At 45.6% G+C, this 102,455-nt stretch overlaps 1 protein-coding gene across 2 annotated transcripts; it reads right to left on the reverse strand.

The window, feature by feature from the left end:
• Positions 1-8,425: 8,425 nt before the first annotated feature.
• Positions 8,426-70,627, reverse strand: grin1b (glutamate receptor, ionotropic, N-methyl D-aspartate 1b). Of its 2 annotated transcripts, XM_075466985.1 has the most exons (21): positions 70,544-70,627; positions 67,265-67,521; positions 55,293-55,427; positions 53,087-53,263; positions 40,194-40,256; positions 39,233-39,330; positions 38,120-38,241; positions 32,556-32,730; positions 29,713-29,863; positions 27,038-27,124; positions 26,005-26,140; positions 24,037-24,164; positions 23,170-23,334; positions 21,033-21,151; positions 19,414-19,526; positions 18,520-18,668; positions 17,751-17,908; positions 16,663-16,824; positions 16,481-16,590; positions 16,257-16,402; positions 8,426-9,734 (listed from the first exon to the last, which is right to left on the reverse strand). In XM_075466985.1, coding segments are annotated over exons 1-21 (2,718 nt in total). In that variant the 5' UTR covers positions 70,545-70,627; the 3' UTR covers positions 8,426-9,668. The 2 variants fall into 2 exon arrangements, with proteins under 2 accessions (XP_075323100.1, XP_075323101.1); XM_075466986.1 differs by lacking the exon at positions 40,194-40,256.
• Between the last annotated feature and the right edge of the window lie 31,828 nt (positions 70,628-102,455).

A 102,455-nucleotide genomic window follows, 5' to 3' on the forward strand; every position in this document is an offset into this window, starting at 1 on the left:
CATAAAATTACTTTTGCATTTCATTTAAAAAGATTTTGGAATTCAATAAAGAATAAACACAACTTTGAATAATTAATGGTATTTAAAAAAATATAATAGTTCAAAGAATATTCATTTACATCATGGGACACATTTACGAACCAGTCAGAAAACCATTGAAACATTATGAATATAAAATAATCATTTTAGCATTAGAATGTCAGTTTAATACAGAGACATTTATTTACTGAACTCATTTACACTTAATCTAATTTATTCAGAACTCATTTATTTGCATTTTTCATGCAATTCTTTAAAAAAATTAATATTTATTGGAGTGATATTCTGTTAAAAACTAAATATAAAACAGACGTGACGACTTTATTGTTCAAAAAACTAAATTTTATCCATTTTTAAAATGTTCAGATTTCTGCCGCGTTTGTTTCTTTAACAGCGAGAAACTGAAGAATTAAACTTTGGATCGATAAACTTTAAGGATCCTGAAGGATGGACATCAGTTTGGTTTCCAGGGTTACCGCAACCTGCTGGTTCGCTTCACAGATTTCACGTTTTCTCACCGCGCGACCTTCGTATCCTCAGGTGGAACCTGACGTTGGTCCACAGCACATTTTACTATAAAAGCTCAAAAATGGCCACGTTTTCCTGAATGCGTAGTTACGCAGCTAACGTCTCGCTACATGACGACGAGGCTCAGATTCAGAAATATTGGGCTTAGAAAGATCATTTGAAAGCCTTGAAACCCTTAAACTGACCTGGACTTTCATTGTCAGCTGTTGTTGGATTGTTACATCGACATAAATCCTGACAGCAAAGCCACAAACAAACTGTGAGATATTCTTTCTGTGCAGGCGGACTTTCGGGGGAATAAGAACAAGTTTAAAGCTGCAGCTTTTATAAATCCTGCAAACTGAAAAATATATCACTACAGATAAAAAAAAGCAAACTATCTTTAAAAGTGATCAGGGGACGACTCAACCTCTTCTTCCTCGTCTTCCTCATTCTTTGAAAGGAGCTCTATGAATAATCTGACCCCACCCACCAGCAGGGGGCGCCACCTTCCCGGTCTCTGCTAAGAAATCACCAGTTCTGGCATTTTTAGGCTGTGTTCGAAACCGCCTACTACTCCCACTACATACTACATACTGCATACTACATACTTCCATACTACATACTTCCATACTGCATACTCATTCGATCAGACGGTATGCAGAGCGTTTACCCACAATGCATTTCGCTCCTGAAGCTGATTTCGCTTAAGCTCTAAACTCTGTAAACTTTAGCAACATTTGAAACATTTTCAGGTGAGAAAGTAGTCGTTTAGATCCCCAACGTGTTGACAAAATACCGGCTGTTTACAATTTCGTTCCCACGAATTCGGCGCTACTAAAGCTAGCCGCAGTGAGCTAACGCACTTCCTGTTATTTTCACAAAATAAAATACCCGTTGCCTTTTATCATAGGGAAAGCCATTACCATACAATTGGTGCTTTTGTTTTGAAAACAGGAAGTGAACCTACCCTCGTTGTAGCTAGCTTGAAACTGCCGTTTTGACAGGAAATGACGATCGGCGACGTCACGTTACGTTGCATCTTGGGTAGTTTGAGTATGAGTAGTAACCTCATGATGCATACCCAACATTTCAGAGAATCTAGTATGCATCTGGGAACTTAAAAAAAGTTAAAGTTAGTATGAGTAGTGGGCGATTTCGAACACAGCCTTAGTGTAGTTCAGCCACACGTTTATAAAAGCACAAAGAAAACTTGTGCCACTCATCTTTGTACTGCAGAGTTATACAGGATCATATGCATGTGGAAGTACCATTATGGTCAGGGCTCTCAAGTCTCACGCAATGAGCGTGAGACACACGCATTTCAACAAGTTCACACGCTCACACGCCACACATGCCATTTCTCACGCTGAGAAATGATCAACTTCGTCGCACAGAAATTATAATGGCCTATACTATAAACGAGTCAATGGCAGGTTACTGTGCGCTCCTACAGCTCAGAACTATAGCTCTGTACAGCTGTCTTGATTTAGCAACCCATCGGAAAATCACAAAATAGAATTTCTCAGCCAATCAGAAAACAGAATTTCTTGTTGCCGGGTGTGAAATAGCTTTCAGCTGCAAGCACGCGTCCCATGAATGCACAGCGGACATAACCTATTATGCTCTGAATGCTGCAGAAGTTGTAGACGAGCTGGAGGTGGAAGAGAACCGTCAGGATCATCAGCAGGTCATATCTTCATTTATTTGAATCTTTTGTTAGTTACTATAGTTTTCCTACTCCTTGTAAAAGACCAATACCTGCCGATTAAAGTGTTCGTTGGAGTAGTAGACCTAAATATTCAGCACACACCCTTTGACATGAGCAACTTAATGAAAAATGAAAAATATGTAGGAGTGTAATTAGGCTTCCGTGGTTAATTCTTTTTCTTTTCAAAGGTGACTGGTATGAGCAGATTCCCAATAAGGCTATCTACAATTACCAAACTGGTATTAGTTCTGCCACACTGAAATGCTGATGTAGAGAGGGTTTTTTCCATGGTGGGGCTCAATAAAACCAAGACCAGGAACACGTTGGCTCTGAATGGAACTCTGTCATCCATCATGACTGAAAATGGCTGACATTGAGCCACAGTGCTTTAAATGGGAGCCCCCAATATCAGTCATCAAGCATCAAAATCTGCCACAAACACTTACAACAACACTCATAAAAAATTTTTTGTTTGTTAAGACTTTGCATACCTAAAACAATTTATTTAAAAATATAGCAGAATTTAGTGTAAAAGTGAAGATTTGTGATTTCGGTATAAATAAAACAATTGTTCTTTAGCTAGTTTATTGCGATGGAATACTGCAAGACCCCAGCCCCCCCCCCCAAAAAAACGAAAGAAACCCCCCCGCGCACACGGCCCGGCCCCTGCCCCGCCCGAATCTCACTCCAAGCAAACTTGAAAACTTGAGAGCCCTGATTATGGTAATCTGTCCACTTTCTATGCTTTCAACATTCCAGGTGCTGCTAGCTTCAGGGGTCAGGCTAGCTCTGAGCTGCTAGCTAGCTGAAGTCGTCCAGCTCAGTGGATTAGTGGCAAACAGCAGAAACGAGAAGCCGCGGCGCTTCGGGCGGACTCCCGCGGACGTGTTTCACGTGTCAACGTTCGTGCCTCTCGTTCATTTTGAGCGAGGGGACGTCATGCGTTGCCCAACTGAATTGCGGATCCGTTGCTTGTCGTGTTAAGAGTTGAGAAAAGTTCAACTTTTGAAGCGGCAGTGTGAGCGTTAGCCAGTCGTTTATGCAAATACTCCAAGATAAGCAACAACCAACCAAATTGCATGAGACAAATGTTGAAATCAACATGCACAGAGTCTTAATGTACATGAGCCGTGGGACTCACTCTGCCCAGCAGCTCCTGGAGTTCTGGGTTGGACAAGCACAAAATATTCACCCCAGGAGGTTTCCTGGGAACGCAACTTTGGCTAACATATTAGCATTCATGGCAGTCAGTGGCTGTAGCATGATACAACGTGATTGGTCTGTACTTTGATGAGTGTACCAGCCCTAATCCGTGTGCTGTCTTACAGAGCCACGCAAGCAGACCAGACCACAGGCCGTTAGCTTCAGGAGTTAGCCTGTTTCCAGGCCTATCCAGCAGCGGCGTCAATTCAGCCAAAGCTAAGGTATTGCAGGGTCACTATGGTCACATGACTACAGTATCAATCAATAAATATACATGCCACATTTCAAAAGGGAAGATGATACTTAGATCAATTGATTGTGTTGTTCAGAATTTCATTTGTAGTTCATTTATATGTATTAAATGATAGAATAATCAATATAAATTGACAGAGTAAAAAAAGAAAAACAAACATTCTAACGTCAGTTAGCTTCCACAGTTAGCTTCCACAGTTAGCTTCCCCAGTTAGCTTCCACAGTTAGCTTCCACAGTTAGCTCCGGTTCAGCTGTGAGCTAGCAAACCTCGTGCAGCCTCCCACAGCTCGTGCTACAGCTCCTTGTTTCTGCTGTGTTCTCCTCCTGAACTGGGCTAACTTCTTAGATCGTTAGCTTCAAGTTTCATCAGTTCCGCATTTTATTTAAGCATTTACTTTGGCTGGACAGTCCCACTTCCTAGTAGCAGTAACAGCGCTGACGGATGATATATCTAGCAACATAAAAAACATCTTGTAGACATAATTAAAAAAGAAAAACTTGATTTTAAAAGAAGGAGACTTTTTTTAAAAACATTATTATGTTTGCAGACACACTAAAAGGTTATTTTTTTTTCCAGAACTTGTGTGATTATCAGTGTTTATGGTAGCTACGTTGCTTCTGCAGCATGAAAACCTGCGAACTTCCAGGAAAGAGTCGGCAGGTTACCACAGGACATCAGTTAATGAGCTGTGGAGGTAGTCAGGAGGGACAGTGGAGGGAGGGCGGGCAGTACTACATCTCCCATCGTAACTTGTTTTTGTCAGTTGGCTCTCATTCAGCTCAGTTTTTATTTTCCTTTCATTTCTTTTAACATATAATCATAACTAAACTGAAGATGTATCATTTACAGCCTTTTTACCCACTTTCACTTCAGATATTCTGCATTAGTTTGACTTTACTTCACTTCTTTTACATGGAAACTGTGGACAGCAGGGGGCGCTGCTGCTGAGGGACTTTAAGGAGAATTTCATGACCAGAGAGTTGATGACTGATTTTATTTGAATGTTACATTTTAGGAAAAACTGTTCAGATCAATCAATTAAGTGTATTTAGCTTTATTTTTGTACACATACGTATATATATATAAATATATTTATATTTATTTATATTTTTCCTCTACTTCCAAATTTACTTTTTGTCTGTTGTTTACATGTTTGAAATAAATTGAATTGAACTTAACTGACTTTAAATATTAAGTATCACAGACGTCTGGAAAAATTTTATTAGATCTTCACAAAATTAATTTTAAAAATGTAAAGTACACTTAAATAATTGGATAGTGTTTGGATTAAGGGCTAATCTGAATTAAATATAAAGATCTACAATAAATAATAATAATAATAATAATAATAATAATAATAATAATAATAATAATAATGACCTGATCCTGTCAAAACTAGATTCAGAAATTTGGGAGAAATGTTTTTGGAAAACAATAAAAAAAATAAAAAGATGCATTTAAATACATTTGAAACAGGAAGTTAAACGGTAAACGATTGTTTATGTCACGTAGAATTATGAATTAAGATATGACCGGAGAGTCTTTTCAAAACAAATCTGAACTTTTCTTTTAAATCCTGAAGATTGATGAGACCTTATTGAAATTATTGGGTTCATTTACTTTCTTGGGTTAAGTTAAAGTTACTATTTGAAAATATATTGTACATTTATTATATGGCTCTTAATTTAAAATAAATATTTTTTCAAAGCTTTCAGCTGCATTTCATGGCATCATAACAGACCATTTATGAATAATTACATAAAAAACAATGTGCACCATGTTATTTAAATCTGCTCCAGTGTGTTAAACATCCTGTAAAGTTATTCTGTTGCTCAAAAAGAAGGTTTAAATAAAGTTTGACTTCATTCCTGAACACAGAACACAAGTTTCCTGAACCACAAAACCAGTTTCACAATAAATCAAAGTTCATTACATGAAAAGACTTCAGTACCCATAATCCTGATGGGCACAAACCCATGGTTAGGTTCAGTGATCCAGGATACAGCTGGAATTCTGTGGAACAAAACCAACTTCCTGTCCTAGAAGCTACACCCGGCAATCAGACTTCTGATCTGTCGATTCCGGTTTGACAAGTTCCCAGTCTACAGGTAACCAGTCTACAGGTAACCAGTCTACAGACAACCAGTCTACAGGCAACCAGTCTACAGGTAACCAGTCTACAGACAACCAGTCTACAGGCAACCAGTCTACAGGTAACCAGTCTACAGACAACCAGTCTACAGACAACCAGTCTACAGGTAACCAGTCTACAGGTAACCAGTCTACAGACAACCAGTCTACAGGTAACCAGTCTACAGGTAACCAGTCTACAGACAACCAGTCTACAGGTAACCAGTCTACAGGCAACCAGTCTACAGGTAACCAGTCTACAGGTAACCAGTCTACAGGTAACCAGTCTACAGGTAACCAATCGAGATGTAACAAATGGACCGGTTCTCCTTCAACTGACAGCCAGTCTACTGGTAACCAGTCTACAGGTAACCAATGGACCGGTTCTCCTTCAACTGACAGCCAGTCTACTGGTAACCAGTCTACAGGTAACCAATGGACCGGTTCTCCTTCAACTGAAAACCAGTCTACAGGTAACCAATGGACCGGTTCTCCTTCAACTGACAGCCAGTCTACAGGTAACCAATGGACCGGTTCTTCTTCAACTGAAAACCAGTCTACAGGTAACCACTGGACCGGTTCTCCTTCAACTGACAGCCAGTCTACTGGTAACCAGTCTACAGGTAACCAATGGACCGGTTCTCCTTCAACTGAAAACCAGTCTACAGGTAACCAATGGACCGGTTCTCCTTCAACTGACAGCCAGTCTACAGGTAACCAATGGACCGGTTCTTCTTCAACTGAAAACCAGTCTACAGGTAACCAGTCTACAGGTAACCAATGGACCGGTTCTTCTTCAACTGAAAACCAGTCTACAGGTAACCAATGGACCGGTTCTCCTTCAACTGACAGCCAGTCTACAGGTAACCAGTCTACAGGTAACAAATGGACCGGTTCTCCTTCAACTGACAGCCTGTCTACAGGCAACCAGTCTACAGGTAACCAATGGACCGGTTTTCCTTCAACTGAAAACCAGTCTACAGGTAACCAATCAAGAGGTAACCAATGGACCGGTTCTCCTTCAACTGAAAACTAGTCTACAGGTAACCACTGAACCGGTTCTCCTTCAACTGAAAACCAGTCTACAGGTAACCAGTCTACAGGTAACCAATGGACCGGTTCTCCTTCAACTGACAGCCAGTCTACAGGTAACCAATCAAGAGGTAACCACTGGACCGGTTCTCCTTCAACTGACAGCCAGTCTACAGGCAACCAGTCTACAGGTAACCAATGGACCGGTTCTCCTTCAACTGAAAACCAGTCTACCGGTAACCAGTCTACAGGTAACCAATGGACCGGTTCTCCTTCAACTGAAAACCAGTCTACAGGTAACCAGTCTACAGGTAACCAATGGACCGGTTCTCCTTCAACTGAAAACCAGTCTACAGGTAACCAGTCTACAGGTAACCAATGGACCGGTTCTCCTTCAACTGACAGCCAGTCTACCGGTAACCAGTCTACAGGTAACCAATGGACCGGTTCTCCTTCAACTGAAAACCAGTCTACAGGTAACCACTGAACCGGTTCTCCTTCAACTGAAAACCAGTCTACAGGTAACCAGTCTACAGGTAACCAATGGACCGGTTCTCCTTCAACTGACAGCCAGTCTACCGGTAACCAGTCTACAGGTAACCAATGGACCGGTTCTCCTTCAACTGAAAACCAGTCTACAGGTAACCACTGAACCGGTTCTCCTTCAACTGACAGCCAGTCTACCGGTAACCAGTCTACAGGTAACCAATGGACCGGTTCTCCTTCAACTGAAAACCAGTCTACAGGTAACCAATCAAGAGGTAACCACTGGACCGGTTCTCCTTCAACTGACAGCCAGTCTACAGGCAACCAGTCTACAGGTAACCAATGGACCGGTTCTCCTTCAACTGAAAACCAGTCTACAGGTAACCAATGGACCGGTTCTCCTTCAACTGACAGCCAGTCTACAGGCAACCAGTCTACAGGTAACCAATGGACCGGTTCTCCTTCAACTGAAAACCAGTCTACAGGTAACCACTGGACCGGTTCTCCTTCAACTGACAGCCAGTCTACAGGTAACCAGTCTACAGGTAACCAATGGACCGGTTTTCCTTCAACTGAAAACCAGTCTACAGGTAACCAATCAAGAGGTAACCAATGGACCGGTTCTCCTTCAACTGACAGCCAGTCTACAGGTAACCAATGGACCGGTTCTCCTTCAACTGAAAACCAGTCTACCGGTAACCAGTCTACAGGTAACCAATGGACCGGTTCTCCTTCAACTGACAGCCAGTCTACCGGTAACCAGTCTACAGGTAACCAATGGACCGGTTCTCCTTCAACTGAAAACCAGTCTACAGGTAACCACTGAACCGGTTCTCCTTCAACTGACAGCCAGTCTACCGGTAACCAGTCTACAGGTAACCAATGGACCGGTTCTCCTTCAACTGACAGCCAGTCTACCGGTAACCAGTCTACAGGTAACCAATGGACCGGTTCTCCTTCAACTGAAAACCAGTCTACAGGTAACCAATCAAGAGGTAACCACTGGACCGGTTCTCCTTCAACTGACAGCCAGTCTACAGGTAACCAATGGACCGGTTCTCCTTCAACTGAAAACCAGTCTACAGGTAACCAATCAAGAGGTAACCACTGGACCGGTTCTCCTTCAACTGAAAACCAGTCTACAGGCAACCAGTCTACAGGTAACCAATGGACCGGTTCCCAGTCCAAAGGAAACTAACTACGGGGTACCCGGTCATAGGACAGGTTCAGAACAACAGAATCCGGACCAACCGGTTCATATTTAAAGGAAACAGCTGTGTTGGATTTTGTTTCATCTTAGATTCTTATCAAAGGCGTCGGCTGTTAAAACCAAAGTAAACCAGCTAAAACCAGCTAACACCAGTCCAGAACAAATTAAGTCATCGCGGTCAGTCGGTGTGACGAATAGAAAGCAGAACGAAATGTACAACTTCACACACACCGACCAAAATCCACGCAATTTGAAACTGTTGTTTCCAAAATAAAAGCCTCTGGTTGCTGGAGGCTGACGGCTACAGGCAGAGCAAGGCGAGTGGGTGGGTGTAGTTTCAGGTGACAGGTGGTGGGTGGGTCTTTACCTCATTAAATCATGTCATTATGGGGCAGTTTGATTCAACTTTTATGGGTCTGAGTTGTTTCTTTGAGCTTCAGCTGAGAACCAGGATAAGGTCTGAAGTCCTCACAGGGATAGAAAGACTAGCTGTGTGTGTTGGCTCAGTGTGTGTGTGTGTTTGTCTTTACATCATTGCGAGGACAAACATTTGACAAAAGACCAACGTTGTGAGGACATTTGTAGTTGTGAGGACAAAGCTGCCCAGAGGCCTTTTTGTGACAGATTTGTTTAATGCTGAGTTGGCTTTGGTTTGGTGAGGAAACTTGGAGCCGTGAAGATCATTTAAAACATTTTAAAAATCTGCCCGGCAACAGGTCATTTAAAACATTTTTAAAATCTGCCCGGCAACAGGTTATTTAGAACATTTTAAAAATCTGCCCGGCAACAGGTTATTTAGAACATTTTTAAAAGTCTGCCCGGCAACAGGCTTCGGTCCTCAGAACTGTAGACGTAAAAAATCTTTTTTTTTACTTTCTGTTTTTGGAAATTTAAAGTCACATTCTGACTCCCCACTCCAATCTGTTGTTAGATTTATTTTTTGCACTGTTCTAGCTATAGTGGAAGTAGTGGTCCTCACAAAGAACTCTGGGACCGAGGTCCTCACAACCATACCAAGACACGTATGAGTGTGTGTGTGTGTGTGTGTTCGGCTCAGCATTAGCAGTGAAGCTCGCTCGCCCTCTCTGGCGCTCTCTCAGACCACGGTGCTGACGGAGGGATCTGATAGGTTGAGCTGGCCGGTGATGTCAGTCGGGTACGGCTACAGGCGGAGGGACAAAAACACAGAAGAAGAGAACATATAAGATAAACGTTAATTAAACACGAGCTGAGTTCCTGTCTGATTTCACTCTGATTTTGTCCTAAATTTCTGATTTTCTTTAAAAGCGTCATTAGCAGCAGTGGAGGAAGCATCCAGTGAACCTCATACACATATAAACACTTCCTGTTAGCTGTGTGAGCTAACGGCCAAACGCTTCCTGTTAGCTGCATGAGCTAACTGCCAAACGCTTCTTGTTAGCTGCGTGAGCTAACGGTCAAACACTTCCTGTTAGCTGCGTGAGCTAACGGCCAAACACTTCCTGTTAGCTGCGTGAGCTAACGGCCAAACGCTTCCTGTTAGCTGCAGGAGCTAACGGCCAAACGCTTCCTGTTAGCTGCGTGAGCTAACGGCCAAACGCTTCCTGTTAGCTGCGTGAGCTAACGGCCAAACGCTTCCTGTTAGCTGCAGGAGCTAACGGCCAAACGCTTCCTGTTAGCTGCAGGAGCTAACGGCCAAACGCTTCCTGTTAGCTGCGTGAGCTAACGGCCAAACGCTTCCTGTTAGCTGCGTGAGCTAACGGCCAAACGCTTCCTGTTAGCTGCGTGAGCTAACGGCCAAACGCTTCCTGTTAGCTGCAGGAGCTAACGGCCAAACGCTTCCTGTTAGCTGCAGGAGCTAACGGTCAAACACTTCCTGTTAGCTGCGTGAGCTAACGGCCAAACGCTTCCTGTTAGCTGCGTGAGCTAACGGCCAAACGCTTCCTGTTAGCTGTGTGAGCCAACGGCCAAACGCTTCCTGTTAGATGTGTGAGCCAACGGCCAAACGCTTCCTGTTAGCTGCAGGAGCTAACGGCCAAACGCTTCATGTTAGCTGCATGAGCTAATGTCCAAACATTTCCTGTTAGCTGTGTGAGCCAACGGCCAAACGCTTCCTGTTAGCTGCATGAGCTAACGGCCAAACGCTTCATGTTAGCTGCATGAGCTAATGTCCAAACATTTCCTGTTAGCTGCATGAGCTAACGGCCAAACGCTTCCTGTTAGCTGCGTGAGCTAATGTCCAAACATTTCCTGTTAGCTGCATGAGCTAACGGCCAAATACTTCCTGACACCTTAATTCAGGGATAATTCAGGTCAAACAAGTCTGTTATCTGGTGCTAATGTGGGACTTTCAGCCGGTTTTATTCAGGAGGCGGGGCTTAAAGGGGTTAACTCTTCAACTCATGTAAGAGAAACAACCTTCCGACAGGATCTCAGCTCCACGGCTGCTAATGAGGCTGCTAATGAGGCTGCTTTCAGCCAGCAGGTGGCGTCGGTGGCTCTGGGCTACAGTCGGTCGTGCTTGCAGAGGAGGACAGAGGCAGTGTGTGTGTCTGGACACCATTCAAATCCACTGAGAACACTCATAGGAAATAAAGAGATGGTCACAAAGAGGAATGAGTCGGAGTCTGCTCCCAGACTTCTTCACTTCAGTTAATCAGCACTTTAAAAGAAAGAAGATTCTGAATCCCTTCACATTAAAAAACAGAATATCTGGAAAGGAGGGATGCAAAATGAACAGATTTAAAAGGGGCATAAAATACCATCCAAGCACCTCTGACACAGTACGGACGGTCAAACTGAGAAAAGGCTTCACAAGCTGTTAGAGAAGAGGCGGCTGGACGGATCAGGAGTGTTAGCCGAGCCTCAGGAGTGTTAGCCGAGCCTCAGGAACGGTCCTGTGGGAGAAAGATTTATCATCCCAGAGAGACCCGAGGCTGGAACAGAGGCGAGTTAGAGGGGAAACACCAGGCTCTGCCGGCCCACCTGCGAGGACAAAGCTGGAGGTCAGAGGAGGATAAAACTGGAAGGTTCGTGGGACGGAACAGAAGAGGAAGACGAGCAAAAAGCAAACATACGAGGACAGACGAGACGAGAAACCACACAGGCTGACCCTCTTCGCTTCTCCTTTGCAAGAATACGACGTGATCGGTGTGAAGCTAAAGGCTGAGCTAAAGCTAAAGGCTTAGCTAAAGCTAAAGGCTGAGCTAAAGCTAAAGCTAAAGGCTCAGCTAAAGCTTAAGCGAAAGGCTGAACTAAAGCTAAAGGCTGAGCTAAAGCTAAAGGCTGAGCTAAAGCTAAAGGCTAAGCTAAAGCTAAAGGCTGAGCTAAAGCTAAAGCTAAAGGCTGACAGACGGGCGGCCATGATGAGGAAGGAGAGGAAGGAGAGCTCTGATGCTAATGAGAGAAGAAGATGTGAGCGAAGAAGGAGACGGGCGGAGAAAGGATGGATGTGTATGACACGGGGGGGTGGTCTTCATCTCCTTACCGTGGCGTCCCCGGGGGCCATACGGCGTTGGAGGTCGGAGCTCCAAGTGATGGACCTAAAAGAGGTTTTGGACTCGGTCTCTGCTCTACCACTTTTCCTATCCTAAAATAAATCATACGATAGGTGCACACACACGTTAACACGCAGTGACATCATCGTGTCATGTGACGCGTGGGTGCGGCGGCAGCGGCGGACAGGAGGAAGTACCACACACATCACGTCACACACGGCGTTACAGGAGCGGCACCATGACACAGCAAAGTGTGGGAAACTACAGACTCCAACATATCAACACAGATTATTCATCATAAAGTGAATAACGTTAGCTAAAGATCATTTAGCTTCATGTAGCTAAAGATCATTTAGCTTCATGTAGCAACAGCAGCAGGACATGGTTTAATAAAGATGTCAGATGTTATGGAGCGTAACCCAGGAATCAGCAAAACAAAACAAAAAGGTTAAAAGTTAGTTATTCTTTCTTTACTTTCATTTCACTGCAGCTTCTATAAACTCAAGATATGACAAGTTTGATCTCAATAACTTCATTTCATTTGTTAAAAATACATAAATGTTTATATTTCAGACCTGCAACACATTCCAAAGACAGTCGGGACAGTTTAGGTCTGGTCCTGATGTTAGCCTGATTTGAGCCTGATGTTAGCCTGATGTTAGCCTGATGTTAACCTAATGTTAGCCTGATGTTAGCCTGATGTTAGCCTGATGTTAGCCTAATATTAGCCTGATGTTAGCCTGATGTTAGGCTGATGTTAGCCTAATGTTAGCCTGATGTTAGCCTGATGTTAGCTCGATGTTAGCCTAATGTTAGCTTGATGTTAGCCTGATGTTAGCCTTATGTTAACCTGATGTTAGCCTGACATTAACCTGATGTTAGCCATTCTGAACAGTAAGTGCTTGTCAAATGAGCTAATATTATCCTGTTAGCCTAGTCGGTAGTTCGCTAACGTTAGCTTGATATGATACGGGGTGGACAGGTTGGACACATTGGCCAATGATGTTTACTGACAGTTACTTATATCTTTGTGTTTTCACTTTATTAAGATCAGATTCTGCAGGTAAAATTGTAATAATAAGGTGACTTTACTTTGACTTGCCCAAGAAAAAATTACTTGGGACTTGCACATGTGTGACTTGGTCCCATCTCTGCTCTGTCCTGACTTTTTTGGGACGTGTTGCAGGTCTGAGATGCAGAAACGCTGTTTGTTGACGGATGAAACGAAGCTCAACAGGGAACACGTTGGGTTCCATCCCAGTTTTATTTATAACATGGAGTCCAGTAGAAACGTAACAGCTTGTTGGAAGTGAACTGAATACATTCTGTAGCCCTGAATGTTGGCCTATGGTCAGCGGACTGTGTGTTTTCCATCTGCTCAGCACAGCAGCTCACAGAACCTTCTGTTCCTGCTTCCCTCTGTGGGAGGATTCATGCTGATCAGCCACAACAGAACAACCTGCTGCAGCTCTGAGCCGCTGAAACCTTTAGGCACCTCAGACGGCCGTTAGATTCTTCCTGTGGCAGAGTGGCAGAGTGGCAGCCCACTCTGTAGCTGCCCCGGGGCCATCAGGGAGCAACTGTAACTGTGTTACTCTATGTGTGGCAGAGCTCAATGAGTGTGACTTTGTGTGAAAGAGGACACAAACGCCTACGTTTTGAAGTAAAATTTGTCCAGATCGGGCAGATATTTTGGACATGAGAGACATTTGTTTGAGGAATTGGTGCAGTATCAAATTTACAGTTGTTGATTTGAGTGGGAGAGACACCTCAGGTGAGATGTAGTCTACCTAAAACGTAAACTGCCGTTGTGTCAAAGCTGTATAATGTATCAACAAACCCTTTAGTTCAGTTAAAGCCGAGAGTCTCCTGTCACATATAAAGTTTGAATAATGTGTCTGTGATGCTGTATGGAGTTATAAGGCCAATGCGCAAACTGCCAAAAACTGCCCTATAGGTGCCATTTCTTTAAGCTAATTTTTCAGTGTGTGTATTTGTCTTATTTACCTAGACTGTATGTATATATATCTATATATATATATATATATATATATCTATATATATATAGATATATATATATGTAGTGTATGTATATACACACATATCCAACGGAACCATTTTTACAAGTTTTATGAACATTTAGGTGCAGGAGTCCACACGCATACAGTCAAAGATGTTATTGCTGCCAAGGCCACAATGATTAATCAAAACAAACTAGATCTTAAAGCTTTGGGGCCAGTGGTGGTCAAGGTGTGGTACACACTATGTTGTAGGAAATATTTAATTTCTTTGTAAAAAGCTCTCCATAGCTGCTGCCGATCAGAATAACTCTGCAGGAAATCCAAAATTCCTGCATACTTCAGTCAAATTCAGCCGGTTTGCAGCTCAGTGAGGTGCTGATCACTCCGGGTTAGCGGTTAGCCCGCGGCGGCGGCGGCGGCGGGTGTTTGAAGTGCTAATCCAGGCGGAGAAGTGATGGTGATTAATGCCCTTCTGCTGCATCCAGCTGCTGCTGAGGCAGGTGAACATCTGGAAGGACTGGCAGCAGAACTCTTCTTCTGCATTTTATTTCACAGCTTCTCGTCTCTGGTGCTTTAATTCCCTCTCAGATTAACGGAAAACGTGTTTTAAATTCTCTTCTAATGCCTCACAGAGGCACACTGCAGTCAGCAAAGAAAGAATTTCTGATGACCTGCTTTTATCTCTGAACTCTAAAAATCACAAGAGAAAAGTCTCTTCATTTCATCATCAGCTGTAGGAATGTGGTTTGAGCTACATTACGTTTACTTACGTTTACTTACAACAACACTACTTACGTTTGTGTTGTTGTTAACGTTCGTGTTATCCTTTACGATCATGTTGTTGTTTACGATCATGTTGTTGTTTACCTTGAACCATTATTGTTTACGTTCGTGTTATCCTTTACGATCATGTTGTTGTTTACTTTGGACCATTGTTGTTTATGTTCGTGTTATCCTTTACGATCATGTTGTTGTTTACGATCATGTTGTTGTTTACTTTGGACCATTGTTGTTTACGTTCGTGTTATCCTTTACGATCATGTTGTTGTTTACGATCATGTTGTTGTTTACCTTGGACCATTATTGTTTACGTTTGTGTTATCCTTTACGATCATGTTGTTGTTTACGATCATGTTGTTGTTTACTTTGGACCATTATTGTTTACGTTTGTGTTATCCTTTACGATCATGTTGTTGTTTACGATCATGTTGTTGTTTACTTTGGACCATTGTTGTTTACGTTCGTGTTTTCATTTATGGTCGTGTTGTCGTTTACGGTCATGTTGTCGTTTTTGGTCGTGTTGTTGTTTACATCAGACCGTTGTTGTTTGCGGTCATGTTGTCGTTTACGTCCGTGTTGTTGGTTACGTTAGTTTTTTTACGTTCGTGTTGTCGTTTTTGGTCGTGTTGTTGTTTCCTTTGGACCGCTGTCGTTAGCATTCATGTTGTTGTTTACGTTCGTGTTTTTGTTTACGGTCGTGTTGTTATTTACAGCTTTTTATGTTTATAAGTCATGTTATTGTTGTTTACATAATTGATGCTGTTTATCACCACCCTCTCAGTTAAGTCACATCACGTCTCACACCAGACGTTACACCGGCTCCTCTGATAAACTCAGCAGACCGTCTGCTTCCTTATTGGTCGACCTGCAGTTTTAGGTCATCGCTCCTTATTTCACACTCGGTTTTTCATCTGCTGTGAGGCTCTGCGCTCGTCCTCAGAGAGCAATAAAGTTTAATTTCAAGCTTTATGAGCTCCAGGAGGCTGCAGCAGCCTTGTTATTGATGAGCTCTTACTGTCCAAGGAGATCCAAGGTTACCTGCTGGCAGCAGAGCGGAGCCGCTGGCTCCAGCCTGCAGCGAGCAGCACAGCAACACAGTTGGCTTTAAACTGGACCCGTTGGCTTTAAACTGGACCCGTTGGCTTTAAACTGGACCCGTTGGCTTTAAACTGGACCCGTTGGCTTTAAACTGGACCTGTTGGCTTTAAACGGGCCAACATGGTGACATCATCAGGTTGTTTGGGCCCTCAGGTGCTCACACAGGTCATGTGACACCAGGTAAAGTGGTGACATCATCAGGTTGTTTGGGCCCTCAGGTGCTCACACACAGTTATAAACAGCACAGAGCGCGGGCAGAAGGAAGGGGGCGGGGCCCCGTACACGCTGCTCGGTAACGGCGGCGCCTACCTGCAGGTTCTTCCGCCACACGTTGACGGCGGCGAAGGCGAGCTGCATCTGTTTCCTGCGGGCGTCTTTGTGGCGTTTGTAGGCGATCTCGATGAAGATGAGGAAGATCCCGGCCACGATGCCGCCGGCGACCAGCATGAAGACGCCTGAGGAGGACAGGTGAGCAGAGTGAAACCGAAGCCCTGTGGTCGCGCCCGTGGGAGGGGGCGGAGCCTGGTTCCTACCTGCCATGTTCTCGAAGGTGAGGGTGGCGGGCGCGTTGCTCCTGGAGTCGCACTCCTGGTACCGAACCCACGTCTTGTCCAGGTCCTCCATGAAGCCGTTCTCATGGGAACTGTGGAGACGGGACAGGTGAGGGGAGTGGGCGGGGCCTCGGCAGGTTATCACAGCATGTGGCGTTCTATACCTGAGGATGGCCAGAGACACGTTCTGCTTCCACGGGCTGTCTTTCCTCATCCCGATCCCGAAGCCGGAGCGGAAGAAAAGCTCGCCCGTCGTCACCAGGTCGCACTTCTGCGACGCCTCGAACTCCAACACGGCGCTGTCCCAGATGAAGGCGTGCAGCTTGCTGCAGGAGGCGGAGCCAAAGGTTAGGAGGCTGAGCCAAAGGTTAGGAGGCGTGGTCAAAAGTTAGGAGGCGGGGCCAAATGTTAGGAGCCGTTAGGAGGCGGGGCCACAGGTTAGGAGGCGGGGCCAAATGTTAGGAGGCTGATTCAAAGGTTAGGAGGCGTGGTCAAAAGTTAGGAGGCGAAGCCAAAAGTTAGGAGGCGAGGCCAAAGGTTAGGAGGCGAAGCCAAAAGTTAGAAGGCGAGGCCAAAGGTTAGGAGGCGTTAGGAGGAGGGGCCAAAGGTTAGGAGGCGGGGCCAAATGTTAGGAGGTGGAGCCAAATGTTAGGAGGCGGAGCCAAAGGTTAGGAGGCGGGGCCAAATGTTAGGAGGTGTTAGGAGGCGGAGCCAAAGGTTAGGAGGTGGAGCCAAAGGTTAGGGGGCGGGGCCAAAGGTTAGGAGGCGGGGCCAAAGGTTAGGAGGTGGGGCCAAAGGTTAGGAGGCTGATTCAAAGGTTAGGAGGCGGAGCCAAAGATTAGGAGGCGGGGCCAAAGGTTAGGAGGCTGAGCCAAAGGTTAGGAGACGGAGCCAAATGTTAGGAGGCGGGGCCAAAGGTTAGGAGGCGGAGCCAAAGGTTAGAACAGTGACCTGATCAGCCTACTTTCTGGAACCTTTAAAGTGTCCTGATCAGCAGTTCTGCAGCTTCCTGAAGCTCTTTCAGAGTTTCTCTTTGGACATTTCCTGCTTCTTCCCTCATTTTCAGTCCTTGTACCTGAGCATCTTCAGAGCTCAGGACTGCTCAGAACTGAACTAACTCTGGTTCTGCCTCAGATTCTGGGTTTATGTTCATGTTGAAACATGTTTAAGTGGATCAGCTGCTTCCTGTTTCTATATGAAACATAAAGAACTGAGGCTGATCAGGACCCGCCTCCTGTTAGCTGCTGCTTACTTGTCTCGGACAGCCTGGATGGCCTCAGCGGCGCTCTCGTAGTTGTGTTTCTCCATGTGCCGGTACATGGTGCTCAGCTCCACCTGCCGTCTGAAGTAGATATCCACCGAGCTCTGCTTCACTGTGGCGTAGATGAACTTATCTGATGGGTTACGCAGCTGGAACCACAGAACACAGTCACAAACCGACTCCCACAGCTCTGGACTCCTGTCAGCCTCAGCCAGGTCACTAATCTACTACTACTCTACTACTACTACTACAACCACTACCACTCTACTACTACTCTACTACTACTACTACCACTACTACTACTATTACTCTACTACTACTACTACTACTACTATTACTCTACTACTACTACTATTACTCTACTACTACTACTACTACTACTACTATTACTCTACTACTACTACTACTACTACTACTACCACTACTACTACTATTACTCTACTACTACTACTCCTACTACTACTACTACTACTACCCTACTACTACTACCCAACTACTACTACTACTACTACTACCCTACTAATACTACTACTACTACTACTTTTTTTTATTTATAAAGCACTTTAAAACAACAGCAGCTGTACAGACGAAAATCAATAAACATGCAGAATATGGAAAAGACAACAGAAACAATAAAACAAACATAGTCTGCCTGACTATAAGAACCCGCCGGGCTCTCCAGCCTCCTGCATCCACCCTCTGAACACTTCCCTGCTGGCAGATCAGGACTAACACCTCCTGTGAGGAGGTCGGCTCTTACCCTGGGGTCGTTGATGCCAGTGATGCGCTCCTCAGGCCGGTCCAGCACCAGGAAGGCTGCCAGGTTGGCAGTGTACGACGCCACGATGATCATAGCGAACCCCGCCCAAACCATCCCTAGGATCCTGGCCGAGAAGCTCCTAGGAGCTCCTGCATGGAGGAAGGGAGGACAGGTTCATTCACAGGAATACTCTGAACCCAGACCTGAACCCAAGCTGAACCCAGACCTGAACCCAGAGCTGCTCATCAGGACTATTTTTAAAACACAGGGCTGTGTTCGAAACCGCCTACTTCTCCTACTACTCCTACTACTCCTATTACTCCTACTAACTTTAACTTTTTTTAAGTTCCCGGATGCATACTAGATTCTCTGAAATGTTGGGTATGCATCATGAGGTTACTACTCATACTCAAACTACCCAAGATGCAACGTAACGTGACGTCGCCGATCGTCATTTCCTGTCAAAACGGCAGTTTCAAGCTAGCTACAACGAGGGTAGGTTCACTTCCTGGGGATCTAAACGACTACTTTCTCGCCTGAAAATGTTTCAAATGTTGCTAAAGTTTACAGAGTTTAGAAATCAGCTTCAGGCCGGCTGATTTCGGCTCGGGCAGGAGCGAAATGCATTGTGGGTAAACACGTCTGCATACTGTCTGATCGATGAGTATGCAGTATGGAAGTATGCAGTCTGTAGTAGGCGGTTTCAAACACAGTCTGATTCTCTTTTTTGTTCTCACAGATCTGCTTGTTTCTGTCTGATGTGGCAACATGGCCGCTCAGAGCGGGAGGAGGGTTAGAAAGAGGTTTCTGAGGCGTCCGTTACCTTCTCCTGAACCCAGACCTGAACCCAGACCTGAACCCAGACCTGAACCCAGACCTGACGGCGTCCGTTACCTTCTCCGATCCCAGAGTTGAGCAGCACTCCCCAGGAGAACCACATGGCAGAGGACAGGGTTAGGGCGTCTTCTTCTTCCTCCTCACTGTTCACTTTAAACCTTCCAAACGGGCTGCGGACACACACAGAGTTTAGCTTCAGGAGTGAGCCTGCAGGGTTTAGCTTCAGGAGTGAGCCTGCAGAGTTTAGCTTCAGGAGTGAGCCTGCAGAGTTTAGTTTCTCTGAGCAGGACTGGACTGGAGTGATCCTGCAGAGTTTAGTTTCTCTGAGCAGGACTGGACTGGAGTGAGCCTGCAGAGTTTAGTTTCTCTGAGCAGGACTGGACTGGAGTGATCCTGCAGAGTTTAGCTTCAGGAGTGAGCCTGTAGAGTTTAGTTTCTCTGAGAAGGACTGGACTGGAGTGAGCCTGCAGAATTTAGCTTCAGGAGTGATCCTGCCGAGTTTAGCTTCAGGAGTGAGCCTGCAGAGTTTAGTTTCTCTGAGCAGGACTGGACTGGAGTGATCCTGCAGAGTTTAGCTTCAGGAGTGATCCTGCAGAGTTTAGCTTCAGGAGTGAGCCTGCAGAGTTTAGTTTCTCTGAGCAGGACTGGACTGGAGTGAGTCTGCAGAATTTAGCTTCTCTGGACAGGACTGGACTGGAGTGAGCCTGCAGAGTTTAGCTTCTCTGAGCAGGACTGGACTGGAGTGAGCCTGCAGAGTTTAGCTTCTCTGAACAGGACTGGACTGGAGTGAGCCTGCAGAGTTTAGCTTCAGGAGTGATCCTGCAGATTTTAGCTTCAGGAGTGATCCTGCAGAGTTTAGCTTCAGGAGTGAGCCTGCAGAATTTAGTTTCTCTGAACAGGACTGGACTGGAGTGAACCTGCAGAGTTTAGCTTCAGGAGTGATCCTGCAGAGTTTAGCTTCCCTGAACGAGACTGGAGTGACCCTGCAGAGTTTAGCTTCCCTGGACAGGACTGGAGTGAGCCTGCAGAGTTTAGCTTCCCTGGACAGGACTGGAGTGAGCCTGCAGAGTTTAGCTTCCCTGGACAGGACTGGAGTGAGCCTGCAGAGTTTAGCTTCTCTGAACAGGACTGGACTGGAGTGATCCTGCAGAGTTTAGCTTCAGGAGTGAGCCTGCAGAATTTAGTTTCTCTGAGGAGGACTGGACTGGAGTGAACCTGCAGAGTTTAGCTTCTCTGAACAGGACTGGACTGGAGTGAGCCTGCAGAGCTCAGTTTCCCTGAGCAGGACTGGACTGGACTATAGTGAGTCTGCAGAATTTAGCTTCTCCGAACAGGACTGGACTGGAGTGAGCCTGCAGAGTTTAGCTTCTCTGAACAGGACTAGACTGGAGTGAGCCTGCAGAGTTTAGTTTCTCTGAACAGGACTGGACTGGAGTGAGCCTGCAGAGTTTAGTTTCTCTGAACAGGACTGGACTGGAGTGAGCCTGCAGAGTTTAGCTTCCCTGAACAGGACTGGACTGGAGTGAGCCTGCAGAGTTTAGCTTCTCTGAACAGGACTGGACTGGAGTGAGCCTGCAGAGTTTAGTTTCTCTGAACAGGACTGGACTGGAGTGAGCCTGCAGAGTTTAGTTTCTCTGAACAGGACTGGACTGGAGTGAGCCTGCGGCGCTGCTTACCTGAACCGGTCTAATAGGTAAAGCATCACTGCCACCACGTGGACCGACAGACCGACTAACAGCCACAGTGTGCTCTGGAACGGCTGCATGAACGAGTCCAGAGTGCTGCGAGGGATTTCCTGAATACACAAGCAACACACACATTAACACACTTTTAACCGGCTTCTGTTTCCCACCGACCGTGTTAGCAGCTGCTGGAGCTCTACCAGGTGAATACTGAGACCCGCCGGCATCAGGCAGAATAAATCAATGAGTCTGATCGGCTGCTGAGGCTGCTGCGTGTGAACGGAAACACGCCTGATTCTCACGGTGGTTGGTTAAACCTCTGATCCTGAACTAACATTATTTAGCTGTAACCAAATCTGATAAAAGCATAAGAAACAACTGCACAGCCTCACAGAGAGAGGCGGGAGAAAGTCAGACGTTCCAATTCGTGAAAACAGAACATTAAGGTGATACAATACAATGCCAGGGGGTCACATTCTACAAAACAGTGATAAATTAGTTGATAAAAATGTTATAAAATGTTATAAAGTGCATAGCTCTGTGACATGTTCATTTGTTTCTGTCTGGCTGTGTTGTCCTTCCGGTTCAAAGGTCGGACCATCGGTCCAATCAGCAACGATTCATGACAAATCACACTGTCCCTTTTTTTACCCCCAGAAAATGATGTAAGTGTATCGAATCGTATCCTATCGTATCGAATCGAATCGTATCACATCGCATGGCATTGCATCGAATCATATCGGATCGTATCGTATCGTACCGAATCGCATCGCAGCGAATCGTATCGAATCGTATCGTAGTGTATCGTATCAAATCGTATCGAATCGTATCGTTTCGAATTGTCTTGAATCGTATCGAATCGTATCGTATCGAATCGTATCGTACCGAATCGTATCGAATTGTATCGAATTGTATCGAATCGTATCGTATCCAATCGTATCGTATCGAATCGTATCGTACCGAATCGTATCGAATTGTATCGAATTGTATCGAATCGTATCGTATCCAATCATATCGTATCCAATCGTATCCAATCGTATCGTATCCAATCGTATCCAATCGTATCCAATCGTATCGAATCTAATCGTATCCAATCCAATCGTATCTAATCGTATCAAATCGACTCGTATCGAATCGTATCGAATCGCATCGTATCGCATCGCATCGCATCGAATCGTATCGACTCGTATCGCATCAAATCGTATCGACTTGTATCGCATCGTATCGCATCGTATCGTATTGAATTGTATCCAATCGTATCATATCCAATCGTATCGTATCCAATCATATCGTATCCAATCGTATCACATCGTATCGTATCCAATCGTATCCAATCGTATCCAATCGTATCGAATCTAATCGTATCCAATCCAATCGTATCTAATCGTATCAAATCGACTCGTATCGAATCGTATCGAATCGCATCGTATCGCATCGCATCGCATCGAATCGTATCGACTCGTATCGCATCAAATCGTATCGACTTGTATCGCATCGTATCGCATCGTATCGTATTGAATTGTATCCAATCGTATCATATCCAATCGTATCGTATCCAATCGTATCGTATCCAATCATATCGTATCCAATCGTATCACATCGTATCATATCGCATCGTATCGTATCGCATCGTATTGAATCGAATCATTGCGTATCCAATCGTATTGAATCGTGTCAAATCGTATCGTATCCAATCGTATTGAATCAAATCATATCGTATCCAATCGAATCGAATCATAGCGTATCGAATCGTATTGAATCGTGCGATTAGAGTATCGCTACAGCCCTATCCTGCTGCAGCATCAGCAGCATCGCTAACAGCAGCATCAGCATCGCTAACAGTAGCATCGCTAATAGCAGCATCGCTAACAGCAGCATCGCTAACTGCAGCATCGCTAACAGCAGCATCGCTAACTGCAGCATTGCTAACTGCAGCATCGCTAACTGCAGCATAGCTAATAGCAGCATCGCTAACAGCAGCATCGCTAACTGCAGCATCGCTAACTGCAGCATCGCTAACAGCAGCATTAACCCTTTCCCTGTCTTTAAATGGATCTGCTGCCTGCAGCTCGTCTCAGCTCAGAAATCTGTCAGCAGCTTGTTAGAGGAGGAAACTGGAGCGTCTGCTCACCTTCTTGACGAGGATGGTGAGCCCCTGGTATTTGAAGGGTTTGGAGAACTCGATGTACTGAGCGCGCTCGTTGTTGATGGTGAGGGGGGCCACGATCATGTCGGCCAGGCCTCCCAGCAGCTCCCCCATCATCCCGTTCCACTCCTTCTTGTTGCTGTTGTTGACCTGCAGGAGGGAGGTCAGAGGTCAGCTAATCCGGTTAAAAAGGAGGAATAAATACTGGTTGTTTTCCTGTGCAAAAGGACCTGAAGCCTTCGATAAAACTCTTTTTAAAAAAAGACCTTTAAAGAGATGTGATGTAACCCTAACCCCTGAAGAAGTGACACAGCTGGTTACCAGACTGACATCAGCAGGAAGCTTTGGTGTTTACCTCGAGCAGATCCCTCCTGTCGGCTTTTATTTTGAGCCTGAAAGCAGTTATCTTATAAAACACACAAGCTCCTTCAGAGACACTTTCTCAGCTACTTTCAGCTGCTTTCCAAACATTTCCCCAGGAGATCAGACTGAATATTCACTTTTACTGTTATAGATCAGAGAGTTAAATGCTGGATTCATGGCGTCTGAGGTGTAAAACTCCTTCTTCCTGTTCCTGGGAGCATATATCATGGCGTCTGAGGTGTAAAACTCCTTCCTGTTCCTGGGAGCATATATCAGGGCGTCTGAGGTGTAAAACTCCTTCTTCGTGTTCCTGGGAGCATATATCAGGGCATCTAATATATCATCTTTGGTGAAATATATTATATTTGTAATTATTTATCTTATTCCTTAAAGGTTCAGACTAACCAGCTTACAACTATTAGTCCACTAAGTTATCTGTCTCTATATGGTAAATCCTTCCTTTAAATCATCTCACACACACAGACTTACTCGCTCCTGCGTGCCAAATTTCCCATCAGCCACCAGGTGAACCTCGTAGGTGAAGTTCATGCTCATGGCCAGCTTGATGAGCAGGTCGATGCAGAAGCCGTAGCAACACTGAGGGACTGTGGGCTGACCTGCACAGATTTTATTTCAGATTAATGACAGACATACTCTGATGTTTCATTATTTCACTGGAGGTTCTGCTACATGCATCATATCGGACTGTTCAGGTGATTTTAGCCAAAAATTAACCTGCTTCTGAGCCCAAAAGTTGGTTCCTAGATGAACATAAAGACACATTGTAAAGTTATCACAATAACAAAGATTTATGACAAACAAATACTTTCAAATTGTTTATTTTCCTTCAATTAAATAAAGACAAGACGGAAAAAATTGTATTTGGCAACAAAGAAAAGTTGCCGACCAGCTTGACTTCAGACGTATCAGGTTAGAAATCTTAAAGTGTTGCTCAGAGATTAAAGGAACTGCATTAGGCTGGTTTAAGTCATATTTATCTGATAGATTTCAGTTCTTGTAAATGAAGAATCTTCCTCACACACCAGAGTAAGTCATGGAGTTCCTCAGGGTTCTGTGCTTGGACCAATTCTGTTTTCTTTATACATGCTTCCATCAGGTAACATTATTAGACAGCATGGCAGTCCCTGCAAGTTCTCCTGGAAGTTCCACCGCTATGCTGATGATACTCAGCTGTACTTATCTATGAAACCAGATGAACCCAATAGGTTGGTCAGACTACAAGCATGTCTTAAAGACATAAAGACCTGGATGACTCAGAACTGTCTGCTTCTAAATTCAGACTGACGCCGTTATCTTTGGACCTGAGCGCTTCAGGGAGAAACTATCTGGTTATATAGTTACTCTAGATAGTATTTCCTCAGCTTCTGGTCCTAAAGTGAGGAACCTTGGAGTTATTTATGACCAGGATCTGTCCTCTGACTCACATATAAAACTGTTTTCTTGGACTGCCTTCTTCCACCTTGGTAATATTGTTAAAATCAGGAACATCCTGTCTCAGAGTGATGCAGAAAAACTGCTCCATGCATCTGTTACTTCAGGATTGGACTGCTGTAATTGTGATTTTGTGTCATTAGAAGTACTAATTTACTTGTGTTAGGGGTCCTTCTGCAGGGAGAACGACAGCATTACCGACAAAAATGTACGTAGAAGAAGTAGGGCTGGGCGAATTAACTCATTAATTATTTAACGCCGGTTTTATTTATTAATTATTTTGAAAAAAGTCTGTTGCTCGCAGGCTTTTATTTTGTAGAGGTCTGTTGCTCACAGGCTTTTATTTTGTAAAAGTCTGTTGCTCACAGGCTTTTATTTTGTAAAAGTCTGCTGCTGTGGAACAGGAAAAGAAAGTAATCGGCGGATCCACCAAACATGGAGAAGGGTACGGAACTTTTACTCGGCCATTTTCATGTTAAAGTTCTTCCAGACGGCGGAGTCGACAGAACCAAAGTCATCTGTAAACTCTGCCAAGTTGAATTGTCTTCTCAGCGTAGTAGTTCCAGTCTAAAATATCACTTAAAGGCAAAACACACAACTGATAGCAGCAAGTCATTCAAGGAAACAGACAGTGGAGCGAGGCTTCTACATAAAAACTACAGAAAGATGCTGATGTTAAAAGTGTGTTTGCACAACAAATGTTATGGCACTTTCATTCATATGGCAGCACATTTAAAATAAAGCTAAATGCTAAAAGCTATACACTACTTTTGGATTCATTTTTGGGTTTTGCATATAAATGAGATTAATCGCAATTAATCAGGGAAATCATGTGATTAATTAGATTAAACATTTTAATCGTTGCCCAGCCCTAAGAAGAGTTGATGTTTGAGCGAAGTTTGAGGAACACGTGTCTGAAATGGAGGATCATACTTTTCACGTAATGAAAGAACAGACAACGGGTGAATCAACCCCGTCAAAAACGAGAAAACATTTGCTATGTACCTGGGATGGTCCCGTTAGGTCCGGTGCAGATCACCTTCTTGATGAGAACTCCGTTCACGGTGTACTCCTCTTGACACGTGCCGTCGCTCTTTGTTGGCTTCACGTAGACAAACGGCTCCTGATGGATCGTCACGATCTGAAGAAACAAACGACCAACAGACTCATCCTGCTGTCGGAGGTCCACATTTAAACCCTTAAATCATCGCATGTCATGAAAAGAAGGCATAAAGAGCGGCGTGCTTATCAACACAGCAGAGGTCCTCATACGCAGCCCTGTGGTGCACCGTTTGTACCAGATACAGGACAAATATTAAGAAAATATCACCTCTTCTGTGATTGAGAGACAACCAAAGCAAAAATTCGGACGTAAAATCACATAAAATGTGAAATAAATAATTTTTTCTGCTTTAAAATTAAATTGCATTAATCTCAGCTTGTGTTGATATTGCTGTTTATTTGTCACTCTCCTGTATTTATTCCTGTTTTACTTTATTAATTAACTATTTATCATTTATTCTACTTTTCAAAATTAAATAAATTACAAAAATTAAATTAAAATATTAAATAAATCCTTCATCCATCTTCTATACCACGACTCAGGGTTGCAGGGGGAAATAAAGCAAATAAAGAAAATAAATTTAACTTTCACATTCTGTACGATTATTTTTGCTTAATTTTCGTAGCAGCAAGGTCAGGGGTTAATTATCATTATATAAATATAACCATTTATTTTGAATTCTGGCAGTTTGAGTCTTCCATAACTTTCTTGGACCAGTTTAACCAGTAAATGAATTTGCTCCTAAAAGATGGATCAGTAGCAGCTGTAGAAAAATGTTATATATGTTAGATATTATACGTTCTGTGTATATATATATATATATATATATATATATATATATATATATATATATATATATATATATATATATATATATGTATATATATCTGCATGTCATCTTCATTCTGCTTTCAGATAATCTAACATATAAAGGTCAGAGAATCTAACTCATCAGCCTGTGAGCAGGTGCAGCACCTTGAGTTTGGTCGACATCTGGTATCCAACTGGTTTCTCCGTCTCTCCTCCAGGCCAGATGATCTTCCTCTGAGGGTTCATCACAACCTGAAACAAACACAACAGGCGTCAGACTCCGTGCTGCAGAAAGGTTTCACCCCAAAACTCTGATTACATGATACAGCATCAATACTGCATCTGAGCATCCATCTTTAAGGAGGCCCCGAGGCTCAGGATGCAGCTCATGATTCTGAGCTCAGCTCTTTGAATGTCTCTGATCCACAGCCTCGATAATAGATGATGCGACACGCACCTGTGACACAAAACTGTGACATGTGATAAGCACCTGTGACATGTGACACGCACCTGTGACGTGACACAAAACTGTGACATGTGACACGCACCTGTGACATGTGACATGCACCTGTGACATGCAACACGCACCTGTGACGTGACACAAAACTGTGACATGTGACACGCACCTGTGACATGTGACATGCACCTGTGACATGCAACACGCACCTGTGACGTGACACAAAACTGTGACATGTGACACGCACCTGTGACATGTGACATGCACCTGTGACATGCGACACGCACCTGTGACATGCAACACGCACCTGTGACGTGACACAAAACTGTGACATGTGACACGCACCTGTGACATGCAACACGCACCTTTGACATGCAACTGTGACATGTGACACACACCGGTGACATGTGATATGCACCTGTGACATGTGACACGCACCTGTGACATGTGACACGCACCTGTGACATGCACCTGTGACATGTGACACACACCGGTGACATGTGATATGCACCTGTGACATGTGACACACACCTGTGACATGTGACACGCACCGGTGACATGTGACATGTACCAGTGACATGTGACATGCACCTGTGACGTGACATGAACCTGTGACATGTGAAATGCACTTGTGACATGCACCTGTGACATGTGACACGCACCTGTGACATGTACATGTGACACGCACCAGTGACGTGACATGAACCTTTGACATGTGACATACACTTGTGACGTGTGACATGCACCTGTGACATGTGACACGCACCTGTGACATGTGACATGCACCTGTGACATGTGACATGAACCTTTGACATGTGACATGCACCTGTGACGTGACACGCACCTGAGACATGTGACATGTACATGTGACACGAACCTGTGACATGTGACATGAACCTTTGACATGTGACACGCACCTGTGACATGTGACACGTACCTGTGACATGTGACATGCACCTGTGACATGTGACACGCACCTGTGACATGTGACATGCACCTGTGACTTGTGACATGAACCTTTGACATGTGACACACACCTGTGACATGTGACACGCACCTGTGACATGTGAAACGCACCGGTGACTTGTGACATGAACCTGTGACATGTGACACGCACCTGTGACTTGTGACATGAACCTTTGACATGTGACATGCACCTGTGACATGTGACACGCAACTGTGACGTGACACGCACCTGTGACATGTGACACACACCTGTGACATGTGACACACACCTGTAACTTGTGACACGCACCTGTGACATCTGACACGCACCTGTGACATGTGACACGCACCTGTGAAATGTGACACGCACCTGTGACATGTGACATGCACCTGTGACATGTGACACGCACCTGTGACATGTGACATGCACCTGTGACATGTGACACGCACCGGTGACTTGTCACATGCACCTGTGACTTGTGACATGCACCTGTGACTTGTGACATGTACATGTGACACGCACCTGTGACATGTGACACGCACCTGTGACATGTGACACGCACCGGTGACATGTGACACGCACCTGTGACATGTGACATGCACGTGTGACATGTGACACGCACCTGTGACATGTGACATGCACGTGTGACATGTGACACGCACCTGTGACATGTGACATGCACCTGTGACTTGTGACACGCACCTTAGACTTGTGACATGCACCTGTGACATATGACACGCACCTGTGAAATGTGACACGCACCTGTGACATGTGACACGCACCTGTGAAATGTGACACGCACCTGTGACATGTGACACGCACCTGTGAAATGTGACACGCACCTGTGACATGTGACACGCACCTGTGAAATGTGACACGCACCTGTGACATGTGACACGCACCTGTGAAATGTGACACGCACCTGTGACTTGTGACATGCACATGTGACATGTACATGTGACACGCACCTGTGACATGTGACATGCACTTGTGACGTGTGACATGCACTTGTGACTTGTGACATGCACTTGTGACGTGTGACATGCACTTGTGACGTGTGACATGCACTTGTGACGTGACATGCACCTGTGACATGTGACATGCACTTGTGACATGTGACATGCACTTGTGACGTGTGACATGCACTTGTGACTTGTGACATGCACCTGTGACATGTGACATGCACTTGTGACGTGTGACATGCACTTGTGACATGTGACATGCACCTGTGACATGTGACATGCACTTGTGACGTGTGACATGCACTTGTGACGTGTGACATGCACCTGTGACATGTGACATGCACCTGTGACATGTGACATGCACTTGTGACGTGTGACATGCACTTGTGACGTGTGACATGCACTTGTGACATGCACCTGTGACATGTGACATGCACCTGTGACATGTGACATGCACCTGGTGGAGCAGTTGTACCTGAGACCCGTTGAAGACTCCAACCTGCACCACCCTTCCCGGCTTCTGCTGGTAGTTCAGGATGCTGTAGGTGGCGAAGCGCCGGTCGCCGTCATCGTTGAACTCAATCCGCCCCGTCAGCCCGTCGGGGTACTTTGATGACATCAGCACCCTGCGGGGGCAGTTAGAGGGCAGTTAGAGGGCAGTTAGAGGGCAGTTAGAGGGCAGTTAGAGACAGTTAGAGACAGTTAGAGACAGTTAGAGACAGTTAGAGGGCAGTTAGTGGGCAGTTAGAGAGAGTTAGAGACAGTTAGAGGGCAGTTAGAGAGAGTTAGGGACAGTTAGAGGGCAGTTAGAGGAGGGTGAGATCCTTCTGTGCACTCATAAACACATTCAGACGGATGACTGCAGGTAGGATGGTGATGGAGGTCGTCAGCAGATCCTGGTTCAGGGCTGATGGAGGCATTATTCACCCCCTGAGGACGATGGGGAGCGACAGCGAGCTTTATTACCCCAGATGTGTCGCTTTATTACCCCTGTTGTGTCGCTCTGACTGCAGATCAGGTCAGCGAAGCGTGTCACTGTGATTTAAAGCTGAAGGAAACGAGTCAGATTCTGACATCGAGCCAAACACACACCGAGTGTTCATTAAACCCAAGGTGCACGAGCCTCAGTGCACGAGCCTCAGTGCACGAGCAACAGTGCACGAGCAACAGTGCACGAGCCTCAGTGCACAGCAGAGAGAGTCCAACACTCAACTACAAAGTCTTTTGTCCTTAACTCAAAACTGTTTTTAATAAAGTTTAATCTGACAATGTTACATCCTGTAATTCTTTATTATTGGGCTGCATTTGGGAGTCAGAGCCTTCAGTTATCAGGCCCCTCTCTGTGGAACCAGCTGCCAGTTTGGGAGGCAGAGCCTTCAGTTATCAGGCCTCTCTCTGTGGAACCAGCTGCCAGTTTGGGAGGCAGAGCCTTCAGTTATCAGGCCCCTCTCTGTGGAACCAGCTGCCAGTTTGGGAGGCAGAGCCTTCAGTTATCAGGCCCCTCTCTGTGGAACCAGCTGCCAGTTTGGGAGGCAGAGCCTTCAGTTATCAGGCCCCTCTCTGTGGAACCAGCTGCCAGTTTGGGAGGCAGAGCCTTCAGTTATCAGGCCCCTCTCTGTGGAACCAGCTGCCAGTTTGGGAGGCAGAGCCTTCAGTTATCAGGCCCCTCTCTGTGGAACCAGCTGCCAGTTTGGGAGGGAGAGCCTTCAGTTATCAGGCCCCTCTCTGTGGAACCAGCTGCCAGTTTGGGAGGCAGAGCCTTCAGTTATCAGGCCCCTCTCTGAGGAACCAGCTGCCGGTTTGGGAGGCAGAGCCTTCAGTTATCAGGCCCCTCTCTGTGGAACCAGCTGCCAGTTTGGGAGGCAGAGCCTTCAGTTATCAGGCCCCTCTCTGAGGAACCAGCTGCCAGTTTGGGAGGCAGAGCCTTCAGTTATCAGGCCCCTCTCTGTGGAACCAGCTGCCAGTTTGGGAGGCGGAGCCTTCAGTTATCAGGCCCCTCTCTGTGGAACCAGCTGCCAGTTTGGGAGGCAGAGCCTTCAGTTATCAGGCCCCTCTCTGTGGAACCAGCTGCCAGTTTGGGAGGCAGAGCCTTCAGTTATCAGGCCCCTCTCTGTGGGACCAGCTGCCAGTTTGGGAGGCAGAGCCTTCAGTTATCAGACCCCTCTCTGTGGAACCAGCTGCCAGTTTGGGAGGCAGAGCCTTCAGTTATCAGGCCCCTCTCTGTGGAACCAGCTGCCAGTTTGGGAGGCAGAGCCTTCAGTTATCAGGCCCCTCTCTGTGGAACCAGCTGCCAGTTTGGGAGGCAGAGCCTTCAGTTATCAGGCCCCTCTCTGTGGAACCAGCTGCCAGTTTGGGAGGCAGAGCCTTCAGTTATCAGGCCCCTCTCTGTGGAAACAGCTGCCAGTTTGGGAGGCAGAGCCTTCAGTTATCAGGCCCCTCTCTGTGGAACCAGCTGCCAGTTTGGGAGGCAGAGCCTTCAGTTATCAGGCCCCTCTGTGTGGAACCAGCTGCCAGTTTGGGAGGCAGAGCCTTCAGTTATCAGGCCCCTCTCTGTGGAACCAGCTGCCAGTTTGGGAGGCAGAGCCTTCAGTTATCAGGCCCCTCTCTGTGGAACCAGCTGCCAGTTTGGGAGGCAGAGCCTTCAGTTATCAGGCCCCTCTCTGTGGAACCGGCTGCCAGTTTGGGAGGCAGAGCCTTCAGTTATCAGGCCCCTCTCTGTGGAACCGGCTGCCAGTTTGGGAGGCAGAGCCTTCAGTTATCAGGCCCCTCTCTGTGGAACCGGCTGCCAGTTTGGGAGGCAGAGCCTTCAGTTATCAGGCCCCTCTCTGTGGAACCGGCTGCCAGTTTGGGAGGCAGAGCCTTCAGTTATCAGGCCCCTCTCTGTGGAACCGGCTGCCAGTTTGGGAGGCAGAGCCTTCAGTTATCAGGCCCCTCTCTGTGGAACCAGCTGCCAGTTTGGCTTCAGGAAGCAGACACCCTTTCCACCTTTAAGACCAGGCTTAAAATTTCCTTTCTGATAACACTTATAGTTAGGGATGGCTCAGCTGACCCTGAAACATCCCATAGTTAAGCTGCTACACCCTGGCCTGGTGTTACGCTGCTTGTTGTCCCCTCTTTTCTGTCCTCTCAGGCCCCAGCTGGTCGAATGGAAGCAAACTTCTGCATTATTGAAAAGCTGCATGAAGATCAACCAACAAAACTCTCATTTAAGGGGAATACGTGTTTAAATGAAGCTTATTTATCTTCTTTGTGTTAAACCCGGTGATGCATTCAGACAGAAAACAGACTGAAGTTCTGAGAGCTGCAGGTGGTACCGACCGTTTGAAGAGCGGCCCGGTCCTCCAGATGTTGGTGTTTCCCACGCAGCCTCGGGGCGGCTCCGTGATGTTCTCCTTCTCAAACAGCTCCTGCAGAGACTGAGCCACCACGGCCACGGCGTCCGCGATGTGCGCCGACTCGTTCTTACCGTTAATCAGCTGGAGGCCCAGCAGGCCTGCGCCGCACACACAGAAGGAAGTTACACACATGCTAACACACATGCTAATTAAACACCAGCGCTCACGCACGTCGTCTGACCTCAGAGGTAATTACAAAGTGCCTCGGTGTAATTGAAACAAACACAGTTGGGGCCTCAGGCGTCATGTCAGTGTTCAGTACAACCAAACTGCATGCTGGGAGTTCACTCTGACAATCACAGCGTTTGTCTCAGCGCAAAAAAAGCCCCACTGAGACATTATGAACTGTGGCTGGTGTTCTTCTGCAACAGACTCGGGATGCTGCGAAGAAAAGTGTCAACATCTGTCCTCCAGCTGAGGCACAACAGCTAGCTCACACTGTTAGCATCCACCTGAGAACCCCTGGCTAACATTTAAAACTAAAACTGCAGGGAACAGCTAGCTCACACTGTTAGCATCCACCTAAGAACCCCAGGCTAACATTTATAACTGAAACTACAGGGAACAGCTAACTCACACTGTTAGCATCCACCTGAGATCCCTTGGCTAACATTTAAAACTGAAACTGCAGGGAACAGCTAGCTCACACTGTTAGCATCCACCTAAGAACCCCAGGCTAACATTTATAACTGAAACTACAGGGAACAGCTAGCTCACACTGTTAGCATCCACCCGAGAACCCCTGGCTAACATTTAAAACTAAAACTGAAGGGAACAGCTAGCTCACACTGTTAGCATCCACCTAAGAACCCCTGGCTAACATTTAAAACTGAAACTGCAGGGAACAGCTAGCTCACACTGTTACCATCCGCCAAAGACCCCCTGTCTAACATTTACAACTGAAACTACAGGGAACAGCTAGCTAACACTGTTAGCTTTCGGCAAAAATACTGATAAAAACTGGTTTGGAAAAATATTTGTAATCATCTGCACTGGAAACAACCAACCAACAGACTGGATCTGACATGCTAACGTGCTAAAACATGTTGGTAATCATCCTGTGAGCTAGCAGCAATAGCATTCAAGATTGACCTAATGTCACTGGTGTCACTTGTTCTGATTGAACTGACTGGAGCACATAAACTGAGTAAAATACTTTTTATATGCCGTCTATGGGAGTGCAGGGATGCTAACACTAGTGTTGTTCCGTTAGCTGGAGCAGCAAATACAGAAACGTTTCCTCATAATGTGACAAAGAGTCTGGTGAAGAAAAACAACACAAAAATCCAGAATGTGGCAGTTCTGCTTCACAGCTTTCTTTTCAGGGAACTGTTTCAGAAACGGGGTGGACAGAATAACGGGAACACTTGGTGATGTAAAAGGACCCAAACTACCCGTGAATGTTTCTGCTGATCAGCTGTTTCCTATGGTTTCCTATGGTTTCCTATGGTTTCCTCTGCTTTTATCAGATTTAAGGCTGAATAATTAAACCTGCTGTTGGTTCAGGATGAGAGGTTTAACCAACCACTGTGGTGGTGCAGTTCAAAACAAACATTTCAGGGTTGTTAGGTCCAAACTGAGCTGTTAAACTGGGTCAGAGCTCCAGCAGTGAAACTCATCTTTTTATCATTCACACAGAGTTTCACCTGCTGGCAGCTTTGGGATATTCATGTAGACCAAGGATCCAAATAAGGAACTTTTCTTTCTGAAGAATCAACAGAGTTTGCTGTAACAACAAACCTGATTTCAACAAAAGCTGCAAAAACGTTGTGAAACACAACAAAAACCAAACTGTGTGGTTTGTTTTTAGATGGAAACAGTAAGTCTGTAGAACCGAACGTAGAACCTGATGCACTCAGTGAAAGTTGTTCTGGAAGCTTCTCCAACCAGCAGGTTACCTGCTGACAGGTGAGGGTGTCAGGGTTGGGTATAACAGCAGCAGCCACCAAAGGCAGAGATGGGGACTCGAGTCGCTGGTTTGATGACTTGTTACCTGACTTGACAAAAAATGAAAGACTTGAGACTCGACTCGGACTTGGAAGTTTAAGACTCGGCAATTGACTTGAGACACGATGACTTGAATGACTTGAGTGTTATTCAGTTCATGTTTTCAGTTTGAATATAAAATTAATAAATTAAAAAAAAATTAATAAATTAAAAAAAAAATAACAGGAGCGCAGGCTGAGAATGGCGTCATGATTGGATCCCTACCCTCACCATCAGCCATGCCCTCTCTGCATACCTTAGTGTTTATTGGAGAGAATAAACTCATATCAGATATGCATCAACATGTCAGCGGGACCGAGAGTTGTTGTCTTCGGCTTTTGTAATTATCGTTTTGACGGCAAAAGACGAACAGCTCAGTGCAAGACATGCGGCATCAACATCTCAGACAGCCAGACGACAACTTCCAACTTTGTTCGTCTTTGGAAGATCCATTCTGACCAGTCAGTGCTCGTCAAATTAGCTAATATTATCCTGTTAGCCTAGTCGGTAGTTAGCTAACGTTAGCTTGATATGATGCGGGGTGGACAGGTTGGACACATTGGCCAATGATGTTAACTGACAGTTACTTATATCTTTGTGTTTTCACTTTATTAAGATCAGATTCTGCAGGTAACATTGCAATAATAAGGTGACTTTGACTTGACTTGCCCAAGAAAAAATTACTTGGGACTTGCACATGTGTGACTTGGACGCAGCAGAGGGTAAGAAGATGTTCATAAATGATGTTGCTGATATGGGATGTCAAACAGCTTCATGTCAGAAGAGGCGAACTGTCCCTTTCAAGGAAGCTGATGGAGCAGGATGGGAACTCTGGAACAGCTTTCACTGAGTGTTGATGCTTCAGATCTACGTTTGGTTCTGTTTCCTGAACACAAAGAAGTTGGTCGGTGAAGACTCTGAAATCCTTTCTTTGTTTCTGTTAAATTAGGCTTCATACTAATTAATGACTTAAGTTTTTGTACAACTTTCTCAGAGTTTAGCTCCAACTTTCTCAGGAATATTCTAATGGAAACAGCTAGTTAGCTGATATTTTTCAGCTAATTAGCTGTTATTTTTCTGATTTGACTGATTTTATCTTGAAGAAGTAGCCACATGTTTCCATTATGACTCTTGCAGAGTCCAACCAGGTGAGCCGGTGTTACACTGAAACACTTCCCCGAAAACAAAAGCTCCAACTGACAGAGACAAAACAACAGGATCGCTCTCAGAGGGCAGTCTCGCTGCACTTTTAGAAAAACCATGGATCCACTTTTCAAACATCTGTCAGGAGGGACGCAGATGTGCAGAAAATCATTTGATTTTCTTAAGAGTGCAGCAGCCGGCCGGCCGGTGAGGATGTTTTCTGGAGGAGAAGCAGGTCAACAGAGGGAGTCTGATTATTCAGCAGCCAGAGAGCCGACGGTATAAAATCCTCACAGTACGATCTGCGCAGCGGAAAAAAACACAACTTCCAAACTCTGACGTCAAAAATCGGTCTGAACGGCTAAAGTGACTTCAGAGCTCTTTGGCTCCCCCTACAGTTGTGGGATGTAACGCCACTGTCATAAATACAAACGTCCATCTGAACCCTGCACATCTGCATATATACTTTTGTCCGTATATAATCCTCTGGCTGGCAGAGTAATCATGTGACTCGCTAAATCCCAAACCCTTTTGGCTTTGTGTTGGAGTGGGCGGGGCCTCTGTTGACCAATGAGAACGGGCAGAGCATCAAGCAGGTAGCAGAAAGCAGCAGAGGCATCTTACCAGCATTCCACTGGACACACGTCATGGTTACCGCAGCAACATTAGCTGTTGTCATGGTTACCGCAGCAACATTAGCTGTTTACCCCCACCCCGGCAGACCTGAATAATACCCCACCCCCCCACCCCCCCCCCCCCACCCCACGTATCAGCCCATGTGATGGTGAACTGTGAGAACGGGCGGGCGGACGACACACACTATAGAAAATGAAACACAAAAAGATGTTAGACACATTTAAAGCCACACAGTTTCTACGAGCCAGCGGTTAGGAACCTTTAAACACTCACCCCCCACTCCTCCGATGTTTAAACGTTCAACCGGCAGTCAGAAGAACCAGAGAAACACACCAGGACACCGAGAAGCTAACGGACACAGAGAAGCTAACGGACACAGAGAAGCTAACGGACACAGAGAAGCTAACGGACAGCGAGGAGTTAGCTTCCTTCCTCTGAGCCGCAGAGCAGAACCAGAGGAAGAGCAGCTGTGTTTCCATCCAATCACCTTAAAGCTCATAAAGTTAAAGTTCTTAAAGTTCTTAAAGTTCATAAATCTGCTGAGCTTCAGCATCGACCACCTGACCTTACGTCAGATTGAACCAAACAATGAAAAGAACTTTGTTTGAGCAGCTGGTCGAGTTGATGTTCAGGCGAAGACGTTTATGAACTTTTAGTCCAATCAGAGTCCAGATCAGCCTCCTTTCTGGAACCTTTAAAGTGTCCTGATGAGCAGTTCTGCAGCTTCCTGGAGCTCTCTCAGAGTTTCTCTTTGGACATTTTTACAGCTCAATTCCTAAGACATAAACCAAAGAGAAGCAGAAGAAATCCATCATCCCCACTCCTCTCTGTAATGTTAATCCTGTCCAAATTACTTGAAGCATCTCCAGCCATGCTAGCAGCTAAAATCCTGTGCTAACATACAAAGCACTTCGAATTGCCTTGTGTACGAATTGTGTTCTACAAATAAAATAAACTTGCCTTGCCTAACATGCTAGTAGTTGCTAACATGTTAGCAGTTAGCATAACGTACACATCATCCTTCCCCTGTAATGTTAAACCTGTTTAAATGGGCTTTAAGCATCTATAGCCATGCTAGCAGCTCAGAAATTCTGTGCTAACATGCTAGCAGTTGCTCATCTGCTAGCATATTAGCACAACTTATTGACAATGAAACGAAAGATTCTCCTCAGATTCTGGGTTTATGTTCATGTTGGAACATGTTTCAGTGAATCTCTGCAGCTGTTACCATGGAAACATCTGCAGATATTCACTTTAAAGCTGCTCAGAACTGAACTAACTCTGGTTCTGCCTCAGATTCTGGGTTTATGTTCATGTTGGATCATGTTTCAGTGAATCTCTGCAGCTGTTACCATGGAAACATCTGCAGATATTCACTTTAAAGCTGCTCAGAACTGAACTAACTCTGGTTCTGCCTCAGATTCTGGGTTTATGTTCATGTTGGAACATGTTTCAGTGAATCAGCTGCTTCCTGTTTTACTGGAAATGAGAGACTTTTTCATTGGCTTTAATTGTGATGCCGTCTTGTGTCTTAAAAATGAATCTCAGGCCTTTTTGCTGTGTTTAAACCGCTGTAAATCTGCAGGTTTCTCCATGAGCAGCCGGCTGCTTCCCTGCTTCTGTTGTCAGTTAAACCTTCAGTCTGAGTTGGATGGAAACAGAGCTGCAGACAGCCGGGGAGGAAGAGGAGGACAGAGGAAGAGGAGGAAGGGGTCCACGTACCGTCTGGAGCTTCGCTCAGAGCTTTGCCGTTCATCTCTCTTTCTCCGACCATCCAGGCGTAACCGGAGCCGGTCATGTTGAGCTGCCGGGCGGCTTTGTACACGGCTGCAGCTTCGTCCTCGCTGCAGACACACAGTGTGGGTGTTAAAGCCTGAGCCTCCACAGGAAAACACAGGTGGGTTCTCTAGTTGCACTTTAAAAGAGCAGGTGAACCCTCCTGAGACACTGAACTTATCCCCCAGAGTGAGCCCTCACTGACCAAATGCCCACATCTAAACCCAAACATGATAAAATAAACCCTCAAAACTAAAGTTTAACCCTAATCCCTGATAGGGGACGATAAGAACTGAAGTGGAATAAAAGATCTATGAAAAAAAGCGGCAAAAAAATATTAACAAATGGTGTTTTAAAGTTGTTTTAAAAGGGGAAAAAATGTCCCCTTTCAGAAATTAAGTTGTGTTTTAAATCAGGTGTGAGGGTTAAAACAGGATCAGGAAGCAGGAAACTGGATATTTTCGTGTTCATCAAACTGGGACAGAACCTGTTGGCCCAAACGCTTATTCACAGAGGTTAGAGAGGGTTTGAATCCCATTCCTACTTATCTTTACTTCTTCTATTTCTACCCCCTACCTGAACCAGGGTTTGAATCCCATTCCTACTTATCTTTACCTCTTCTATTTCTACCCCCTACCTGAACCAGGGTTTGAATCCCATTCCTACTTATCTTTACCTCTTCTATGTCTACCCCTACCCAAACCAGGGTTTGAATCCCATTCCTACTTATCTTTACCTCTTCTATTTCTACCCCCTACCCGAACCAGGGTTTGAATCCCACTCCTACTTATCTTTACCTCTTCTATGTCTACCCCCTACCCTAACCAGGGTTTGAATCCCATTCCTACTTATCTTTACCTCTTCTATGTCTACCCCCTACCCTAACCAGGGTTTGAATCCCATTCCTACTTATCTTTACCTCTTCTGTCTACCCCTTACCAGAACCAGGGTTTGCATCCCACAACATACCCCTATCTGCACATACATGTCACCAGATACCCGGTTACAACCATGTATTGCCACAGGGACCACCCTGGCTACCTTCAGTTGTCCACCCACCTGGCTGAGAGGATGATGACCCGTGCCTCCAGGTCTTTGGCCTCCAGCAGCAGCGCCGTCAGGTTGGTTTCCGGGCTGAACAGCAGCACCTTCTCTGCCTGGAGGACCACAATGCGACGGACCGGTACCAACGAGGTCAAGGAGAAACACGGCGAAACAAAAAAAAACACACAACACATCATAGGACAGGCATCATAAGCTCCAAACCACCAGAACCTGCCCCCCAGACCCCCCCCAATCCCCCCAACCTCCAACCATGCTCCCTGTCACCCACGCTACCACGAGAAGAGGGGGGCGGGGCAAAGAAAATGGAGGCAAAAAGTGCCGAAGATCTACTGAACTGAAAGAAAACTCAAAGCCTGAATACAAAGGAGGGGCAAAAAGTTTGTGCATGGTGTGGTAGCACATGCAAACTGAGGCCCTTTCAAGACTCCAACCAACCAACCAGTCAGGGACGTGCATGTTAGAGAGCGCTGATGCAACCGCAAAGAAAAGAAAAGGTTTGAGTGGAGAAAGGGAGGGAGGGGGGCGAGGCGGGGAGGAGAAAAGGGTTCATTTCCCAAAAGAAAAGAGGTTTAATGTTGCAGAGGATCCTGGGAGGGGGGCGGAGTTCCTCAGAGATCTGCAGACAGAGCCAAGCATCAGCCTGGCTGCATGCAACCCTTCACATGGAGAGAAACTCAGGGGGGGAGGCGGTGGAGGAGGGGGGAGGAAGAGGAAGGGCGTCTCTCCTGCCGGTGTGAACCCATTCTCAGTGCAGGAATCATGGAAAACCAAAAGAAAGAAAAGAAATGGTGGAGAGAAGACGTGGCTCCAGGATAAGGTCTATCTCTGGGGCTGGATTCTGAGCGGGGGGGGCGGGGGGGGGGGGGGGGGGGGGGCTGACTGGTGATTGGCTACTACTGGGCGAGCTCAGAGATTGGTTGGGCGGCGTGCATCATGTGACCATGCAAGTTTATACCTTGGGTGATCTCCTGAAGTCAAACTGCTGTTGGTCGAGGTTTTCATAGTTCCTGTTTTTATTCTGATGGGTAATGTGCACAGAGAGAATATGCAGACAGAAGATTATAGGGTCGGGTTAGGGTTAAATATGCAGACAGAAGATTATAGGGTCGGGTTAGAGTTTAAGGGACAGTTCGCCTCTTCTGACATGAAGCTGTGTAACATCCCATATCAGCAACATCATTTCTGAACATCTTCTTACCCCCTGCTGCATCCTGTGAGCAGAGTTCCAGCCTCGTTTTGGTGTTGATGAAGGTAGTCCGGCTAGTTGGCTGGGGTTTAAAAAATAAAGCGTTTTGCTTCTCAGAACAATATGCGTTCAAAAAGAGGAATACGATTACCTCACAATCTCTTGGCCCTATTTTTGCCTCCCTTGATATCAATGAGGCAAAACGCTTTATTTTTTAAACCCCAGCCAACTAGCCGGACTACCTTCATCAACACCAAAACGAGGCTGGAACTCTGCTCACAGGACGCAGCAGGGGGTAAGAAGATGTTCAGAAATGATGTTGCTGATATGGGATGTTACACAGTTTCATGTCAGAAGAGGCGAACTGTCCCTTTAAATATGCAAACAGAAGATTGTAGGGTTGGGTTAGGGTCAGACAGTCGCTGCAAAGCATCCAACGAATGATTCTTTCTGCTTCACGTCAAGAGTGGCAGGCAAACACATCCCAGACTGTCCACCTGTCCCTGCAACTGTCCCTCCAACTGTCCGTCTACCTGTCACTAATAATAATAATAATAATAATAATAATATATTTTATTTATAAAGCACTTTACATCAACTTTATGACCTCAGAGTGCTACATTTTAAAACTAGCATTTAAAAAAAACTAAACAAAACCAATAATCAAACAGAAAAATATTTTTAAGATTTTTCAGTTAAACTAAAGGCTTTTCTAAAAAGGTGAGTTTTCAGGCCTGTGACTGAGGGTGAAAGGTGGATGTTGTTGCCGGAGAAGGTGATGCTGGTGATGGTTGATGGCCGGATCTGGTGCGGAGTGCCAACAAGAATGGCTTCTGTTTTTGTTTTAGTTGCAGGATGTTTGCCGTCATCCATGATCTCCTCCAGGCAGGTGGAAGCTGTGGATAGGGCTGCAGAGGGGGGGAGGGGGAGGGGGGTTGTTTTAATGTAGAGTTGGGTGTCATCAGCGTAGAAGTGGAAAGATATTCCATGCCGGCTGATGACATGACCAAGGGGGAGCATGTACAGCGTGAAGAGGGTGGGCCGAGGACGGAACCTTGAGGGACACCACAGGTAACGGAGTGTGTGTCAGATTTTGCACCTCCCAGGGATACATATTCTGTTCTGTCCGATGGTGGAGTGGAGGCGGTGTAGAAGGATGTGGTGAGGTCCAGAAGGATGAGAAGTGATGGAGAGCCAGCGTCAGCTGTCAGCAGGTCATTGGTAACCCTGACCAGAGCGGAAACCAGACTGGAACTTCTCATACAAGCTGTTAGTGGTGAAGTTGGGCAGAAACTACCTTTTCCAACACCTTTGATAGGAAAGGTTGGAGATGGGGCAGTAGTTGAAAGATGTGTCTGGGTCCAGGCTGGGCTGTTTGAGTAGTGGCTTGATGACGGCAGTTTTTGGGGACGTGGGGACGTGGCCGGACCGGAGGGACTGATTGATGATTTTGGTGATCATGGGCCTTATTGCAGAGGAGTGACTTTTAATAAGGACTGAGGGGAAATGGGTCCAGGGCACAGGTGGAGGGCTTCATCTTCCCCAGGATGACTTCGATGCCATGCTGTGTGGTGTGAGTAGTCTCGGTTCGTCTGCTATCTGGGTGTAGGGGGGTCTGAGGTCTGAGGAGGTGGTTTAAGGTTGAGAAGAGTTGCTTGGAATTACCAGGGCTGTTGTTGATTATATGGGAGTAGAACCAGGACCGTGTGTCACTCAGAGACTTGCTGTAGGCCTTCTGGTGATACCGGTAGGCCAGCTTGAGAGCAGCAAGTCCTGGAAACGCCGTTCAAGGACACGCCCCATTCTTTTCAACAAGCGTAGCTCACTGGTATACCAGGGGGCTGCACCTGTGAAGGTGACCGTTCTATTGGGCAGTGGAGAGTTGTTGGAGGTCAGTAGTCAGGGTGACTGGGTTGATGTTTTTAAAGTTCCTGAAACTGATTTGTCTGCTGGGCTTATTGAGGGGGGGGCGGGGTGGGTAGCTCCATTGAGATGGCTTTGTGGTCAGACACGCCCAGATCGTGCACCGAGAGATCGCTGATGGAGGTGGAGGTGGTGATCAACAAATCAAGGGTGTGGCCTCTGGAGGCAGTGACTGCACCTATCCCTGAAGTCAGTAACAGACTCTATGAACCTGCAGCTGGATCAGTAACGGTGCTCAATGACTTTCTGTTGGTGAAATCTATAAATCTGTAAAGAAGTGAGACCCTCGGTCCTGTTTGGATCCTGCAGCTCAGTCAGACTCTACAGCAGAAACACCATCAGAGCTTAAACGGCTCACAGGAAACTGGACTCTGACTCACAGGAAGCTGCAGTTTTCTGCCTGTTACGGCTTGTACACAACCCGAGGTTAGGTTCCAGGACTTGGGTTCAGGTGAGAGTGCAGTTAGGATGACATCTTAGCACTTTGAATTTCCTTGTGTACGAATTGTGCTCTATAAATAAAATTGCCTTGCCTTGCCATGATACTGATGTATGACATCATTGAGCCACATTGTGGGACGCTTTAAGCAGACTTTGAGCTCCTGTTTTATAGACGTGTGAGCAGAGAGAAGTGTAAATATATCCTTTCCTTAAAGTCAGAAGTGTAAATATATCCTTTCCTTAAAGTCAGAAGTGTAAATATATCCTTTCCTTAAAGCCAGAAGTGTAAATATATCCTTTCCTTAAACACATGTCAGAGTGTGCTTTAGTCCATCAGAGAGCTGCTGCAGCTATTCTTAGTTTAAGGTGTGGATCTGCACCTGAAAGGCGTCTGAGATGAGAACAGAGCTGCTTTATTTTCAGAGCAGAACAAAGGAGATCTGCTTACCACTCTGAAACCTGTCAGAATAATTAGTTACTCAGGATAAATGTACTCACATCATCAGCTCAGAGAGACGATGAAGTAAAGCAAACAGCAGGAAGCAGAGCCGCTCAGAACAGTCGGATCTGATCCCGCTGCGACTCGCCATCAGCCTGCTGTGATGCTGATGCACGGCGGCGGCGGCGCGGCGGCCCGCAGCTCCTCCACTCAATCCGCTCCAAATGTTAATCTCATTAAACATACATCCATCCCTGAACTGCACACTAACTCCCAGAAGCTCAGCCCGAGCCTGAAGCTGTGAAACAGGCTGAGACTCAGAGGGGAAACCAACGAGTTTCATGTCCAAAACTAACTGTTCTGTACATGTTTACACCCTCTCAGAGGAGCTTTCTGTCCTTTCTTTAAGGAGTCTTCAGGAATAGTTCTCCAGGCTTCTTGAAGGACATCCCAAAGCTCTTCTTTGGATGTGGGCTGCGTTTTGTTCCGTTCTCTGCCAACATGATCCCACACTGCTTCAGTAATGTTGAGCTCCGGGCTCTGGGGAGGATTCATCCCTCCATCAGACCTGCTGCCACTGATTTTCAGCCCACTTCTTGTGTCCTTTGGCACAGCTCAGCCTTTTCTCCCTGTTTCCCTTCCTTAAGAACGGCTTCCTGACAGCCACCCTTCCATGGAGCCCATTTCTGATGAGGCTTGGGCCAACAGCAGATGGATCAGCTGAAGGTCCAGATGCATCTCTCAGCTCCTGTGTCAGGTCTTTGCTGGATGTTTTCCTCTTTCTTAAGGACATCACTTTCAGATCCTGTTCATCTGCTGTAGATAGTTCTTTAGGCCTGTAAAAATAATTTATTTGTTGCTAATTTTTGGCTTTTTTTCCACTAATCTGTACATTTTGCTGTTTTTCACAGATGCAGCTAAAGAAATGGGAACAAACGATGCGTCTCTGAGCCAATCCAAACACGATAACTTAAAGTTCCTCAGGGCTCCATTCTGGGCCCTCGTCCTTTTCCCTTCACTAATCTGTAAATGTATTTTATTATCATTTTTAATTTAACCTTTTTTTCTTGTAAAAATAATCTATTTGTTGCTAATTTTTGGCTTTTTTTCTCACTAATCTGTAAATTTATTTTATTATCATTTTAAATAATGAGTTAATAGAAGCAGCCCTGTGAACAGCCTTATTTCTGCGTGTGCAGCAGCTTGCTGGGATATTTATGACCTTTCATCAGATAGATGCAACAACAGCTCTGCTCAGCTACTTTAACTAATCTGCTGTAATATTCATGTCTCTCCTCTTTAAAAGTCTCAAATATTCATGAAACAGACACAAAGTCACAGTTGAACTTCTCTACAGTCTCACCAGGTTTATCAGAAACTTTCCTCTGTGGTTCACAGGTAAAACAGAACAGAACCTTCTCTGAGCCGCCACAGGTAGCCATGGCAACAAGCTGAGGTATATATCCCTGCAGGTTTCATGTCTGTTATCCTGGGTTAACCTGGGTAAACCTGGGTTAACCTGGGTTAATCTGAGTTAACTTTGGTTATCCTTGTTTGGTTAGCCTGGGTAAACCTGGGTTAACCTGGGTTAATCTGAGTTAACTTGGGTTATCCTGGTTTGGTTAGCCTGGGTAAACCTGGGTTAACCTGGGTTAATCTGAGTTAACTTGGGTTATCCTGGTTTGGTTAGCCTGGGTAAACCTGGGTTAACCTGGGTTAATCTGAGTTAACTTGGGTTATCCTGGTTTGGTTAGCCTGGGTAAACCTGGGTTAACCTGGGTTAATCTGAGTTAACTTGGGTTATCCTGGTTTGGTTAGCCTGGGTAAACCTGGGTTAACCTGGGTTAATCTGAGTTAACTTGGGTTATCCTGGGTTGGTTAGCCTGGGTTAACCTGGGTTAACCTGGGTTGGTTAGCCTGGGTTATCCTGTGTTAACCTTGGTTAACTAACCTGGGTTATCCTGGGTTAGTCTGGGTTAACTAACCTGGGTATACCTGGGTTGGTTAACCTGGGTTATCCTGGGTTTACCTGGGTTGGTTAGCCTGGGTTAACCTGGGTTAACCTGGGTTGGTTATCCTGGGTTATCCTGGGTTAACCTTGGTTAACTAACCTGGGTTATATTGGGTTAGCCTGGGTTAACTAACCTGGGTAAACCTGGGTTGGTTAGCCTGGATTAACCTGGGTTAACCTGAGTTTGCCTGGGTTAGTCTGGGTTGGTTAACCTGGGTTAACTTAGGTTGGTTAACCTGGGTTAACCTGGGTTATCCTGGGTTAGCCTGGGTCAGCCTGGGCTCGGAAGCCGAGGCAGAAACAGCTGAGATGTGTTTGCACGACTCTGATCGTTGTTGAGCTGATGAGACACCAGAGGACAGGTGGAGGTGAAGAGAGAAAGGATGAGAGAGGACAGGTGGAGGTGAAGAGAGAAAGGATGAAGAAAGAAAGGATGAGAGAGGACAGGTGGAGGTGAAGAAAGAAAGGATGAGAGAGGACAGGTGGAGGTGAAGAGAGAAAGGATGAGAGAGGACAGGTGGAGGTGAAGAGAGAAAGGATGAGAGAGGACAGGTGGAGGTGAAGAGAGAAAGGATGAGAGAGGACAGGTGGAGGTGAAGAAAGAAAGGATGAGAAAGGACAGGTGGAGGTGAAGAGAGAAAGGATGAGAGAGGACAGGTGGAGGTGAAGAGAGAAAGGATGAGAGAGGACAGGTGGAGGTGAAGAGAGAAAGGATGAGAGAGGACAGGTGGAGGTGAAGAAAGAAAGGATGAGAGAGGACAGGTGGAGGTGAAGAAAGAAAGGATGAGAGAGGACAGGTGGAGGTGAAGAGAGAAAGGATGAGAGAGGACAGGTGGAGGTGAAGAGAGAAAGGATGAGAGAGGACAGGTGGAGGTGAAGAAAGAAAGGATGAGAGAGGACAGGTGGAGGTGAAGAGAGAAAGGATGAGAGAGGACAGGTGGAGGTGAAGAGAGAAAGGATGAGAGAGGACAGGTGGAGGTGAAGAGAGAAAGGATGAGAGAGGACAGGTGGAGGTGAAGAAAGAAAGGATGAGAGAGGACAGGTGGAGGTGAAGAGAGAAAGGATGAGAGAGGACAGGTGGAGGTGAAGAGAGAAAGGATGAGAGAGGACAGGTGGAGGTGAAGAAAGAAAGGATGAGAGAGGACAGGTGGAGGTGAAGAGAGAAAGGATGAGAGAGGACAGGTGGAGGTGAAGAGAGAAAGGATGAGAGAGGACAGGTGGAGGTGAAGAAAGAAAGGATGAGAGAGGACAGGTGGAGGTGAAGAGAGAAAGGATGAGAGAGGACAGGTGGAGGTGAAGAAAGAAAGGATGAGAGAGGACAGGTGGAGGTGAAGAGAGAAAGGATGAGAGAGGACAGGTGGAGGTGAAGAGAGAAAGGACGAGAGAGGACAGGTGGAGGTGAAGAGAGAAAGGACGAGAGAGGACAGGTGGAGGTGAAGAGAAAGGACGAGAGAGGACAGGTGGAGGTGAAGAGAGAAAGGACGAGAGAGGACAGGTGGAGGTGAAGAAAGAAAGGATGAGAGAGGACAGGTGGAGGTGAAGAGAGAAAGGACGAGAGAGGACAGGTGGAGGTGAAGAAAGAAAGGATGAGAGAGGACAGGTGGAGGTGAAGAAAGAAAGGATGAGAGAGGACAGGTGGAGGTGAAGAGAGAAAGGATGAGAGAGGACAGGTGGAGGTGAAGAGAGAAAGGATGAGAGAGGACAGGTGGAGGTGAAGAAAGAAAGGACGAGAGAGGACAGGTGGAGGTGAAGAGAGAAAGGATGAGAGAGGACAGGTGGAGGTGAAGAGAGAAAGGACGAGAGAGGACAGGTGGAGGTGAAGAGAGAAAGGATGAGAGAGGACAGGTGGAGGTGAAGAAAGAAAGGATGAGAGAGGACAGGTGGAGGTGAAGAGAGAAAGGATGAGAGAGGACAGGTGGAGGTCAAGAGAGAAAGGATGAGAGAGGACAGGTGGAGGTGAAGAAAGAAAGGATGAGAGAGGACAGGTGGAGGTGAAGAGAGAAAGGATGAGAGAGGACAGGTGGAGGTGAAGAAAGAAAGGATGAGAGAGGACAGGTGGAGGTGAAGAGAGAAAGGATGAGAGAGGACAGGTGGAGGTGAAGAAAGAAAGGATGAGAGAGGACAGGTGGAGGTGAAGAAAGAAAGGATGAGAGAGGACAGGTGGAGGTGAAGAAAGAAAGGATGAGAGAGGACAGGTGGAGGTGAAGAGAGAAAGGATGAGAGAGGACAGGTGGAGGTGAAGAGAGAAAGGATGAGAGAGGACAGGTGGAGGTGAAGAAAGAAAGGATGAGAGAGGACAGGTGGAGGTGAAGAGAGAAAGGATGAGAGAGGACAGGTGGAGGTGAAGAGAGAAAGGATGAGAGAGCACAGGTGGAGGTGAAGAAAGAAAGGATGAGAGAGGACAGGTGGAGGTGAAGAAAGAAAGGATGAGAGAGGACAGGTGGAGGTGAAGAGAGAAAGGATGAGAGAGCACAGGTGGAGGTGAAGAAAGAAAGGATGAGAGAGCACAGGTGGAGGTGAAGAAAGAAAGGATGAGAGAGGACAGGTGGAGGTGAAGAAAGAAAGGATGAGAGAGGACAGGTGGAGGTGAAGAAAGAAAGGACGAGAGAGGACAGGTGGAGGTGAAGAGAGAAAGGATGAGAGAGGACAGGTGGAGGTGAAGAAAGAAAGGATGAGAGAGGACAGGTGGAGGTGAAGAGAGAAAGGATGAGAGAGGACAGGTGGAGGTGAAGAAAGAAAGGATGAGAGAGGACAGGTGGAGGTGAAGAGAGAAAGGATGAGAGAGGACAGGTGGAGGTGAAGAGAGAAAGGATGAGAGAGCACAGGTGGAGGTGAAGAAAGAAAGGATGAGAGAGCACAGGTGGAGGTGAAGAAAGAAAGGATGAGAGAGGACAGGTGGAGGTGAAGAAAGAAAGGATGAGAGAGGACAGGTGGAGGTGAAGAGAGAAAGGATGAGAGAGGACAGGTGGAGGTGAAGAAAGAAAGGATGAGAGAGGACAGGTGGAGGTGAAGAGAGAAAGGATGAGAGAGCACAGGTGGAGGTGAAGAGAGAAAGGACGAGAGAGGACAGGTGGAGGTGAAGAGAGAAAGGATGAGAGAGGACAGGTGGAGGTGAAGAGAGAAAGGATGAGAGAGCACAGGTGGAGGTGAAGAGAGAAAGGATGAGAGAGGAAGGTTTGTTTATGGTCTGTGAAAACAAACAACTGAACCCTCTGGGTGGAGATAAACAAAACAATAAACAAAAACAAAAGAAGTCATGAATGAGTGAATGAATGAATGAATGAATGAATGAATGAATGAATTTATTTGACTATTATTTTGTAAAACATGGTACAGCAACTGAACCATACATTAAAAGAAATGAATAGTCAGGGATAACACAAAAAAGCCCTAAGGCTTATTTCCATTGTGGTCCCTGGATGGTAGGAAAACAAGGGCAAGTATGGCAGCATTCTTACATACATATTCATACCAACATTCATTCAAAACACATAGAAAAGAAATACATTGAAATGGTTCTGAACACACCTGACACATAACATTGGCACTCAGTCTAGTATTGTTGTTGAAACCATTTTTTCAAGTTTCGCTTGAAACTGTCTAAACTACTTATTGCTTTGAGTGGGCCAGGTAACCTATTCCACAGTACAGAACCAACATAAGAAAAACACTCTTTTCCCATGTTTGTCTTAAAGTGATACTCCGGAGTAGATTCACCCTGGGGTCATTTGAACCGTGATATCCAGCCAAGTAGCCCACCCGCAGTTTTTCCGATCTTGGCTGAACATCAGCTGAGTTACTGAGTTATCCCGAATAGCTTCGTACAAGGGTTAATGGATCCTGGTCCGTATCTCCAAAATTACCACACTAAAATCACATGCCATGACACCAAACTTCTACAGTTGTACAAATATGGTCTGTACTCACCAAACGATGCATTTGGAAGTTTGTACATAGTCCAGGAGTTTATTATTATCAACACAAGCCTGATAGCTTCTCTGCTGCTAAAGCTGCGTCGACGTCACTTCCTTGATCTGGGAGCTTCAAAGTAAGATGAGGGTTGAGCTACTACTGTAGACAACAAAGCAAGGCTGCTCAGTTTCTCCATTATTAAAATAAATTCACAACTCTACAACATAAAAATTCATAAAAATTCATGTAGAATATAGCATATACTTTGTTGTCTACAGTAGTAGATCAACCCTCATCTTACTTTGAAGCTCCCAGAAGTGACGTCGACGCAGCTTTAGCAGCAGAGAAGCTATCAGGCTTGTGATGATAATAATAAACTCCTGGACTATGTACAAACTTCCAAATGCATCGTTTGGTGAGTACAGACCATATTTGTACTACTGTAGAAGTTTGGTGTCATGGCATGTGATTTTAGTGTGGTAATTTTGGAGATACTGCCAGGGTCCGTTAGCGCTTGTACTAAGCTATTCGGGATAACTCAGTAACTCAGCTGATGTTCAGCCAAGATCGAAAAAACTTCGGGTGGGCTACTTGGCTGGATGTCACGGTTCAAATGACCCCAGGGTGAATCTACTCCGGAGTATCGCTTTAACTAAGGGAGGGACAAAATCTGTTGTGCTCCCCCTAGTGGAGTAGTGATGAACTTCATTTACTTTACTAAAATAGTTTTTAAAATACTTTGGAACCTTCCCATACACAATCCTGTGAACCATGCACAACTGAATCAAAGCCACTTTATCCTCCACCTTCAGCCATCCCACCTTATCAAAATGGGAGGACTCAAGGTGGGTTCTCATGGGGAGATCCAAAACCAGTCTAATTAGTTTATTTTGTGACGTCTGTAGCCTGTGTTTCAAATTCACTGTCAAACTATTATACCATGAGCCACACGCATAGTCGTAGTATGGCTGAATTAAGGCTCCTGCCAAAATAGCCAAAGTTTTTGTATCTAAAAATTTAGAAATTCTAAAAAAACGCACTCTATGGTTAATTTTGGTGATTGCCTTCTGTGCCTGACTTATGCCACTTAGATTACTGTCTAAAACACAGCCAAGGTAACTGACTGATTCCTTGGCTGCAATTTCAGAATCCCCCATTAAAACCTTAAAGGTTGAGGCTTTCTTTAATCTAATCTTTGAACCAAAAAGAATGGATTCTGTTTTTCCTATATGCAATGATAATCTATTGTCAGACATCCATCTGCTGACATTAAGAAGTTCAGCACTAAGTGATTGCTCAATGATATTTTTATCCTTATGGGAAACTACCAGTGCAGAATCATCTGCATATAAAAACAAACTTGATGAACAGACAGCTTTTAAATCATTAATATATAAAAGAAAAAGAAGAGGTCCTAAAACACTCCCTTGAGGGACTCCACAGCCAATGCCAGCTGGGTGAGACATAACACCGCCAATATCTACCACCTGCATCCTATTCCCCAGGTATGAACCCACCCATTTCACAGCCAAGTCCTTAAACCCCATAGCCTTTCATTTATACAATAAAACACTGTGATTCACAGTATCGAATGCCTTCTGTAAATCTAACATTACCATGCCACATAATTTCCCATTGCCAACCTCCTTTTTAATGAAGTCTGATAAATAAAGTAGGCAAGAATCAGTAGAATGGGATTTTCTAAACCCTGACTGAAATTCATAAAGTATGTTTTGTGATAAAAGGAAATGGTTGATTTGTTCATATATGATTTTGTCTATAACCTTTGACAGACTACCGAGGATAGAAACAGGTCTGTAATTGCCTGGGTCCTGCTTACTACCCTTTTTATATCGCGGAATTACTCTGGCTCCTTTAAGGTCATTTGGGAATCGTCCTTGACTCATAGAGCTGTTTACAATATGAGTAATGGATGGGATAATGACTTCTGCAGAGTCCCTTAAAAACCTGGATGGGATAGCATCTAAACCAGTAGCTTTATTACAATCAAGCTTTTGAAGCTTCTCAAGGACCAGTGCTTCAGACACTTTAGTAAAAGTGAAACTCCCAGGCTGTACCCTTAACTGAGAGTAATAGTGTTGCACATGACTTTCCCCATATAGACCAGTCTGGACAGGTAGCTTCCCCACTAGATCATGGGCCACAGATGAAAACTAATCATTAAAGCCAGCAGCTACTATTCTCTTATCTGAAGTAACAGTATTACCAAGATCTAAGGTGATGTTGGAACTTTTTGTTTTCATCCGTTTGCTATAGCCAAGCTGCTTTAGGGATTTCCATAACTTTCATTAGTAGTCATTTCTATATTCCTTGATTTTTTCTTTAAAGTAAACCTTTTTAGTATTAGTCACTAATCTGTTAACTTCATTTGCCTTTTTAAACTCAGCCCAACTTTGTTCATCCCCCTTTGTTCTAAAATGATTAAACTTCTTATTTCTATCCCGAATTGCCTCGAGAATGTCATCATTTACCCAAGGCTCTGACCTCTGTTTTATTCTAATTTCTTTGAATGGGGCCACTTTATCAACTATTTCTAAAAACATTTGTTTAAAAGTACACTGTCAAGATGTGGAATTCACATCTTCACAATTCAGTACAAAAGACCAGTCCATCTGTTTCAACCTTGCATTGAATGTTTCCTTGTTGTTGAGAAGCTGCAGTGAAACCTCAAAGCCAGGAGGATGATGGAAGGGTGATGGATGGATGAAAGAACACGGCAGCTGATGCACAGAAAGCCACAAAAACACACATTTTCATCCTGTGCGTATCTACTGTGTGTGTGAGTGTGCACGTTGACAGTGAGTGTGCACATTGACAGTGAGTGTGCACGTTGACCGTGCGTGTGCATGTTGACAGTGAGCGTGCACGTTGACAGTGAGTGTGCACGTTCACAGTGAGTGTGCACGTTAACAGTGAGTGTGCACGTTGACAGTGCGTGTGCACGGCAGTGCATGTGCACGTTGACAGTGTGTGTGCACGTTGGCAGTGTGTGTGCACGTTGGCAGTGAGTGTGCATGTTGACAGTGCATGTGCACGTTGACAGTGAGCGTGCACGTTGGCAGTGAGCGTGCACGTTAACAGTGAGCGTGCACTTTAACAGTGCGTGTGTACGTTGACAGTGAGCGTGCACGTTGACAGTGAGTGTGCACGTTGGCAGTGCGGGTGCACGTTCACAGTGAGCGTGCACGTTAACAGTGAGTGTGCACGTTGGCAGTGCATGTGCACGTTGGCAGTGAGCGTGCACGTTGGCAGTGAGTGTGCACGTTGACCGTGCGTGTGCACGTTCATAGTGAGTGTGCACGTTGACAGCGAGTGTGCACGTTGACAGTGAGTGTGCACGTCAGTGAGTGTGCTCGTTGGCAGTGAGCGTGCACGTTGGCAGTGAGTGTGCACGTTAACAGTGAGTGTTTCATGTTGACAGTGCGTGTGCACGTTGGCAGTGAGTGTGCACGTTGACAGTGCGTGTGCACGTTGGCAGTGAGCGTCCACGTTAGCAGTGACCGCGCACGTTAACAGTGACCGTGCACGTTAACAGTGAGTGTTTCATGTTGACAGTGCGTGTGCACGTTGGCAGTGAGTGTGCACGTTGACAGTGCGTGTGCACGTTGGCAGTGCGTGTACGTTGGCAGTGAGCGTGCACGTTGACAGTGCGTGTGCACGTTGGCAGTGAGTGTGCACGTTGGAAGTGAGCGTACACGTTGACAGTGCATGTGCACGTTGGCAGTGAGTGTGCACGTTGACAGTGCGTGTGCACGTTGGCAGTGAGCGTGCACGTTGACAGTGCGTGTGCACGTTGGCAGTGAGTGTGCACGTTGACAGTGTGTGTGCACGTTGACAGTGAGCGTGCACGTTAACAGTGAGCGTGCACGTTGACAGTGAGCGTGCACGTTAACAGTGAGTGTGCACGTGGCCCACCTTGGTCTCGCGCTCCTCCAGCAGCGTCTCCAGCCTCTTCTGGGCGGCTCGGCCTTCGTGGTCGTCGCTGACGATCAGGATGATGTGGTTCCACCTGAACTCCCTCATCAGGTCGAACCACACCTGAGCCTGGTGGGAGTACGGAGGCACCGTCCTCAGGAACGACAGGTGGATGCTCTGAGGAGGAGGAGGGCCACACAACATCACTCCTGAGACTTCATCTGTCAGCCTCAGGTAGAACATGTCTCATGGATTCCATTTTTTACCAAATAATCTGTATTTATCAAACACATTAGCATTAGCATGTTGCTGCTTCTCACAAACACTTCCATTAACAAAACATTCCTTTAAAAACATGTGGAACTGTCATTTTATATTGATCTTATTCATCTATCCATCTGTTTGTACAGGTATATATATTTTGTTTTACTGATATTACTATATTTACTCTTTCACACATTTATTTATTTTTTTATTTTCCTTTGCTTTCTATCTAAATATATCTATCTGCTGGGGCTAGGTGCCAGAGGGATGGGGGTGGGGGTGGATATCTGTTTTGTGACACATTGAATCTATATCTGCAAATCTAAAAAAATATATATATATATTAACACTGTAATCATTATTGTATGGAACTCTATTGTTTATTATGTAAAACTCAATAAACAGATTGTTAAAAAAAAACTTTAAAAAAACTTGTGGAACCAGTTCGTGTTTCTCCGCAAAACAAAAGCCAAAAGAGAGCAAAGAAAGGAAATGTGAGTTCACTCTGTTCAGTTCATCTGAGGAGACACAATGTCATAAATAAAATTCAACCGTACAATCAGAAAAACTGCATGAGAGAAAGAGTCTATGACACTTGATGGTCACCAGCAGTTCCCCACAATGACAGTGAGGTTCTTCCCAAATAACAAACCCTGGATCACCAGTGACCTGACAAAGCTGATTACCATGAATAAGAAGGCCCTCAGGGAGGGATATCAGGGTATGACCGACTGATACAGACCTCAACAGCTCCTCAAACCAGGTTACCTCACGAGCTGATGCTCAGGTTGGAGTCCCAGAGCATCCACTGGCTGATTAATTAGTGGAACGTCAGCTGTATCGAGTGGTGAAGGAAGCCCAGCGTATCACTGGGCTGGAGCTCCCTAACCTTAAAATCCTACATATCCGCAGACAGACTATGAATGGGGGGTAATTCATGAAAATCACACACCCTGGAATAGGGACGGCAATCAAAAACCGGTTCCTGTTGAGAACCGGTTCCCAGTGTTTCAATTCCTTGGAATCGTTTGGTGATTTTGCAAACGATTCCCTTTTATCGATTCCAGTGGGCGTGAATGACGTCACCACGCAGCGTTGCGTGGCGAGTCCAGCGCAGCCAGCAGCCAACAGTAAACATGGCGCCCAAGCGGTACAAACGCTCAAAAGTTTGGTTACACATCCCTAAATAAGATGACAACAGTGCAACTTGCAAAGTGAATATTTCACCAAAGGGAGGAAATACTACCAACATGCAATAACTATGAATGAATGTCGCGTTTTCGATCCGCTCCGGACTAACGTTGGTGAATCTGAACCCAGCAACGTTAGCAACGTTAGCATGTCCTCGGCTAACACTGCAGTTAACTAACTAACAAACACTGCCTATCATGTTAGCTCCATTTGCCTGATTGTAAAAGCTGCTGTTAGTAACGGTTAAGGTTAAATGAATGCCTTCTCAGGCATTACATTTAGATGAAATCATGAGAGACAGAGCCTGACTGGCTCAGAGCCAGAGGCTGGTGGTACTACCCCCAGTTCACCTCTACCTCCAGCTTCTCCTTTCACCAGAGCAGGAAGAGTTCAATTACCCAGGCCAGGATAGACCAATGTGGACCTCAACGTTGTTGGGTTTGTGAGCTCATGACTCGTGTTACTTCTAAACTAAACAAAGTTGATGCTAATCGACCGGTTTGTTGTCCTTTTTCTCCAAATGAGAACCGATAAGGGAACCGACAAAGAACCGAATCGTTAAACAGAATTGAAAATGGAATTGGAATCGTAAAAATCTTATCAATTCCCATCCCTATCCTGGAAACTCCAACGGGCTGAGGAGCAGCTTTCATCCCACCATCTAAATCAATGCTCTAATGGCACTAGTTGTTTAGCCCGATATTTATCTCCGGTCGTAGCTCTGAAGTGTGAGCAGGTGGATTCAGCTGACCTTGTCGGAGTAGATGGACATGCGGGTCGTCAGGCCGACGACGGGGATGCGGTAGAACCCGGCCGTGTAGGAGACGGGCGTCGGGGTCAGGTGGTCGTTGGACTGCGGAGGATGGCTGACCAGGATCGCATACACCTGCAAAAGAAGAAGCAGCTGTTTAAACCAGATGGAAACCAATAAGCCACAACATCAAATACCATCTCCTTACAATGACACGCTCTGATGGGAATACAGGGAATACCACCCACTCAGCGTCGGATTAAAAACAACACAAAAAGCCCCAAGATGTTGACCTCACCTTATCTTACAAGACAGGTGAGTTCGTATGAGATTTCTCATAATCACAAGAGAATCCTGAGGCCCAGCATTCTCAGTTTGTGGCTGAAATCAAGGTGTCACAACAGCATCCCATTTGTGATGCTTGCCCTGTTTTCCATGGTTTCTTTTCAAGACTTAAAGGCTGTGTTCGAAACCGCATACTTCTCCTACTACTCTTACTAACTTTAACTTTTTTTAAGTTCCCGGATGCATACTAGATTCTCTGAAATGTTGGGTATGCATCATTAGGTTACTACTCATACTCAAACTACCCAAGATGCAACGTAACGTGACGTCGCCGATCGTCATTTCCTGTCAAAACGGCAGTTTAAAGCTAGCTACAACACGTTTTCAACACGTTGGGGATCTAAACGACTACTTTCTCTCCTGAAAATGTTTCAAATGTTGCTAAAGTTTACAGAGTTTAGAGCTTAAGAGAAATCAGCTTCAGGCCGGCTGATTTCGGCTCGGGCAGGAGCGAAATGCATTGTGGGTAAATGCTCTGCATACTGTCTGATCGATGAGTATGCAGTATGCAGTATGTAGTACGCAGTATGTAGTATTAGTATGTAGTACGCAGTATGTAGTATTAGTATGTAGTATGTAGTATGTAGTATGCAGTATGCAGTATGTAGTATGCAGTATGTAGTATGTAGTATGCAGTATGCAGTATGCAGTATGTAGTATGCAGTATGTAGTATGTAGTATGCAGTATGCAGTATGTAGTATGCAGTATGCAGTATGTAGTATGTAGTATGCAGTATGCAGTATGTAGTATGCAGTATGCAGTATGTAGTATGCAGTATGCAGTATGTAGCATGTAGTATGCAGTATGCAGTATGTAGTATGCAGTATGCAGTATGTAGTATGCAGTATGTAGTATGTAGTATGTAGTATGTAGTACGCAGTATGTAGTATTAGTATGTAGTACGCAGTATGTAGTATTAGTATGTAGTACGCAGTATGTAGTATTAGTATGTAGTATGTAGTATGTAGTATGCAGTATGCAGTATGTAGTATGCAGTATGTAGTATGTAGTATGCAGTATGCAGTATGCAGTATGTAGTATGCAGTATGTAGTATGTAGTATGCAGTATGCAGTATGTAGTATGCAGTATGCAGTATGTAGTATGTAGTATGCAGTATGTAGTATGTAGTATGCAGTATGTAGTATGTAGTATGTAGTATGCAGTATGCAGTATGTAGTATGCAGTATGTAGTATGTAGTATGCAGTATGCAGTATGTAGTATGCAGTATGCAGTATGTAGCATGTAGTATGCAGTATGCAGTATGTAGTATGCAGTATGCAGTATGTAGTATGTAGTATGCAGTATGCAGTATGTAGTATGCAGTATGTAGTATGTAGTATGCAGTATGCAGTATGTAGTATGCAGTATGCAGTATGTAGCATGTAGTATGCAGTATGCAGTATGTAGTATGCAGTATGCAGTATGTAGTATGTAGTATGCAGTATGCAGTATGTAGTATGCAGTATGTAGTATGTAGTATGCAGTATGTAGTATGTAGTATGCAGTATGCAGTATGTAGTATGCAGTATGCAGTATGTAGTATGCAGTATGTAGTATGTAGTATGCAGTATGCAGTATGCAGTATGTAGTATGCAGTATGTAGTATGTAGTATGCAGTATGCAGTATGTAGTATGCAGTATGCAGTATGTAGCATGTAGTATGCAGTATGCAGTATGTAGTATGCAGTATGCAGTATGTAGTATGTAGTATGCAGTATGCAGTATGTAGTATGCAGTATGTAGTATGTAGTATGCAGTATGTAGTATGTAGTATGCAGTATGCAGTATGTAGTATGCAGTATGCAGTATGTAGTATGCAGTATGTAGTATGTAGTATGCAGTATGTAGTATGTAGTATGTAGTATGCAGTATGCAGTATGTAGTATGTAGTATGCAGTATGTAGTATGTAGTATGCAGTATGCAGTATGTAGTATGCAGTATGCAGTATGTAGTATGCAGTATGTAGTATGTAGTATGTAGTATGCAGTATGCAGTATGTAGTATGTAGTATGCAGTATGTAGTATGTAGTATGCAGTATGCAGTATGTAGTATGTAGTATGCAGTATGCAGTATGTAGTATGTAGTATGCAGTATGCAGTATGTAGTATGTAGTATGCAGTATGTAGTATGCAGTATGCAGTATGTAGTATGCAGTATGTAGTATGTAGTATGCAGTATGTAGTATGTTGTATGTAGTATGCAGTATGTAGTATGTAGTATGTAGTATGCAGTATGTAGTATGCAGTATGTAGTATGTAGTATGTAGTATGCAGTATGCAGTATGTAGTATGCAGTATGTAGTATGTTGTATGTAGTATGCAGTATGTAGTATGTAGTATGTAGTATGCAGTATGTAGTATGTAGTATGCAGTATGCAGTATGTAGTATGTAGTATGCAGTATGCAGTATGTAGTATGTAGTATGCAGTATGTAGTATGTAGTATGCAGTATGTAGTATGTAGTATGTAGTATGCAGTATGTAGTATGTAGTATGTAGTATGTAGTATGCAGTATGTAGTATGTAGTATGCAGTATGTAGTATGTAGTATGTAGTATGCAGTATGTAGTATGTAGTATGTAGTATGTAGTATGCAGTATGTAGTATGTAGTATGTAGTATGCAGTATGTAGTATGTAGTATGTAGTATGCAGTATGTAGTATGTAGTATGCAGTATGTAGTATGTAGTATGCAGTATGTAGTATGTAGTATGCAGTATGTAGTATGTAGTATGCAGTATGTAGTATGTAGTATGTAGTATGCAGTATGTAGTATGTAGTATGCAGTATGTAGTATGTAGTATGCAGTATGTAGTATGTAGTATGTAGTATGCAGTATGTAGTATGTAGTATGTAGTATGTAGTAGGCGGTTTCGAACACAGCCAATGAGAGTTCCATGAAACAAACAATCTGGTACCTTGGATTGGACTCCAACTACAAACTCTACAGTTTCCAACACAAACAACTGACACCAAATGCAAAAGACCCCCAAACTGGTTTTGTATAATGTATAAACTAAAACTGTTTCTCCCAATATATATATATTCCAATAACCCTCATTGGCAGATCTCTGAGCTCAGAGTCCTGATCAGAACTGCGGGACTGTGAGCTCATCCGGTCAGGGTCTGTTGGCTCCTCCAGGAGCAGAAGCCAAGGAGACTTTTCAGGTTGTTTTTCCTGAACTTTGGACTGAAGATGTGAGAAAAGTGGACATTTTAAAACACGTTCTGTTCCTTTAACTGGACCGTGTTCTGGGTGGATTTATCTGCATTTCAGTGAAGCACTTTGTGACAGATGTTCCGAATAAAATTTACTTACAGGCTTTAAATAAAGAGCCACTGACTCCGTGTGAAACTTCCTGTGATTTCTAACTCAGGCGGATTTCCAGGAACTGGTTTGGGGAACCTGTGGAGTGAAGTGTTGCCCTCCGATCAGCGATAAAACATGTGCAGAGAGGCAGCCTCGGTGTAATCCCTCATCTGCTCTGGGATTACATCTGTGCTCCTGCAGACTCGGAGAGGATGTTAATCTGACGTCCGTCTCTCCAGCACAAAGCTGCTGTCCGACACTCTGCCGCCATGTTGGCCTCGTTTCCTCCACCAAGGAAACACAAAAGGAGGCTGAGCGACTCGTCTTTTCACTGCTCGTCTGAAGTATTAAGAAAACCTGCGAGGAAACAATCCTTAGCAGCGTTTACAGCAGGGAAGTGGCTACGGGGGGGCTGGGGGGGGCACTGCCCCCCTGAGAAATGCCCTGTCCATCCAAAGAAAACTGGCCAGAAAAAAGGCCACGATTTATTATCTCTGTTTTTGTCTTGTATTGATAGAATAAATACAGGTGGTGATTTTAAAAAAGCATATATCTGCAAAGTTTATAGCTTTATTTATTTTTTTGTTATCGTGTTTCCCCCCCCTCCGTAACCTTAACCCCTTGCTGCTGAAAAAAAAAAGGCGATTTTCACATTTTCGGATGTTCTTGTTGTATGTAATGATCTGAAATGTAGACTTGATGAAGGTAATAAAAAGCTGGAGTTGGCTGGATGTCTTGCCCAAAGTATCTACTTGAATTTAAACCCTCAATGGAGAATGTGGAGCATGTTAAACAAAAGCTAATGCATCCTAAAGTGCTGCTCTAAAAACCTCTCCAAAATAGGACATATTTGCAACATGGCGAAGGGGTTAAGGGGCAGAACAATCGCTAAAACTGCTTCAAACAGCACAACGCTGTGCGGGAGTTTACTTTATGCCCACACAGTGCATGTGTCGGCAGCTTGAGCTTTCCTCAACCAAATTTAAATACCTGACAACTTCCATTCATGTTCCTATTTCGTTCTTCTCTGTCATCTTTTCACAAAGTAGTAGTAGTAGTTTTTGTTGAGTTGAGTTATTGATTTGTTCTAGCTCTCCTGCAGTAATCATATTTTGTATACCTTTGATTTTATTGATAGCTTGCTGTTGGTTGCATGCATCATACAAGTTCAACATTTCTTTACAAAAAACAAACAAAAAAACAAAAACAAACAAAAAATATATATATAAACTATATAAATAAATATATATATAAAATATATAAATTGACGGTCATGATTTATGCTAGTGTGACCATATTTTCATTACCGAATTGAATTATTGCTATTACTATTACTATTATTATTATTATTATGCTTGAAGTTGTAGTAGTGGTTTTCCACCGATTTTTTCAGGTATTGTTTTCTGCCCCCCCAGATGAGCTAACTGCCCCCCCACACAGGCCATTCTGGTCACACCTCTGGTTTACAGGCAGATAAACCTGGGAGGAAACAATCCTTAAGAGCGTTCACAGGCAGATTTTATGGTTTTATCTGAAACTGTTTGTCAGTATTGTGACTGGAGGATGAGAGGCCTGCACCTCCATCTTTCTTCAGGCTCTTCCTTTCTGCTATTATTAGAGCGGCGGCTCGGATCTAAACCCTCCAGCTGTTTCGTGTCTCCTTGTTCACAGTTTTATTCCTACAAGCTTTAACCAGTCGTGTCATGTTTTATTATTTTTACTTTGACTCGTCAGATGTCAGGATGAATTCAGGATCTCAGACCAGAGTTAACGGATTCTGTCATTTCTATTCTTGCTTTCAGGTTTTTTTATTGCTCTCCTGTTGGTGTAGATCCTCGGTCCTCCAGGTCATTCAGCTTCATCCTAAAGACTTCTTCAGTTCAAACTGAGTCGAGTTTAAGGTCTATAAGCTGTTGTTGGGACACTCAATGGGGTCACATGACTCTGAAAGGATCAGATTATTGGCTAAATCACAATCAGAATGAGTTATTAAGGGTAATTCTCTTTGGATATATGGCGGTGAATGAATGGGATCAGAGGCACAAAGCGTGTCATACCCCGGTATGATAGGTGGCGCTGTACCCATTCCAGCTGTTGCTAATAGAGCCACTTCCTGTTGACCTCTTCACCACCAACAACAACAACAAACTCAGGCATTGGAGAAAGATGGAGAACGCAGAGCCAGATGAAGCTACGTCCCTCTACATTTGCTCTGTGATGAGCTGCTTGTTGCACAAACTCGATGCCCAACGGAGCATTCTCCATCGCGTTGTTTCTTTCTTTCTGACGGCGACAACAACAGGAATATCGTCTCCTTTGACTTCCGGGTCACGACCCCGGGAAAACATCTGGAGCATGCGCAGAACGCAAAGTCTGTGTTCGAAACCGCCTACTGCATACTACATACCGCCTACTACATACCACATACTACATACTGCATACTACATACTGCATACTACATACTACATACTACATACCGCCTACTACATACCACATACTACATACTGCATACTACATACTGCATACTACATACTACATACTACATACCGCCTACTACATACCACATACTACATACTGCATACTACATACTGCATACTACATACTACATACTACATACCGCCTACTACATACTGCATACTACATACCGCCTACTACATACTACATACCGCCTACTACATACTACATACTACATACTGCATACTACATACTGCATACTGCATACTACATACTACATACTGCATACTACATACCGCCTACTACATACTACATACCGCCTACTACATACTACATACTGCATACTACATACTGCATACTACATACTGCATACTACATACTACATACTGCATACTACATACTACATACTGCATACTACATACTGCATACTACATACCGCCTACTACATACTACAAACTGCATACTACATACTGCATACTACATACTGCACACTACATACTGCATACTACATACTACATACTGCATACTACATACTGCATACTACATACTACATACTGCATACTACATACTGCATACTACATACCGCATACTACATACTACATACTGCATACTACATACTGCATACTACATACTGCATACTACATACTACATACTGCATACTACATACTGCATACTACATACTGCATACTACATACTGCATACTACATACTACATACTACATACTGCATACTACATACTGCATACTACATACTACATACTACATACTACATACTGCATACTACATACTGCATACTACATACTACATACCGCCTACTACATACTACATACTGCATACTACATACCGCCTACTACATACTACATACTGCATACTACATACCGCATACTACATACTACATACTGCATACTACATACTACATACTGCATACTACATACCGCCTACTACATACTACATACTGCATACTACATACTGCATACTACATACTACATACTGCATACTGCATACTACATACTGCATACTACATACTGCATACTGCATACTGCATACTACATACTACATACTACATACCGCCTACTACATACTACATACTACATACTACATACTGCATACTGCATACTACATACTACATACTGCATACTACATACTACATACTGCATACTACATACTGATCGATCAGACAGTATGCAGAGCGTTTACCCACAATGAATTTCGCTCCTGCCCGAGCCGAAATCAAAACGTAGGCATTTTTGTGCTCTTTCACACAAAGTCACACTCATTGAGCTCTGCCACACAGATTTCTCACAAATCACCTCTGAGTGCAGAGAGTCGGCCCTCAAGCTGACAATCTGCCCATAAAATCCATGTGAAAAATTATTTTAAAACTGCCATAAAAAAAGAGCCACACATAAATTACACCGCTGGCTTCTGCCATCTCTTGGAGCGCTGACGGTTCAAGAATTATTCGGATACAACTTTTACTTTTCGAACAGCGACCTTTTGTTCGAGACAGTCGAGTGCAGTCAAAATTAGAGTGCGGTTTTAAGAAGCCATAGTGAGCGTACATGTCAGAGACACAGACGAGCCGCACCTGCTCCTGTTACCGGGGCAACGCCTTGTTAGTCTGCTCTGTTCTAAGACCGCTTATGAGGGCAGAGCCAAGATGGCTGCCCTGTTATAACAGCTTCATATTATAAATCTGATCTGCTTTTCTCCTTTAAACTGTTAGGCTGTGTTCTAAACCGCCGACTACATACTACATACTACATACTACATACTTCCATTCTGCATACTCATCAATCAGACAGTATTGAGCGTTTACCCACAATGCATTTCGCTCCTGCCCGAGCCGAAATCAGCCGGCCTGAAGCTGATTTCCCTTAAGCTCTAAACTCTGTAAACTTTAGCAACATTTGAAACATTTTCAGGTGAGAAAGTAGTCGTTTAGATCCCCAACGTGTTGAAAACCTGACAAAATACCGGCTGTTTACAATTTTGTTTCCACGAATTCGGCGCTACTAAAGCTAGCCGCAGTGAGCAACGCACTTCCTGTTATTTTCACAAAATAAAATACCCGTTGCCTTTTTTCATAGGGAAAGCCATTACCATACAATTGGTGCTTTTGTTTTGAAAACAGGAAGTGAACCTACCCTCGTTGTAGCTAGCTTGAAACTGCCGTTTTGACAGGAAATGACGATCGGCGACGTCACGTTACGTTGCATCTTGGGTAGTTTGAGTATGAGTAGTAACCTCATGATGCATACCCAACATTTCGGAGAATCTAGTATGCATCCGGGAACTTAAAAAAGTTAAAGTTAGTAGGAGTAGTGGGAGTAGTAGGCGGTTTCGAACACAGGCAAAGTCTAATTCACCACGTGCTTCAGCGTCTACAAGCAGGTTTAGAGTGACTTTAAACCCAGTTATCTCGGGGTCTTAATCCGATCGCGAGTAACTCGATTCAATCCAATTTCTTGTCAGATTAGAGAAGGAAGCTAACAGAGAACACAAGGAAGTTAACAGAACAGAAGGAAGCTAGCAGAGAACACAAGGAAGCTAGCAGAGAACAGAATGAAGCTAGCAGAGAACAGGAGGAAGCTAGCAGAGAACAGGAGGAAGTAAAGAGAGAACAAAAGGAAGCTAACAGAGAACAGGAGGAAGCTAGCAGAGAACAAAAGGAAGCTAGCAGAGAACAGAAGGAAGCTAGCAGAGAACAGGAGGAAGCTAACAGAGAACAGATGGAAGCTAACAGAGAACAAAAGGACGCTAACAGAGAACAGAAGGAAGCTAGCAGAGAACAGGAGGAAGCTAACAGAGAACAGAAGGAAGCTAACAGAGAACAGAAGGAAGCTAGCAGAGAACACAAGGAAGCTAACTGAGAACAAAAGGAAGTTAGCAGAGAACACAAGGAATCTAACAGAGAACAGGAGGAAGTTAAGAGAGAACAAAAGGAAGATAGCAGAGAACACAAGGAAGCTAACTGAGAACAAAAGGAAGTTAGCAGAGAACACAAGGAATCTAACAGAGAACAGGAGGAAGTTAAGAGAGAACAAAAGGAAGATAGCAGAGAACAGGAGGAAGTTAAGAGAGAACAGGAGGACGCTAACAGAGAACAGAAGAAAGCTAACAGAGAACAGGAGGAAGCTAGCAGAGAACAGAAGGAAGCTAGCAGAGAACAGGAGGAAGTTAAGAGAGAACAAAAGGAAGCTAACAGAGAACAGGAGGAAGCTAGCAGAGAACAAAAGGAAGCTAGCAGAGAACAGGAGGAAGCTAACAGAGAACAGAAGGAAGCTAACAGAGAACAAAAGGACGCTAACAGACAACAGAAGGAAGCTAGCAGAGAACAGGAGGATGCTAACAGAGAACAGAAGGAAGCTAACAGAGAACAGAAGGAAGCTAGCAGAGAACAGAAGGAAGCTAGCAGAGAACAGAAGGAAGCTAACAGAGAACACAAGGAAGCTAACTGAGAACAAAAGGAAGTTAGCAGAGAACGGAAGGAAGCTAACTGAGAACAAAAGGAAGTTAGCAGAGAACAGAAGGAATCTAACAGAGAACACAAGGAATCTAACAGAGAACAGGAGGAAGTTAAGAAAGAACATAAGGAAGCTAACAGAGAACAGAAGGAAGCTAGCAGAGAACAGAAGGACGCTAGCAGAGAACAGAAGGAAGCTAACAGAGAACAGACATGTCTGATTATGCTTCGCTTGAGAATTTGCTTTGGTAGCTTTGGTAGCTTTGGTAGCTCGTGACGTCACATTTAGAATGTTCAATTCTTAAAGGCCCCGCAGCTGTGCAGCACCCCCGCGGAAAAAAACATGAGGAAAGAGAGGGCAGGGACACGAATAAACGTGTTGTTATTTACAATTTGTTATACAAGATATACATCACGTTACAAATGATGTAAAACTACATTAGGTACACCTGAGAAGAGCAGGAATAATAGAGGCAGCTGTGAAAATAAACTAAATTCGAAATAAAATCCGAAATAAAACTTAATTGCAGTGAGAAAGGTATGCGTGGGGTTACTACACTATTGTATTGAAGCACTCGACACGGCAATTGCAACAGTCTCAGGATTAAACGACTATTGTTTGGATAGGAACCAAAGTTTACACGTCTGTTTCCGCGAACCCCGCGGATTGTCGGACCCCTACAATATGTGGATTATCATTGGTTTTCGCCGAAACGCGTCATAGCTCATTACCATAATGTTAGCTTGAGTTTAATCGCTTGAATCCGCTCTGGTCGCTCAGGTAGCTCACCCTCCATAGAGAAATAATGATTTCCGGCGCTCAGGTAGCGTAGGTCGCTCTTAGTGTACACGCAGCATTACTCTGACTCGTTTCTGAGCTCTTTTCTCCTCCAGGCTTGTTTCCTGAAAGAACAACTACTTCTTCTACTGAATTACAACCACTAACAACGTAGCCTACAGCGCCCCCTCTGGTGACTCTACCCAGCCCAGTTTATTCACTTCAATCCATCGATGGAAACGTGTTTCCTGCAGCTTCTTAAAAGAAGCGTTCAGATTGAACAGAAACAGAGTTGGTGTCTTCTGTGTCGTCAGCATGAGGCCAAGCATGTGTCTGCTTTCTGTAGATTTAACCTGAAATGTCCTCCTTCAGGACTTTCTTTAGCAGGACTTCTAATCATGTTTACAGTTGAGGGCGTCACACTAGGACTTGGAAGTGAACTCTGAACTCTGCGCTGCCCTCTGGTGGATGAACTGAACAGCACTGCCAACGTAAAGCACATATTTTCAAATGTTTAAGCAGACGTATCCGTTTACCTACATAAAAGGAGCATAAATGAGCCTTAATGAGGAAAACCATCAATGATGCAACTCATGAACATCAGTGTGTAACAATTACTGCCATCTAGTGGTCATCTAAGCCAGGGGTTCCCAAACTTTTCCATGACAAGGCCCCCCAAACAGTATCAGCTTCTGGCCCCCTTTGCAAACCACAGACAATGCTACAAAATATGTAAAGAAACATCAACTTTTAGAAGGTATTTTCTTTCTTTTCTTCACGGACAGCAGCTCGCTGTGTGAATGCAGCCTGACTAAATGCTCTTCTTTACGTCTGAAGAAGTCGACCGTTTTTTCGGACTCTGCCGGATGTTTTTGTATCGAGTGACGCTGAAGTTTCAAAGGTTTTTAACACTCATTTAGAGGGTCTCCAGACAGAGGACGCCATTTTTCTGTATGGCTGTAAAGCCAAACTTAATGTATGCTGCCTCATACTTTCTGATTTTAGTCGGCCAGTTCTTTCGGTCTCTTCCAACTCAAAAATCTGTCCATGTTGGCTAAGCTAGCTACACGCTAGCTTGAGGAGCAGAGCAGCTTCAGAACAGCCGCAAACCGCCAGGTCTACCATGTTTTGACTGGCAGCCAATCAGAAAGACAAGCATGGCAAATAACATTTCCATATGATATATTATTATAAATTGTATTTTACAATACTGATTAAAAAAAGGTGACTATTTTTTATAATGATCTTTTAAAAAAATTAGATTCTATTTTTGCATTTTTTTCTTATCTTCCCTCCAATTTTCTGAAGCCCCCCTAGCGCCCCGTGGTGGCCCCCACTTTGAAAACCACTGCTTTAAGAGATGGCAACCATCTCAAACTTCCTTCACATGTGGATTTGCTTTGTTTTGATTTGAATTTAAGAAGAAAAAGTGAAAGAAAAAACCTTTTCAGGCCAAATCTTCCAGCCGCAAACTGTTGAAAAACATGCTGAGCCGATGTCATTTACACCAACTGTGTGATCACGTGACCAGCAGCTGCCACCCAATCAGTGAACAGTCAGAAACCTTCAGCTTTAAACCCATCTGACCCGTGAGGTCATGTGACCCGCCGTGTGCTCACCTGGTTGGAGATCAGGTCCTCGCAGACGGACAGGGCCATCTGGATGGCGTTGGGCTTGTGAGTGACAGAGATGGCGTTCATCTTGAACTTGTCTTTGCCGTAGAGCGCGTTGGCCTGACTCACCGCCTCCTTGAACACCTGCTCGTAGCGCTTCTGACTCAGGACGGCGCCCACGTTGACCAGGCGGGGCTCGCAGCCACCAAGAGCCACCGAGCAGCACTGCAGGATGGCGAGCAGGAGGAGGCCGCGCAGCTCCACTGAAGAAGAAGAATCAGGAGGAAGAACAGTCAGACAAACGCTGTGGAGACATCAATCATTCCTCAAACCTCTGCAGGCTACGGCTACGGCTACAGCTAACAGGAAGTGTTTGGCCGTTAGCTCACGCAGCTAACAGGAAGTGTTTGGACGTTAGCTCACGCAGCTAACAGGAAGTGTTTGGATGTTAGCTCACGCAGCTAACAGGAAGTGTTTGGACGTTAGCTCACGCAGCTAACAGGAAGTGTTTGGCCGTTAGCTCACGCAGCTAACAGGAAGTGTTTGGATGTTAGCTCACGCAGCTAACAGGAAGTGTTTGGACGTTAGCTCACGCAGCTAACAGGAAGTGTTTGGACGTTAGCTCATGCAGCTAACAGGAAGTGTTTGAATGTTAGCTCACGCAGCTAACAGGAAGTGTTTGGACGTTAGCTCACGCAGCTAACAGGAAGTGTTTGGCCGTTAGCTCATGCAGCTAACAGGAAGTGTTTGGATGTTAGCTCACGCAGCTAACAGGAAGTGTTTGGATGTTAGCTCACGCAGCTAACAGGAAGTGTTTGGACGTTAGCTCACGCAGCTAACAGGAAGTGTTTGGCCGTTAGCTCACGCAGCTAACAGGAAGTGTTTGGATGTTAGCTCACGCAGCTAACAGGAAGTGTTTGGACGTTAGCTCACGCAGCTAACAGGAAGTGTTTGGACGTTAGCTCACGCAGCTAACAGGAAGTGTTTGAATGTTAGCTCACGCAGCTAACAGGAAGTGTTTGGACGTTAGCTCACGCAGCTAACAGGAAGTGTTTGGCCGTTAGCTCACGCAGCTAACAGGAAGTGTTTGGCCGTTAGCTCATGCAGCTAACAGGAAGTGTTTGGATGTTAGCTCACGCAGCTAACAGGAAGTGTTTGGACGTTAGCTCATGCAGCTAACAGGAAGCGTTTGGACGTTAGCTCACGCAGCTAACAGGAAGCGTTTGGACGTTAGCTCACACAGCTAACAGTAGAGCTCTGAGGTCCTGGTAGAGCTTTGAGGTCCAGTAGAGCTCTGAGGTCCTGTAGAGCTCTGAGGTCCTGGTAGAGCTCTGAGGTCCAGTAGAGCTCTGAGGTCCTGTAGAGCTCTGAGGTCCTGGTAGAGCTCTGAGGTCCTGGTAGAGCTCTGAGGTCCAGTAGAGCTCTGAGGTCCAGTAGAGCTCTGAGGTCCGGTAGAGCTTTGAGGTCCTGGTAGAGCTCTGAGGTCCTGGTAGAGCTCTGAGGTCCAGTAGAGCTCTGAGGTCCTGGTAGAGCTCTGAGGTCCTGGTAGAGCTCTGAGGTCCAGTAGAGCTCTGAGGTCCTGGTAGAGCTCTGAGGTCCTGGTAGAGCTCTGAGGTCCTGGTAGAGCTCTGAGGTCCGGTAGAGCTCTGAGGTCCGGTAGAGCTCTGAGGTCCTGGTAGAGCTCTGAGGTCCTGGTAGAGCTCTGAGGTCCTGGTAGAGCTCTGAGGTCCGGTAGAGCTCTGAGGTCCGATAGAACTCTGAGGTCCTGGTAGAGCTCTGAGGTCCGGTAGAGCTCTGAGGTCCGGTAGAGCTCTGAGGTCCTGGTAGAGCTCTGAGGTCCTGGTAGAGCTCTGAGGTCCGGTAGCGCTCTGAGGTCCTGGTAGAGCTCTGAGGTCCGATAGAACTCTGAGGTTCAGTAGAGCTCTGAGGTCCTGGTAGAGCTCTGAGGTCCTGGTAGAGCTCTGAGGTCCGGTAGCGCTCTGAGGTCCTGGTAGAGCTCTGAGGTCCGATAGAACTCTGAGGTCCTGGTAGAGCTCTGAGGTCCTGGTAGAGCTCTGAGGTCCAGTAGAGCTCTGAGGTCCAGTAGAGCTCTGAGGTCCTGGTAGAGCTCTGAGGTCCAGTAGAGCTCTGAGGTCCTGGTAGAGCTCTGAGGTCCTGTAGAGCTCTGAGGTCCGGTAGAACTCTGAGGTTCAGTAGAGCTCTGAGGTCCTGGTAGAGCTCTGAGGTCCAGTAGAGCTCTGAGGTCCTGGTAGAGCTCTGAGGTCCTGTAGAGCTCTGAGGTCCTGGTAGAGCTCTGAGGTCCGGTAGAGCTCTGAGGTCCTGGTAGAGCTCTGAGGTCCAGTAGAGCTCTGAGGTCCTGGTAGAGCTCTGAGGTCCTGGTAGAGCTCTGAGGTCCGGTAGAGCTCTGAGGTCCTGGTAGAGCTCTGAGGTCCAGTAGAGCTCTGAGGTCCTGGTAGAGCTCTGAGGTCCTGGTAGAGCTCTGAGGTCCGGTAGAGCTCTGAGGTCCTGGTAGAGCTCTGAGGTCCGATAGAACTCTGAGGTTCAGTAGAGCTCTGAGGTCCTGGTAGAGCTCTGAGGTCCAGTAGAGCTCTGAGGTCCTGGTAGAGCTCTGAGGTCCTGTAGAGCTCTGAGGTCCTGGTAGAGCTCTGAGGTCCTGTAGAGCTCTGAGGTCCTGGTAGAGCTCTGAGGTCCAGTAGAGCTCTGAGGTCCTGGTAGAGCTCTGAGGTCCTGGTAGAGCTCTGAGGTCCTGGTAGAGCTCTGAGGTCCGGTAGAACTCTGAGGTCCAGTAGAGCATGAATAAAGAACATTAACCTGATGTGCAGGGCAACCCATCAGGTGCCAGGAACCCGCCCGCCGACTCTGATTGGGCGGTTTGACAGATAAATAAATTAATGATGAAATTAAGGAACTAAATAGTGAAATAATTCTATTTTTAACATCAAATGAAACGGTATTTTAACGAGTTAATGACACGTTTAAGTAATTATTTAATTACGTGTTTATTTATTTAATTTTGGCACTTTTATTCCTCCATAAACAGGACGCGTCCCAATACTTTTGAACCCTTTGAAGGTTTTTAACTCGCAGAAAAACATAAATAAAAACACAAAAAAACAACTCAAACAGCCGGAAGTGATTTGTTCAGGGGCCTCGGGCCTCGGAGTGGCCCCTGACCCGCAGCAGGAACATAAAACGGGCTCCGGTTCTGAATGTGAGCAGAACCAGTCAGACTCATTAAGAGGTTCTGACTGGTTCTGCTCAGAAAAACAAGATCTGGACACTCACTGATCCGGCTGCAGGTCCCGCTCCTCTGGCTCAGGACTCCGTCCGTCTCCTGTTGATCCACCTTCTGTTCGGGCCTCACTTCGGAACCGGAGCCAGTTCCTGGCGGGTGTCGGTCCGGTTCGGGGCTCCGGGTGGGTCGGGTGACAGTTTTTCTTTTCTCCTCTGAAATGACCGACACGGAGAAAAGCTCCAGTTCTGTTCGGTTCTGTTCGGGTTCTCTGACACCGGAGCTGAATGAGACCCGGTTCCGTTCGCGTCCCAGACTGATGAGTCGCGGTCCCGTTGTCGGGTCTCGGAGCTGGACCCGCGGACCCGGTGTCGGTGCCGCCGCGTCCTGTTGATTCAGCTCGGCTCCATCAGCTGTCACCCGCCGCAGAATCCTGGTTCAGGTCCAGTTCGGGTTCCGGTTCTGCTCTGCTCTGGTTCCGGGCGGATCCGTGTGTCGGTGCGTGTGATGCTCGAGGACTTCCAGGTGACCTGATGCTCGCGAGCCCGCCCGCCGCTCTGTCCTTGGATCTCTCGGGCTCGCTCCCGGACTCCGCGCGCGCGTTCCCAGACGGAGAGGAAAGCGCGCCGCCGACGGAGCAGAGCGCGGGCATGACGGTAGTGTTTTTTAATCAAACAATCTCATGACGTCATCATGAAGCCGGGGGGATTCCGAACTGGGCCGAACCGGAACCATTAATCAGAACAGAACCGGTCCCCTAAACCCGACCCAGAACTGTAAAAGGAACCCGAACAGAACCGGGGTTTAATCCTTTAAACCGGTCCCCTAAACCCGACCCAGAACTGTAACAGGAACCCGAACAGAACCGGGGTTTAATCCTTTAAACCGGTGCCCTAAACCCGACCCAGAACTGTAACAGGAACCCGAACAGAACCGGGGTTTAATCCTTTAAACCGGTCCCCTAAACCCGACCCAGAACTGTAACAGGAACCCGAACAGAACCGGGGTTTAATCCTTTAAACCGGTCCCCTAAACCCGACCCAGAACTGTAAAAGGAACCCGAACAGAACCGAGGTTTAATCCTTTAAACCGGTCCCCTAAACCCGACCCAGAACTGTAAAAGGAACCCGAACAGAACCGGGGTTTAATCCTTTAAACCGGTCCCCTAAACCCAACCCAGAACTGTAAAAGGAACCCGAACAGAACCGGGGTTTAATCCTTTAAACCGGTCCCCTAAACCCGACCCAGAACTGTAAAAGGAACCCGAACAGCACCGGGGTTTAATCCTTTAAACCGGTCCCCTAAACCCGACCCAGAACTGTAACAGGAACCCGAACAGAACCGGGGTTTAATCCTTTAAACCGGTCCCCTAAACCCGACCCAGAACTGTAACAGGAACCCGAACAGAACCTGGGTTTAATCCTTTAAACCGGTCCCCTAAACCCGACCCAGAACTGTAACAGGAACCCGAACAGAACCGGGGTTTAATCCTTTAAACCGGTCCCCTAAACCCGACCCAGAACTGTAAAAGGAACCGAACAGAACCGGGGTTTAATCCTTTAAACCGGTCCCCTAAACCCGACCCAGAACTGTAAAAGGAACCCGAACAGAACCGGGGTTTAATCCTTTAAACCGGTCCCCTAAACCCGACCCAGAACTGTAACAGGAACCCGAACAGAACCTGGGTTTAATCCTTTAAACCGGTCCCCTAAACCCGACCCAGAACTGTAAAAGGAACCCGAACAGAACCGGGGTTTAATCCTTTAAACCGGTCCCCTAAACCCGACCCAGAACTGTAACAGGAACCCGAACAGAACCAGGGTTTAATCCTTTAAACCGGTCCCCTAAACCCGACCCAGAACTGTAAAAGGAACCGAACAGCACCAGGGTTTAATCCTTTAAACCGGTCCCCTAAACCCGACCCAGAACTGTAAAAGGAACCGAACAGCACCAGGGTTTAATCCTTTAAACCGGTCCCCTAAACCTGCCCCAGAACTGTAAAAGGAACCGAACAGCACCGGGGTTTAATCCTTTAAACCGGTCCCCTAAACCCGACCCAGAACTGTAAAAGGAACCCGAACAGAACCTGGGTTTAATCCTTTAAACCGGTCCCCTAAACCCGACCCAGAACTGTAACAGGAACCCGAACAGAACCGGGGTTTAATCCTTTAAACCGGTCCCCTAAACCCGACCCAGAACTGTAAAAGGAACCCGAACAGAACCTGGGTTTAATCCTTTAAACCGGTCCCCTAAACCCGACCCAGAACTGTAAAAGGAACCGAACAGAACCGGGGTTTAATCCTTTAAACCGGTCCCCTAAACCCGACCCAGAACTGTAACAGGAACCCGAACAGAACCGGGGTTTAATCCTTTAAACCGGTCCCCTAAACCCGACCCAGAACTGTAACAGGAACCCGAACAGAACCGGGGTTTAATCCTTTAAACCGGTCCCCTAAACCCGACCCAGAACTGTAACAGGAACCCGAACAGAACCGGGGTTTAATCCTTTAAACCGGTCCCCTAAACCCGACCCAGAACTGTAACAGGAACCCGAACAGAACCGGGGTTTAATCCTTTAAACCGGTCCCCTAAACCCGACCCAGAACTGTAAAAGGAACCCGAACAGAACCGGGGTTTAATCCTTTAAACCGGTCCCCTAAACCCGACCCAGAACTGTAACAGGAACCCGAACAGAACCTGGGTTTAATCCTTTAAACCGGTCCCCTAAACCCAACCCAGAACTGTAACAGGAACCCGAACAGAACCGGGGTTTAATCCTTTAAACCGGTCCCCTAAACCCGACCCAGAACTGTAACAGGAACCCGAACAGAACCAGGGTTTAATCCTTTAAACCGGTCCCCTAAACCCGACCCAGAACTGTAAAAGGAACCGAACAGCACCAGGGTTTAATCCTTTAAACCGGTCCCCTAAACCCGACCCAGAACTGTAACAGGAACCGAACAGAACTTGGGTTTAATCCTTTAAACCGGTCCCCTAAACCCGACCCAGAACTGTAACAGGAACCCGAACAGAACCGGGGTTTAATCCTTTAAACCGGTCCCCTAAACCCGACCCAGAACTGTAACAGGAACCCGAACAGAACCGGGGTTTAATCCTTTAAACCGGTCCCCTAAACCCGACCCAGAACTGTAACAGGAACCCGAACAGAACCGGGGTTTAATCCTTTAAACCGGTCCCCTAAACCCGACCCAGAACTGTAAAAGGAACCCGAACAGAACCTGGGTTTAATCCTTTAAACCGGTCCCTTAAACCCAACCCAGAACTGTAACAGGAACCCGAACAGAACCGGGGTTTAATCCTTTAAACCGGTCCCCTAAACCCGACCCAGAACTGTAACAGGAACCCGAACAGAACCTGGGTTTAATCCTTTAAACCGGTCCCCTAAACCCGACCCAGAACTGTAACAGGAACCCGAACAGAACCTGGGTTTAATCCTTTAAACCGGTCCCCTAAACCCGACCCAGAACTGTAAAAGGAACCCGAACAGAACCGGGGTTTAATCCTTTAAACCGGTCCCCTAAACCCGACCCAGAACTGTAACAGGAACCCGAACAGAACCGGGGTTTAATCCTTTAAACCGGTCCCCTAAACCTGACCCAGAACTGTAAAAGGAACCCGAACAGAACCGGGGTTTAATCCTTTAAACCGGTCCCCTAAACCCGACCCAGAACTTTAAAAGGAACCCGAACAGAACCGGGGTTTAATCCTTTAAACCGGTCCCCTAAACCCGACCCAGAACTGTAAAAGGAACCCGAACAGAACCGGGGTTTAATCCTTTAAACCGGTCCCCTAAACCCGACCCAGAACTGTAACAGGAACCCGAACAGAACCGGGGTTTAATCCTTTAAACCGGTCCCCTAAACCCGACCCAGAACTGTAACAGGAACCCGAACAGAACCGGGGTTTAATCCTTTAAACCGGTCCCCTAAACCCGACCCAGAACTGTAACAGGAACCCGAACAGAACCGGGGTTTAATCCTTTAAACCGGTCCCCTAAACCCGACCCAGAACTGTAAAAGGAACCCGAACAGAACCTGGGTTTAATCCTTTAAACCGGTCCCTTAAACCCGACCCAGAACTGTAACAGGAACCCGAACAGAACCGGGGTTTAATCCTTTAAACCGGTCCCCTAAACCCGACCCAGAACTGTAACAGGAACCCGAACAGAACCTGGGTTTAATCCTTTAAACCGGTCCCCTAAACCCGACCCAGAACTGTAACAGGAACCCGAACAGAACCTGGGTTTAATCCTTTAAACCGGTCCCCTAAACCCGACCCAGAACTGTAAAAGGAACCCGAACAGAACCGGGGTTTAATCCTTTAAACCGGTCCCCTAAACCCGACCCAGAACTGTAACAGGAACCCGAACAGAACCGGGGTTTAATCCTTTAAACCGGTCCCCTAAACCTGACCCAGAACTGTAAAAGGAACCCGAACAGAACCGGGGTTTAATCCTTTAAACCGGTCCCCTAAACCCGACCCAGAACTGTAACAGGAACCCGAACAGAACCGGGGTTTAATCCTTTAAACCGGTGCCCTAAACCCGACCCAGAACTGTAACAGGAACCCGAACAGAACCGGGGTTTAATCCTTTAAACCGGTCCCCTAAACCCGACCCAGAACTGTAACAGGAACCCGAACAGAACCGGGGTTTAATCCTTTAAACCGGTCCCCTAAACCCGACCCAGAACTGTAAAAGGAACCCGAACAGAACCGAGGTTTAATCCTTTAAACCGGTCCCCTAAACCCGACCCAGAACTGTAAAAGGAACCCGAACAGAACCGGGGTTTAATCCTTTAAACCGGTCCCCTAAACCCAACCCAGAACTGTAAAAGGAACCCGAACAGAACCGGGGTTTAATCCTTTAAACCGGTCCCCTAAACCCGACCCAGAACTGTAAAAGGAACCCGAACAGCACCGGGGTTTAATCCTTTAAACCGGTCCCCTAAACCCGACCCAGAACTGTAACAGGAACCCGAACAGAACCGGGGTTTAATCCTTTAAACCGGTCCCCTAAACCCGACCCAGAACTGTAACAGGAACCCGAACAGAACCTGGGTTTAATCCTTTAAACCGGTCCCCTAAACCCGACCCAGAACTGTAACAGGAACCCGAACAGAACCGGGGTTTAATCCTTTAAACCGGTCCCCTAAACCCGACCCAGAACTGTAAAAGGAACCGAACAGAACCGGGGTTTAATCCTTTAAACCGGTCCCCTAAACCCGACCCAGAACTGTAACAGGAACCCGAACAGAACCGGGGTTTAATCCTTTAAACCGGTCCCCTAAACCCGACCCAGAACTGTAAAAGGAACCCGAACAGAACCGGGGTTTAATCCTTTAAACCGGTCCCCTAAACCCGACCCAGAACTGTAACAGGAACCCGAACAGAACCTGGGTTTAATCCTTTAAACCGGTCCCCTAAACCCGACCCAGAACTGTAAAAGGAACCCGAACAGAACCGGGGTTTAATCCTTTAAACCGGTCCCCTAAACCCGACCCAGAACTGTAACAGGAACCCGAACAGAACCAGGGTTTAATCCTTTAAACCGGTCCCCTAAACCCGACCCAGAACTGTAAAAGGAACCGAACAGCACCAGGGTTTAATCCTTTAAACCGGTCCCCTAAACCTGCCCCAGAACTGTAAAAGGAACCGAACAGCACCGGGGTTTAATCCTTTAAACCGGTCCCCTAAACCCGACCCAGAACTGTAAAAGGAACCCGAACAGAACCTGGGTTTAATCCTTTAAACCGGTCCCCTAAACCCGACCCAGAACTGTAACAGGAACCCGAACAGAACCGGGGTTTAATCCTTTAAACCGGTCCCCTAAACCCGAACCAGCACTGTAACAGGAACCCGAACAGAACCGGGGTTTAATCCTTTAAACCGGTCCCCTAAACCCGACCCAGAACTGTAAAAAGAACCCGAACAGAACCAGGGTTTAATCCTTTAAACCGGTCCCCTAAACCCGACCCAGAACTGTAACAGGAACCGAACAGAACCTGGGTTTAATCCTTTAAACCGGTCCCCTAAACCCGACCCAGAACTGTAACAGGAACCCGAACAGAACCGGGGTTTAATCCTTTAAACCGGTCCCCTAAACCCGACCCAGCACTGTAACAGGAACCCGAACAGAACCTGGGTTTAATCCTTTAAACCGGTCCCCTAAACCCGACCCAGAACTGTAACAGGAACCCGAACAGAACCTGGGTTTAATCCTTTAAACCGGTCCCCTAAACCCGACCCAGAACTGTAAAAGGAACCCGAACAGAACCGGGGTTTAATCCTTTAAACCGGTCCCCTAAACCCGACCCAGAACTGTAACAGGAACCCGAACAGAACCGGGGTTTAATCCTTTAAACCGGTCCCCTAAACCTGACCCAGAACTGTAAAAGGAACCCGAACAGAACCGGGGTTTAATCCTTTAAACCGGTCCCCTAAACCCGACCCAGAACTTTAAAAGGAACCCGAACAGAACCGGGGTTTAATCCTTTAAACCGGTCCCCTAAACCCGACCCAGAACTGTAAAAGGAACCCGAACAGAACCGGGGTTTAATCCTTTAAACCGGTCCCCTAAACCCGACCCAGAACTGTAACAGGAACCCGAACAGAACCGGGGTTTAATCCTTTAAACCGGTCCCCTAAACCCGACCCAGAACTGTAACAGGAACCCGAACAGAACCGGGGTTTAATCCTTTAAACCGGTCCCCTAAACCCGACCCAGAACTGTAAAAGGAACCCGAACAGAACCGGGGTTTAATCCTTTAAACCGGTCCCCTAAACCCGACCCAGAACTGTAAAAGGAACCCGAACAGAACCGGGGTTTAATCCTTTAAACCGGTCCCCTAAACCCGACCCAGAACTGTAAAAGGAACCCGAACAGAACCGGGGTTTAATCCTTTAAACCGGTCCCCTAAACCCGACCCAGAACTGTAACAGGAACCCGAACAGAACCGGGGTTTAATCCTTTAAACCGGTCCCCTAAACCCGACCCAGAACTGTAACAGGAACCCGAACAGAACCGGGGTTTAATCCTTTAAACCGGTCCCCTAAACCCGACCCAGAACTGTAACAGGAACCCGAACAGAACCGGGGTTTAATCCTTTAAACCGGTCCCCTAAACCCGACCCAGAACTGTAAAAGGAACCCGAACAGAACCTGGGTTTAATCCTTTAAACCGGTCCCCTAAACCCGACCCAGAACTGTAACAGGAACCCGAACAGAACCGGGGTTTAATCCTTTAAACCGGTCCCCTAAACCCGACCCAGAACTGTAAAAGGAACCCGAACAGAACCTGGGTTTAATCCTTTAAACCGGTCCCCTAAACCCGACCCAGAACTGTAAAAGGAACCGAACAGAACCGGGGTTTAATCCTTTAAACCGGTCCCCTAAACCCGACCCAGAACTGTAACAGGAACCCGAACAGAACCGGGGTTTAATCCTTTAAACCGGTCCCCTAAACCCGACCCAGAACTGTAACAGGAACCCGAACAGAACCGGGGTTTAATCCTTTAAACCGGTCCCCTAAACCCGACCCAGAACTGTAACAGGAACCCGAACAGAACCGGGGTTTAATCCTTTAAACCGGTCCCCTAAACCCGACCCAGAACTGTAAAAGGAACCCGAACAGAACCGGGGTTTAATCCTTTAAACCGGTCCCCTAAACCCGACCCAGAACTGTAACAGGAACCCGAACAGAACCTGGGTTTAATCCTTTAAACCGGTCCCCTAAACCCAACCCAGAACTGTAACAGGAACCCGAACAGAACCGGGGTTTAATCCTTTAAACCGGTCCCCTAAACCCGACCCAGAACTGTAACAGGAACCCGAACAGAACCAGGGTTTAATCCTTTAAACCGGTCCCCTAAACCCGACCCAGAACTGTAAAAGGAACCGAACAGCACCAGGGTTTAATCCTTTAAACCGGTCCCCTAAACCCGACCCAGAACTGTAACAGGAACCGAACAGAACTTGGGTTTAATCCTTTAAACCGGTCCCCTAAACCCGACCCAGAACTGTAACAGGAACCCGAACAGAACCGGGGTTTAATCCTTTAAACCGGTCCCCTAAACCCGACCCAGAACTGTAACAGGAACCCGAACAGAACCGGGGTTTAATCCTTTAAACCGGTCCCCTAAACCCGACCCAGAACTGTAACAGGAACCCGAACAGAACCGGGGTTTAATCCTTTAAACCGGTCCCCTAAACCCGACCCAGAACTGTAAAAGGAACCCGAACAGAACCTGGGTTTAATCCTTTAAACCGGTCCCTTAAACCCAACCCAGAACTGTAACAGGAACCCGAACAGAACCGGGGTTTAATCCTTTAAACCGGTCCCCTAAACCCGACCCAGAACTGTAACAGGAACCCGAACAGAACCTGGGTTTAATCCTTTAAACCGGTCCCCTAAACCCGACCCAGAACTGTAACAGGAACCCGAACAGAACCTGGGTTTAATCCTTTAAACCGGTCCCCTAAACCCGACCCAGAACTGTAAAAGGAACCCGAACAGAACCGGGGTTTAATCCTTTAAACCGGTCCCCTAAACCCGACCCAGAACTGTAACAGGAACCCGAACAGAACCGGGGTTTAATCCTTTAAACCGGTCCCCTAAACCTGACCCAGAACTGTAAAAGGAACCCGAACAGAACCGGGGTTTAATCCTTTAAACCGGTCCCCTAAACCCGACCCAGAACTTTAAAAGGAACCCGAACAGAACCGGGGTTTAATCCTTTAAACCGGTCCCCTAAACCCGACCCAGAACTGTAAAAGGAACCCGAACAGAACCGGGGTTTAATCCTTTAAACCGGTCCCCTAAACCCGACCCAGAACTGTAACAGGAACCCGAACAGAACCGGGGTTTAATCCTTTAAACCGGTCCCCTAAACCCGACCCAGAACTGTAACAGGAACCCGAACAGAACCGGGGTTTAATCCTTTAAACCGGTCCCCTAAACCCGACCCAGAACTGTAACAGGAACCCGAACAGAACCGGGGTTTAATCCTTTAAACCGGTCCCCTAAACCCGACCCAGAACTGTAAAAGGAACCCGAACAGAACCTGGGTTTAATCCTTTAAACCGGTCCCTTAAACCCGACCCAGAACTGTAACAGGAACCCGAACAGAACCGGGGTTTAATCCTTTAAACCGGTCCCCTAAACCCGACCCAGAACTGTAACAGGAACCCGAACAGAACCTGGGTTTAATCCTTTAAACCGGTCCCCTAAACCCGACCCAGAACTGTAACAGGAACCCGAACAGAACCTGGGTTTAATCCTTTAAACCGGTCCCCTAAACCCGACCCAGAACTGTAAAAGGAACCCGAACAGAACCGGGGTTTAATCCTTTAAACCGGTCCCCTAAACCCGACCCAGAACTGTAACAGGAACCCGAACAGAACCGGGGTTTAATCCTTTAAACCGGTCCCCTAAACCTGACCCAGAACTGTAAAAGGAACCCGAACAGAACCGGGGTTTAATCCTTTAAACCGGTCCCCTAAACCCGACCCAGAACTGTAACAGGAACCCGAACAGAACCGGGGTTTAATCCTTTAAACCGGTCCCCTAAACCCGACCCAGAACTGTAACAGGAACCCGAACAGAACCGGGGTTTAATCCTTTAAACCGGTCCCCTAAACCCGACCCAGAACTGTAACAGGAACCCGAACAGAACCGGGGTTTAATCCTTTAAACCGGTCCCCTAAACCCGACCCAGAACTGTAAAAGGAACCCGAACAGAACCGAGGTTTAATCCTTTAAACCGGTCCCCTAAACCCGACCCAGAACTGTAAAAGGAACCCGAACAGAACCGGGGTTTAATCCTTTAAACCGGTCCCCTAAACCCAACCCAGAACTGTAAAAGGAACCCGAACAGAACCGGGGTTTAATCCTTTAAACCGGTCCCCTAAACCCGACCCAGAACTGTAAAAGGAACCCGAACAGCACCGGGGTTTAATCCTTTAAACCGGTCCCCTAAACCCGACCCAGAACTGTAACAGGAACCCGAACAGAACCGGGGTTTAATCCTTTAAACCGGTCCCCTAAACCCGACCCAGAACTGTAACAGGAACCCGAACAGAACCTGGGTTTAATCCTTTAAACCGGTCCCCTAAACCCGACCCAGAACTGTAACAGGAACCCGAACAGAACCGGGGTTTAATCCTTTAAACCGGTCCCCTAAACCCGACCCAGAACTGTAAAAGGAACCGAACAGAACCGGGGTTTAATCCTTTAAACCGGTCCCCTAAACCCGACCCAGAACTGTAACAGGAACCCGAACAGAACCGGGGTTTAATCCTTTAAACCGGTCCCCTAAACCCGACCCAGAACTGTAAAAGGAACCCGAACAGAACCGGGGTTTAATCCTTTAAACCGGTCCCCTAAACCCGACCCAGAACTGTAACAGGAACCCGAACAGAACCTGGGTTTAATCCTTTAAACCGGTCCCCTAAACCCGACCCAGAACTGTAAAAGGAACCCGAACAGAACCGGGGTTTAATCCTTTAAACCGGTCCCCTAAACCCGACCCAGAACTGTAACAGGAACCCGAACAGAACCAGGGTTTAATCCTTTAAACCGGTCCCCTAAACCCGACCCAGAACTGTAAAAGGAACCGAACAGCACCAGGGTTTAATCCTTTAAACCGGTCCCCTAAACCTGCCCCAGAACTGTAAAAGGAACCGAACAGCACCGGGGTTTAATCCTTTAAACCGGTCCCCTAAACCCGACCCAGAACTGTAAAAGGAACCCGAACAGAACCTGGGTTTAATCCTTTAAACCGGTCCCCTAAACCCGACCCAGAACTGTAACAGGAACCCGAACAGAACCGGGGTTTAATCCTTTAAACCGGTCCCCTAAACCCGAACCAGCACTGTAACAGGAACCCGAACAGAACCGGGGTTTAATCCTTTAAACCGGTCCCCTAAACCCGACCCAGAACTGTAAAAAGAACCCGAACAGAACCAGGGTTTAATCCTTTAAACCGGTCCCCTGAACCCGACCCAGAACTGTAACAGGAACCGAACAGAACCTGGGTTTAATCCTTTAAACCGGTCCCCTAAACCCGACCCAGAACTGTAACAGGAACCCGAACAGAACCGGGGTTTAATCCTTTAAACCGGTCCCCTAAACCCGACCCAGCACTGTAACAGGAACCCGAACAGAACCTGGGTTTAATCCTTTAAACCGGTCCCCTAAACCCGACCCAGAACTGTAACAGGAACCCGAACAGAACCTGGGTTTAATCCTTTAAACCGGTCCCCTAAACCCGACCCAGAACTGTAAAAGGAACCCGAACAGAACCGGGGTTTAATCCTTTAAACCGGTCCCCTAAACCCGACCCAGAACTGTAACAGGAACCCGAACAGAACCGGGGTTTAATCCTTTAAACCGGTCCCCTAAACCTGACCCAGAACTGTAAAAGGAACCCGAACAGAACCGGGGTTTAATCCTTTAAACCGGTCCCCTAAACCCGACCCAGAACTTTAAAAGGAACCCGAACAGAACCGGGGTTTAATCCTTTAAACCGGTCCCCTAAACCCGACCCAGAACTGTAAAAGGAACCCGAACAGAACCGGGGTTTAATCCTTTAAACCGGTCCCCTAAACCCGACCCAGAACTGTAACAGGAACCCGAACAGAACCGGGGTTTAATCCTTTAAACCGGTCCCCTAAACCCGACCCAGAACTGTAACAGGAACCCGAACAGAACCGGGGTTTAATCCTTTAAACCGGTCCCCTAAACCCGACCCAGAACTGTAAAAGGAACCCGAACAGAACCGGGGTTTAATCCTTTAAACCGGTCCCCTAAACCCGACCCAGAACTGTAAAAGGAACCCGAACAGAACCGGGGTTTAATCCTTTAAACCGGTCCCCTAAACCCGACCCAGAACTGTAAAAGGAACCCGAACAGAACCGGGGTTTAATCCTTTAAACCGGTCCCCTAAACCCGACCCAGAACTGTAACAGGAACCCGAACAGAACCGGGGTTTAATCCTTTAAACCGGTCCCCTAAACCCGACCCAGAACTGTAAAAGGAACCGAACAGAACCGGGGTTTAATCCTTTAAACCGGTCCCCTAAACCCGACCCAGAACTGTAACAGGAACCCGAACAGAACCGGGGTTTAATCCTTTAAACCGGTCCCCTAAACCCGACCCAGAACTGTAACAGGAACCCGAACAGAACCGGGGTTTAATCCTTTAAACCGGTCCCCTAAACCCGACCCAGAACTGTAACAGGAACCCGAACAGAACCGGGGTTTAATCCTTTAAACCGGTCCCCTAAACCCGACCCAGAACTGTAAAAGGAACCCGAACAGAACCGGGGTTTAATCCTTTAAACCGGTCCCCTAAACCCGACCCAGAACTGTAACAGGAACCCGAACAGAACCGGGGTTTAATCCTTTAAACCGGTCCCCTAAACCCGACCCAGAACTGTAACAGGAACCCGAACAGAACCGGGGTTTAATCCTTTAAACCGGTCCCCTAAACCCGACCCAGAACTGTAACAGGAACCCGAACAGAACCAGGGTTTAATCCTTTAAACCGGTCCCCTAAACCCGACCCAGAACTGTAAAAGGAACCGAACAGCACCAGGGTTTAATCCTTTAAACCGGTCCCCTAAACCCGACCCAGAACTGTAACAGGAACCGAACAGAACCTGGGTTTAATCCTTTAAACCGGTCCCCTAAACCCGACCCAGAACTGTAACAGGAACCCGAACAGAACCGGGGTTTAATCCTTTAAACCGGTCCCCTAAACCCGACCCAGAACTGTAACAGGAACCCGAACAGAACCGGGGTTTAATCCTTTAAACCGGTCCCCTAAACCCGACCCAGAACTGTAACAGGAACCCGAACAGAACCGGGGTTTAATCCTTTAAACCGGTCCCCTAAACCCGACCCAGAACTGTAAAAGGAACCCGAACAGAACCTGGGTTTAATCCTTTAAACCGGTCCCTTAAACCCAACCCAGAACTGTAACAGGAACCCGAACAGAACCGGGGTTTAATCCTTTAAACCGGTCCCCTAAACCCGACCCAGAACTGTAACAGGAACCCGAACAGAACCTGGGTTTAATCCTTTAAACCGGTCCCCTAAACCCGACCCAGAACTGTAACAGGAACCCGAACAGAACCTGGGTTTAATCCTTTAAACCGGTCCCCTAAACCCGACCCAGAACTGTAACAGGAACCCGAACAGAACCGGGGTTTAATCCTTTAAACCGGTCCCCTAAACCCGACCCAGAACTGTAACAGGAACCCGAACAGAACCGGGGTTTAATCCTTTAAACCGGTCCCCTAAACCCGACCCAGAACTGTAACAGGAACCCGAACAGAACCGGGGTTTAATCCTTTAAACCGGTCCCCTAAACCCGACCCAGAACTGTAACAGGAACCCGAACAGAACCGGGGTTTAATCCTTTAAACCGGTCCCCTAAACCCGACCCAGAACTGTAAAAGGAACCCGAACAGAACCGGGGTTTAATCCTTTAAACCGGTCCCCTAAACCCGACCCAGAACTGTAACAGGAACCCGAACAGAACCTGGGTTTAATCCTTTAAACCGGTCCCCTAAACCCGACCCAGAACTGTAACAGGAACCCGAACAGAACCGGGGTTTAATCCTTTAAACCGGTCCCCTAAACCCGACCCAGAACTGTAACAGGAACCCGAACAGAACCAGGGTTTAATCCTTTAAACCGGTCCCCTAAACCCGACCCAGAACTGTAAAAGGAACCGAACAGCACCAGGGTTTAATCCTTTAAACCGGTCCCCTAAACCCGACCCAGAACTGTAACAGGAACCGAACAGAACCTGGGTTTAATCCTTTAAACCGGTCCCCTAAACCCGACCCAGAACTGTAACAGGAACCCGAACAGAACCGGGGTTTAATCCTTTAAACCGGTCCCCTAAACCCGACCCAGAACTGTAACAGGAACCCGAACAGAACCGGGGTTTAATCCTTTAAACCGGTCCCCTAAACCCGACCCAGAACTGTAACAGGAACCCGAACAGAACCGGGGTTTAATCCTTTAAACCGGTCCCCTAAACCCGACCCAGAACTGTAAAAGGAACCCGAACAGAACCTGGGTTTAATCCTTTAAACCGGTCCCTTAAACCCAACCCAGAACTGTAACAGGAACCCGAACAGAACCGGGGTTTAATCCTTTAAACCGGTCCCCTAAACCCGACCCAGAACTGTAACAGGAACCCGAACAGAACCTGGGTTTAATCCTTTAAACCGGTCCCCTAAACCCGACCCAGAACTGTAACAGGAACCCGAACAGAACCTGGGTTTAATCCTTTAAACCGGTCCCCTAAACCCGACCCAGAACTGTAAAAGGAACCCGAACAGAACCGGGGTTTAATCCTTTAAACCGGTCCCCTAAACCCGACCCAGAACTGTAACAGGAACCCGAACAGAACCGGGGTTTAATCCTTTAAACCGGTCCCCTAAACCTGACCCAGAACTGTAAAAGGAACCCGAACAGAACCGGGGTTTAATCCTTTAAACCGGTCCCCTAAACCCGACCCAGAACTGTAAAAGGAACCCGAACAGAACCGGGGTTTAATCCTTTAAACCGGTCCCCTAAACCCGACCCAGAACTGTAAAAGGAACCCGAACAGAACCGGGGTTTAATCCTTTAAACCGGTCCCCTAAACCCGACCCAGAACTGTAAAAGGAACCCGAACAGAACCGGGGTTTAATCCTTTAAACCGGTCCCCTAAACCCGACCCAGAACTGTAACAGGAACCCGAACAGAACCGGGGTTTAATCCTTTAAACCGGTCCCCTAAACCCGACCCAGAACTGTAACAGGAACCCGAACAGAACCGGGGTTTAATCCTTTAAACCGGTCCCCTAAACCCGACCCAGAACTGTAACAGGAACCCGAACAGAACCGGGGTTTAATCCTTTAAACCGGTCCCCTAAACCCGACCCAGAACTGTAAAAGGAACCCGAACAGAACCTGGGTTTAATCCTTTAAACCGGTCCCTTAAACCCAACCCAGAACTGTAACAGGAACCCGAACAGAACCGGGGTTTAATCCTTTAAACCGGTCCCCTAAACCCGACCCAGAACTGTAACAGGAACCCGAACAGAACCTGGGTTTAATCCTTTAAACCGGTCCCCTAAACCCGACCCAGAACTGTAACAGGAACCCGAACAGAACCTGGGTTTAATCCTTTAAACCGGTCCCCTAAACCCGACCCAGAACTGTAAAAGGAACCCGAACAGAACCGGGGTTTAATCCTTTAAACCGGTCCCCTAAACCCGACCCAGAACTGTAACAGGAACCCGAACAGAACCGGGGTTTAATCCTTTAAACCGGTCCCCTAAACCTGACCCAGAACTGTAAAAGGAACCCGAACAGAACCGGGGTTTAATCCTTTAAACCGGTCCCCTAAACCCGACCCAGAACTTTAAAAGGAACCCGAACAGAACCGGGGTTTAATCCTTTAAACCGGTCCCCTAAACCCGACCCAGAACTGTAAAAGGAACCCGAACAGAACCGGGGTTTAATCCTTTAAACCGGTCCCCTAAACCCGACCCAGAACTGTAACAGGAACCCGAACAGAACCGGGGTTTAATCCTTTAAACCGGTCCCCTAAACCCGACCCAGAACTGTAACAGGAACCCGAACAGAACCGGGGTTTAATCCTTTAAACCGGTCCCCTAAACCCGACCCAGAACTGTAACAGGAACCCGAACAGAACCGGGGTTTAATCCTTTAAACCGGTCCCCTAAACCCGACCCAGAACTGTAAAAGGAACCCGAACAGAACCGGGGTTTAATCCTTTAAACCGGTCCCCTAAACCCGACCCAGAACTGTAAAAGGAACCCGAACAGAACCGGGGTTTAATCCTTTAAACCGGTCCCCTAAACCCGACCCAGAACTGTAAAAGGAACCCGAACAGAACCGGGGTTTAATCCTTTAAACCGGTCCCCTAAACCCGACCCAGAACTGTAAAAGGAACCCGAACAGAACCGGGGTTTAATCCTTTAAACCGGTCCCCTAAACCCGACCCAGAACTGTAACAGGAACCCGAACAGAACCGGGGTTTAATCCTTTAAACCGGTCCCCTAAACCCGACCCAGAACTGTAAAAGGAACCGAACAGAACCGGGGTTTAATCCTTTAAACCGGTCCCCTAAACCCGACCCAGAACTGTAACAGGAACCCGAACAGAACCGGGGTTTAATCCTTTAAACCGGTCCCCTAAACCCGACCCAGAACTGTAACAGGAACCCGAACAGAACCGGGGTTTAATCCTTTAAACCGGTCCCCTAAACCCGACCCAGAACTGTAAAAGGAACCCGAACAGAACCGGGGTTTAATCCTTTAAACCGGTCCCCTAAACCCGACCCAGAACTGTAACAGGAACCCGAACAGAACCGGGGTTTAATCCTTTAAACCGGTCCCCTAAACCCGACCCAGAACTGTAAAAGGAACCCGAACAGAACCGGGGTTTAATCCTTTAAACCGGTCCCCTAAACCCGACCCAGAACTGTAACAGGAACCCGAACAGAACCTGGGTTTAATCCTTTAAACCGGTCCCCTAAACCCGACCCAGAACTGTAACAGGAACCCGAACAGAACCGGGGTTTAATCCTTTAAACCGGTCCCCTAAACCCGACCCAGAACTGTAACAGGAACCCGAACAGAACCAGGGTTTAATCCTTTAAACCGGTCCCCTAAACCCGACCCAGAACTGTAAAAGGAACCGAACAGCACCGGGGTTTAATCCTTTAAACCGGTCCCCTAAACCCGACCCAGAACTGTAACAGGAACCGAACAGAACCTGGGTTTAATCCTTTAAACCGGTCCCCTAAACCCGACCCAGAACTGTAACAGGAACCCGAACAGAACCGGGGTTTAATCCTTTAAACCGGTCCCCTAAACCCGACCCAGAACTGTAACAGGAACCCGAACAGAACCGGGGTTTAATCCTTTAAACCGGTCCCCTAAACCCGACCCAGAACTGTAACAGGAACCCGAACAGAACCGGGGTTTAATCCTTTAAACCGGTCCCCTAAACCCGACCCAGAACTGTAACAGGAACCCGAACAGAACCGGGGTTTAATCCTTTAAACCGGTCCCCTAAACCCGACCCAGAACTGTAAAAGGAACCCGAACAGAACCTGGGTTTAATCCTTTAAACCGGTCCCTTAAACCCAACCCAGAACTGTAACAGGAACCCGAACAGAACCTGGGTTTAATCCTTTAAACCGGTCCCCTAAACCCGACCCAGAACTGTAACAGGAACCCGAACAGAACCTGGGTTTAATCCTTTAAACCGGTCCCCTAAACCCGACCCAGAACTGTAAAAGGAACCCGAACAGAACCGGGGTTTAATCCTTTAAACCGGTCCCCTAAACCCGACCCAGAACTGTAACAGGAACCCGAACAGAACCGGGGTTTAATCCTTTAAACCGGTCCCCTAAACCCGACCCAGAACTGTAACAGGAACCCGAACAGAACCGGGGTTTAATCCTTTAAACCGGTCCCCTAAACCCGACCCAGAACTGTAACAGGAACCCGAACAGAACCTGGGTTTAATCCTTTAAACCGGTCCCCTAAACCCGACCCAGAACTGTAACAGGAACCCGAACAGAACCGGGGTTTAATCCTTTAAACCGGTCCCCTAAACCCGACCCAGAACTGTAACAGGAACCCGAACAGAACCAGAGTTTAATCCTTCAAACCGGTCCCCTAAACCCAACCCAGAACTGTAACAGGAACCCGAACAGAACCGGGGTTTAATCCTTTAAACCGGTCCCCTAAACCCGACCCAGAACTGTAAAAGGAACCCGAACAGAACCGGGGTTTAATCCTTTAAACCGGTCCCCTAAACCCGACCCAGAACTTTAAAAGGAACCCGAACAGAACCGGGGTTTAATCCTTTAAACCGGTCCCCTAAACCCGACCCAGAACTGTAACAGGAACCCGAACAGAACCGGGGTTTAATCCTTTAAACCGGTCCCCTAAACCCGACCCAGAACTGTAACAGGAACCCGAACAGAACCGGGGTTTAATCCTTTAAACCGGTCCCCTAAACCTGACCCAGAACTGTGAAAGGAACCCGAACAGAACCTGGGTTTAATCCTTTAAACCGGTCCCCTAAACCCGACCCAGAACTGTGAAAGGAACCCGAACAGAACCGGGGTTTAATCCTTTAAACCGGTCCCCTAAACCCGACCCAGAACTGTAACAGGAACCCGAACAGAACCTGGGTTTAATCCTTTAAACCGGTCCCCTAAACCCGACCCAGAACTGTAAAAGGAACCCGAACAGAACCGGGGTTTAATCCTTTAAACCGGTCCCCTAAACCCGACCCAGAACTGTAACAGGAACCCGAACAGAACCAGAGTTTAATCCTTCAAACCGGTCCCCTAAACCTGACCCAGAACTGTAAAAGGAACCCGAACAGAACCGGGGTTTAATCCTTTAAACCGGTCCCCTAAACCCGACCCAGAACTTTAAAAGGAACCCGAACAGAACCGGGGTTTAATCCTTTAAACCGGTCCCCTAAACCCGACCCAGAACTGTAACAGGAACCCGAACAGAACCGGGGTTTAATCCTTTAAACCGGTCCCCTAAACCCGACCCAGAACTGTAACAGGAACCCGAACAGAACCGGGGTTTAATCCTTTAAACCGGTCCCCTAAACCTGACCCAGAACTGTAACAGGAACCCGAACAGAACCGGGGTTTAATCCTTTAAACCGGTCCCCTAAACCTGACCCAGAACTGTAAAAGGAACCCGAACAGAACCGGGGTTTAATCCTTTAAACCGGTCCCCTAAACCTGACCCAGAACTGTAACAGGAACCCGAACAGAACCGGGGTTTAATCCTTTAAACCGGTCCCCTAAACCTGACCCAGAACTGTAAAAGGAACCCGAACAGAACCGGGGTTTAATCCTTTAAACCGGTCCCCTAAACCCGACCCAGAACTGTAAAAGGAACCCGAACAGAACCGGGGTTTAATCCTTTAAACCGGTCCCCTAAACCCGACCCGGAACTGTAACAGGAACCCGAACAGAACCGGGGTTTAATCTTTTAAACCGGTCCCAAGAAGAAGGAGACCACAGTAAACCATGTGGCTGGGATTGAAAGCAAAGCTGAATCTCTCAGTGCTGTGGACCACTCACAGCTCCACGTGCACGCCACGTGCACACCACTCAAAGCTCCACGTGCAGGCCCCGCTCAGTTGTCATTCCCACCCTGATGAACACGTGGTCTCGCTGAAGGACACTTCAGGTCAGCCGGTTTTAACATTTAAACAGAAACCAGCTGCAGATCTCCATAATTCAGATCTTATTAAACTCATCCAACATTCTGAAGGAACGTTCTGAAGGAACATTCAGAAGGAACGTTCTGAAGGAACATTCTGAAGGAACATTCTGAGGTAACATTCTGAAGGAACATTCTGAAGGAACAATCTGAAGGAACATTCAGAAGGAACATTCTGAAGGAACGTTCTGAGGTAACATTCTGAAGGAACGTTCTGAAGGAACATTCTGAAGGAACATTCTGAAGGAACATTCTGAAGGAACGTTCTGAAGGAACATTCTGAGGGAACATTCTGAGGGAACATTCTGAGGGAACATTCTGAAGGAACATTCTGAGGTAACATTCTGAAGGAACATTCTGAGGGAACATTCTGAGGTAACGTTCTGAAGGAACGTTCTGAAGAAACATTCTGAAGGAACGTTCTGAAGGAACATTCTGAAGGAACATTCTGAAGGAACGTTCTGAAGGAACATTCTGAAGGAACATTCTGAAGGAACATTCTGAAGGAACATTCTGAAGGAACATTCTGAAGGAACATTCTGAAGGAACATTCTGAGGGAACATTCTGAGGTAACGTTCTGAAGGAACATTCTGAAGGAACTTTCTGAAGAAACATTCTGAAGGAACGTTCTGAAGGAACATTCTGAAGGAACACTCTGAAGGAACATTCTGAAGGAACATTCTGAAGGAACGTTCTGAAGGAACGTTCTGAAGGAACATTCTGAAGGAACGTTCTGAAGGAACGTTCCGAAGAAACATTCTGAGGGAACGTTCTGAAGGAACATTCTGAAGGAACGTTCTGAAGGAACATTCTGAGGTAACATTCTGAAGGAACATTCTGAGGGAACATTCTGAGGTAACGTTCTGAAGGAACGTTCTGAAGAAACATTCTGAAGGAACGTTCTGAAGGAACATTCTGAAGGAACATTCTGAAGGAACGTTCTGAAGGAACGTTCTGAAGGAACATTCTGAGGTAACATTCTGAAGGAACATTCTGAGGGAACATTCTGAGGTAACGTTCTGAAGGAACATTCTGAAGGAACTTTCTGAAGAAACATTCTGAAGGAACGTTCTGAAGGAACATTCTGAAGGAACACTCTGAAGGAACGTTCTGAAGGAACATTCTGAGGTAACATTCTGAAGGAACATTCTGAGGGAACATTCTGAGGTAACGTTCTGAAGGAACATTCTGAAGGAACGTTCTGAAGGAACATTCTGAAGAAACATTCTGAAGGAACGTTCTGAAGGAACATTCTGAAGGAACATTCTGAAGGAACATTCTGAAGGAACTTCTGAAGGAACGTTCTGAGGTAACATTCTGAAGGAACGTTCTGAAGGAACGTTTTGAAGGAACATTCTGAAGGAACATTCTGAAGGAACATTCTGAAGGAACGTTCTGAAGGAACATTCTGAAGGAACGTTCTGAAGAAACGTTCTGAAGGAACATTCTGAAGGAACGTTCTGAGGTAACATTCTGAAGGAACGTTCTGAAGGAACGTTCTGAAGGAACATTCTGAAGGAACATTCTGAAGGAACGTTCTGAAGGAACATTCTGAAGGAACGTTCTGAAGAAACGTTCTGAAGGAACATTCTGAAGGAACGTTCTGAAGGAACATTTTGAAGGAACGTTCTGAAGAAACGTTCTGAAGGAACATTCTGAAGGAACATTCTGAGGTAACATTCTGAAGGAACGTTCTGAAGGAACATTCTGAAGGAACGTTCTGAAGGAACATTCAGAAGGAACATTCTGAAGAAACATTCTGAAGGAACATTCTGAAGGAACGTTCTGAAGAAACGTTCTGAAGGAACATTCTGAAGGAACGTTCTGAAGGAACGTTTTTAAGGAACGTTCTGAAGAAACGTTCTGAAGGAACATTCTGAAGGAACATTCTGAGGTAACATTCTGAAGGAACGTTCTGAAGGAACATTCTGAGGTAACGTTCTGAAGGAACGTTCTGAAGGAACATTCTGAAGAAACATTCTGAAGGAACATTCTGAAGGAACGTTCTGAGGTAACATTCTGAAGGAACGTTCTGAAGGAACATTCTGAAGGAACATTCTGAGGTAACATTCTGAAGGAACGTTCTGAAGGAACATTCTGAGGTAACGTTCTGAAGGAACGTTCTGAAGGAACATTCTGAAGGAACGTTCTGAAGGAACATTTTGAAGGAACGTTCTGAAGAAACGTTCTGAAGGAACATTCTGAGGTAACATTCTGAAGGAACGTTCTGAAGGAACATTCTGAGGTAACGTTCTGAAGGAACGTTCTGAAGGAACATTCTGAGGTAACGTTCTGAAGGAACGTTCTGAAGGAACATTCTGAAGAAACATTCTGAAGGAACATTCTGAAGGAACGTTCTGAAGAAACGTTCTGAAGGAACATTTTGAAGGAACGTTCTGAAGAAACGTTCTGAAGTTCGAATGTTCTGCTAACTCACTGCTAACTAACTGCTAACTCTCTGCTAACTCTCTGTTAACTAACTGCCAACTCTCTGCTAACTCACGGCTAACTCTCTGCAAACTCTCTGCTAACTCACAGCTAACTCACAGCTAACTCTCTGCTAACTCTCTGCTAACTCACAGCTAACTCACAGCTAACTCACAGCTAACTCACAGCTAACTCTCTGCTAACTCACAGCTAACTCACAGCTAACTCTTTGCCAACTCTCTGCTAACTCACAGCTAACTCACAGCTAACTCTCTTCTAACTCTCTGCTAACTCTCTGCTAACTCTCTGCTAACTCACAGCTAACTCTCTGCCAACTCTCTGCTAACTCACAGCTAACTCACAGCTAACTCTCTTCTAACTCTCTGCTAACTCTCTGCTAACTCTCTGCTAACTCACAGCTAACTCACAGCTAACTCTCTCCTAACTCACAGCTAACTCACAGCTAACTCTCTCCTAACTCACAGCTAACTCACAGCTAACTCTCTGCTAACTCACAGCTAACTCACAGCTAACTCACTGCTAACTCTCTGCTAACTAAAAACAAGTTAAATAGAATTAATTAAGTTATTTTATTTCATGTCACATTTGGATGAATGGGTCATTTTTAACCCATGTGTGTAAATTTGATGCAGCAATATAAAAAACACTTTTGTTTATAAGGTATGAAAGTAAGAATGAAAATAATCAAAAACAAGATATTTAAAGAATTCTTGGAATATTCAGTGATAAACTCAGCATGAAGTAACCCGGGAAATGAATGCGGGTCATTTCTGACTCATGTTGTGCATCAGAGGGTTCAGTGTGTCCCCGTGTGTGTGCACGTGCGTGTGCGTGTGCACGTGCGCTGTAACAGCGGCGTTAGCAGAAGAAGAAGAAGAAATCCACCTGTCGGACTCTTCTTCTGTGGTCCAGCCTTGTTTATAAACCCCGGTCGTCTCAGCTGCTGCCAGCGAGCACGAGGGGTTGCCACGGCAACGGGGATGCAGCTCCAGACCCTTGAGACTACAGTTGCCATGGAAACAGGCATCTCCAGCCCCTCTTTACCAATCCCACCCTCCTCTCCCCCAGCTGTAACCCGTAATTAACACACAGACTGATGTCATGCTTGTGCACGTGCAGGCGTGTGCACGTCAGAGCCGGGTCCTCAGGTGAGCTCCAGGTTCACACGTTTAACACAAAAATCATCCAATCAGAAGCCTCGTCCCTGCAGGTGAAGCCACGACCATCAGACTTTGCTCTGGGTGGAGGCGAAGCAGCAGCCCCAGAGGCTCATGGGTAGTGTAGTTTTTATCTGAGCTTATTTCTTAATCAACATGTTAGAAAATACTGAAGGAGCGGATGTTGTTTCAGCAGCTGGAACATAAAGGTATGTGTGTGTGTGTGTGTGTGTGTGTGTGTGTGTGTGTGTGTGTGTTAGCTCCTCCCCCTCTGATGATGTCACCAGCTGGTCCTTTGCAGCTTGACCTCTGACCTCGGTGTCTCAGCTTCCTCGCTGGTGCTCGGGTTTCCTTCAGCTTCCAGGCCACTGGCTCCACACACACCGCCGCTCGAGTTGTAAGGCGCGCAGAGAGATGCATGCTGGGACTTCTTTGTGGCCCGTGGAGCCCCGGAGGGCCCGGTGTGAGTGTGTGTTTGTGTGAGTGTGTGTGCTCTGGTTTTGCTGATGTTGTGGGGACTCAGAGGGGAAATCAGGTCCCTGCAACATGAAACTATTCACATCATGAAGAAGATTGAATGTTAGATAAAAACTTCGTTTTATTCAAAAGCAGCAGGCGTTAACCGACGGCTCCACGACTAAATAAATAAAGTAAAACAGTGAAAGGAGACATATTCTGCCCTTTTTAACAATCTGGTACAATCTTCTGAGGTCTTATTGAGATGTATGAGACAGGCTTTGTTTTTGTTTTTAACTCAGTAAACACAGACATAATGAAGCTAAGCTGTTAGCGTTAACTGCTGCTAAAAGAGCTTAGAACCTGAAGAAGGAGTTTAACACCTTCTTTTTGGACAGGAAAGCTTCTAAAATGAGCTTCTCCCATTGGCAGAAGTGAGGTTCATCAATTCATTCCTTAAACTGAACACTAGGGGGCAGAGTCCGTACGTTAGGCTGAATTTAAACGTATTTGGTTCCTTTTCAGCTCATTGTTTTTTTGGTCTGAGGACAACAGCTGGTTTTTGCAGGGTTGTGTTTTTATCGTTCTGTGATTTTATAAATAAAAGAAGAAGAAAAACGATTCGATCTTTGGATGAAAACTGGTCTAAAGGTCAGTGTGAGAAATAAACACTCTGTGTGTCTCTGTGTTCTCCTGTTTGTGTCTTTGTGAGGACCGGCTTGTTTTTCAGACCTTGTGGGGACACTTTCTGGGTCCTCCCTTTAGGACCGACCTTCAAACATTCATCAGAGGGTTCAGACCGGATCTCAGGGTTCGGGTTCAGGGCACCATGTGAACGAGGGTCCTCACAAAGACAGTTATTCCGCTCTATTTGTGCGGCTGGTGGCTGAGTCTGAGGTGTCGGACTGAATCCGTCACAAAGACGCCCGGAGCTGCAGAGAGAGGAAACTCTGAAGCAGTTTCCTGAGCAAATGTGATGCCATTAGTTCACCACCGAAGTCTTTAACCCTGTAAAGACCGGTCACAACCGCGCTGGATTCTGTCCGGCTCTAAAGATCTGATCATAAATCCATCCGGTGTGTAAACGTGGATTCTGTGGGTCCAGAGTTAGTTACTCTCATTGTTTGTTCCTGGGTTCCAGTCCAGTCCAGTGCGGGTCACCAGGAAAATGTCCTCTGATTTGGTTCCCCCGATGTTCTCAGTAGTAGCCTTTGGCAGTTCCTAGAACCTTTTAAGGAACAACAGGGCCAGTTTTTTCCACATTCTGACCTACTCGAACTAGGGACTACGGCCCTCCGGAACTAGGGACCACGGCCCTTGGGAACTAGGGACCACGGCCCTCAGGAACTAGGGACCACGCCCCTTGGGAACTAGGGACCACGGCCCTCGGGAACTAGGGACCACGGCCCTCGGGAACTAGGGACCACGGCCCTCAGGAACTAGGGACCACGCCCCTTGGGAACTAGGGACCACGGCCCTCGGGAACTAGGGACCACGGCCCTCAGGAACTAGGGACCACGGCCCTTGGGAACTAGGGACCACGGCCCTCAGGAACTAGGGACCACGCCCCTTGGGAACTAGGGACCATGGCCCTCGGGAACTAGGGACCACGGCCCTCAGGAACTAGGGACCAGGGTCCTCGGGAACTAGGGACCACGGCACTCAGTTCCTGGAACCATTTCAGCTCCTTCTCCTCAGCTGGGTCTGTTCTGGGTTCCATAGGAACACATCTGACGGAGGTGTTTGGTGGTCGGTAGCAAGTCTGTTGCTCACAGGCTTTTATTTTGTAAAAGTCTGTTGCTCACAGGCTTTTATTATTGTAAAAGTATGTTGCTCTCAGGCTTTTATTATTGTAAAAGTCTGTTGCTCACAGGCTTTTATTTTGTAAAAGTCTGTTGCTCACAGGCTTTTATTTTGTAAAAGTCTGTTGCCCACAGGCTTTTATTTTGTAAAAGTCTGTTGCTCACAGGCTTTTATTCTGTAAAAGTCTGTTGCCCACAAGCTTTTATTTTGTAAATGTCTGCTGCTCACAGGCTTTTATTTTGTGAAAGTCTGCTGCTCACATGCTTTTATTTTGTAAAAGTCTGTTGCTCACAGGCTTTTATTTTGTAAAAGTCTGTTGCTCACAGGCTTTTATTTTGTAAAAGTCTGTTGCTCACAGGCTTTTATTATTGTAAAAGTATGTTGCTCTCAGGCTTTTATTATTGTAAAAGTCTGTTGCTCACAGGCTTTTATTTTGTAAAAGTCTGTTGCTCACAGGCTTTTATTTTGTAAAAGTCTGTTGCCCACAGGCTTTTATTTTGTAAAAGTCTGTTGCTCACAGGCTTTTATTCTGTAAAAGTCTGTTGCCCACAAGCTTTTATTTTGTAAATGTCTGTTGCCCACAAGCTTTTATTATTGTAAAAGTCTGTTGCTCACAGGCTTTTATTTTGTGAAAGTCTGCTGCTCACATGCTTTTATTTTGTAAAAGTCTGTTGCTCACAGGCTTTTATTTTGTAAAAGTCTGTTGCTCAGAGGCTTTTATTTTGTAAAAGTCTGCTGCTCACAGGCTTTTATTTTGTAAAAGTCTGTTGCTCACAGGCTTTTATTCTGTAAAAGTCTGTTGCTCACAGGCTTTTATTCTGTAAAAGTCTGTTGCTCACAGGCTTTTATTTTGTAAAGGTCTGTTGCTCACAGGCTTTTATTTTGTAAAAGTCTGTTGCTCACAGGCTTTTATTATTGTAAAAGTATGTTGCTCTCAGGCTTTTATTATTGTAAAAGTCTGTTGCTCACAGGCTTTTATTTTGTAAAAGTCTGTTGCTCACAGGCTTTTATTTTGTAAAAGTCTGTTGCCCACAGGCTTTTATTTTGTAAAAGTCTGTTGCTCACAGGCTTTTATTCTGTAAAAGTCTGTTGCCCACAAGCTTTTATTTTGTAAATGTCTGTTGCTCACAGGCTTTTATTTTGTAAAAGTCTGCTGCTCACATGCTTTTATTTTGTGAAAGTCTGCTGCTCACATGCTTTTATTTTGTAAAAGTCTGTTGCTCACAGGCTTTTATTTTGTAAAAGTCTGTTGCTCAGAGGCTTTTATTTTGTAAAAGTCTGCTGCTCACAGGCTTTTATTTTGTAAAAGTCTGCTGCTCACATGCTTTTATTTTGTAAAAGTCTGTTGCTCACAGGCTTTTATTTTGTAAAAGTCTGTTGCTCAGAGGCTTTTATTTTGTAAAAGTCTGCTGCTCACAGGCTTTTATTTTGTAAAAGTCTGTTGCTCACAGGCTTTTATTCTGTAAAAGTCTGTTGCTCACAGGCTTTTATTTTGTAAAGGTCTGTTGCTCACAGGCTTTTATTTTGTAAAAGTCTGTTGCTCACAGGCTTTTATTTTGTAAAAGTCTGTCGCTCACAAGCTTTTATTTTGTAAAAGTCTGCTGCTCACAGGCTTTTATTTTGTAAATGTCTGTAGCCCACAAGCTTTTATTATTGTAAAAGTCTGCTGCTCACAGGCTTTTATTTTGTAAAAGTCTGTTGCTCACAGGCTTTTATTTTGTAAAAGTCTGTTGCTCACAGGCTTTTATTTTGTAAAAGTCTGTTGCTCACAGGCTTTTATTTTGTAAAAGTCTGTCGCTCACAGGCTTTTATTTTGTAAAAGTCTGTTGCTCACAGGCTTTTATTCTGTAAAAGTCTGTTGCTCACAGGCTTTTATTTTGTAAAAGTCTGTTGCTCACAGGCTTTTATTTTGTAAAAGTCTGTTGCTCACAGGCTTTTATTCTGTAAAAGTCTGTTGCCCACAGGCTTTTATTTTGTAAAAGTCTGCTGCTCACAGGCTTTTATTTTGTAAAAGTCTGCTGCTCACAGGCTTTTATTTTGTAAAAGTCTGCTGCTCACAGGCTTTTATTTTGTAAAAGTCTGCTGCTCACAGGCTTTTATTTTGTAAATGTCTGTTGCCCACAAGCTTTTATTATTGTAAAAGTCTGCTGCTCACAGGCTTTTATTTTGTAAAAGTCTGTTGCTCACAGGCTTTTATTTTGTAAAAGTCTGCTGCTCACAGGCTTTTATTTTTTAAAAGTCTGCTGCTCACAGGCTTTTATTTTTTAAAAGTCTGTTGCTCACAGGCTTTTATTTTGTAAATGTCTGTTGCCCACAAGCTTTTATTATTGTAAAAGTCTGCTGCTCACAGGCTTTTATTTTGTAAAAGTCTGCTGCTCACAGGCTTTTATTTTTTAAAAGTCTGTTGCTCACAGGCTTTTATTTTGTAAAAGTCTGTTGCTCACAGGCTTTTATTCTGTAAAAGTCTGTTGCTCACAGGCTTTTATTTTGTAAAAGTCTGCTGCTCACAGGCTTTTATTTTGTAAAAGTCTGTTGCTCACAGGCTTTTATTTTGTAAAAGTCTGCTGCTCACAGGCTTTTATTTTGTAAAAGTCTGCTGCTCACAGGCTTTTATTTTGTAAAAGTCTGTTGCTCACAGGCTTTTATTCTGTAAAAGTCTGTTGCCCACAAGCTTTTATTTTGTAAAAGTCTGCTGCTCACAGGCTTTTATTTTGTAAAAGTCTGTTGCTCACAGGCTTTTATTTTGTAAAAGTCTGTTGCTCACAGGCTTTTATTTTGTAAAAGTCTGCTGCTCACAGGCTTTTATTTTGTAAAAGTCTGTTGCTCACAGGCTTTTATTTTGTAAAAGTCTGTCGCTCACAGGCTTTTATTTTGTAAAAGTCTGTTGCTCACAGGCTTTTATTTTGTAAAAGTCTGTTGCTCACAGGCTTTTATTTTGTAAAAGTCTGTCGCTCACAGGCTTTTATTTTGTAAAAGTCTGTCGCTCACAGGCTTTTATTCTGTAAAAGTCTGTTGCTCACAGGCTTTTATTTTGTAAAAGTCTGCTGCTCACAGGCTTTTATTCTGTAAAAGTCTGCTGCTCACAGGCTTTTATTTTGTAAAAGTCTGTCACTCACAGGCTTTTATTTTGTAAAAGTCTGTTGCTCACAGGCTTTTATTTTGTAAAAGTCTGCTGCTGTCTGCTGTGGAACCGGAAAAGAAAGTAATCGGTGGATCCACCAAACATGGAGAAGGGTACGGAACTTTTACTCGGCCATTTTCATGTTAAAGTTCTTCCAGACGGCGGAGTCGACAGAACCAAAGTCATCTGTAAACACTGCCAAGTTGAATTGTCTTCTCAGCGTAGTAGTTCCAGTCTAAAATATCACTTAAAGGCAAAACACACAACTGATAGCAGCAAGTCATTCAAGGAAACAGACAGTGGAGCGAGGCTTCTACATAAAAACTACAGAAAGATGCTGATGTTAAAAGTGTGTTTGCACAACAAATGTTATGGCACTTTCATTCATATGGCAGCACATTTAAAATAAAGCTAAATGCTAAAAGCTATACGCTACTTTTGGATTCATTTTTGGATTCTGCGTACAAATGCGATTAATCGTGATTAATCAGGGAAATCTTCTCTGGTTTCTGTTTCCCTCTGAGCGTGTTGGTGTGTAAGTGGTTGAGTTGTCCGACATAACTTAGCATAATTAAAGAGACAAACACCGACTCCTGTCTCCTCGGCTCCTGAGGACTGTGCACTGACCTACATTCATCTTCTGGAGACTTCATGTTTCACAGTTCTGAAACTCCTCCTGAACTCAGATTTAAAGCCTGAAACTCAACCCGGTCCGACTGCATCCCAGAGCTGTGAAAGCTGCAGCATTCTCAGTAGTTTACCGCTTACGACTGCTGGGAAATCAGCAGTTATGATTCTTTTTCTGTTTTTATTTAACTATTTTATTCAACAGCTGAAAACCCTGGCTTTGTAGAAAATGTTTTAAAGATGGTTGTGATGAATGGAATCACCTAAATATGAGAATGAGTCTGCAGACTTTAACGATGTACTGCAAAAAAAAATCAAAGTCTTACCAAGTATATTCATCTCATTTCTAGTCAAAATATCTCATTACACTTGATATCAGACACAACTGCCTAACAAGCACCATTTCAGCCAGATATAGGGACTTGTTTTAAGACAATACATCTGGAATATCTTGTTAAATGAAAAAGTCTTGAAAACAAATTGTTTTGAGTCGGATTTCATATGAAACAAGCTTTTTTTTTTACATTTGAAGAGGTTTTTAAGCTCATTTCAAGATCAATTTTATCTCAAAAGTCCTAAATATCACATTTTATTTCAAGAAATCTTGACGAGCCGATTTTCACTAGTTCCATTGGCAGATTTTTTTGGATTATTTCAAGCAAAAACGTCTTTTATTTGTTGTTTTTTTTTGCTTATTTCAAGCAAAAACGTTGAATAGTTAATTCACTCGATTTGTTTGGATGAATCAGCAGCTGATGATGTTGATGAAGTGTTTGAGGTTTAAAAACAATAACAATGACAACTTGCACAAATATCATCATAGTACAATATAATGTAAATTATCCATATACCCCATATTTCTTATTGGTTCAGTCTGCTCAGTTAAATTTATTTTTACCTTTATTGTTAAATGTACAAATCTGTTTTTATTTGGTTTACTGATGTTTATTATTATTACTATTATTATTATTACTATTATTTACCCTACTTTTCATACTGTAGATTTGTTTATAGCTGATGTTTATTCTCTATTTTTATTCTATTTGCTTGTTTTTCCTTTAATTGTTTACATATCTTTTGTCATAAAGCGGTGCTGTGCTGCCCCCTGCTGGATGCAGCTGCTCACTGCATGTGGGCTCAGATAAACCTGAGAGGAAGGAAACACACCTAACGGTATTAACAGCTTCTTTAACGAGGAAAACATTCTAATCGTTTTGGTAAATACATTTTTAAAGGAATATCTACAACATAAAAACTACAAAGCATCCATCAGAAGAAATATTTTGAGTCTTTAGAGTGTCTTCATCCGTTAAAACTGGACTCTCAAAGAAATTATATCAGTTTCATATAATTCAATAAAACTTTATTGATCCCTGAAGGTAAATTATATCCCTGCAGTATTAATTATTATTAAGCTGTTACAGATAAATAACAAAATAAAATATAAATCAACTGAAGTGCAGCAGAAACCTTCAGAGGTCTGAACGTTTTCAGGAGGAGGAAGTCCTCACATCAGACAGATATCATGCTAAAAACACAAAACCTTCCTTTGTTCAAGTCATAAACTCTTTACTGTCCCAACTTTTTACAAAAATGGATGAACAGTAACAAATTAAATTAATTTGATGAGAAAAAAAAAACATTACAATGAGATTTATACTGTCTGTGAAAAAGTTAAAGAACCAATCAGTGATTTTATGAACATTTACAACAGTCAAAGTCAGAATCAGCAGAACGCAAAGAAGGGAAACCCAAAAAGAGTTAAACACTCATTTCTACAGATCGTTACACGTCTGATGATGGCATCATGTCCGGCAGGCCTCTTGGGATCAGATAAGACCTCTCAGGAGGTCCGATGTTCTTCCGTTTCAGTCTGAAACCTTTGGTCCACATCTGAGGAACAACCGTCTCTCACTGAGCAACTTTAGGTCGAAGCAAAGTCTAAAAGATGTGAAAACGATCCAAAGAAATATCCCAACTAAACCCAAACATTTCACAGAGGATGAAGCAGAACAACAAATCCATGTGAACCTGGAACATACGGCTAACAGAAGCAGAGAGTGGGCGAGCTAACAGTTATCTGTTCTCATGTTGTTCTCTCCAGATAGCAAAGCCTGTTTTCATGTGATCACGACAAGACTACGAGACAGAGACCCGTTATCCTGAGGAAACCAGCTTCGGTTTCTCTAAGGAGATTACGATGAGCTCCAGCTGACAGAGCTAACATTAGCGAGCTAACATTAGCGAGCTAACATCTGAGTGAGCAGAACAGTAATGGACGTTGTTCAATGATAGCAGAACTCCTGATATAAAACAACAACATTCACTAAATGTGCTGATAACATCCTGTTTACATTAGCATAGACACTAGCAAAGCTGGATATTTCTGCACCGGCAGACATGTTGGCTCCATGTTGAGCTTCTTCCTGTTTACACACCATCTGTGACTCATGTGATGTTCATGTGTCCATCTGATTTACGTCACGTGACTCCGGTTGATTGACGGGTGAACGGACGGCGTTAATGGGGAAAGCAAAGGTAATAATGTGGAGTCGTCATGGATCATCATCATGGTGAAAGACCAAAGAAGCCATCAGGTGCCCAGTTTAGAAAGAGAAGAAGAGAAGAAGAGGAGAAACGGGCAGAAGATAAAGGGATGCAGATTTCTATCAGTGACCTGAGTGACGTAGGCTATAGGCTATCTGTTAGCCTCTTGCTAACATGTTGCTGTTAGCCACGACTGTATTTGATCTTTAGTTTTGCTGAACTAGAATTAGAATTGAGGCATCATGTCATGCAGCTAATTTCACCCAAAGGCAACCTGGTCTGGTTTGTGTTTGCAACACAACAAGAAGTCCTGACTGTGGATTAGTTTTATTGTTATGAGCTATATGCTAAATTAAATAACTTCTAATATACATTGACATGGCATTTTGTAAGCTACATGTGGTACCTTTTTGTACCTTTTTGTATTTAAGATTATGTATAATAAAATAATACAAATAATATAATGGCTTTGTTCGAAACAGCCTACTGCTCC

This window comes from Odontesthes bonariensis, chromosome 6 (genome assembly GCF_027942865.1).
Source record: "Odontesthes bonariensis isolate fOdoBon6 chromosome 6, fOdoBon6.hap1, whole genome shotgun sequence".
Classification (NCBI taxonomy): Eukaryota; Metazoa; Chordata; class Actinopteri; order Atheriniformes; family Atherinopsidae; genus Odontesthes; species Odontesthes bonariensis.

Bases quoted from the DNA above. Each gene is read 5' to 3' on its own strand.
- grin1b (XM_075466985.1), bottom strand. The intron at 38,242-39,232 runs GTGGGTGGACAA...GTGTGTCTGCAG, and splicing joins GTCATCATCCTCTCAGCCAG to CGAGGACGAAGCTGCAGCCG. The intron at 24,165-26,004 runs GTACATAGCAAA...AAATCTGTGCAG, and splicing joins ACCTAACGGGACCATCCCAG to GTCAGCCCACAGTCCCTCAG.